The sequence below is a fragment of the Babylonia areolata genome, chromosome 6 (genome assembly GCF_041734735.1).
Source record: "Babylonia areolata isolate BAREFJ2019XMU chromosome 6, ASM4173473v1, whole genome shotgun sequence".
In the NCBI taxonomy this organism is placed as follows: Eukaryota; Metazoa; Mollusca; class Gastropoda; order Neogastropoda; family Buccinidae; genus Babylonia; species Babylonia areolata.
In genome coordinates, this window is record NC_134881.1 from 54,099,023 (window position 1) to 54,211,522 (window position 112,500).

General features: G+C 44.7%; 5 protein-coding genes across 6 annotated transcripts; 1 reads left to right on the top strand and 4 right to left on the bottom strand.

Annotated features, from left to right (window-relative positions):
• The first annotated feature begins 4,871 nt into the window (after window positions 1–4,871).
• On the top strand, window positions 4,872–22,830 carry LOC143283452 (beta-1,3-galactosyltransferase 5-like). The gene is made up of 3 exons (XM_076589691.1): window positions 4,872–5,317; window positions 19,821–20,144; window positions 21,830–22,830. Exons 2-3 carry the CDS (start codon window positions 19,902–19,904, stop codon window positions 22,682–22,684), a joined length of 1,098 nt encoding a protein of 365 aa, XP_076445806.1. The 5' UTR covers window positions 4,872–5,317; window positions 19,821–19,901; the 3' UTR covers window positions 22,685–22,830.
• Window positions 22,831–23,551: 721 nt separating this feature from the next.
• Window positions 23,552–27,488, bottom strand: LOC143283159 (uncharacterized). 2 transcript variants are annotated; one of them, XR_013055362.1, is made up of 3 exons: window positions 27,262–27,488; window positions 24,919–26,649; window positions 23,552–24,787 (listed from the first exon to the last, which is right to left on the bottom strand). XR_013055362.1 is itself a non-coding variant. In XM_076589311.1 (2 exons), the coding sequence occupies exons 1-2, from the start codon at window positions 27,486–27,488 to the stop codon at window positions 25,857–25,859; spliced, it is 1,020 nt and encodes a 339-aa protein (XP_076445426.1). In that variant the 3' UTR covers window positions 23,552–25,856. The 2 variants fall into 2 exon arrangements, 1 of the variants encoding a protein (XP_076445426.1); XM_076589311.1 differs by having other exon boundaries at window positions 23,552–26,649.
• Window positions 27,489–36,490: 9,002 nt separating this feature from the next.
• On the bottom strand, window positions 36,491–72,314 carry LOC143283160 (tumor susceptibility gene 101 protein-like). Its single transcript, XM_076589312.1, has 11 exons — window positions 72,122–72,314; window positions 69,567–69,651; window positions 68,631–68,696; window positions 66,521–66,684; window positions 64,980–65,112; window positions 62,871–63,173; window positions 55,617–55,744; window positions 53,718–53,810; window positions 50,075–50,208; window positions 40,625–40,727; window positions 36,491–38,924 (listed from the first exon to the last, which is right to left on the bottom strand). The coding sequence occupies exons 1-11, from the start codon at window positions 72,161–72,163 to the stop codon at window positions 38,835–38,837; spliced, it is 1,341 nt and encodes a 446-aa protein (XP_076445427.1). The 5' UTR covers window positions 72,164–72,314; the 3' UTR covers window positions 36,491–38,834.
• Window positions 72,315–77,026: 4,712 nt separating this feature from the next.
• On the bottom strand, window positions 77,027–90,511 carry LOC143283562 (proteasome subunit alpha type-1-like). The gene is made up of 11 exons (XM_076589807.1): window positions 90,503–90,511; window positions 88,318–88,362; window positions 87,703–87,804; window positions 86,354–86,457; window positions 85,432–85,520; window positions 84,412–84,482; window positions 83,260–83,389; window positions 82,778–82,857; window positions 80,716–80,787; window positions 79,112–79,165; window positions 77,027–78,292 (listed from the first exon to the last, which is right to left on the bottom strand). Exons 1-11 carry the CDS (start codon window positions 90,509–90,511, stop codon window positions 78,194–78,196), a joined length of 855 nt encoding a protein of 284 aa, XP_076445922.1. The 3' UTR covers window positions 77,027–78,193.
• A 4,872-nt stretch (window positions 90,512–95,383) lies between these two features.
• Window positions 95,384–106,175, bottom strand: LOC143283453 (large ribosomal subunit protein uL23m-like). Its single transcript, XM_076589692.1, has 5 exons — window positions 106,072–106,175; window positions 104,632–104,781; window positions 103,574–103,656; window positions 101,166–101,242; window positions 95,384–95,882 (listed from the first exon to the last, which is right to left on the bottom strand). Exons 1-5 carry the CDS (start codon window positions 106,101–106,103, stop codon window positions 95,727–95,729), a joined length of 498 nt encoding a protein of 165 aa, XP_076445807.1. The 5' UTR covers window positions 106,104–106,175; the 3' UTR covers window positions 95,384–95,726.
• Window positions 106,176–112,500: the final 6,325 nt, after the last annotated feature.

The window sequence follows — 112,500 nt, forward strand, 5'->3', positions numbered from 1 at the left end:
TGGGGGGCGAGGTAGGTAGAGTGGATGGGGCCCTTTTTCAATATTGACATTGCACCATCGCTCCTCCCCCCCACCCCCCTCCCCCCTGTCTCGTGTATAGCTAAGCTTGTAGCAGACGACGACAACTTGTTTAGGCCAATGTATACTTTGCATAGTTTCGTATTTGTAACACGCATGCGCACTGCTGCGAGAATGCCGAACATGGAGTCCTGTTGTGTTCACAATGCAACAAAGAATGTTGATTAACGGTTTGGGACCTACTACACCCACGACTGGAGTCTTTGTTGAAAGATAATAGCAAACGGTCAAGAAGACGTTTTACCCCCACCCCATCCATCTCTAGAGTCCTGTCTGTCCAGGCGGGTTGTCCTCTGGTGTCACGGTTCCAAAGGACAGTCCTGGTTGGCTGTATGTCCGTACAGGCATTGTCCTATAGGTCATCTTTCAACACAGGCATTGTCCTATAGGTCATCTTTCAACACAGGCATTGTCCTATAAGTCATCTGTCTATACTCTTGACTGAATGAGCGTCCCTCCCAGAGTGGAGACCGCCACCACGTCCCTCAAACAACAGCCCCCAATGAATCTGCCGACACTGAAGACATTGACAGGACTCACCCCAAGCACGGAAGTTGAGGGGTATTAAACTGAGGTCATCATGAGAGCAGGGCATGAAAGGCCACAGACTTTGAGACTGTATTGTTTATATTGATGATGATGAAGGAGGAGGAGGATGACGATGATGATGACGATGTTGCTATGGAAGTCCATTTTGGTTTGGGACTGCGTGACATGGCTGTACTCTACGCTTCCTGTCATAATGATATCCCATCGTTAACCAGGCCCGAGAGATACAGACACTTGCAGTGTTGGCCAGGTAATTAGAGCAACACACCCAAAGACGCATCCGTGAAGTGGATGACACTCGACTGTGTGGTCCCAGTCTCCCCATTTAAGTCCACAGCACACTCAACTCTGGGTAGGTGCCGGCCACGGGCCACCTCCGCTGGGATTCAACCCGCGTCCTCCCAGCCGTCAGTCCGCGACGCTAACCACTTCGCCACGGCAGCAAGGTTATTGGCAGCAGCAGCGGAAAGGAAAGAACGAATTATGCCTGACTTACGCAGCTGACAGAACAGAGTGCGGTACAAGTGTTTGACATGTGCATCCATAGACAGTGTTGTCTCTGTGAAGAAGCCAAGTTTTCCCAAAGACTGGGAAGAATGGTGTGTTGCTGCTAGAGATGTACATAGAGGTGACCTGATTTATCTCTTTTTTTGTTTGTTTGTTTGTTTTGGTCGACCACCGTTTTATTTTGTATGTGAATTCATTATAACAATTCAGAGTAGATGGAAAAGAAAGGGGGAAAAAAAAAGAAAGAAAAAAAAATGAATACAGTGTACATTAACAATAACATCGTCATCATAAGCCATTGTACTTATAATATATTGTTCTATCAATTTGGTCAAGGTGGACACATTTTCATCGTGTGTAACAGTGCAGTTTTATAGCATATAATAGACATTATATCTAGCATCAGCATAGAGTTATGGACACTTTGCTTAGCTAACGTAATGTGGAAAGAACACAACCCACACATGGGATATCTTACGTATGAACACATTTCCTCTAGTTTTCTATACGTGATTATATAAAACACTACTGCTAGAGATGGGCATAGAGGTGAACTGATTTATCTCTGATATTAAACAAGACCGGACATGCCCACTCAGGAACAATGAATGTGAGATAACAGGTCCCTGCTGTGACATGATGATAATGCACTTAGCAGCGACACACTGCAATGGCCTACTGTCCTGGATAAACTACTGAGGGTTGGTTTTTTGTTGTTTTTTTTCTGTCGACACATCACCATTTAGAGGCCAGAGCAACTTGTCGCTGTACGTGACACAAGGGTGGCCACAGTCTTGTTGCTTCGTTGATCCACACATCTCGATCAGTCAGCCAACATCCCAGTAGTAGATGTGTCACTGACACTGACCGCCACTGACGTTCAGCCAGCGTCCTGGTCAATGTGTCACTGACACTCACCGCCACTGACGTTCAGCCAGCGTCCTGGTCAATGTGTCACTGACACTCACCGCCACTGAAATACAAATGTGTCAGCCAGTGTCAGCCTCGAACTTTCAAAGTTTTCTGCGTGTCGTGTAAAGGTGATGTGCAGTCCTGGGGAAAGCCTCTGTCAGTTGTGTGATGGTGATGTGCAGTCCTGAGGAAAGCCTCTGTCAGTGGTGTGATGGTGATGGGCAGTCCTGGGGAAAGCCTCTGTCAGTAGTTTGCATGTTGGGTGATGGTGATGGTAATGTGCAGTCCTGGGGAAAGCCTCTGTCAGTAGTTTTCCATGTTGTGTGATGGTGATGTGCAGTCCTGGGGAAAGCCTCTGTCAGTAGTTTTGTATGTTGTGTGATGGTGATGTGCAGTCCTGAGGAAAGCCTCTGTCAGTAGTTTTGCATGTTGTGTGATGGTGATGTGCAGTCCTGGGGAAAGCCTCTGTCAGTAGTTTTCCATGTTGTGTGATGGTGATGTGCAGTCCTGGGGAAAGCCTCTGTCAGTAGTTTTGCATGTTGTGTGATGGTGATGGTGATGTGCAGTCCTGAGGAAAGCCTCTGTCAGTAGTTTTCCATGTCGTGTGATGGTGAGGGTGATGTGCAGTCCTGGGGAAAGCCTCTGTCAGTAGTTTTCCATGTCGTGTGATGGTGATGGTGATGTGCAGTCCTGGGGAAAGCCTCTCACGGCTTGACCAGTGCCTGGGATTTATGCCCTTTTTTTATCACCTGTTTTTTTCCGATTATTTTTTATATAGTAAAAAAAAAAATTGTAAATGTTTTTTGTTTGTTTTTTATTTGTTGTTTTTAATGCGCGTGTGGTGCGGCGAACAATGATGAAACGGTCTGCTTTGACACTGCCTTGAAACTGAAACTGACACATTTAGATACGAGTATCAAGTTGTCAGCCACATACTTTTTTTTTTTCTTTTTTTTTTCCTATATATTTCGTTCTTTTTACATTACCAGCTGGCCGAGTGTGAGTTGAGTCGAGTCGAGTGTGCTGTGTGCTGTCGTGATGCGCGTTGTTTTTATTCCCTCGTGTTAGGCGGAGTTATTTATCATGGGTGAGGCAGTCAAGTTGAGAAGCTCGTGTTGACAGGTCGCAAAACAGAGCGAGTGCTGATGGAATGTATCGAGTTCACTGCTGGAGTCAACAATTAGCCCGTGGCGCCCTGGGCTGTGCAGGTGTGTGTGTGTGTGTGTGTGTGTGTGTGTGCTGGCTGGTGAAGTCACAACACCAGCGAAGACACAGGTGGACAAGCGAGGAAGGTCTGGAAATTTTGTCAGTTCGTGTTCAGTTTTGTTCCCTCACCACACTGTTAAATGAACTTGCTGCACGATGTGAGGTGCATGGAGGAATGTGGCTAGCTGACACTGAGCACAGTGCATGTTACGGTGAGTGCATGGAGAAATGTGGCTAGCTGACATTGAGCACAGTGTATGGTGAGTGCATGGAGAAATGTGGTTAGTTGACACTGAGCACAGTGTACAGTGAGTGCATGGAGAAATGTGGTTAGTTGACACAGAGCACAGTGTACAGTGAGTGCATGGAGAAATGTGGTTAGTTGACACTGAGCACAGTGTACGGTGAGTGCATGGAGAAATGTGGTTAGTTGACACTGAGCACAGTGTATGGTGAGTGCATGGAGAAATGTGGTTAGTTGACACTGAGCACAGTGTACGGTGAGTGCATGGAGAAATGTGGTTAGTTGACACTGAGCACAGTGTATGGTGAGTGCATGGAGAAATGTGGTTAGTTGACACTGAGCACAGTGTATGGTGAGTGCATGGAGAAATGTGGTTAGTTAACACTGAGCACAGTGTATGGTACGGTGAGTGCATGGAGAAATGTGGTTAGTTGACACTGAGCACAGTGTATGGTGAGTGCATGGAGAAATGTGGTTAGTTGACACTGAGCACAGTGTATGGTACGGTGAGTGCATGGAGAAATGTGGTTAGTTGACACTGAGCACAGTGTATGGTGAGTGCATGGAGAAATGTGGTTAGTTGACACTGAGCACAGTGTACGGTGAGTGCGTGGAGAAATGTGGTTAGTTGACACTGAGCACAGTGTATGGTGAGTGCATGGAGAAATGTGGTTAGCTGACACTGAGCACAGTGTACGGTGAGTGCATGGAGAAATGTGGTTAGTTGACACTGAGCACAGTGTACGGTGAGTGCATGGAGAAATGTGGTTAGTTGACACTGAGCACAGTGTATGGTGAGTGCATGGAGAAATGTGTTTAGTTGACACTGAGCACAGTGTATGGTGAGTGCGTGGAGAAATGTGGCTAGTTGACACTGAGCACAGTGTACAGTGAGTGCATGGAGAAATGTGGTTAGGTGACACTGAGCACAGTGTATGGTGAGTGCATGGAGAAATGTGGTTAGGTGACATTGAGCACAGTGTATGGTGAGTGTCACGCGTCGACATATCCAGAATGTGAGACTCCCCTTAGCTGACATATTTCTGTAAGCCGCCAGATAGGCTGGCAACACGTTAGGCCCGAATCCCACGTGCGAACCAACTCGCGTCAGTGAGTTGTGTTTTGGTTTTTGATTTGTTCCTGTATCTTTCGTGCACTCCACTGTCAACTGCTGTGAGAGTCATTTCGACCAGGGGTTTTGGGAGTTGATCTTCCCATGTCTTCTGCTGCGGTGAAGCAGCAGGTTGTCGTCATTGTTCGGCGGGCGTTGCAACGGCTGGAACACCGGTTCCAGGTTTTTCACATAACCTGTCTGAGGTGAGGGTGTGTGATGTTTCCTTGGTCGGCTGGACTTGCAGGAATGGTGGTGGAGGGAATGACAGAGGCTGTGAATGCATGTTTGTTTGAATTTGCTGTAGCTGTTCATGTTATTTTATGTTATTAAGAGATGCTGTGAATATGTGTTCCCATCATTGTGGTTGTGTTCATGAAGAAATAGTAATGTTTATTATTTTGGGATAAATTAGATTAAATCGAGTCAAAGTTAAATGTTATTGTAACGGCAGGTTGGATGGGCGGGATGATAGGTTGGGTGTGATAGCATCTTTCAGAGTCAGAACTGACACTTTGCCATTCTTAGGTTTTTACTTCCATTGTGCCCGTTTGGACGGTTCCACTCCTCTGCTGGTTGTGGCTGTGGGCTGGCGGGAGGTCTTCATGGTGCGGGACTGGCAGTGTTCTGCGGCAGCGGCGCAACCGCGTCGACGATAACAGCGACGACGACAACAGCGTCGGCTGGAAGGACTTGGTCGCTGTGTTGAGGTAAGTGCTGTCCCCCAACTTACTATCTCCCTTCTCCCATCCATTCCTGACCGCTGGTGTATTCTGGACTGCGGCGGCAGAGGCTGAGCACAGCAGACTATATTTTGTGTGTGTTTGTAATCGCGTGAGAGGGGTAATTGTGTCAGTATTGTTTTGTTATTGAATTTCGTGTTCAATAATACCAGTTATTATTATTTTATAATAAATGTTATCATTTCAAGTGGGATCTGGTTGTTCTGACTGGTGCGGAGGGCTGACAGATTCATTGAGTTTTTGTCGTCGTTCGTCCGTCTGTCTGTCAATCTGTCAGCCGTAGCGTGACAGTGAGTGCATGGAGAAATGTGGTTAGCTGACACTGAGCACAGTGTATGGTGAGTGCATGGAGAAATGTGGTTAGTTGACACTGAGCACAGTGTATGGTGAGTGCATGGAGAAATGTGGTTAGTTGACACTGAGCACAGTGTATGGTGAGTGCATGGAGAAATGTGGTTAGCTGACACTGAGCACAGTGTATGGTGAGTGCATGGAGAAATGTGGTTAGTTGACACTGAGCACAGTGTATGGTGAGTGCATGGAGAAATGTGGTTAGCTGACACCGAGCACAGTGTATGGTGAGTACTGTATGGTCAGTGGTGTTATATTTCTCTTTCTTCTTCTTCGTCTCCTTCTTCTTCTCCTTTTTCTTTTTCTTCCAGTCTTGTCATCTTGTTCTTCTTCTTCTGCTTCTTCTCCTTGATCGCGAGCTGCAACTTCTGTATTCATGGCTTTCAACGAGTGGACATTTATGTGCGTGCATGCCAGTGTGTGTGTGGTGGTGGTGGTGGGGGTGGGGGGGTTGCTCTGTACATACACGCGCGCGCATGTTTGCTTCCAGAAAGGCACTGACCTTTGGCAGTTTAGATTTTTTTATGAATATGATTATAGCTTACTCCTTTACTGAGGCGGATGTATCAAAGTGTGTGTATTTGTGTCTGTATCTGTGTGTGTGTGTGTGTGTGTGTGTACATAATATATGATTTATGTATGTGAGTATGTATGTACCTGTATCTAAATATTTTTTATTTCTCCTCATATCACCATCCGATTTTTATCATTCTCTCTCTCTCTCTCTCTCTCTCTCTCTCTCTCTATATATATATATATATATATATATATATATATAACAATAGAAAAAAAGGAAAACAGAACAGTTTCTCACATGCCCGACCGGTTTCGACCACTGGTCTTCATCAAGGGCGTTTACCGGTATGTCAAAATGCAACACACACACCAACAAAGAAAACAAAAAGGTTAACAAAGCTCATGAAAAAAACTCATGTAAAACCTGCATCCAGGGCATGCAGCATGAAAAGAGTGTGAAGTGTTGCTTGGGGAATAGGAAGAGAGGCTGGTGAGTAAAGTAGTCAGAGAGGACGAGAGAGAGGTCGAGAAAAAATAGATGGGCAGATAATAGGAGGGGGGAAAAAAGAAAGAGAGACAGAGAGGGAGGGGGTCAGGGAGGGAGAAGGGACTGTGAGAGAGGAGGAGAGAGAGGGAAAGACAGAGAGGGAGGGGGTAGCAAGCTGGTTGATGATGGAGGAAACGAAGAAAAAAAAAATCCGTGTTTTTATCACAGCTGGCAATTCCGTACATGAGTGTCAGTGTCAGTGCCTGCAGCCTTCTATTTATTGACGTGCAGGACCCTGTGAAACAGCCACACGTAGACCTCCTTCTTGTGTCTCGTGTCACTGGTGCCAACGGAATCACTGTGTTGGTTTGCAACCTGTTGGTGCTCACGAGAGTGGAGAAAATTTCTCCCCCAATGACAGGGCGCCACCTCAGAATCTTGGTTTGAGTGTGCGTGCCTGCTGTCTGGGCATCAGTTCATGTCTAACTCGTCTGGGCGTCGGTCGCTTACATCACAGCTCGCGTCACTCGGTTGATGCCAGTTTTTGTTCGCGGAACTGATTTTAGTTTCAAACCTCACAATGTGATACCTGATGTATGATTGAGTATAAAGTCTGTTGCAGTTTATTATTTCTGTACACGGATGTGTCTGTTACCCGTGTTGTTTCCTGGATACGATGGATATATATTGCTGTGTTTGTAACAGACAGTCCGTGTTAGCTCTGTCATTACTGATACCAGTTTGGTCAGTGCCTTCGCTCCGCTACCAAGGAGTGTTTGTGTCATGGGTTTCTGCACAGGTTAGCCTCTGAAGGCTCTGCAAACCCAGGACTGTCGTCTAACCCATTCAACCACGGTGCCTTGTGTGTGTGTGTGAAACACAACCACTTCATAACTGAACTGTGTCAACACTGCTCAACAACTGATTTGTGTGAACAAACTACTCAATAATTGAGCGGTGTCAACAGTTTACTCAATAATTGAACGGTGTCAACAAACTACTCAGTAACCGAACGGTGACAACAAACACTGGCATGTCCAATGCAACATAGAACTCAAGTGGATATATATAAACATGTATATATACTGGCTGACCGAACAGCCATGATGGCTGACTAGGCCCTTACAACGTCCCCCATCAAAGTCACAACAAAACAAAAAAAAGAAAGAAAAAAAAGGGGGGGTCTGCATTCAACCAGGGACTCAAGTCCCCCCACCCCCACCCCCCACTGCCTGTCCCCCCCACCAGACGTGTTGAAATGCGTTCCAGACGAGTTGTGAAGAGGGAGGAGGGGGGAGGGGTTTGGGGGAGGGGGGACGGGTGGCTAGGCGGACAGACGTCAGAGCGGGGCTGTGAGAGCTGTGACCGTGCCCGTGATGCCAGGGAGGTGAGGGCTCAACACCTTGTGGTCTGCTTTCCTCAGTCCCCTCCCCGTGCTGCCCTGCTCACCTGGCGTTCGTTGGCGATCTTACATTTATTTGCTTTTTTGACTCACTTGTGTAAACAAAGTGAGTCTATGTTTTAACCCGGTGTTCGGTTGTCTGTGTGTGTGTGTGTCCGTGGTAAACTTTAACATTGACATTTTCTCTGCAAATACTTTGTCAGCTGACACCAAATTAGGCATAAAAATAGGAAAAATTCAGTTCTTTCCAGTCATCTTGTTTAAAGCAATATTGCACCTCAGGGATGGGCACAAAAAAATAATAAAGCCTAATTATATGCAAACTGCATTTACTGTCATATTTATATTTTTTGTATTCTCTAAACTTGGCAATTTGATCTGATATTCTGACCCAACAACAAGAGCAGTCATTATTATCATTTTCTGTTCAAACAGGAACTTCTTTTGCTAAGCATGGAATTTTTATTTATTTTGCAAATGTTTTTGGTGCAGATAGTAAAGAAGGGAAATTACTCTGTAATTAATGCTACGGGAGTTAATTTGCTCTTTCTCATCTTAAACATTACATTTTGAAATTATACTTAATACATAAAAAGCTTGGATTTTTTTTAAAAGTGTATCACAAGTGAGTCTTGAAGGCCTTGCCTCTCTTCTTTCTGTTGTATTTTTGCATTTCTTTTTATCACAACAGATTCCTCTGTGTGAAATTTGGGCTGCTCTCCCCAGGGAGAGCGCGTCGCCACACTACAGCTCCAGCTTTTTTTTTTTTTTTTTTTTTCTTTTCTTCTTCTTCTTCTTCTGCGTGCAGTTTTATTTGTTTATCCTATCGAAGTGGATTTTTTCTACAGAATTTTTCCAGGAACAACCCTTTTGTTACCGTGGGTTCTTTATGCACTGCGCTAAGTGCATGCTGCACACGGGACTTCGTTTTATCGTCTCATCCGAATGACTAGCGTCCAGACCACCATTCAAGGTCTAGTGGAGGGGAAGAAAATATCGGCGGCTGAGCCGTGATTCGAACCAGCGCGCTCAGATTTTCTCGCTTCCTAGGCGGACCCGTTACCTCTTGGCCATCACTATACATCATCAGTATTGTCTTTTTATCTTTTTTTCTTTTTTCTTTTTCTTTTTTTCTTTTTCTTTTTTTTATTTATTCAATTATCTTTTTTTCTTTTCTTTTTTTATCTTTTTATATTTTTCTCAAGGCCTGACTAAGTGCGTTGGGTTACGCTGCGGGTCAGGCATCTGCTTGGTAGATGTGGTGTAGCGTATATGGATTTGTCCGAACGTAGTGACACCTCCTTGAGCTACTGGTACTATACTGATGATCTGGGACTGCTATGGGTTGGAACAGTCAGTGCACTCTTTGTTCTGTTTCGCCTATATGTACTCGCCATTCCCATTTTGCCTATTCACCCCCCACACACTCTCTCTCTCTGTCGCATGCTCACACAACACACACACACACACACACACACACACACACACACACACACACACTATCCGCACACGGGTGAGTTTTAAGATATTTGTAGGCAAATACTACACTCAGATCGCCTTCAGAGCAAAGAGACATGTTAACTAATGAACGAATGTTGAAACTGAAAATATGTATGAATTGAGTTAGTTGTCTCTCTTATCAGCTTTTGGACGGCCCGTCGTATGCATTGAATTTCTAGACATAATTATTCTGATGTCTTCTCCACTACACAGTCGAACGTGAAACAGGCGAATTGAGATTTGACCTACGAATTTAGTAATAGGCCAATCTAGAACATGTGCGATTGTGGAATTAACGAACAGTGTCGACAGCATTTTGGGGATGTGTAGAAACATCCTGCTGTGTTAGGCAAGTAGTGTCCTAGCTATGTTTGTGCTGTGGTTACAGAACTGTGTTAAGTAGTGTTCTAGCTATACTTATGGTGTGGTTACAGAAGTGCTGTGTTAAGTAGTGTCCTAACCATACTTATGGTGTGGTTACAGAAGTGCTGTGTTAAGTAGTGTCCTAACCATACTTATGGTGTGGTTACAGAAGTGTTGTATTAAGTAGGCAGTGTCCTAACCATACTTATGTTGTGGTTACAGAAGTGCTGTGTTAAGCAGTGTCCTAACCATACTTATGCTGTGGTTACAGAAGTGCTGTGTTAAGTAGTGTCCTAACCATACTTATGGTGTGGTTACAGAAGTGCTGTGTTAAGTAGTGTCCTAACCATACTTATGGTGTGGTTACAGAAGTGCTGTGTTAAGTAGTGTCCTAACCATACTTATGCTGTGGTTACAGAAGTGCTGTGTTAAGTAGTGTCCCAGCCATACTTATGCTGTGGTTACAGAAGTGCTGTGTTAAGTAGTGTCCCAGCCATGCTTATACTGTGGTTACAGAAGTGCTGTGTTAAGTAGTGTCCTAACCATACTTATGGTGTGGTTACAGAAGTGTGGTGTTAAGTAGTGTTCTAGCTATACTTATGTTGTGGTTACAGAAGTGTTGTGTTAAGTAGTGTTCTAGCCATACTTATGGTGTGGTTACAGAAGTGCTGTGTTAAGTAGTGTTCTAGCCATACTTATGCTGTGGTTACAGAAGTGCTGTGTTAAGTAGTGTCCTAACCATACTTATGCTATGGTTATAGAATTGCTGTGTTAATTAGTGTCCTAGCCATACTTACGGTGTGGTTACAGAAGTGCTGTGTTAAGTAGTGTCCCAGCCATACTTATGTTGTGGTTACAGAAGAGTTGTGTTAAGTAGTGTTCTAGCCATAGTTATGGTGTGGTTACAGAAGTGCTGTGTTAAGTAGTGTTCTAGCCATACTTATGGTGTGGTTACAGAAGTGCTGTGTTAAGTAGTGTCCTAACCATACTTATGGTGTGGTTACAGAAGTGCTGTGTTAAGTAGTGTCCTAACCATACTTATGCTGTGGTTATAGAATTGCTGTGTTTAGTAGTGTCCTAACCATACTTATGTTGTGGTTACAGAAGTGCTGTATTAAGTAGTGTTCTAGCTATACTTATGTTGTGGTTACAGAAGTGCTGTATTAAGTAGTGTCCTAACCATACTTATGCTATGGTTATAGAATTGCTGTGTTAAGTAGTGTCCTAACCATACTTATGGTGTGGTTACAGAAGTGCTGTGTTAAGTAGTGTCCCAGCCATACTTATGTTGTGGTTACAGAAGAGTTGTGTTAAGTAGTGTTCTAGCCATAGTTATGCTGTGGTTACAGAAGTGCTGTGTTAAGTAGTGTTCTAGCTATACTTATGTTGTGGTTACAGAAGTGCTGTGTTAAGTAGTGTTCTAGCTATACTTATGGTGTGGTTACAGAAGTGTGGTGTTAAGTAGTGTTCTAGCTATACTTATGGTGTGGTTACAGAAGTGCTGTGTTAAGTAGTGTCCTAACCATACTTATGGTGTGGTTACAGAATTGCTGTGTTAAGTAGTGTTCTAGCTATACTTATGCTGTGGTTACAGAAGTACTGTGTTAAGTAGTGTTCTAGCCATACTTATGTTGTGGTTACAGAAGTGCTGTGTTAAGTAGTGTTCTAGCTATACTTATGGTGTGGTTACAGAAGTGCTGTGTTAAGTAGTGTCCTAACCATACTTATGCTGTGGTTACAGAATTGCCGTGTTAAGTAGGCAGTGTCTCAGCCATACTTATGCTGTGATCACAGGAATACAGAATATTTTATCATCTCCAGAGAGAAATTAACTTGTGTGAAACACATAAACAACATACAGAAGACATATATAAAAGTCGGAAATACCGACTTAACAAGTAATTTCCACAAACAGTAATCACAGTCACACAGTGCAGTGCAAGAGAAAGAGCTGTGTTGTGTGGGCAGTGTAGGAGTGGTCACAAGAAACGGGCGATATCTGAAGTGGTGTGGACAATAAACTGCTGCTCGTGCAGGAGGGTGGGGGGGAGGGGCGAGGGGGGCGGGAGAGGGGTAATATAATGGAGAGGAGGAGGGAATTGTTGGGGAGGGGGGGGAGGGAGCTGAGAGGAGAGGGGGGTTGAGGGACGATCTGGAAGAGGAACGGGTGGGGAGAGAGGAGGGAGAGATGACATTTGCTGGTGCATGCGAAAATCATGGATAATGGTCAAAATTCACAAAGTGATATTATTCTTTTATCTGAAAGTAGAGAGAATTCAAAATCCAAAACCATCCTGCAAGGGACTGTAGAGGGAGGGCGCAGACGGGGGCGGCAGAGAATGAGCTGGTCCGACAACGTCAAGGAATGGACCAAAATGACGATGCCAGATCTCCTCACGACAGCTGCCAACAGAACGGCGTGGCGAGCTATGACATCTTCCTCATGTCCCCCCCAACGACCCCAGCGGTCGAGGGAATGAGTGAGTGAGAGTGAGAGAGAATTCTGAATAACACACAGAAAAAACAGAATTCAAGTATCTTTACTAGTTTCTGAGATACATGCATTTGAGTCTCGTGATGATCACAAACGTACCTCTGAGAAAATTGGGGCAAACGAGTTCGCTGTTTCCCACTCATGATCACCAATTCCCAATGGGAAAACATCAAAATAAAGCACTGATACTTTATATTTCTTTATAATGCTTGGAAATTTAATAGAAAAAGAATCATAGAATCTGAATAACCAAAAAACTCAAATTTTGGTATGTTCAACCCTTGTCACTTTCACAGCGTGTTGCGTGAAAATTTACTCCAGCGACTTATCCATGATTTTCGCGTGCGGCGTCACATACTTTGGAGTCCAGCCAAATGGAGGGGAAGGGGGAGGGGGGGGCGGAAGAAGAGGGGGTAAGGAAAATATTATGGAGGGAGGGAGGGAATGGTGGGGTGAGGGGCGAGGAGAGGGGGGGGGGAGCAGGGGCGTGGTGAGTGGGGTGGGGAGCGCGGAGAATGCCAATATGAGATCTTTTTTTCTTCTTCTTTTTTTTAAAGTCATTATACATTCATTAAAAAATGAATACAGTGTACATTAACAATAACATCGTCATCATAAGCCATTATACTTATAATATATTGTTCTATCAATTTGGTCAAGGTGGACACATTTTCATCATGTGTAACAGTGCAGTTTTATAACTTATAATAGACATTATATCTAGCATCGGCATAGAGTTATGAACACTTTGCTTAGCTAACGTAATGTGGAAAGAACACAACCCACACATGGGATATCTTACGTATGAACACATTTCCTCTAGTTTTCTATACGTGATTATATAAAACACCCATTACACAGTCATGTTAAACATTATTACTGCAGACACATAAGTGCACATGAATACACACATGCATATATTATTTACATACTCGCATACTTACACATTCACGCACATCTGTTCAAGTTTAAATATATATATATATATATATATATATATATATATATATATATATATCATTGAGCCTTCATTATTATTGTGCATTTTGATCTTTCATAATATTTTGTTATGGGTTACTGTTTTCAAGAAGTTTTATATATGGACACCATTTTCTCATAAATACAATGCATATATGAGATCTTTTGTCTTTTATTTCCCATGTGTTCTGGGGACCGGGGTGGGACAAAGGAAGGGGGATTGTCGGGGTATGGGAATGGTTTATTGTGTGTGGGCGTGCGTGTGTGAAAGCACCCCCTTTTCCTTTTTTATTTTTTTTCAACCGATCTCTCGGTATCAGCAGACAGACAAACACATGTGGAAACAACAAGAACCACCCCCCTCCGCCCTCCCATAGGTGCATCCACATGAAGGTGTCACAACATGGCGAAATCATCAGGTGGCACTTGACTTACCTATGCACAGTCCACACGCGCTTGTACCTCCAGTCCACACACACACACACACACACACTCGCGCCCGCGATGGGCGTTGGAGATGACAGAAAAACACTCGGGAATAATTATGGGGCTGTGGTAACGTGAGACTGACCTGCGGAATGCCAGGTCCTGGGCAATGACGGGGGTGGTGTCATGTCAGGTCCACTGCTGTGTCAATAGGTCTGCTGCTATGTCTATAGGTCTACTGCTGTGTCAATAGGTCTACTGCTGTGTCAATAGGTCTACTGCTGTGTCAATAGGTCTACTGCTGTGTCAATAGGTCTGCTGCTATGTCTATAGGTCTACTGCTATGTCTATAGGTCTACTGCTGTGTCAATAGGTCTACCGCTGTGTTAACTCTCTCCATACGAACGGCGAAAAAGACGACGTTGACAGCGTTTCTCCCCAATTACCATCATCAACATATTGCAAGCGGAAGGCTGTTATACTGAAGGCGTGAATGTTGACAAAGAACACCACAATTCTGATGACGGAAGCTAAAGCTTGGGTCATTGAGACGCCCACTGGACATCCGAGGGGTCTGTGTTGAGGAGAAGAGAGGACTGGCCGTACTGAGTGAGTTAATAGGTCTGCTGCTATGTCTATAGGTCTACTGCTGTGTCAGTAGGTCTGCTGCTGTGTCAATAGGTCTACTGCTGTGTCAATAGGTCTGCTGCTGTGTCTATAGGTCTGCTGCTGTGTCAATAGGTCTGCTGCTGTGTCAATAGGTCTACTGCTGTGTCAATAGGTCTACTGCTGTGTCAATAGGTCTACTGCTGTGTCAATAGGTCTGCTGCTGCGTCAATAGGTCCACTGCTGTGTCTATTGGTCTACTGCTGTGTCAATAGGTCTGCTGTGTCAATAGGTCTACTGCTGTGTCAATAGGTCTGCTGCTGTGTCTATAGGTCTACTGCTGTGTCAATAGGTCTACTGCTGTGTCTATAGGTGTACTGCTGTGTCAACAGGTCTACCGCTGTGTCAATAGGTCTGCTGCTGTGTCTATAGGTCTGCTGCTGTGTCAATAGGTCTGCTGCTGTGTCTATAGGTCTACTGCTGTGTCTATTGGTCTACTGCTGTGTCAATAGGTCTGCTGTGTCAACAGGTCTACTGCTGTGTCAATAGGTCTGCTGCTGTGTCAATAGGTCTACTGCTGTGTCTATAGGTCTACTGCTGTGTCAATAGGTCTACCGCTGTGTCAATAGGTCTACTGCTGTGTCAATAGGTCTGCTGCTGTGTCAATAGGTCTACTGCTGTGTCTATAGGTCTGCTGCTGTGTCAATAGGTCTACTGCTGTGTCAACAGGTCTACTGCTGTGTCAATAGGTCTACTGCTGTGTCAATAGGTCTGCTGCTGTGTCAATAGGTCCACTGCTGTGTCTATTGGTCTACTGCTGTGTCAATAGGTCTGCTGTGTCAACAGGTCTACTGCTGTGTCAATATGTCTGCTGCTGCGTCAATAGGTCTACTGCTGTGTCTATAGGTCTACTGCTGTGTCAATAGGTCTACCGCTGTGTCAATAGGTCTGCTGCTGTGTCTATAGGTCTGCTGCTGTGTCAACAGGTCTACTGCTGTGTCAACAGGTCTGCTGCTGTGTCAATAGGTCTGCTGCTGTGTCCAGTAGGTCTACTGCTGTGTCAGTAGGTCTACTGCTGTGTCAATAAATCTACTGCTGTGTCAATAGGTCTGCTGTGTCAACAGGTCTACTGCTGTGTCAATATGTCTGCTGCTGCGTCAATAGGTCTACTGCTGTGTCTATAGGTCTACTGCTGTGTCAATAGGTCTACCGCATAGGTCTACTGCTGTGTCAATAGGTCTGTGTCAATAGGTCTACCGCTGTGTCAATAGGTCTACTGCTGTGTCAATAGGTCTGTGTCAATAGGTCTACTGCTGTGTCAATAGGTCTGCTGCTGTGTCAATAGGTCTGTGTCAATAGGTCTACCGCTGTGTCAATAGGTCTACCGCTGTGTCAATAGGTCTACTGCTGTGTCAATAGGTCTGCTGCTGTGTCAATAGGTCTGTGTCAATAGGTCTACCGCTGTGTCAATAGGTCTACTGCTGTGTCAATAGGTCTACCGCTGTGTCAATAGGTCTACTGCTGTGTCAATAGGTCTGTGTCAATAGGTCTACCGCTGTGTCAATAGGTCTGTGTCAGTAGGTCTACCGCTGTGTCAGTAGGTCTGTGTCAATAGGTCTACTGCTGTGTCAGTAGGTCTACCGCTGTGTCAATAGGTCTGTGTCAGTAGGTCTGTGTCAATAGGTCTACTGCTGTGTCAGTAGGTCTACCGCTGTGTCAATAGGTCTGTGTCAGTAGGTCTACTATGTCTGCTGCTGTGTCAATAGGTCCACTGCTGTGTCTATAGGTCTACTGCTGTGTCAATAGGTCTACCGCTGTGTCGATAGGTCTACTGCTGTGTCAATAGGTCTACTGCTGTGTCAACAGGTCTGCTGCTGTGTCAACAGGTCTACTGCTGTGTTAATAGGTCTACTGCTGTGTCTACAGGTCTGCTATGTCGTCGGGTTAGCTGCTCTCTGACCAGTCATTTGTATACTGGTTTGTCAACTTCTTTACTTAGTTATTGTCTATATCGTCTTTGTTTCTGCAGTCATTCGTGTTGGTTTTTGGTTATTTATTTATTTTTATTCATTCATTTGCTCATCCGACACGATTTTAACATGCTTGTCTCACTGAAGCAGCAATGAATGAATTGGGGTGATTGGGTGCCTCTGTTTGGGTAGATGGGGTGGATGTTTAGCGTGTTCATCTGAGTGACTGTGTAGGCCTGCCCTCGACATAAAAGAAATGGAGGGGTTTGTGGGTTTGGGATGGGAGGAGGATATGTATCGCGTGTGACGCAGATTGATTAACGTTTCTGGGAGAGACGACAGAGTTGTGTGTGTGTGATTTATATCTTAATTTACATACTTTCTTAACTTACTCGGCCTCACATTATTTGTATATTATTTTATGAAAAAACTACTTTTGCACAAGTCGAACACTGAATTTCTGTTCAGACAATAAACAGTCTTGAGTTTTGATGGAACGTCGGACTACTGTGACGTCAGACTGTTGTTTGTATGAGGCTTGCTTCCACTGATTATGACGTTCTATGCACAGTGACGTGTTTCGCATGTGCTCAGGTCAACACGGATTAGCCTGGGGCTTGTTTCGTTCCAAACAGGTCTAGATCTAACATATGGGACACTGAAAGATGTAGACCTAGTCTAATGTGGAATAAAAGATGTGGACCTAGTCTAATGTGGATTAAAAGACGTGGACCCAGTCTAATGTGGGATAAAAGATGTGGACCCAGTCTAATGTGGGATAAAAGATGTGGACCCAGTCTAATGTGGAATAAAAGATGTGGACCCAGTCTAATGTGGGATAAAAGATGTGGACCCAGTCTAATGTGGAATAAAAGATGTGGACCCAGTCTAATGTGGGATAAAAGATGTGGACCCAGTCTAATGTGGGATAAAAGATGTGGACCCAGTCTAATGTGGGATAAAAGATTTGTCAAGCCTAATCCCACGTTCGTTCACTTGAAGACTCAAAGAAATTTAAATGCTTTTGGCCCTTTTGGGGAGTGATGGACATACATATGGAATCATAACTTCAGTACAATAATGTTTAAACGAAGCTAGCATAAAATCATGCCAAAAATAATCTACTATAAAAACAAAGCAAAATTTCAGTGTATGCTCCCACCCCCGTCTCTCCCCCCCCTCCTCCCGCCCCCCACACACACACTTTACCCACGGATGATGTCCTATTTTAACGTTCTAAATGATTGCACCTATTAGTTACATTTTCATGGTTTGTGGGACCAAAAACAAAAAAAAAAAGATGGTGGCATGTTAGTGACTGAATCCGCATCAAAACTGGGTAAAAAATAACGTGTACTAAATAACAGTCGAACTCCACTCCACCGAAAATGAGTTACAACATCTACAGTACTGGGCCCTAATGGTAATATCGTTTCCTACATGCACAAACATTGCCGGAAAAATAGGTTTTTGAATTTAAGATGCTGAAATAGGACTTTAGTCGGGGGTAATGTCCAATTTTGGCGTAACTCTGACAAAAGAACGAGTTGCAAGTCTCTTCTCACAAAATAAAAGACAAGTCCAGTTATCTATTCCGTGGAGAAAACAACGGAAGTGTTCAAAGCTTCTGGCTTCGACAGTAACGTCCCTTTAGTTCACGGGCCAACAACTCGTGCCAGGCTGTGTTGGGTTCTCTTTTCGCTCGACCGTTTCTTTCCCGCTTGGCTTGTTCTGAGCTGGTTAAGTATGGATCTAATTTGTCACATCACCGTCCAGTTTGTCTGCAGCTAACTACTACTGGTGGCCAGTTGACGTTTGGATTGAAAATAATTATGATGTCTGTTTGATGTAAAACGCTCTGAGGGTTTTTCTCGGTATAGTTTGTAACGGCACTGTCATGACACTGTCAGAGCACTGTCACGGCACTGTCAGACGACTGTCACGGCACTGTCATGGCACTGTCAGAGGACTGTCACGGCACTGTCATGGCACTGTCAGAGGACTGTCATGGCACTGTCATGGCACTGTCATGACAATGTCAGACGACTGTCACGGCACTGTCAGAGGACTGTCATGGCACTCACGGCACTGTCAGGACTGTCACGGCACTGTCAGAGGACTGTCATGGCACTGTCAGAGGACTGTCACGGCACTGTCAGAGGACTGTCACGGCACTGTCAGAGGACTGTCACGGCACTGTCATGGCACTGTCACGGCACTGTCAGAGCAGACTGTCACGGCACTGTCAGAGGACTGTCATGGCACTGTCAGAGCACTGTCACGGCACTGTCAGAGGACTGTCATGGCACTGTCAGAGGACTGTCACGGCACTGTCATGTCACTCGCGGAACTGTCAGAGCACACTGTCACGGCACTGTCAGAGGACTGTCATGGCACTGTCAGAGCACTGTCAGAGCACTGTCAGGGCACTGTCAGAGCACACTGTCACGGCACTGTCAGAGGACTGTCATGGCACTGTCAGAGCACTGTCACGGCACTGTCAGAGCACTGTCAGAGCACACTGACACGGCACTGTCAGAGGACTGTCAGAGCACTGTCACGGCACTGTCAGAGGACTGTCATGGCACTGTCACGGCACTGTCAGAGCACTGTCACGGCACTGTCAGAGGACTGTCACGGCACTGTCAGAGGACTGTCACGGCACTGTCAGAGCACACTGTCACGGCACTGTCAGAGGACTGTCAGAGCACTGTCACGGCACTGTCAGAGCACTGTCACGGCACTGTCAGAGGACTGTCACGGCACTGTCAGAGCACTGTCACGGCACTGTCAGAGCACACTGTCACGGCACTGTCAGAGCACACTGACACGGCACTGTCAGAGGACTGTCATGGCACTGCACTGTAGCACTGTCACGGCACTGTCAGAGGGCTGACACGGCACTGTCAGAGGACTGTCATGGCACTGTCAGAGCACTGTCACGGCACTGTCAGAAAAATGTCATGGCACTGTCAGAGCACTGTCACGACACTGTTACGGCACTCACGGCACTGTCATGGCTTGGCGGCCAGTCACCAGCTCCTCTTCCCCCCCTCACCCGTTTCCTCCTTGTTTGGTGTTTTTGTTGACTTCTTTTCTTTGGTTTTCCTTTCCCTTTTCACCATATTCATTCAGTCATTCATTCATTCATTTATCTATTTCTTTGTTTATTCACTTATTTATTTAACCATTTATTTATTCATCTATCTATCTATCTATCTATCTATCTGTTGCTTGGGTAATCTATTGGGAAGGCAGGGGACACGAGTACAGATTTTACTTGTTGTTTCTGGGAGTCACGACAAAGCTCTGTGTGTGTGTGTGTGTGTGTGTTGTGTGTATTCGTGCATGTGCGTGTGTGTATGTGCGTGCTGCAGGCCTCAGGAGGAGGGGCGGAGACGACGGCCAGCCAGGCAGAGGGGACTGAGACAGGGACAGGGACGTCGTCGGGGTCCGTGATGAGGGTGATGTGGTGCCGACGACCCTCCGCACGGCGTGTGGCTGTGGGGACTGGCGGTCTGCTGGGGCTGCTGTGGGCCACCCTCCTCCTCCAGCAGACCTTCCGCCCCGACCTCCTCCTGCTGCCGCCCTCCCCCCACCTCTCCGCCGTGCCCCTCCGCGACTTCTTCTGGCTCGACTGGGTGGCTGGGGACTACTTCCGGCCCAGGGAGTCTTTGCTGTCTCCTCTGCCCTCGCTACAGGTTGTGTGTGTGGATGGGGGGTTTGGGGAGAGGGGAGGGGGGGAGCTGTGGTTGGAGGGGATGGGGGGGGGGCGGGGGAATGTGTGTGAGGGAGGGGGGGCGTGATGGGGTGAGATGTGTGTGTGTGTGTGTGTTTGTGTGTGTATTTTGTGGCCTGTGTCTGTGTGTGGAGGGGCAATTGTGTGTGTGTGTTGAGTCTGTGTGTGTGTGTGGGGGGGGGGGGGCGTGATGGGGTGAGATGTGTGTGTGTGTGGGGGGGGGGTGTATGTGGTGGAGGATGGGTGTGTGTGTGTGTGCATGTGTGTGTCTGTGTGTGTATTTTGTGGTGTGTGTGTCTGTGTGTGGAGGGCCAATTGTGTGTGTGTTGAGTCTGAGTGTGTGTGTGTGTGGTTGGGTGTGTATGTGTCTGTGTGTGTGTGTTTTGTGGTGTGTGTGTGTGATACCGTGTGTGTGTGTGTGTGTGACACCGTGTGTGTGTGTGTGTGTGTGTGTGAAGTTGCACTTTCACATGAATGTGCGCACGTGTGTGGGTGCGTGCAGGTTCGCTGAGCGTGACCTACTTTTTTTTTTATTTCTTTTTTTTTTTTTTTTTTTAAGTCATTTGCCTTCCACGTATAATTCACCTTATATTGTGATGTGTTGACTTGTTTCTTGATGTTGTGTAATCGTTTTATGTCACACTACATCCGTTCTTCACACAAAGCCAGGGTTGGATTGATTGATTGATAGGGATACTTACATAGCGCCTATCCTCGGTCGGAGATCAAGCTCTAAGCGCTTTACAAACACGGAGTCATTTGCACAACAGGTTGCCTACCTGGTTAGAGCCGACTGACAGCTGCCATTGGGCGCTCATCATTCGTTTCCTGTGTCATTCAGTCAGATTTCAGGCACGCACACTTACTCACTCAGACAAATATGTAACATTTAACAGTTTACGTCTATGACCGTTTTGTTTATTTATCCCACCATGTAGGCAGCCATACTCCGTTTTCGCGGGTGTGCATGCTGGGTATGTTCTTGTTTCCATAACCCGCCGAACGCTGACATGGATTACAGGACCTTTAACGTGCGTATTTGATCTTCTGCGTGCGTATACACGCGAAGGAGGTTCAGGCACTGGCAGGTCTGCACATATGTTGACCTGGGAGATCGGAAAAATCTCCACCCTTTACCCACCAGGCGCCACCGAGATTCGAACCCGGGACCCTCAGATTGAAAGTCTAACGCTTTAACCATTCGGCTAAACCCAGGGTAGGCTCTGAAGGCCTGTTCAGCGCACTGAGTGTGTGTGAAAGTCATCATGTGCGTCTGTTTTTTTGTGTGTGTTTTTTTTTTTTTCTTTTTTTCTTTTTTTTTTTTTTTTTTTAAAGCAGATTAATTGGTGTATCGTATGCTGATTAGTGCCGTACGCTTTGACGCCACCTTGAAACTGACTCTGAATCTGACGCTGAATCTGACACTAAAACTGACACCGAAATTGAAACAGACCCTGAATCTGAACTCTGAACCAAACCCTGAAATTGACGCTGAAACCGACTTTGAAACTGACAACGAAACTGAAAGTAACCCTGAAACTGACCACTGACACTGACCACTGAAACCGAGCCCCGACACATACTTGCTGTGCCGCGACGAAACTGACCTGGCACAGAGGGAAACGTGACGTGGTGACGCACGTGCAGGTGGTGCCCAAGCAGGGCTGTCAGGACGGCACCTTCCTGGTGGTGCTGGTCACCTCCCCGGCCAACGCCTTCTCCACGCGCAAGCTGATCCGCCACACCTGGGGCTACGCCGTCAGGAACCGCCGCTGGCCCCGGGCAGACGTGCCGGTGGCCGTGGAGGTGTACTTCGTGCTGGGCCAGAGTTCAGACCCCACTTCGTCCTCCTCCCTGGACGCCGGGGTGAGGGCGGAGGCCCGGACGTTTGGGGACCTGATCGTCGGGGACTTCGCGGACACGTACCGGAACCTGAGCCTGAAGACGCTGACGGGGCTGAAGTGGGTGCGGGAGAAGTGCGCCCACACGGAGTTCACCATGAAGGTGGACCAGGACACGCTGGTGGACTTCCCCCGCCTGACGACCTTCCTGGAGACTGGGCGCCACAGCCTGCACCACGCCGTCATCGGCAAGCTCTACTTCAACTCCAAGCGCCGGGACAGCGGCAAGTGGCGGGTGGGCCCCGAGGAGTACCCCCTGTCCGTCTACCCGACCTTCGCTGGGGGCCCTTGCTACCTGCTGTCCACGGACATTGTGGGCCCGCTGGTCAACGTGTCGCAGTACCTGCCCCTCCTGGCCTTGGAGGACGTGCACGTGACGGGCGTCCTGGCGCGCGCTCTGGGCGTGCGGCGTCTGCACATGCGACAGCTGCAGAACTGGGCGTCAGACTCGCTGTGCGCGCTGGTGGAGGAGGGTGCGGGGGCGGAGGGGTACCAGGTCAGCATGACCAACCTCTCCCCGGACCAGCTCCGTCAGGCATGGAGCATACTGGTGGGCAACAACTGTTCCTCTTCCACCCTCAACTCCCACCCACCTGACTGACCCGGGGGTCCTCCAAACACGTCATCATCATGGGAGTCACTGGGTTCTCCAAACACGTCATCATCATGGGAGTCACTGGGTCCTCCAAACACGTCATCATCATGGGGGTCACTGGGTCCTCCAAACACGGCATCATCATGGGAGCCACTGGGTCCTCCAAACACGTCATCATCATGGGAGCCACTGGGTCCTCCAAACACGTCATCATCATGGGAGCCACTGGGTCCTCCAAACACGTCATCATCATGGGAGCCACTGGGTCCTCCAAACACGTCATCATCATGGAAGTCACTGGGTCCTCCAAACACGTCATCATCATGGGGGTCACTGGGTCCTCCAAACACGTCATCATCATGGGGGTCACTGGGTCCTCCAAACACGTCATCATCATGGGGGTCACTGGGTCCTCCAAACACGTCATCATCATGGGAGTCACTGGGTCCTCCAAACACGTCATCATCATGGGAGTCACTGGGTCCTCCAAACACGTCATCATCATGGGAGTCACTGGGTCCTCCAAACACGTCATCATCATGGGGGTCACTGGGTCCTCCAAACACGTCATCATCATGGGGGTCACTGGGTCCTCCAATTACGTCATCGTCATGGGAGTCACTGGGTCCTCCAAACACGTCATCGTCATGGGGGTCACTGGGTCCTCCAAACACGTCATCATCATGGGGGTCACTGGGTCCTCCAAACACGTCATCATCATGGGGGTCACTGGGTCCTCCAAACACGTCATCATCATGGGAGTCACTGGGTCCTCCAATTACGTCATCGTCATGGGAGTCACTGGGTCCTCCAATTACGTCATCGTCATGGGAGTCACTGGGTCCTCCAATCACGTCATCATCATGAGTCACTGGGTCCTCCAAACACGTCATCATCATGGGAGTCACTGGGTCCTCCAAACACGTCATCATCATGGGAGCCACTGGGTCCTCCAATCACGTCATCATCATGGGAGTCAATGGGTCCTCCAATCACGTCATCATCATGGGAGTCACTTGGTCCTCCAAACACGCAGAGATGCCAACTCAACGTATTTTGTTTCGCTCGATCGCAGTTTGTTCTGACGTTACGCCAACGTTAAAAATTGTTCCGCCGAGTTCTTTTTCGACTACATGGCATGGTCACATGCTTTCCTGTGGTAACATTACCCAGATGCTCTAGACATATCGATCACCAGGCCAGGGCAGTCACTACGTACCTTGGTCTCACGTGATGATGGTCAGCTAATCGCGTGCATGTTTACATCGAAACAGCATTGAGTGGGATCATATGACAAGATGAACACAAACGTTTGTTTGGTTGGTTGATTTGTTCTCCGGTGAACGGCCCCATAATGGCCTTTGACGACCACTGGGGCAGTGAATTCGTCATGTCCACCATGTCTTAGGCTCGGCCTAGGGAGGTGGGGCCCTACCCTCGCCATCAGTTGTTTTAACCTAAGTCGGGTAACCCCATTCACACCTGTCCGCAGTGAATTCCCTTCCCCAAGGACGCAACACCGGACCTCGAACTCTGATCACTGGTGAACACTGAATTAGAAGTCCATCGCCTTGGCCACTCTGCCACGTTGCCTTTTCCCCCCCAGTGTCATAATGCAGTCATGTTTTTTGTGACGCCAGTCATGACAATGCCACTTTAGAAGAAAAACTCAGTGTCATGGTGCAATTTTGTTTTCGGCAGCAAATGAAAACGTGTGCCTTCAGATTCTTTTGAAAATGTTTGAACATTTGTCACATTCCGTTCACTATAAATGTTTTTCTTCAGTCTTTCATTGTTGATTTTTGATTGTTTCTTGTACCATTCCAGTCGTTGGCTATTGAAGCTTTTGACAAGTAATCTTGGTGGTGTGGTCTTTCAATAAAATGCTGTCTTTCTATAACGAGAGAACCATTATATGATAATATATGATATAAAATGACCATTTGAACGAAAATAGGTTGTCCACACTAGAATCCCAAGATACGATTTCATTCAGCATCAGTTTTGTTTATTGGGGTTTGTGATGACCAGAAAGCATATGACTCCTCTCCTTTCACCACCCCTTCCCCCAGTGTGGATACTGTCTGGTACCTTCCGTCCACTTTGGGCCTTTGGGTGGTGTCAAGACAGACTATTGAATATTTTGATAGACCTTTGGGTGGTGTCAAGGCAGGCTTTATTGAATATTTTGATAGACCTTTGGGTGATGTCAAGGCAGACTATTGAATATTTTGATAAACCTTTGGGTGGTGTCAAGACAGACTTTATTGAATGTTTTGATAGACCTTTGGGTGGTGTCAAGACAGACTTTATTGAATATTTTGATAAACCTTTGGGTGGTGTCAAGACAGACTTTATTGAATATTTTGATAGACCTTTGGGTGGTGTCAAGGCAGACTTTATTGAATATTTTGATAGACTTTTGGTGTGGTGTCAAGACAGACTTTATTGAATATTTTGATAGACTTTTGGTGTGGTGTCAAGACAGACTTTATTGAATATTTTGATAGACCTTTGGGTGGTGTCAAGACAGACTTTATTGAATATTTTGATAAACCTTTGGGTGGTGTCAAGACAGACTTTATTGAATATTTTGATAGGCGTCATCCAGTCTGGGCGTTTTGGTAGTGTCAAGGCCGACATTATTTGATAGGCAGTTTCACAAATGCTTGGGCAGGATATATAATAGTCAGCCTTTTTTTTTGGGGGGGGAGGGGGCTGGGTGGTGGTGGAGAGAGAGAGAGAGAGCAAGGAGGTGGGGGGACGGGAGTAGATTTTTTTTTTTTTTTTTTTTTTAAGCTGTGAAAATGATTTATCTGTTGTTCTTTTTTTTCTGGTATATACTACCTCCTCAGACCTTCCATCCTGAATGGAGCTTTGGCCATTGACGACTCCTCTCTGTCAGACTGTACTGTGGGCTGCCCTGTTTCTGTCTGGAGGTTGATCCCCTGTTCTCTTCAGCTCTGCCTCGTGTCTCCCTCCCCTCCAGCTGTATCTGGGCCTCTTGGTCTCATCTGTCTTTTGGTCTGTACGCTGAAACGTCCATTCTTTGTCACTGAAACTTCCCTTTGTCTCATCTGTCTTTTGGTCTGTACGCTGAAGCGTCCCCTCTTTGTCACTGAAACTTCCCTTTGTCTCATCTGTCTTTTGGTCTGTACGCTGAAACGTCCCCTCTTTGTCACTGAAACTTCCCTTCTTTGTCTTGGTCTGTCTTTTGGTCTGTACGCTGAAACGTCCCCTCTTTGTCACTGAAACTTCCCTTCTTTGTCTCATCTGTCTTTCGGTCTGTACGCTGAAACGTCCCTTCTTTGTCACTGAAACTTCCCTTTGTCTCATCTGTCTTTTGGTCTGTACGCTGAAACGTCCCCTCTTTGTCACTGAAACTTCCCTTTGTCTCATCTGTCTTTTGGTCTGTACGCTGAAACGTCCCCTCTTTGTCACTGAAACTTCCCTTTGTCTCATCTGTCTTTTGGTCTGTACGCTGAAACGTCCCCTCTTTGTCACTGAAACTTCCCTTTGTCTCATCTGTCTTTTGGTCTGTACGCTGAAACGTCCCCTCTTTGTCACTGAAACTTCCCTTCTTTGTCTCATCTGTCTTTTGGTCTGTACGCTGAAACGTCCCCTCTTTGTCACTGAAACTTCCCTTCTTTGTCTTGGTCTGTCTTTTGGTCTGTACACTGAAACGTCCTCTTTGTTTTGGTCTGTACACTGAAACGTCCTCTCTTTGTTTTGGTCTGTACACTGAAACGTCCTCTTTGTTTTGGTCTGTACACTGAAACGTCCTCTCTTTGTCTTTGTCTTTTGGTCTGTACACTGAAACGTCCTCTCTTTGTCTGTCTTTTGGTCTGTACACTGAAACGTCCTCTCTTTGTCTGTCTTTTGGTCTGTACACTGAAACGTCCTCTCTTTGTCTTTTGGTCTGTACACTGAAACGTCCTCTCTTTGTCTGTCTTTTGGTCTGTGCACTGAAACTTCCTCTCTTTGTTTTGGTCTGTACACTGAAACGTCCTCTCTTTGTCTGTCTTTTGGTCTGTGCACTGAAACTTCCTCTCTTTGTCTGTCTTTTGGTCTGTGCACTGAAACTTCCTCTCTTTGTTTTGGTCTGTCTTGGTCTGTACACTGAAACGTCCTCTCTTTGTTTTGGTCTGTCTTTTGGTCTGTACACTGAAACGTCCTCTCTTTGTCTTTTGGTCTGTACACTGAAACGTCCTGTCTTTGTCTGTCTTTTGGTCTGTACACTGAAACGTCCTCTCTTTGTCTGTCTTTTGGTCTGTGCACTGAAACTTCCTCTCTTTGTTTTGGTCTGTCTTTTGGTCTGTACACTGAAACTTCCTCTCTTTGTTTTGGTCTGTACACTGAAACGCCCTCTCTTTGTCTGTCTTTTGGTCTGTGCACTGAAACGTCCTCTCTTTGTTTTGGTCTGTCTTGGTCTGTACACTGAAACGTCCTGTCTTTGTCTTTTGGTCTGTACACTGAAACGTCCTGTCTTTGTCTTTTGGTCTGTACACTGAAACGTCCTGTCTTTGTCTTTTGGTCTGTACACTGAAACTTCCTCTCTTTGTCTTTTGGTCTGTGCACTGAACTGAGGAGAGAAGTAACCTTCCCTATAGGTCATGTCTAGGTATGCACACTGGGCCAAGGAGATAGGTTTCTGGGTACTCTGTGATGCCTTGTCAGCTTCCACAGCAATGTCAAAAGCTTTCCCACAGTCCGTAAAGTTAATGGAGAGGGTGGTGGGGGGTTCTGTCATATGGATTATGAAAACGCTTTTATTTTTCTTCTTCTTCGTATGTGTGCCTTGTGCTCTCATAATGGTGGGCTAGGTGAATCATTTACAGTGTATGGTTAACAATCTTGGGCAAGAGTTAGAGAAACGTTTTGTGTGTGATGTTTTTATAACATGTATCCTTGTTATGTACTTTATTTATATATCATGTGCCATAGCATGTCTTCATTCTCCTGCGCGCTCATTGGAGTATACAACATGCGAGTCTTATTTGTTCAACCATTATGAATCACTGACATGGCAAAGTCATCTGTACAGATACCGTACAGTCAGTTGTCTGAGCATAATTATTATGTTATACACGAACACTACGTATTTGACAGTGCCTTTTGTTGTTGAACCATCAACCCCAGCTTTCCACTGGCGTGCTAAGGGCCTTCTGTGATTAATTTAACTCTCTCCATACGAACGGCGAAAGAGACGACGTTAACAGCGTTTCACCAAAATTATCATCATCAAAATATTGCAAGCGGAAGGCTCTTATACTGAAGACGTGAATGTTGACAAAGAATACCACTATTCTGACGACGGAAGCTGAAGGTTGGGTCATTCAGACACCCACTGGACATCCGAGGGGTCTGTGTAGAGGAGAAGAGAGGACTGGCCGTACTGAGTTAACGGTATCCCCTTCCCGGAAATTCTTTGACTAAACACGTCCTCCTTTCAGACCGATCCATTCACCTGTACTTCTTCTGTATATTTTGAATTGAGATTTGGCCTCTTTCATTTTTCTTTCGTTTCTTTTAACACGGAGGACACGAGATGTAGGTCATGTATACCTGTTTGTGTTGTATTTCATTGTCGATGTTATGATTAGGTGGTTGTGTATTTTGTCGTCTTTAGTTTGTTAATCCTCTGGCGAGGTAGTGACGGACAGGTTGGTCAGTGACAGAGACGTGTCCTGTGTTTGTGTAACAGACGTGTCCTGGGGTTTATGTGATAGACGTATCCTGGGGTTTATGTGCCAGACGTATCCTGGGGTTTATGTGACAGGCGTGTCCTGGGATTTATGTGATAGACATATCCTGGGTTTATGTGACAGGCGTGTCATGTGTTTATGTGCCAGACGTATCCTGGGGTTTATGTTCCAGACGTATCCTGTGGTTTATGTTCCAGACGTATCCTGGGGTTTATGTGACAGGCGTGTCCTGGGTTTATGTGATAGACGTATCCTGGGTTTATGTGATAGACATATCCTGGTGTTTATGTGATAGACGTGTCCTGGGTTTATGTGATAGACGTGTCCTGGGTTTACGCGACAGACGTATCCTGGGGTTTATGTGACAGACGTGTCCTGTGGTCTTTGTGATAGACGTGTCCTGGGTTTATGTGCCAGACGTGTCCAGATTTTACGTGATACACCCGTCCTAGATATATGTGACTGGGTTTATGACGTGTCCTGCCTTTATGTGACAGACGTGTCCTGCGTTTATAACGTGTCCTGGGTCTGCGTGACAGACGTGTCCTGAGCTTAGGTGTGTGTGTGTGTGTATTCATGATTTTATCAGCACACTGTTTTCAGTGCTGAACGACCCTGTCCTGTCCTGTCTACTGGGCTGCAAACGAGAAGGGAAATACTGACAAGTAGTAGTGATGTCCATCAGTAACCACGTTTGTTCTCTATGTGTAATGCCCCAAAAATCTGTGTGGAACGCTACAAACACTTTTTTTGTGTGTGTTTTTTCGAATGTTTGCCGTTTGGCATTTTTGTATTTCCAAACTGTTGTCGTAGTTTTTGGTGGTGGTTTCTTTCTGCCCATTTCACTTGTTTCCATTGTAGTCTTTCTTCGCAACACTTAATATTTGGCAGCGTCATTTGTTCTGTTTTTTTGCTCTCCATTCCACCCCTTATTTACCTACCAACGCTCACATACCAGTGCCAGACATGGTCCTTAACAAAAGCCCTCGAGAGAAAACTGGTCACCTGTGAAATGAAATGCTTGAGAAAAGCAGTGAACAAGACCAGGAGAGACAAGATCAGGAATGAGGTGATACGAGACATGGTAGGAACAAAACCAGTACTACAACACATAGAACAACAGAGGATCAAGTGGTTTGGACACCTCACACGTATGCCTCTGAACCAACCAGCTCTTCGGGCATACAACACCAAATACTCTGCGGCTGGAGAGCCAGAGGAAGACCAAGACGGCGCTGAAGCGACTCAGTGGCAGACACCCTCAGAGCCCACGAGACGTCCCTCCTCCAGGCCACTCGCCTTGCTGCAGACAGACAACTGTATCTCCCCGCGACGCCACCGGTACAAGCGGAAGGAAAAAGTAAAGTAAGTATTCCACCCCTTTGTGCTGTATGGAAGCCGGGGGATCTTTCTGAAAAATAGTGTCTCCACGGATGACGGGCGCAGTAGCCGAGTGGTTGAAAGCGTTGGACTTTCAACCTGAAGGTCCCGGGTTCGAACCTCGCTAACGGCGCCTGATGGGTAAAGGGTGGAGATTTGTCCGATCTCCCAGGTGCAGACCTGCTTGTGCCGAAACCCCCTTCGTGTGTATACGCACGCGGAAGATCAAATACACACGTTAAAGATCTTGTAATCCATGTCAGCGTTCGGTGGGTTATGGGAAAAAGAACACACCCAGCATGCACTCCCCCGAAAACGGAGTATGGCTGCCTACATGGCGGGGTAAATAAATAAACAAAACGGGTCATACACGTAAAATGTTACACGTCTGAGTGTATGCGTGCGTGACTTAAACCTGACTGAATGACGGGAAACGAATGACAAGCGCCCAAAGGCAGCCGTCAGTCAGGCAGCCTGTTGTGCAAATAACACTGTGTTTGTAAAGCGTTTAGAGCTTGGTCACCGACCGAGGATAGGCGCTATATAAGTATCCATACCATTCATTCATTCATTGTGTAATTCCCTGCTTGGAATTTCCTCCTTTCCTCTGTTCTCTTTGTGTCTGCATTATCCCTGTCGTTACTGTCGTCTCTGCCTCTTTTTTTTCTCTCCTTTTCCCATGTCTTTCTTGTCCGTTCATCTGGAGGGGGGGTGGTTGTTGTTGTTGTTTTTTAAGCCTTGAATATAAAATATCATTCCTCTTTTTTTTTTATAATTGCATAATTGGGCATTGTTTTCGTGTTGTATTTTCTTTTACGCCTACGGCTTTTGAGATAGTGGTTGGGGTTTTTTTAAAATTATTTTTAAAATATTTTTTAGCACTATTAGCTTGTTATCATATTAATTTGCTTTGATCAGTTGTTGCTTTTATCCAATTCCCTGACGGAATGCTTAACGTCAGAGACGTTCTAGGTTTGTTTGCATGATTGTGACTGTACCTGTGCCTGATTTTCTTTGCCTTTTTGTTTCCAATCCACATTAACCTGGGGTATTTTGTTGTTCTTGTTGTGTTCATTTCTCAATTTTTTCCAAGAAACAAGGATGAGAAGTTGACTTTTTTGTGTTTCTTCACAGTTCATGCATAACTTCGCAGTGGTATGGTTTGCATGTACATTGGTCCCCGAGTCTTCAATCCCACATTTTCTGTGCACAGGTGTGACTGAACGTTTTCTGTGCACAGGTATGACTGAACGTTTTCTGTGCACAGGTGTGACTGAACATTTTCTGTGCACAGGTATGACTGAACGTTTTCTGTGCACAGGTATGACTGCGTTTTCTGTGCACAGGTGTGACTGAACGTTTTCTGTGCACAGGTATGACTGAACGTTTTCTGTGCACAGGTATGACTGAACATTTTCTGTGCACAGGTATGACTGTGCACAGGTGTGACTGAACGTTTTCTGTGCACAGGTGTGACTGAACGTTTTCTGTGCACAGGTGTGACTGAACATTTTCTGTGCACAGGTATGACTGAACGTTTTCTGTGCACAGGTGTGACTGAACGTTTTCTGTGCTCAGGTATGACTGAACGTTTCTGTGCACAGGTATGACTGAACATTTTATGTGCACAGGTATGACTGAACGTTTTCTGTGCACAGGTATGACTTGACTGAACATTTTCTGTGCACAGGTATGACTGAACGTTTCTGTGCACAGGTATGACTGAACGTTTCTGTACTCAGGTATGACTGAACATTTTCTGTGCACAGGTATGACTGAACGTTTCTGTACTCAGGTATGACTGAACATTTTCTGTGCACAGGTATGACTGAACATTTTCTGTGCACAGGTATGACTGAACGTTTCTGTGCACAGGTATGACTGAACGTTTTCTGTACTCAGGTATGACTGAACGTTTTCTATGCACAGGTATGACTGAACGTTTTCTGTGCACAGGTATAACTGAACAATTTCTCTGCACAGGTATGACTGAACGTTTCTGTACTCAGGTATGACTGAACATTTTCTGTGCACAGGTATGACTGAACATTTTCTGTGCACAGGTATGACTGAACATTTTCTGTGCACACGTATGACTGAACGTTTCTGTGCACAGGTATGACTGAACGTTTCTGTGCACAGGTATGACTGAACATTTTCTGTGCACAGGTATGACTGAACATTTCTCTGCACAGGTATGACTGAACGTTTCTGTGCACAGGTATGACTGAACGTTTCTCTGCACAGGTATGACTGAACATTTCTCTGCACAGGCAAGACCGAACGTTTCTGTGCACAGGTATGACTGAACATTTTCTGTGCACAGGTATGACTGAACGTTTCTCTGCACAGGTATGACTGAACGTTTCTCTGCACAGGTATGACTGAACGTTTCTCTGCACAGGTATGACTGAACGTTTCTCTGCACAGGTATGACTGAACGTTTCTGTACTCAGGTATGACTGAACGTTTCTGTGCACAGGTATGACTGAACATTTTCTGTGCACAGGTATGACTGAACATTTCTCTGCACAGGCAAGACCGAACGTTTCTCTGCACAGGTATGACTGAACATTTTCTGTGCACAGGTATGACTGAACATTTCTCTGCACAGGCAAGACCGAACGTTTCTGTGCACAGGTATGACTGATCATTTTCTGTGCACAGGTATGACTGAACATTTTCTGTGCACAGGCAAGACTGAACATTTTCTGTGCACAGGCAAGACTGAACATTTTCTGTGCACAGGTATGACTGAACGTTTCTGTGCACAGGTATGACTGAACATTTTCTGTACTCAGGTATGACTGAACATTTCTGTGCACAGGTATGACTGAACGTTTCTGTGCACAGGTATGACTGAACGTTTTCTGTGCACAGGTATGACTGGACATTTTCTGTGCACAGGTATGACTGATCATTCTTGTGCACAGGTATGACTGAACATGCGCCTTTTATTATCCAGCTTATTTTTTCCCAGCTTCTATGGGATTGATACTGACAGTGTTTCAGCCCTGATATTGCCCTGTGTGGTTGGCTAGGCTTTAAGCAATAGACAGACAGACAGACAATGCAAGGCATGGCATGGCAACAAGGGCGTGTCCTGCGCTAGATGCCAAGGTCCAGTGTTTTCCATGTCTGTCCAGGGACGATAGTGATACGACAGATGCTGCTGACCTGGTCGTTACTGTGGACGTTTTGTGAGTGTTAGTGTTCACATGCTGTTATAGATTGCCTAAACATTCTTCGTTATCACCACAACATGATGTTGATAATATTTCTTTCCTTCTGTTAAAAATAACCATGCAAATTAAGTTCTGTGCCAGGTGGCTGTTATGTGTGTTGTTAAGAATCTTGAATAGTCTAAAATATCATCATCTTAGATGAGCAGACTATAAATGAATAAATGAACGAACGTTAAACGAAGAATCTCGAATTTGAACAAGGCATTTTGTTTTCTTCTATTAAAAAAATTCGTGTTAGTTAATTTTGTTGTTGTTTTCTTCTTTAAAAAATAAATAAATAAAAATTTGTGTAAGTTAAGTTGTGAACAATCTGGCTGATATATCCGGCATTCAGAATCTTTATACCTGAACCGGATTTGGCTTTTAATTCTGTGCCGCCAACTTCTGTGGCATCTCGGTGTGGAAGTGCTTTTCAGATGCTCGCCCGAGCCCCCTCTACTCACTGCTGCACTTAAGTTAATCCTGCCACAGCCCCAGTGCCTGCACTCTACAGTGAACCGTTTCTGCAGGTGTCTGTGAGGCCAGCTGCCAGAGGAGACCACGCACTGCTGTGGAGTCATCTTAAGGGCCATCAGGTGTGCCTGTACTGAATCAACCACCAGACATCACTACTGCTGTGGAGTCATCTCAATGGCCATCAGGTGTGCCTGTACTGAATCAACCACCAGACATCACTACTGCTGTGGAGTCATCTCAGTGGCCATCAGGTGTGCCTGTACTGAATCAACCACCAGACATCACTACTGCTGTGGAGTCATCTTAAGGGCCGTCAGGTGTGCCTGTACTGAATTAACCACCAGACATCACTACTGCTGTGGAGTCATCTTAGTGGCCATCAGGTGTGCCTGTACTGAATCAACCACCAGACATCACTACTGCTGTGGAGTCATCTTAAGGGCCATCAGGTGTGCCTGCACTGAATCAACCACCAGACATCACTACTGCTGTGGAGTCATCTCAGTGGCCATCAGGTGTGCCTGTACTGAATCAACCACCAGACATCACTACTGCTGTGGAGTCATCTTAGTGGCCATCAGGTGTGCCTGTACTGAATCAACCAACGTCATACATCACTACTGCTGTGGAGTCATCTCAGTGGCCATCAGGTGTGCCTGTACTGAATCAACCACCAGACATCACTACTGCTGTGGAGTCATCTTAAGGGCCATCAGGTGTGCCTGCACTGAATCAACCACCAGACATCACTACTGCTGTGGAGTCATCTCAGTGGCCATCAGGTGTGCCTGTACTGAATCAACCACCAGACATCAGTACTGCTGTGGAGTCATCTTAAGGGCCATCAGGTGTGCCTGCACTGAATCAACCACCAGACATCACTACTGCTGTGGAGTCATCTTAAGGGCCATCAGGTGTGCCTGTACTGAATCAACTCACTACTGCTGTGGAGTCATCTTAAGGGCCATCAGGTGTGCCTGTACTGAATCAACCACCAGACATCAGTACTGCTGTGGAGTCATCTTAAGGGCCATCAGGTGTGCCTGCACTGAATCAACCACCAGACATCACTACTGCTGTGGAGTCATCTCAGTGGCCATCAGGTGTGTCTGTACTGAATCAACGAACGTCATACATCACTACTGCTGTGGAGTCATCTTAAGGGCCATCAGGTGTGCCTGTACTGAATCAACCACCAGACATCACTACTGCTGTGGAGTCATCTTAAGGGCCATCAGGTGTGCCTGTACTGAATCAACCACCAGACATCACTACTGCTGTGGAGTCATCTTAGTGGCCATCAGGTGTGCCTGTACTGAATCAACCACCAGACATCACTACTGCTGTGGAGTCATCTTAGTGGCCATCAGGTGTGCCTGTACTGAATCAACCACCAGACATCACTACTGCTGTGGAGTCATCTTAAGGGCCATCAGGTGTGCCTGTACTGAATCAACCACCAGACATCACTACTGCTGTGGAGTCATCTTAAGGGCCATCAGGTGTGCCTGTACTGAATCAACCACCAGACATCACTACTGCTGTGGAGTCATCTTAAGGGCCATCAGGTGTGCCTGTACTGAATCAACCACCAGACATCACTACTGCTGTGGAGTCATCTTAAGGGCCATCAGGTGTGCCTGTACTGAATCAACCACCAGACATCACTACTGCTGTGGAGTCATCTTAGTGGCCATCAGGTGTGCCTGTACTGAATCAACCACCAGACATCACTACTGCTGTGGAGTCATCTTAGTGGCCATCAGGTGTGCCTGTACTGAATCAACCACCACTAGACACCGCCACGGTGACAGTGCTGGACTGAATGAGCATACACTGGTCACATGACTTCAACAAACCTGCTGCCTCCTGCAGACCACCCAGTGCAGAGACAGACCAGACGGGATCCTGACCAAAGGACGTGTCAGGCCTCACAACGACACACTTCTTTCTTCTGATGACAGGACTGTCACCCAGTGTGCTTTCAGCCAGACGACGACACCGAGTGCAGTGTCAGCTGGAAGGGGTGTTATATGGCCAGCACTGAGGGTTTCAGCCAGACGACGACACCAACGAGTGCACGTTAGCTTGAAGGGGTGTTATATGGCCAGCACTGAGGGTTTCAGCCAGACGACGACACCAACGAGTGCATGTGTCAGCTGGAAGGGGTGTTATATGGCCAGCACTGAGTGTCCAGACATTCTGTTGGAGCCAGCAGTACTCACTGGGCAGGTCAGTCAGGGAAAACAGGAATTATGGCACTGACAATATTTCACGGAGATTCTGAGATGAGTTTTGAGCCCACAACATTCCAAACCATCTGTGTGATGGTTACCACTGAACTGCATTGATTGCTGGCATGTTTCTTTTTTGTCATCGGCGTTGACTGGAGGAGGTGCAGGCCTACTCATCAATTCTCCTGAGGGCCTCCATGGCAGGGATACCAACTGGGAAACACTGTTGAAACTACTGGTGCAGGAAATAACTGGTGCTCTTTTTGCCCTGTGTAGCGTTCCATGACATCAAGCCATTTTGGTGTGTGTTCACTGCAACTTTTCATGTTTGTTGCAGTGTGTGTGCTCACTTGCATACGTGTGTACATGTGAGAGAGCAAGCAAGCGCCAGTGAAAGACATGCTTTCCTGATGACCAACCACAACAGAGAACTCAATCGACACTGTGCTTGCCAAAAAAAAAAAAGATGTTTTCTTCATAACCATTCACACAAGAACATATAACGCATAACATAGCATAGCAGGGAACAAAGGTACAGCAAGAAAATGTACATCAGGACAAAGCACACATCTTTCACATACACAAATCAAACTGGAGACACCGTTCTAATGAACAGTACACTGACCTGAACAGATGCACATTTCAATGGATGCAGTGTGACTATCATATCAAAGAGACTGCTCTATCACAATCATATTACACTATGGTACACAAAAATGAACAATTACCATAAAAGGAAAAGACATTAACATATAGCAAATAAAGGGGAAAAAATATGAACAGGGTGGGGGGTTTTTCCTTTAGAAAATGCACACCTCCATGTTGTCACAAGCACACACAGACTGTCACACACACACACACTTGCAAGGCTCACCATTATTATACAGTGAAATCTTGTTTAACAAATTACTGTATCCTGTAATCAGATCTCTGTAAAATGTATTTACTACCATTTTGTACTGATTAACTTTTTTAAGTGTCTCTCATCCACAAATTGACTGAAAGAAGAAAAACAAAAAAACGGTCTGCCGTGGCTACATAGTTATGTACATGTATATATTCCCTTGTTTCTTGCATATCCAGATGTTTAACAGTGCCAAGCGCTATCAGACTATACTAAACTGTGAGAAGTGATTTCAGCTATACTAAAACATGAGGACGTGCACTGTACAGCAAAAAGTGAACTGTAGGTTTGGAAAGGTTCCCTTCACCCAGTGTCACTGAGCACTTCACTACAAGGAGACATTCACTACAACTGGCTTGGTGATGGCTGCAAACCCAACAGCTGTGTTTCTCTTACACCTCAGCCAGTCATGACATGTTCCTACCGTCCTCCTATCTGACAAACTAGCGGTTTGAGACACCAAAGGCAGCAAAAAGCAAAGGCCACAGTGTTATAAAATAAAAATGAAATTAAAAAGTGATGCTACTTTTGGATGAAAGGGCCACACAAAAGTGCCATTTACCAAGTGACATGATTTATTTCCACCAATTTCCATGGTAATCTGTGAATACCAGGATTTAGACCGCTTATATTTGTACGATACCCTGCCTTAAATTTCATTTAAAATATTGGTGAAATGTGGTATCCCAAATTGCTTTCAAGAAAATTGTGTATTTTGATCATCTGGCACTATATAAAACCCACAGCATTATATCGACATCAGGAACAGAAAAGAGGAGGCACCTAAAACAGTTACTGGAACAAGGACCTTGTGCTAAAGCTGTCAAGCCAACGAGAACTGTATCATAAAAATCCAACCCTAGGACAACCCACAAGTGCCACCAAGACACAAAATCAATGCAGTGAGAAAAATACATCATTAGTTAACAATTCCACATGGGTCAAATATCGAGACACAACACTACTCGTACAGCAACATGAGTGAACATAAGAAACCTGATCCAAAATAAACTTTCAAAATTCACTGAACAAAAAAATAAACCTTAAAACATATTCTTAAAAACGAAAAGGCTTAAAAGTATCCATATCCTCCTTCACAGGTACTGGGGGAAAAAAGAAAAAAAAAAACCCTTGGCAACTAAATCTTACAACTTTTATAGATGAAATGCTGGACTACTGTTACTAACCAAAAGAATTTGCACATTCAATTTTCATGATCGCAGACATTCTGCCAGATCGACCTCCTAAAATGGCTTTCTATACATCACACCATAAAATGCCTTTTGTCCGTAATGAACAGATAAATGATTAAAAAGAAGTATGTACAATGACACCACCAAGAAAACACCACAGGCAACAACGAACAAACAAAAAAATGCAGTTTTTCTTTTTCTTCCAGAACCGTAAGTCACAAACCATTTCTGACATGAATTATGATAAGACCAACATAGACAATTAATATGCAAAGCTTGTAGGCTTCATCCCATACCCCCACCAACCCCCCTCCTCAAATACCTCCCCAAATTTTCGGTGGGTTAAAAAGAAAAACGACAAAAGACTGCCAGCAGCACACCCCTCCCCCAACCCCTCATCACCCACCAGTACATACAAAATTAACCCAAAAGAAAAAAAGCCTATACCAAATTTCTTACTGAAAATCATACTGCAGATCAGAACAGGAGAGACAGACATGCACACACATGTACTCTCTCTCACACACACACAGAGAAAAGTAGTTAAGGAATTGTCTTTCAGCATTTCACTAGCACGCACACACACACAATTATTATTATGATGAACAACCAACTCCCAGTATCACAACAAATGCTGACTAAGCGAAATGAAATAAATACAACACAACATCCTGTTTTGGAAAGGGGCAAGAAAAAAAAAAATCAAATTCAAATTACACACAAAACCATATAAAACTTACCCAATAACATGTTCTTTACAATATTAAAAATAAATCCAGTACATTCTGATGAACACAACATCAGAAAACCTTAACACCGCTGCAAGTGACAGAATAAAAATTGTATTGTCCATTTCTCTTTGACCTAAACCTATATCATTAGAGGAAAAAAAAATTTTCATGGAAAGTAAAACTCTGAGTTCCCCAACTCTTTCCTCAAAGCATTGCCTGCACCTGTATTTCCAGCCTGTCGTATCAATTCTCCCTGCTGTTCAGTAGAAAGTACATGCTTGCGGCCATCACAGTCATGGGTACGTCCATTAGACCAAGGGAGGTAAGCCAGCTTTCTCTCGGCACTTTTGGATCAGTGCCCTCTGCATGAACTGCTTCCTGGACAGCTCACGAACACGCTGAGGACACACAGGTTACATACTCCATCACTTCTGTGTAACCACTGCTTTTCATACAACTATACACTTCTAAGAAGCACACATTATTCTGGTGTTTATAATTCTATATAATCTGTTGGCTCCCCTGTATTTTCTTGGTTTTAGTCGACTATACAATCAACATCACTGGACATGGCATTCACTGTATGAGCTTGTTCCACGTTAAGCATATATTCATAATTAATCAGTGTTCTTAACTCACTCCGGATGAATAGTTTTCTCCCTTGCTTTTCCCTACAGATGACCCATTTGTTAGGATAAGGAAAAATTCATAAAAAATACAAAACATAAAGTAACTGAATGAAACTCGCTGTACTTGACCCACTGACCCCTCTTCTCACATCCCCCTCCCTCTTCACTGCTCTCAGAAGCTGAGTCACTATCAGTAACTTCTTGCTGGTAGCTTTCTTCACTGCAGATACTTTATTCAAAGTCTTCATCATCCTCGTCAATGTCAAAACTTTCAGTTTCAAGCATTTCAATCACTTCAACATTGGTAAAAGCCACTGTTGTGATCTAGTTTGCTCTAAAAATTTCCACTTGTATTGCCCGCAACGCCATTTTCGATACGTATACAGATTAGCTTGTCGTGTGGGGTCCTGAACTCGCTGGCTTGCTGTGGAGTGTGTTGTTACAGAATCTCATGAAGAAACTTTCCAATCGACCCTTGACACGTTCGCAATGCCCGGTGTAGCTGCGATTGTTATGCTACTCCATGAGGAAAACCTGGAAAAAATTTTCATTGTCGAAACTGCTATAGCGTTCTGTTGCCCGGGACGCTACCTTACGTCAGGAATGCTATAGCGTTCCATCGTCCGGAGTGAGTTAATGTAACGTGATGAGCATTATCCAACTTTGTGTTATCCTTTGCAATGCCAATACTTTGCTCTATGATTCATGAAAGTGCATATATATATAAACTGCAAGTGTGATGTGATTGTGCTGAAGGTTCTGCTGTTGTGTATAGTGTATTCTTTGTGACACAGTGTAAGACTATGAATAACACGCTGGAACCATCACCTCAACATACAGTCAAGCTCCAGTGTGAGAGAGTGAACTATTTCTGTCAGATACGTGGAAAAAGAAAGAAAAAGAATAAGAAATATGAAAATGTGTGAGAATTATGCTTTGGAACTTTCTGTGCATCATGCCACTGATAATAACTTGGACATCAATGACCAATACCCAGTTTCTTTCTGCACTGAGTGTTATGCAAGACTGAATGCACTGAAATGTGCCAAATGAGCTGTTTCTGATTCCACAACCTACACTAATGCACAGACTGGCAAACAACACACAACTTGTTGCCCTAGCTAGCTGTGAGAAACTGTACATTACCTAATTCTCAGTCCTCTCGTTCCATGATTTTCGTTTTACTGGGCTAACGCTTTGGAAAGGTGGTCCAAAGCTGACAACAACAACAAAAGCCATTGCTTTTTACAAATACAACCTTATTTTTCTCTGTTCAAGAGATGTTGGGAATGACACTGAAACCTGGCAACTTGAAGGTGTCTTGTATTCCAACAGACACTAGGCATTTTGTTTTTTTCTTGATTTTCTGGGAAGGGGATGGGGTGGAAGGGCAGGAATCAGTAAACCAACCTCCTGATAAACAAGCTGAAAAAAAAATTTTTTTTAAACCATGGCCACTGGAGTCTCACCTTCAAGAACACTTCCAGCTCGATGACATTCTTCCGCAGTGCCTCCCCCAGGTAGTAGATAGCATCCTCTATGGCCTGCTCCTCGGCAAAGGCGTCAATCAACCTGTGCACAAGAAAACCATGTCATGCGTCGGTTTTTTTTATATGGATATTTACACAGCACCTATCTAAGTACTTCACACACTCAGGGTCATTTGCACAACATGCTACCTACCTGGGTACAGCCACCTGAAAGCTGCCACTGGGCACTCATCACTGGTTTCCTGTGTCAGTCAATCATGTTTCAGGCACGCATACATACACACTAAAGACAGACATGTAATATCTTATGTCTTTATTTACCCTGCCATGTAGGCAGCCATACTTCATTTTCGGGGGTGTCCATGCTGGGCATGTTCTTGTCCACAGAACGCTGACATAGATTACAGAATCTTTAACGTGCATATTTCACCTTCTGCTTGCGTACACACACGAAGGGGGTTGAGGCACTAGCAGGTCTGCGCATATGATGGCCTGGGAGATTGTTAGTTCACAGAGATACTGACATCATACAGAACCTGGCTCCTCCACACATAACCACGACTTTACTGTTAAGGACACAGATTTTGGCTTGAAAGACGATGAAGGTCATTTCTCAGTGAAACTTTTTTTTTTATACCGTTTCGCTCATACTGACATACACACAATTTCAAAGTCTCTTGCAGTATTGATCTCATGCTAACTGAGCTTGACTAAGTGCACTGGGTTATGCTGCTGGTCAGACATTTGCGTAGCAGATGTGGTGTAGCATATATGGATTTGTCCAAATGCTATGACACCTTCTTGAGTAATTGAACTGAGCGGAACTGAACTCACTCAGTCCTGTGTTGGCTTTATGTGACTAACTCTGCCAACATACAAGGGTAGACATAGACACACACACACACACACACACACACAGAGCAAGCATTCACACCTATGTAAGAATATGTACACATGTAAGCACTCTCCCCAACCACACACACAATTCTGACATGTTAGTACATCATACACCACACATGGCACCACACTAACTTACACACGAACACAGTGTTGTATACAAAATCCCTCCGAACCAGATCTTCACAACCCACACTTGTCACTGACATACACCACAGACACACAGCATCTCAGGGTTCCCCCACCCCACCCCCCCAGCATCATTTGGCATATGTTACTTTTTGATCCTCAAAACTATTTTTACACACACATTCACAAACATTCATACACACACTCACAAACATTCATACACATATATGCATACACACACAAACATGAACACACAATCATACTCTCTCCCACTCTCCCTTCCCTCCACCACAGTCCACTTCTTCCCCCCATCCAATATCACTCAGACTGGAATGACAGAAAATGGAGACTACTACTACCATCCCACCACACCACCACTACAACACAGGCAGAGAGAAAGCAGCGGTGTGTGTGTGTGTGTGTGTGTGTGTGTGTGTGTGTGTGTGTGTGTGTGTTTTATCTTCAGTTTAACGTCTATTCACTATAAGTGTTTTTAGACAGAAAGGAGTAAGGAAGTGGATGAAGGAAAGGGAATGCATGTGAATATTAGCGTAAAAAGTATTCATGTTATGTATCAGAGGAAAAGTATATTATAAGAAAAAGGTCTAAAGAGATTGTGGTGTGTACTGAATGAGGTGTCATGGGACGGAGAATATGTATATGCATATCAACACGTATTAACCTACAACAATGTAAATATAAATAACATTAATTATAATACATCAAAGGAGGATACCAACTGGACTGGAGTTTAAAATTTCCGAAAACATTCTAAGCAATGAATAATCATTCAAAATCTTTTCAGTGGCTAATGAAATATTGGAAGAAAAGTCATCAACTACATCTTTCGGAATTAAATGTCTTGTGTGTGTGTGTGTGTGTGTGTGTGTGTGTGTGTGTGTGTGTGCCTTCTGTTGATAGAGAAGAGAGAGGTGACCACTACTACAGAGGCAGAGAGAAAAAACAATGGAGAGTGTGCTTACTGTCGATAGAGAGGAGAGCGATGATCACTACTACACAATCAGAAAAAGCTGTGGTATGTGAAAGTGTGTGCTTACTGTCGATAGAGGGGAGAGTGATGATCACTACTACACAATCAGAAAAAGCTGTGGTATGTGACAGTGTGTGCTTACTGTCGATAGAGAGGAGAGCGATGATCACTACTACACAATCAGAAAAAGCTGTGGTATGTGAAAGTGTGTGCTTACTGTCGATAGAGGGGAGAGTGATGATCACTACTACACAATCAGATAGAAAAAGCTGTGGTATGTGACAGTGTGTGCTTACTGTCGATAGAGAGGAGAGTGATGATCACTACTACACAATCAGAAAAAGCTGTGGTATGTGAAAGTGTGCTTACTGTCGATAGAGGGGAGAGTGATGATCACTACTACACAATCAGATAGAAAAAGCTGTGGTATGTGACTGTGTGTGCTTACTGTCGATAGAGAGGAGAGTGATGATCACTACTGCACAATCAGAAAAAGCTGTGGTATGTGACAGTGTGTGCTTACTGTCGATAGAGAGGAGAGTGATGATCACTACTACACAATCAGATAGAAAAAGCTGTGGTATGTGACTGTGTGTGCTTACTGTCGATAGAGAGGAGAGTGATGATCACTACTACACAATCAGAAAAAGCTGTGGTATGTGACAGTGTGTGCTTACTGTCGATAGAGAGGAGAGTGATGATCACTACTACACAATCAGAAAAAGCTGTGGTATGTGACAGAGTGTGCTTACTGTCGATAGAGAGGAGAGTGATGATCACTACTACACAATCAGAAAAAGCTGTGGTATGTGACAGTGTGTGCTTACTGTCGATAGAGAGGAGAGTGATGATCACTACTACACAATCAGATAGAAAAAGCTGTGGTATGTGACTGTGTGTGCTTACTGTCGATAGAGAGGAGAGTGATGATCACTACTACACAATCAGAAAAAGCTGTGGTATGTGACAGTGTGTGCTTACTGTCGATAGAGAGGAGAGTGATGATCACTACTACACAATCAGAAAAAGCTGTGGTATGTGACAGAGTGTGCTTACTGTCGATAGAGAGGAGAGTGATGATCACTACTACACAATCAGAAAAAGCTGTGGTATGTGACAGTGTGTGCTTACTGTCGATAGAGAGGAGAGTGATGATCACTACTACACAATCAGAAAAAGCTGTGGTATGTGACAGTGTGTGCTTACTGTCGATAGAGAGGAGAGTGATGATCACTACTACACAATCAGACAGAAAAAGCTGTGGTATGTGACTGTGCGCTTACTGTCGATAGAGAGGAGAGTGATGATCACTACTACACAATCAGAAAAAGCTGTGGTATGTGAAAGTGTGCTTACTGTCAACAGAGAGGAGAGTGATGATCACTACTACACAATCAGAAAAAGCTGTGGTATGTGAAAGTGTGCTTACTGTCGATAGAGAGGAGAGTGATGATCACTACTACACAATCAGAAAAAGCTGTGGTATGTGACAGTGTGTGCTTACTGTTGATAGAGGGGAGAGTGATGATCACTACTACACAATCAGAAAAAGCTGTGGTATGTGACTGTGTGCTTACTGTTGATAGAGGGGAGAGTGATGATCACTACTACACAATCAGAAAAAGCTGTGGTATGTGAAAGTGTGCTTACTGTCAATAGAGAGGAGAGTGATGATCACTACTACACAATCAGAAAAAGCTGTGGTATGTGAAAGTGTGCTTACTGTCGATAGAGAGGAGAGTGATGATCACTACTACACAATCAGAAAAAGCTGTGGTATGTGACAGTGTGTGCTTACTGTCGATAGAGGGGAGAGTGATGATCACTACTACACAATCAGATAGAAAAAGCTGTGGTATGTGACAGTGTGTGCTTACTATCGATAGAGAGGAGAGTGATGATCACTACTACACAATCAGAAAAAGCTGTGGTATGTGAAAGTGTGTGCTTACTGTCGATAGAGGGGAGAGTGATGATCACTACTACACAATCAGATAGAAAAAGCTGTGGTATGTGACTGTGTGTGCTTACTGTCGATAGAGAGGAGAGTGATGATCACTACTGCACAATCAGAAAAAGCTGTGGTATGTGACAGTGTGTGCTTACTGTCGATAGAGAGGAGAGTGATGATCACTACTACACAATCAGATAGAAAAAGCTGTGGTATGTGACTGTGTGTGCTTACTGTCGATAGAGAGGAGAGTGATGATCACTACTACACAATCAGAAAAAGCTGTGGTATGTGACAGTGTGTGCTTACTGTCGATAGAGAGGAGAGTGATGATCACTACTACACAATCAGAAAAAGCTGTGGTATGTGACAGAGTGTGCTTACTGTCGATAGAGAGGAGAGTGATGATCACTACTACACAATCAGAAAAAGCTGTGGTATGTGACAGTGTGTGCTTACTGTCGACAGAGAGGAGAGTGATGATCACTACAACACAATCAGAAAAAGCTGTGGTATGTGACAGTGTGTGCTTACTGTCGATAGAGAGGAGAGTGATGATCACTACTACACAATCAGAAAAAGCTGTGGTATGTGACAGTGTGTCCTTACTGTCGATAGAGAGGAGAGTGATGATCACTACTACACAATCAGAAAAAGCTGTGGTATGTGACAGTGTGTGCTTACTGTCGATAGAGAGGAGAGTGATGATCACTACTACACAATCAGACAGAAAAAGCTGTGGTATGTGACTGTGCGCTTACTGTCGATAGAGAGGAGAGTGATGATCACTACTACACAATCAGAAAAAGCTGTGGTATGTGACAGTGTGTGCTTACTGTTGATAGAGGGGAGAGTGATGATCACTACTACACAATCAGAAAAAGCTGTGGTATGTGAAAGTGTGCTTACTGTCAATAGAGAGGAGAGTGATGATCACTACTACACAATCAGAAAAAGCTGTGGTATGTGAAAGTGTGCTTACTGTCGATAGAGAGGAGAGTGATGATCACTACTACACAATCAGAAAAAGCTGTGGTATGTGACAGTGTGTGCTTACTGTCGATAGAGGGGAGAGTGATGATCACTACTACACAATCAGATAGAAAAAGCTGTGGTATGTGAAAGTGTGTGCTTACTGTCGATAGAGAAGAGAGTGATGATCACTACAACACAATCAGAAAAAGCTGTGGTATGTGACAGTGTGTGCTTACTGTCGATAGAGAGGAGAGTGATGATCACTACTACACAATCAGAAAAAGCTGTGGTATGTGACAGTGTGTGCTTACTGTCGATAGAGAGGAGAGTGATGATCACTACAACACAATCAGAAAAAGCTGTGGTATGTGACAGTGTGTGCTTACTGTCGATAGAGAGGAGAGTGATGATCACTACTACACAATCAGAAAAAGCTGTGGTATGTGACAGTGTGTGCTTACTGTCGATAGAGAGGAGAGTGATGATCACTACTTCACAATCAGAAAAAGCTGTGGTATGTGACAGTGTGTGCTTACTGTCGATAGAGGGGAGAGTGATGATCACTACTACACAATCAGATAGAAAAAGCTGTGGTATGTGAAAGTGTGTGCTTACTGTCGATAGAGAGGAGAGTGATGATCACTACTACACAATCAGAAAAAGCTGTGGTATGTGAAAGTGTGCTTACTGTCAATAGAGAGGAGAGTGATGATCACTACTACACAATCAGAAAAAGCTGTGGTATGTGACAGTGTGTGCTTACTGTTGATAGAGAGGAGAGTGATGATCACTACTTCACAATCAGAAAAAGCTGTGGTATGTGACAGTGTGTGCTTACTGTCGATAGAGAGGAGAGTGATGATCACTACTACACAATCAGAAAAAGCTGTGGTATGTGACAGCAGTGTGTGCTTACTGTCGATAGAGAGGAGAGTGATGATCACTACTACACAATCAGAAAAAGCTGTGGTATGCGACAGTGTGTGTTTACTGTCGATAGAGAGGAGAGTGATGATCACTACTACACAATCAGAAAAAGCTGTGGTATGTGACAGTGTATGCTTACTGTCGATAGAGAGGAGAGTGATGATCACTACTACACAATCAGAAAAAGCTGTGGTATGTGACAGCAGTGTGTGCTTACTGTCGATAGAGAGGAGAGTGATGATCACTACTACACAATCAGAAAAAGCTGTGGTATGTGACAGTGTGTGCTTACTGTCGATAGAGAGGAGAGTGATGATCACTACTACACAATCAGACAGAAAAAGCTGTGGTATGTGACTGTGCGCTTACTGTCGATAGAGGTGAGAGTGATGATCACTACTACACAATCAGATAGAAAAAGCTGTGGTATGTGAAAGTGTGTGCTTACTGTCGATAGAGAGGAGAGTGATGATCACTACTACACAATCAGAAAAAGCTGTGGTATGTGACAGCAGTGTGTGCTTACTGTCGATAGAGAGGAGAGTGATGATCACTACAACACAATCAGAAAAAGCTGTGGTATGTGACAGTGTGTGCTTACTGTCGATAGAGAGGAGAGTGATGATCACTACTACACAATCAGAAAAAGCTGTGGTATGTGACAGTGTGTGCTTACTGTCGATAGAGAGTAGAGTGATGATCACTACTACACAATCAGAAAAAGCTGTGGTATGTGACAGTGTGTGCTTACTGTCGATAGAGAGGAGAGTGATGATCACTACTACACAATCAGAAAAAGCTGTGGTATGTGACAGTGTGTGCTTACTGTCGATAGAGAGGAGAGTGATGATCACTACTACACAATCAGAAAAAGCTGTGGTATGTGACAGTGTGTGCTTACTGTTGATAGAGAGGAGAGTGATGATCACTACTTCACAATCAGAAAAAGCTGTGGTATGTGACAGTGTGTGCTTACTGTCGATAGAGAGGAGAGTGATGATCACTACTACACAATCAGAAAAAGCTGTGGTATGTGACAGCAGTGTGTGCTTACTGTCGATAGAGAGGAGAGTGATGATCACTACTACACAATCAGAAAAAGCTGTGGTATGCGACAGTGTGTGTTTACTGTCGATAGAGAGGAGAGTGATGATCACTACTACACAATCAGAAAAAGCTGTGGTATGTGACAGTGTGTGCTTACTGTCGATAGAGAGGAGAGTGATGATCACTACTACACAATCAGAAAAAGCTGTGGTATGTGACAGTGTGTGCTTACTGTCGATAGAGAGGAGAGTGATGATCACTACTTCACAATCAGAAAAAGCTGTGGTATGTGACAGTGTGTGCTTACTGTCGATAGAGGGGAGAGTGATGATCACTACTACACAATCAGATAGAAAAAGCTGTGGTATGTGAAAGTGTGTGCTTACTGTCGATAGAGAGGAGAGTGATGATCACTACTACACAATCAGAAAAAGCTGTGGTATGTGAAAGTGTGCTTACTGTCAATAGAGAGGAGAGTGATGATCACTACTACACAATCAGAAAAAGCTGTGGTATGTGACAGTGTGTGCTTACTGTCGATAGAGAGGAGAGTGATGATCACTACAACACAATCAGAAAAAGCTGTGGTATGTGACAGTGTGTGCTTACTGTCGATAGAGAGGAGAGTGATGATCACTACAACACAATCAGAAAAAGCTGTGGTATGTGACAGTGTGTGCTTACTGTTGATAGAGAGGAGAGTGATGATCACTACTTCACAATCAGAAAAAGCTGTGGTATGTGACAGTGTGTGCTTACTGTTGATAGAGAGGAGAGTGATGATCACTACTACACAATCAGAAAAAGCTGTGGTATGTGACAGCAGTGTGTGCTTACTGTCGATAGAGAGGAGAGTGATGATCACTACTACACAATCAGAAAAAGCTGTGGTATGCGACAGTGTGTGTTTACTGTCGATAGAGAGGAGAGTGATGATCACTACTACACAATCAGAAAAAGCTGTGGTATGTGACAGTGTGTGCTTACTGTCGATAGAGAGGAGAGTGATGATCACTACTACACAATCAGAAAAAGCTGTGGTATGTGACAGCAGTGTGTGCTTACTGTCGATAGAGAGGAGAGTGATGATCACTACTACACAATCAGAAAAAGCTGTGGTATGTGACAGTGTGTGCTTACTGTCGATAGAGAGGAGAGTGATGATCACTACTACACAATCAGAAAAAGCTGTGGTATGTGACAGTGTGTGCTTATTGTCGATAGAGGGGAGAGTGATGATCACTACTACACAATCAGATAGAAAAAGCTGTGGTATGTGAAAGTGTGTGCTTACTGTCGATAGAGAGGAGAGTGATGATTACTACTACTCAATCAGAAAAAGCTGTGGTATGTGACAGTGTGTGCTTACTGTCGATAGAGAGGAGAGTGATGATCACTACTACACAATCAGAAAAAGCTGTGGTATGTGACAGTGTGTGCTTACTGTCAATAGAGAGGAGAGTGATGATCACTACTTCACAATCAGAAAAAGCTGTGGTATGTGACAGTGTGTGCTTACTGTCGATAGAGAGGAGAGTGATGATCACTACAACACAATCAGAAAAAGCTGTGGTATGTGACTGTGTGTGCTTACTGTTGATAGAGAGGAGAGTGATGATCACTACTACACAATCAGAAAAAGCTGTGGTATGTGACAGCAGTGTGTGCTTACTGTCGATAGAGAGGAGAGTGATGATCACTACTACACAATCAGAAAAAGCTGTGGTATGTGACAGCAGTGTGTGCTTACTGTCGATAGAGAGGAGAGTGATGATCACTACTACACAATCAGAAAAAGCTGTGGTATGTGACAGTGTGAGCTTACTGTCGATAGAGAGGAGAGTGATGATCACTACTACACAATCAGAAAAAGCTGTGGTATGTGACAGTGTGTGCTTACTGTCGATAGAGAGGAGAGTGATGATCACTACTACACAATCAGATAGCAGAAGCTGTCGTATGTGACTGTGCGCTTACTGTCGATAGAGGTGAGAGTGATGATCACTACTACACAATCAGAAAAAGCTGTGGTATGTGACAGTGTGTGCTTACTGTCGATAGAGAGGAGAGTGATGATCACTACTACACAATCAGATAGAAAAAGCTGTGGTATGTGACTGTGCGCTTACTGTCGATAGAGGTGAGAGTGATGATCACTACTACACAATCAGATAGAAAAAGCTGTGGTATGTGACTGTGCGCTTACTGTCGATAGAGAGGAGAGTGATGATCACTACTACACAATCAGAAAAAGCTGTGGTATGTGACAGTGTGAGCTTACTGTCGATAGAGGTGAGAGTGATGATCACTACTACACAATCAGATAGAAAAAGCTGTGGTATGTGACAGTGTGCTTACTGTCAATAGAGATGAGAGTGATGATCACTACTACACAAACAGATAGAAAAAGCTGTGGTATGTGACAGTGTGTGCTTACTATCGATAGAGAGGAGAGTGATGATCACTACTACACAATCAGAAAAAGCTGTGGTATGTGACAGTGTGTGCTTACTGTCGATAGAGGGGAGCGGTGGTGACCACGGCCTCGTCAATGTCCACCTTCTCCTGCTGCTCCATCCTCTGCAGGGCCTCCTTCACCTCCTGGTCCTTGGTGCTCAGCAGTATCATGTTGCTCTCTATGTTGGTCTGACAACACACATCACATGGTGCTCAGCAGTATCATGTTGCTCTCTATGTTGGTCTGACAACACACATCACATGGTGCTCTCTATGTTGGTCTGACAACACACATCACATGGTGCTCTCTATGTTGGTCTGACAACACACATCACATGGTGCTCAGCAGTATCATGTTGCTCTCTATGTTGGTCTGACAACACACATCACATGGTGCTCTCTATGTTGGTCTGACAACACACATCACATGGTGCTCTCTATGTTGGTCTGACAACACACATCACATGTTGCTCTCTATGTTGGTCTGACAACACACATCACATGGTGTTCAGCAGTATCATGTTGCTCTCTATGTTGGTCTGACAACACACATCACATGGTGCTCTCTATGTTGGTCTGACAACACACATCACATGGTGCTCAGCAGTATCATGTTGCTCTCTATGTTGGTCTGACAACACACATCACATGGTGCTCTCTATGTTGGTCTGACAACACACATCACATGGTGCTCAGCAGTATCATGTTGCTCTCTATGTTGGTCTGACAACACACATCACATGGTGCTCAGCAGTATCATGTTGCTCTCTATGTTGGTCTGACAACACACATCACATGGTGCTCTCTATGTTGGTCTGACAACACACATCACATGGTGCTCTCTATGTTGGTCTGACAACACACATCACATGGCGCTCAGCTTTATCATGTTGCTCTCTATGTTGGTCTGACAACACACATCACATGGCGCTCAGCTTTATCATGTTGCTCTCTATGTTGGTCTGACAACACACATCACATGTTGCTCTCTATGTTGGTCTGACAACACACATCACATGGCGCTCAGCAGTATCATGTTGCTCTCTATGTTGGTCTGACAACACACATCACATGGTGCTCAGCAGTATCATATTGCTCTCTATGTTGGTCTGACAACACACATCACATGGTGCTCTCTATGTTGGTCTGACAACACACATCACATGGTGCTCTCTATGTTGGTCTGACAACACACATCACATGGTGCTCTCTATGTTGGTCTGACAACACACATCACATGTTGCTCTCTATATTGGTCTGACAACACACGTCACATGGTGCTCAGCAGTATCATGTTGCTCTCTATGTTGGTCTGACAACACACATCACATGTTGCTCTCTATATTGGTCTGACAACACACGTCACATGGTGCTCAGCAGTATCATGTTGCTCTCTATGTTGGTCTGACAACACACATCACTCACAACAACAGCACTCCATTTTCTACACATTTACACACGCAACTGTATTTCATAATTCTGTAAGGGCTCAACACTTGGCGTATGTCAGAGATTGATAAAAGCTGACAGCAGGGCCAACAGCAAAGTGAGAGCTGTACGACTGATGGTTTCTTCGCTGCAATGGGAATTCACTTACAGCTTCGTCTTTTGTGAAATACTTACCTCTCAACTAATAGAGGCAAGACTGATTGAATAAGTTCTTAATGCTGCAGACTTGGGAACCAGCTGGCCTTCGGGAACCATCCTAAAACCAACTGTCTCAAAGCCCTCTTGGCTGAGAGTTGTACGCAGTAACATTGGCAAGACACTCTCCACGATTACCAAATTCTAGTCTAGTCAGGACAGCAGTTGCCGCAATCCTCTGCTGTTCTGATGGTCACAGTCGGACACAACTGACCATCAAACCGTAAGCTGTACAGCACTGTGAACTGTTGAATTACAGTGCTGTATACTGTAATATTCTATTGCACACACACACACACACTTGTATTTCACTGTGTTGTTCTGTGCTGTACACCTGCTTCCTCCTCCATCATCAAAACCAGTAAATGGTGTACTGTGCTGTACTTCACTGTTCTGTACTGTGTGGTGCTGTAAACTAGACTGTAATGTTCTTTTACCCACAAATAAACACACAAGTATTTCTTTGTTCTGTACTGTCCTGCACTGTATACTATAATGTTTTTTTGTTCAAACACATACAATCGTGTTTCACTGCACTGCGCCGTTCTGTCTACTGTACTGTAAAATTCTACATATTTCACTGTACTGTAGTTAGTTCTGTGCTGTATGTTGCAATGTCATGTGATCAACAACCACAATTTCATTTCACAGTTCTGTACCATTCTGTGCTGTATACTGTGCCGAAAAGTTCAGCTGTACACATACAATTGTATTTCAACTGCCCTGTACTGCACTGTACTGTTCTATATCATTCTGTTGCGTACTGCATCGTCAGTTCACTGTATTAAACAGCCAAACAATGTCTAATGGTAGCTCCACCAACACTTGCTGCAGCAAAATGAGATCTACATAATTATGTGACCTGGTTGGAGACATAATTTGACAACAAACAAGAACGCCAGAGAATCGACAGACAGGCAGAAAATACGAAAAAAAACTTAGCCGTATGAAGAGCACAGGAACAGGAGTCATGATGGCTGCCGGAAAAAGAGGGCGCTAGCCAGCGGGACAAAGGGGAGGTTACCTACTTCCGGGAGGTTATCGGCTGTAGTTTCGTTTCTCCGCATAGGCGGATAGTAGTTTGCACAGGACAGGAGTCTGCACTAGTTGGGCCATGGCTAAGTATGTGTAATTAAAATTGAGATTTCAGAACAAGTGATTTATCATTTCTTATCACAATGACAGGCAGTCGTAGTACAGTGGGAACACGTGGGTGTGAAGCTCACAGCACAGCACGCTGCACTCTAAACACTGGGAACTCTGGCCACTGAACCACCGCTCTGGGCCTCACATTTCCTGGTCCAGCCCAACACTTAGTACTCTTCGTCTTTTTGCATGCACACACCCACACCCACATTCACTCTCTCTCTCATGCACACACACAGTGGCACACATACATTCTCTCTCTCTCTCTCTCTCTCTCTCTCACGCACACACAGATACAGATACACAGACAGCATCAGAGATCAGGTTGGGTTCAATAGACAATAGGTCATATGACCGGAAGAACATAAAATCAATAGGTCATTTTGAAAATCAATAGGTCAAATATCACCCATCCCGGGCTTTTTCAATGCAAAAGTGGGAACGCCAATTCTTCTCGCCGAAGCTTGCGAAAGGCAGCGATAAAGATTCGTTTCGGATTTCGTTTTGTCACAGATCCGTATTTTAATAAACCAGTTTATAGTCATTTCCTGCAGGAGCAGATGACAAAGCGATCGCAATCGTTAAAGAGAGAGAGAGAGAGAGATGGTAACTTTGGTTGACCGACTGGTCATAAAAACAATGACTCATGTGACCTGGCAACTTGAAAAACAATAGGTCATTTCAAAATTAAATGCATCAATGACCGATGACCGATGTCGAACCTGATCCCTGCAGCATACATACATGCACACACACACAGATACACAGGCACACACACACAGATACAGACAGACGGCAGACACACTGATACACACACACATGCACACACAGATACACCCAAACACATACACACAGATACACACACACACACACAGCAGGATTTTTGGCGAGCCCTTTCCCACACTGACCTTTTCCTGTTCTAGGTCTCTCAGCATCTGTTCCAGTTTCTCCTTGCCTTTGGTCAGGTCAGTCTGGGTCTTCTTAAGAACATCCATCTCCGCCTGTCAACAACACACACTCACACATACAGTGCAGTACAATACAGTACAATACAACACAGCCTGTCATCAGCAAAACGTCACACATACATCAATTTAGGAATCCCTCACAAGAGAAGCTTTTTGTCTGCTCAAACACACATCACGAATCACAATAACACAATGATGAGAACATACAGGCATGAACACACACATTTACTCACTTTAACACAATGATAAGAACATGCAGACATAAACACACACATTTACTCACTTTAACACAATGATAAGAACATGCAGACATAAACACACACATTTACTCACTTTAACACAATGATGAGAACATACAGGCATGAACACACACATTTACTCACTTTAACACAATGATGAGAACATGCAGACATAAACACACACATTTACTCACTTTAACACAATGATAAGAACATGCAGACATAAACACACACATTTACTCACTTTAACACAATGATGAGAACATACAGGCATGAACACACACATTTACTCACTTTAACACAATGATGAGAACATGCAGACATAAACACACACATTTACTCACTTTAACACAATGATAAGAACATGCAGACATAAACAAACACATTTACTCACTTTAACACAATGATAAGAACATGCAGACATATACACACACATTACAAAAACAACAACAGTATAAACAGAATAATTCAAGGGGGAAAATCATTTCTAAGCATTATTCTTCTCTGTCTTTTATGACACACATACATACACACACAGTATTCCTATCCACACATGGTGAAAATCAATACTTTGATGGCTACTATCACCGGCATGTATATGGGACATTGCATTTAATTTCCTCCTGACGCATGATGAAAATTAATACTTTAACTGGATATAGGACATTGAACACAAATTCCTCCTGACACATGATGAAAATTAATACTTTAACTGGATATGGGACAACACAAATTCCTCCTGACACATGATGAAAATTAATACTTTAACTGGATATGGGACAACACAAATTCCTCCTGACACATGATGAAAATTAATACTTTAACTGGATATAGGACACTGAACACAAATTCCTCCTGACACATGATGAAAATTAATACTTTAACTGGATATAGGACACTGAACACAAATTCCTCCTGACACATGATGAAAATTAATACTTTAACTGGATACAGGACAATGAACACAAATTCCTCCTGACACATGATGAAAATTAATACTTTAACTGGATATGGGACAACACAAATTCCTCCTGACACATGATGAAAATTAATACTTTAACTGGATATAGGACACTGAACACAAATTCCTCCCGACACATGATGAAAATTAATACTTTAACTGGATACAGGACAATGAACACAAATTCCTCCTAACGCGAAATGCAAATTAATACTGTAGCTAGATCTCTACAATCACCAGAATGTATATGGGACATTGAACACAAATTCATCTTCCAGCAAAGTGCAAATTAATATTGTAGCAAGATGTCTACAATCACCAGCATGTATAATGGGACACTGAACACAAATTCCTTCTAACGTGAAGAGCAAATTAATACCGTAACTAAGTCTCTACCATTACCAGTGTGTACATGGGACATTTAACGCAAATTCCTTCTCCCACAAAGACCAAATCGATACTATAGCCAGATGTCTATAATCAGCAGCATGTATATATTGGACATTCAACAGTATTCCTACCCCTGCATGGCGAAACTGAATACTGTCACCAGACTGTCTACAATCATGACTAGCGTAAGTGATAGGCCAGTGCAGAGACCCCCCCCCCCCCCACCCCTCGCCCCCGCGTCGTAGTTACCTGAGCCTGGGCGAAGAACTCCCGCAGTCTGCGCTTCATCTTGTCCTCCACAGCCGACAGCAGGGATGCCCGGATGTGCTCCTCTGTCACCGTGCCCGTGCTGGGCCGGGTGGTAGAGGGGGCGGGGGCTGAAACATCCCTCACGGCAGTGGTCACTGCTCTTACACACACCGTTCCACAACTATGTGTCACAGTACTACACACGGTGCATGGCTGCCTACACGGCAGGGTAAATACAAATCAAAAGGAGGAGTTTGTATTATACTCCATGTTTGGTGTTTACATATACTTACCATGTCAAACTGATGCAAACTAGGCCTATGGTTTGCTCTGTTTGGCCAAATTTCGCGCAGCTAACAGTGAAAAGACACCCCTCTTAGTCTGGCCCGCTCTTAGCCAATCAAACGCCTCTAACAGCTATAAGCGCTGAATCATTCCGTGGCCATGAATGAAAATGCCCCATGAGAACCACAGCGGAGACGCGGGGACGGACGGGCGGGCATTCGAGTTTGACATGGTAAGTATATGTAAACACCAAACATGGAGTATAATACAAACTCCTCCTTTTGGTGTCATATACTGTACCATGTCAAACTGATGCAGAATTTAAAGCAAATGGAGGAGGGCAACGCCTACTGGTTCGTATGGGGAGCCCTTGAAACTGAGACGGCAGTGTTAGCCGCGACAAAGGAAATCCCCTTGGAACCGTCAGCCCTGGTCATACGGAAATCCCGGAGGTAGAAGTTGATGAAGGGATTCTCAGACCGCCAGAAGGCTGCCTCCAAGACATGCTGCAGTGGTACCGAGTGCTGGAAAGCAGCCGAAGTAGCTATGGCCCGCACTTCGTGTGTTCTGGGATTAAGACAACTGATATCCTTGTGTGCATGAGAGTAGGCTCTACGAATGACTTGGGACACCCAGCGGGAAATGGTGCCTGCAGCGATATCTTTCTTGTAATTCTCATTGAGGGAGATGAGAAGGCGCCTCTGAGAAGAACGCCTATGGCGAGACCTATTGCAATAGTATTTGAGGCACCGAACGGGGCAGAGATGCCTATCTTCATCATCTTGTGCCAGAATATCCGACAAAGGTCTGACCCTCAGAGAGGGGGAAGGGACCTCGGGGTCTTGGTTCTTAGCCAGAAACTCTGGAAGGAAACGAAGAGTGATGGAACCATCTCTGTGGAATGCTAGATCTTGTGGCATACCACTAAGACCATGAATCTCACTTCTACGACGGCCCGTGGCCAGCAACAGAAGGAAAGTGGTCTTGAGAGTGAGCAGGTCAAAAGGAATAGTCCCCAATGGCTCAAAGGGCTGTTTTCGAATGAAATCCAGCACCAGGAACAAGTCCCAGAGGGGCACTCTTCTGGGATTCCTAGCTTCCTTCAAAGAGGCGCCCCTAGCCACTTCTCTGAGCAGGAAATCAGCTTCAAAAGCGGGACCACCTAGCTGTTTGATAGTGGTACAAATGGCAGACCTGTACCCTCTCACAGAACTAGCAGACAGGTTGAGAACCGAGGAGCAGTGAGCCAGAAAGTTGGCCAGCTGCATGCTCGTAGGGTTAGTAGGGGGAATGTTCTGAGCTGTACACCAACTCAGCCATTTCTTCCATCGAAAGTCATACAAAGTCTCTGTTCCCTCCCTCCTGGCTTTGGAGACTATGGAGAGGAGGTCGGAGGAGGCACCCCCCTTCGTCAGCGCGGCCGACACAGAGGCTGACCGAGGGGTGGAAGACTTCAATGGTGATGCTGACAGATCCGCCCACACAGCAGCCACGCGTGCAGGTGGAGCATTTGAGGATTGGAGTGAGGAATGCCCGAACGAGGCTGCCTCAGCAGATGAGGTTTGGTTTCCAGTTCCAGTGGTGGAACATGTGTCAGGGACTGAAGGACCGGAAACCAGGGCTGGGCTGGCCATTTCGGCGCAATGAGGATCATCTGCGGGCGTTCCAACCTGGCTTTCCGTATCACCTTGGACAGGATTGGAAAGGGAGGAAACGCGTAGGCAATCAGACTGCTCCAGTCTAGAGAGAGAGCATCCACTGCCCATGCTTCTGGGTCGGCGACTGGAGAGACGTAAGTGGGAAGTCTCTTGCTGAACCTTGTCGCAAACAGGTCCACCATCGGCCGGAACCACTGTTCCCACACTCCTTGCAGGGTGTCCTTGTCCAGGGTCCACTCTGTGTGTATGACACTCTTGGACCTGCTGAGAGCCTCTGCCAAAATGTTGTCTTTCCCTGCTATGTGTCTCGCTGAAAGTGCAATGCCCTTGCTGTGGCACCAACGGAGGAGAGCCTCGGTCCGCAGAGAAAGGTCTGCCGAGTGCGCTCCGCCCCCTTTGTTCACGTAACAAGCGACTGTTGTATTGTCCGTGAACAAGCGAATGGTCTTGCCTTTGGCCTCCGCTATGAAGTGCTGGAGAGCCCTGCGAACTGCCTCCAGTTCCAGAACATTGATATGGCATAGGCGCTCCTCCGGGGACCAAGTCCCTGCTGCATGGAGTGAGTCCATGTGGGCTCCCCAGCCCATGGAGGAGGCGTCTGTGAATAGTGCCACCTGAAGAGTAGGTGGGGCTATGGGCACCCCCTGTGTCAGAAGAGGGGTGGTTAACCACTCTGATGTCACCTCGAGGAACCACTCGCCCAGACATATCCGGGTATCCCATGGCTGAGTGCTCTGGGACCACCGTAGCCTGAGTGCCCTCTGAAGAGGGCGCTTGAGAACCCTGCCCAGAGGGATGAGAGGTGCCATGGACTCCATCATGCCCAGGAGGGAAGAAAGTGTCCGCGCTGTTGCTTGGGAGGAATGGCGCAAGTGGTTGAGGAGGCCTGCCAGACGGTCCCACCGATCTGGCGTCGGAGAGACTATCATGGACCGCGTGTCGAATCTCATCCCTAAGAAGTCGAAGGACTGGCTGGGGGACAGATCGCATTTCTCCTGGTTCGTGATGAAGCCCAGTTGGGAGCACAGGTCTAGAAGTCTGGCTGTATGACTCTGGCACAGAGCCTGTGACTGGGCCAGAATAAGCCAGTTGTCCAGGTACACACAGAGCCGAATGGACTCCGACCGGACGATTGATACCAATTCCCACACCACCTTGGTAAACAGGAAAGGGGCAAGGGACAGACCAAATGGGAGGACAGAGAACTGGAACACTCTGTCCCTCCACACGAACCTCAGGTACCGGCGGGATGCCGGGTGGATGAGGATATGGAAATAAGCATCTTTCAGATCGATGGACGTCGCCCAATCTCCCCGTTGCATGGTCTCCCGAATCTGTGCCTGTGTGTCCATCTTGAATTTCATCTTGGGGAGGAATCTGTTGAGGGGGGACAAGTCCAGGACTGGTCTCCACCCTCCGGAGACTTTTGGAATCACGAACAACTGGCCGTAAAAACCGGGGCCCGGGTCCAAGAGTTGAGATATCGCCCCTATGAGGAGTAGGTGCGATATCTCTTTCTCTAAGACGCTCTCCTGCTCGATCGAGCTGGGCACATAAGGAGGAGGAGTGGATCTTAGAGGGGGGCGGTCCCCCACCCAAGGGAGCATGTACCCCGACTCTAGCACCGACACAATCCAGTCGTTGAGTCCCAGAGCACGCCACTGATGAGCGTGCTGGGACAAGTTTCCTACTTGGAGGGGCTGAACGACTGGCGGTGCTGAATCGGGGCCCAGTCATTGGGGGTGCTGCCTTCTGGCCTTGGGCATGGCCGGGCGGCTTGGACGGCCATGAGGTGGTTTGTTCCTCTGCCGCTGATTCTGAGCACGCCGCTTTGACTTAGGAGGCGAGGTATATGGAGGAGCCCTGGTGGCGGGTCTCTTCAATGGCATAGAACCCTGGCGCCCCTGGGAGGATTGGGCTAAATATGAGGCCACCTCCCGGTTTGTCTCTGCCCTGTGGCTGACAAAATGCGGTGCATACTGGCCGAAGAGGGAGTGCTGCTATGCTGGGATGGACCGCAGGGCAGCCCTCTCCTCTACTGGAATGTTAGAGAGGCAGAGAACAGCATCCCGCCGCGCTAGCACCGTATTGAAGTGAAGGCTGGTAGCTGCGTCTGCAGCTGCCGTGAGACCAGACGCTACTCGATTGCCAAAAGTGTTTAACCTCGGGTCTGAGAAGAGGCCAGGCAGGCCAGAGGAAGGAGACTCCATGTCCTGCTGAACTGGCGTCGTTCCCACAGCTCATTGGCTCTGTGGAGGAACGCGTCAAAGAAGGTATAAGCCGTGGAAACCTTGAGGAGGCAGCGGCGGGCCAGTTTGTCCCACTCTGCAAATGTCTTAAAGGGAAGAGTAGCTGAGGTGGGGAAGGTGGTGCGCTGTGAGACCAACATCCTGTCCTGCGCGGAGGGCTCTGCTTCCCTGTAGGCAGGGTGGTCCTGTGTGTACCAGGACCACACTCCTCCCTTGGAGGGATCTTTAAGGAACTTGCCTGGGGCAAAAGCGCCTGGGGCAGAGAGTGACTCCCTGCCTGGAGGAGGGATGGAAGCAGCACCCCTGACGGTGCGGGCTGGCTTATTAAGCCACTCCTGAGCCATTTCTGGCACTCTGAGTCGCCTTGTGGTTCTGGAGTTAGAGTCACCTGACCGTAGGAGGGTTAAGGGTGACAAAGTTGCCTGAGGGACTGATTCAGCATGTGTGACCCTATTGGGGAGGGTCAGTTCGAGCTCGGCAAAGTCCGAGTTTGGTTCAGGCTGGTCCCTAGGGAGGCGTGGGCTCCATCTGTCGCACTGGGATGGGGGCGAAGAGTGCTCATCCGCTTGTTCGTCCTCATCCGAAGACAGGGGCTGTCCTTCTTGTTCACAGTCCATCCCCTGCTGGGTGCCATCCCAAGTGGATGTACCCACGGGGGCGTCCTGTGGGCTGTGGTCAGCCCAGCGGGATGAGCTGGGGCGATCCCGAGCAGGGACCCTGGTCTCCTCTGTTATGTCCTTGACACCTGAAGAGGGTGGGGAGTGTGTGGACCGTAGGTCCAACCATGCTTGGGATGGTGGGTGCCACACCTTCTCAGAGCGAGCGTCCCTGGACGCCAGAGGGACCCACGAGTGCTGTGAGGGGACAAACACCCACTCATCTCCTTTTAGGACCGAGGGCTGGGTAGGTGGGAACAGCAGGCTCCCACAGGCTGAGCGGGGTCCCTCAGCTGCCGTCGGTCCTGAAAAGGAAGCCGTAGTGACCGTGGAGGTCACCTGCGTGCTGACAGAGGACCGATTCGAGGCTGTAGTGTTAATACTGGTCGAGGAGCTCGACCTGCCCAACGAGGAGTCAATCCCTCTTGTCGGGGCTGTGTGTGTCACTCTGTGGTCTGTGCTGGGTTGGGTCCGGTGGGGAGCAGACCAGGGGTTAGTCCCTGGTCCTCCCGGGAACCCAGCATGCACCATAGGTGCACCCCAGTACGGGTAGAATGGGGGATACCACCCGTGGGCACCAGCCATCCCGTGACCCCAGCCCCAAGGGTCACTGGTGCCTTGACCTCGCTGAAGGGAAAAACCTGGCCAAGTCGGAGGGAGGTCAGGTCCGACTTGGGTGTCAGACAGGCCGAAAGGCCGGCGGTCTGACTGCCCGGAACCGCCTGACACGCGCGGGACTCCCCCAGCAGGGGAGACCGGCCGGATAGCGGGAAGACCTGCAGAGCAGGTTGCCACGCGCCCCGAATCCCCTCCCGTGGGGAGACTGGGGTGGCTTGGCCCGGGGTGGGCTAAGTGGAGGTCCCCCCCCGGAACCAAATGTTTTTCTCCCCCAGGAGGAGGTGGGGGAGGGGGGTCGACCGAGAAGGGAGGAGGGGAAACAGCACTGGGGCCCCTGAGGGCCGTCTCCGTGTGGGGACCCAGGTAACGGCGGGGGGCGGCCTCCCCCTGGGAGTCCGCACCCAGCCGCGAGTTCCCACCACCAAGAGAGGACGTGCTACTCCCCCTTCCACCTGCCTTGCGCTGGGACACTTCGGGAGGTGACGCTCGTATCCCTTTCCCCCCGGTCCCCTTCATGACCGTTTTATCGGGACGAGCGTCCCCTCCGCGATCAGCGTCTGCAGACGCATCGCCGCGGTCCCTATCGGGAGAAATCATGAGCTCCGGGCCTGGGAGAGTCTCTTGGCGAGTATCTCTGCCAGCATCATGATCCCTGCCTTCGTAGGATGGCAAACGAGGCATGGTACCGCGTGTAAGCACCCAGCGAACAATTCGATCCCCAACAGAGAAAGGAAAGACAGGATCGACTCAGAGGTAGAAAAATACGAAGAAATCGAGGGGGCCGAGTCGAAACGAGTACACAGAATGTAAGAACAATATACATGCAAGCCGCATACAACAAAATAAGGCCAAATGAAAACGCTTAATAGCCAAAAAAAGAGTTAGACGAGACAGAGCGAAAACCTGACAAGATGGCGTGGAGAGCCTTGGCCAAAGGAATGATTCAGCGCTTATAGCTGTTAGAGGCGTTTGATTGGCTAAGAGCGGGCCAGACTAAGAGGGGCGTCTTTTCACTGTTAGCCGCGCGAAATTTGGCCAAACAGAGCAAACCATAGGCCTAGTTTGCATCAGTTTGACATGGTACAGTATATGACACCAAAAGGGTCATATACATAAAATGTTACATGTGTGTGTGTGTGTGTGTGTGTGTGTGCATAACTGACACCTGATTGAATGACACAGGAAAAGAATTTTGAGCCCCCAATGGCAGCTGTTAGTCGGGTCTACCCAGGTGGGCAGCCTGTTGTGCAAATAACTCAGTTTGTAAAACACTCAGTATTTGATCGAGGATAGGTGCTATATAAGTATCCATATCATAATAACTTTCTTTAACGCTCGGTATCTGATCGAGGACAGGTGCTATAAAAGTATCCATATCATAATAACTTTCTTTTCAAGTGTGAGCACAGCGTGTGGATAAGTGAGCAGCTTCAGCAGGAGGGAACAGCAGGAATACCACGTGCAGACTTGATCATCTCTGAGACTCCTGCCAGCTGACGCCAGACTTCGCACTCTGTATACATCCTCCTACCAACCCCCCAAACCCCTCAAAAAGCACAAAAACAACTTTTAAAGGCCAATAAACTCTTTCCTTCATTTCACCTTGAATGGGAAGATGTAAAATTAAAGTCTACTAATACTACTTCCACTACTGTGCAAACACGCACACACACACACATGCACACAAACACGCACACACACACACACGCACACACACACACACACACAAACACACACACATACACACACACACACGCACACACACACAGCCATGATCTCACATCCTACCTGCAGTTCCCTGTGTGGCCGAGTACGCCATCTGACCCGCGGGGTAGGGAGGGTTAGAGCCATACCCTCCGTACTGATGGGGGTACTGTGAGGGGGGCTGACTGCTGGGGTAGCTGGAGGTGGAAGGCGGGTAGCCACCCTGCTGCGGGTACCCCGTGCTGCTCTGCGAGGTGGTGGGGGGGTAGGGGGGCTGGGCGGGAGGGTAAGAGCCGGGCTGCTGGGGGTAGCCAGGCCCCGGGTAGGAAGGGTAGGGTGGCTGGGTGCCTTGTCCAGGCTGCGGCATCCCCGGCATGGGCATGTGGCCTGCAACGCCAGCAGTGTTGGACCTGACACTCTCCAGACAAGGCTCTCTACTGACATCAACAGGAGCATCAACCAACAACCAATCACCATCTATAAAACAAAAAAAGAAAAAAAGTGTGGCTCTCGCAAGGTCTCTCTCTCTCTCTTTCCCCACCCCCTCCATATGAATGCACACACATTTTCCACTCCACACAATCACCTGCACACCGTTAAATGTCAAATGTCACTACTAGCACAAAGCAGACCGCTCTCCCTGTGGACAGCAGCCCAAATTTCAAACAGAGAAATGTGTTGTGTCAAAAACTATCATAACACAATAAAATATAGAACAATACATGACCATCTGTGACTCACCAGGACCGGTGGGGTAGGGGGTCTGAGCCATGTTGTCAAGGACATTACACAACACAAGACAACGACTCACCAGGACCAGTGGGGTAGGGGGCCTGAGCCATGTTGTCAAGGACATTACACAACACAAGACAACGACTCACCAGGACCAGTGGGGTAGGGGGTCTGAGCCATGTTGTCAAGGACATTGCACAACACAAGACAACGACTCACCAGGACCAGTGGGGTAGGGGGTCTGAGCCATGTTGTCAAGGACATTACACAACACAACGACTCACCAGGACCAGTGGGGTAGGGGGTCTGAGCCATGTTGTCAAGGACATTACACAACACAAGACAATGACTCACCAGGACCAGTGGGGTAGGGGGTCTGAGCCATGTTGTCAAGGACATTACACAACACAAGACAACGACTCACCAGGACCGGTGGGGTAGGGGGTCTGAGCCATGTTGTCAAGGACATTACACAACACAAGACAACGACTCACCAGGACCAGTGGGGTAGGGGGTCTGAGCCATGTTAAGGACATTACACAACACAACGACTCACCAGGACCGGTGGGGTAGGGGGTCTGAGCCATGTTGTCAAGGACATTACACAACACAACACAATGACTCACCAGGACCAGTGGGGTAGGGGGTCTGAGCCATGTTGTCAAGGACATTACACAACACAAGACGACGACGACTCACCAGGACCGGTGGGGTAGGGGGTCTGAGCCATGTTGTCAAGGACATTACACAACACAACACAATGACTCATCAGGACCAGTGGGGTAGGGGGTCTGAGCCATGTTGTCAAGGACATTACACAACACAAGACGACGACGACTCACCAGGACCGGTGGGGTAGGGGGTCTGAGCCATGTTGTCAAGGACATTACACAACACAAGACGACTCACCAGGACCAGTGGGGTAGGGGGTCTGAGCCATGTTGTCAAGGACATTACACAACACAAGACGACTCACCAGGACCAGTGGGGTAGGGGGTCTGAGCCATGTTGTCAAGGACATTACACAACACAAGACGACGACTCACCAGGACCGGTGGGGTAGGGGGTCTGAGCCATGTTGTCAAGGACATTACACAACACAACACAATGACTCACCAGGACCAGTGGGGTAGGGGGTCTGAGCCATGTTGTCAAGGACATTACACAACACAAGACGACGACGACTCACCAGGACCGGTGGGGTAGGGGGTCTGAGCCATGTTGTCAAGGACATTACACAACACAAGACGACGACTCACCAGGACAGGTGAGGTAGGGGGTCTGAGCCATGTTGTCAAGGACATTACACAACACAAGACGACTCACCAGGACCGGTGGGGTAGGGGGGCTGAGCCATGTTGTCAAGGACATTACACAACACAAGACAACGACTCACCAGGACCAGTGGGGTAGGGGGGCTGAGCCATGTTGTCAAGGACATTACACAAGACGATGACTCACCAGGACCAGTGGGGTAGGGGGTCTGAGCCATGTTTGGGGGCGGAGGGCGGGCTGGGACCTTGGAGAACACAGGGCACTCCTCACCAAAGGTGACGATCAGTATCTGCACCAACCCCATCAGGTCCGAACTGGGCTGCAAGCCACACACCACACACGCAGACACATACACACCGCAGACACATATCACACATTCACACACCACACACATTAACAACACACACACACATGCACACGCACACACACCAGACACACACACCACACACACAAACTGAAATCAGGTATCTGAGCATCAACACCAAGAAAAAACAAGATGGTGCCACTTACCAGAAACTGGACAGACAAGAGCACCAGGTATGGTGTGTACATCAAACAGCATGTCTTGTCATGACTTGTCATGACCAGTGTGTCTGTATTCCACATTATAACCCGAATGGATTAACAGCAGTTTGCCAAGTGCCTTGCCTGCCACAAAGCAGCGTTCCACACATTAAGTAATTCAAGTTAATGCTGCTCACATCTCAGCCAGCTGCACTGGGCTGAATTCAGAAACGTCACAACTATCAAACTTACATGAATATAATATAATTTCATTTTTAAATTTAACTCCAGTGACCAATAAAAAGCTTTCATTTCTTAATCAGATCTCGTATTATATCTGACGGACACAAATTTTCTTCTTCAATACCAGCAGTTAAGTCCTTTAACAACCAGAAAGCATAAACAAATATCAAAAAATTATCCATTTACAATACCAAGAGATATACAAACTAAGGCTCCTCTGTCTACTCTCCTTCAGATTCTTCTACACCAACCTTGACACACACACCAAAAAAAGAAAAAAAAGAGCACATAAATTCAGAACTGTACACACATATAAAATACCAACACACATCATACTTCTCCATCCTAAGACGTTAAGATCTCAAATATGTACACAAAATCAAACACTAAGGCTGAAACTCCCACGTTCACTCATGTAAACCAGTGGGCTTTTACGTGTATGACCATTTTTACCCCGCCATGTAGGCAGCCATACTCCGCTTTTGGGGGTGTGCATGCTGGGTATGTTCTTGTTTCCATAACCCACCCATGGATTACATGATCTTTAACGTGTGCATTTGATCTGCTTTCGTATACACATGAAGGGGGTTCAGGCACTAGCAGGTCTGCACATGTTGACCTGGGAGATCGGAAAAATCTCCACCCTTTACCCACCAGGCACCGTTACTGTGATTCGAACCCTGGACCCTCAGATTGAAAGTCCAACGCTTTAACCACTCGGCTATTGCGCCTGTCGAAAGATCATACAAAAAATTAAGTCAACGTTTATGCCTACTTCAGAATTCACTTTGCAGGTCAGCTTCAAATCAGCATGCACAAACAGACACAGACACACTGTCACACATACACACACAAACACACTTACACACAAATACATTTACACATGAACATGCATAGTCACAAACACACACACATACATACACGCAGATGCACTCAAGAGTGACACACACACACACACACATACATGTATACATACTTACCCATCTCCATTCACGGAGGTAGGGCAAATCGACCTTGCCATTCATGTCGACGTAGCGGCCTGACCTGATCTGCATGGTGCTTGTAGGGCGGACATAAACGATGGGGGGGTTGTAGGGGTGAGAGTCCATCACCCACAGCTGTATGGGGATGTTGTACGTGTTGCCTGCACACAGTTCACAATCCTCATCTTCATATGTCTAAAGTTACACACTACACTGTAGACAGAGTTAATGATGATCATACTTGTGTGTCTGCACACTACACTGAGGACAGAGTTAATGATGATCATATTTGTGTGTCTTTACACACACCATTGTAGACAGAGTTAATAATTGTCATATTTGTGTGTCTTTACACTCAACAATGTAGACAGAGTTAATAATGATCATATTTGTGTGTCTTTACACTCAACAATGTAGACAGGGTTAATAATTAGCATATTTGTGTGTCCTTACACACAACATTGTAGACAGAGTTAATAATGATCATATAACTATATAAGTGTGTCTTTATACAAACACTGTGTAGAGTTTCAGTTTCAGTTTCAGTAGCTCAAGGAGGCGTCACTGCGTTCGGACAAAACCATATACGCTACACCACATCTGCCAAGCAGATGCCTGACCAGCAGCATAACCCAACGCGCTTAGTCAGGCCTTGAGAAAAAAAAAAAAGTGTAGAAAGAGTTACTAATGATAAGTGTGTCTTTATACAAACACTGTGTAGAAAGAGTTACTAGTGATCATATAAGTATGTCTTTATACAAACACTGAGCAGACAGACTTATTAATGATCATATAAGTGTGTCTTTGTACAAACACTGTGTAGACAGAGTTACTAATGATCATATTTCATTATCTGAAACTCCTTACATACAACACAGTGTAGACAGATTAAATAATGGAACATATCTGAATGCCTTTGCATAAAACACAGTGCAGACAGATTTAATTGTGAACACATTTGAATGTCTTCACACTCACTCCACAGTGTGTGTTGGTGTCTGAACAGACATGTATGTGAGAGGGGGTGCAGAACATGCACAGTCTCACAAAGGACTGAGACTCTGTACTTGTTACGTGCACAACACAGCACACAGGAACCTCTTCCAGCTGTAGAGAGCACACAAACCTGTGAGTGTGACACAGATGTGTGTGTGTGTGTGTGTGTGTGTGTGTGTGTGTGTGTGTGTGTGTATGTATATGTATGTGTGTGTGTGTGTGTGTGTGTGTATGGTATGTTGTGGTATGCTCTTTTTTTCTTTTTTTTTTCTGTGTGTGTGTGTGTGCGTGTGTGTGTGTGTACATATACAATTATGTGTGAATGTGTATGTGTATGTAAAATAAAACCTAGACAAGAAATACAATGTTTAAAATAAGTATTGTATGGGAAAAAGAAAAAGAAAAAAAAAACAACAAAGAAAATGTAGAAACCGGTTTAAAGGAATGCTGTCATTCTCCAGCAAAAACAGTAAAGTGTTGGAAGAGGAAGATATAAGTGACACATAAATAAAACAGTTAACAATGAAACCTTTGTAATTAAAAAAAAGACAGTGAACTGAAAGGGACAGAAGTGTGACTGCTCCTGATGGAAAAGGAAACCTCTAGAAGTCACCAGAGGAGGTGTAGGAGATGGTGGAGGTCTGGAGTCGACCGGCGGGAGCGGAGGAAGTGGAGGAGGCGGCGGGTTGGCGTTGTTGAGAGGGCCAGGAGTAGAGGGCCCAAAGTGTCAGCGAATCGATTGCGATCGCGCCTTAATTTTAGCACGATTCCCCAATCGAGCTACATAATTATGTGACCTGGTTGGAGACATAATTTGACAACAAACAAGAACGCCAGAGAATCGACAGACAGGCAGAAAATATGAAAAAACTTAGCCGTATGAAGAGCACAGGAACAGGAGTCATGATGGCTGCCGGAAAAAGAGGGTGCTAGCCAGCGGGGCAAAGGGGAGGTTACCTACTTCCGGGAGGTTATCGGCCATAGTTTCGTTTTCTCCGCATAGGCGGATAGTAGTTTGCACAGGACAAGAATGTCAGACCCCTGCCGGAGTCTGCACTAGTTGGGTCACGGTTAAGTATGTGTAATTAAATATCAATTTCTCAATACCTACCTTTGTATGGGACAGGAATGGTGCCCTCCAGCTGCACCAGGCGCTGAGTTGATCCATCGTTGAACACTGCACCGACAACACCACCAACACTGTTACAACAGCCTCCACCTCACTTTCATTTTTGGCATCACCATTAACACTGGCACAATCATCCAGAAGAAAATTGAAAAAAAAAAAAAAAGAAAAAAAAAGTCAAAATGAACTAATAATCAAGCAAACCTTGTTGAAATGAACTAAAAGCAAACAGCTGAAAGTTGAAGCCCCTGCTGTCAGCGTATGATACAAACTACTGCTGGACATTATGAAACATACTTTTTCAAAACCCGTAAGTTACCATCAGTGTCCGCCATCCATATCAACTCAGAGCACTGGCCATAAAGATTTATAAGCACGAGTGCTGATAACTTTATCAGATGAACTGTTTGGAATGGTGTCCCGTCTCTGTGCGCAGGATCTTCTTCCCTGAACACTGCCAAGCCATTCACAGTGTCTGGAGCCAACCTCTTCACCCAGTTCCTCTTCCTGTTTCTTTCTTTCTCATTCATTTAATTCCTCTTTGAATATTTCAATAAATTAATTTATCTATATCATATCTCCCTCTCTCTCCCTGATGTCAGCTGGCTATGAACAATGACAGGGAAGCACACTTAAAAAGTAACAACAGTCTGGATCCTTGCAAATACATGAGAATATTTATTTTTCCTGAAAAATATCATCACAACACTATCCACAATTTTCCCCATCAAGACAGAATGAGTAGTGTTCACAAGGCGTGGCTGTTCACTCCATCAGTCACACAGAGGGGTGGGGGTGGGGGGATGGGGGGGAAGAATTGTGGATTTTGCCTTGATTGCTATAAAGTATAACTGTAAACCACAACTGGTACGTTTATATTACTTATCATAAAGTCGCAACACAGACAACAGATTACCGTACCAAAAGGCTCCACTGATGGTCGTAGGTCTCTGTAATGTTGAAGTGTTTGGGACACATCTCTCTTGGCCGCTTCAGCATTTTTGTACTGCACAACCATACATTGTTCAAATTTAACAAGACATAAAAAAAAATCACTTCCAACTAAAGTCTTGACTACTACTAGGATAATCCTACCAGTTCTTCTTCTTCTTCTTTCCGTTACACGACCAACATCGACTTGCCGATGACTCTGTTGCGGTTCATGCATGTTAGGTATTTTCGGGTCTCCATAACCCACCGAACGCTGACATGGGTTACAGGATCTTAAACATGCGTATTTGATCTTCTGCGTGCATATACACATGAAGGGGGTTCAGGCACTAGCGGGTCTGCACATATGTTGACCTGGGAGATTAAAAAAATGTCCACCCTTTACCCACCTGGCGCCATTACCGTGATTCGAACCAGGGACCCTCAGATTGAAAGTCCAACGCTTAAACCACTCGGATATTTCGCCCGTCAAGTACATAAATAATAATAAGACAAGATGGACACACAAAAAAACCCTGGGTGACAAGGGTTCAGGACTCCCTTGCTCTCTGCCAAGGTCACTAAAAATAGAAAAAATGACTCTCGCTGTAAACTGTTAAAATGTTTTAACAATCAAAAACAAATCTTAAACTTGCAGGCAGCCAATAAACTCAACATTAAGATTAATAACACAACATAAACTACATGATTAAAACGGCACTGTGAGTGTGTCCTCAAGACGTAACGATCCAACAAGACTAGCACTAACTCAGTGACTGACACTGGGGGAGGGAGTGGGGAGAATGAGATTGAGAGTGACAGCAGATTGAAGTCTCAACTGTCTCCTCAGCAGAGATGATGCATAACCTAAAATGTTAATAAAATGCTAATAATATAGTTGATAACATACCATCACCATGTAACAAGGTTTCTGCCCCCCGCCACCCCTCCCCCCACACCCCCTCACTTAATTTCCCATCAGTATGTGTAGCTAAACACAAACATCAGAATGTGTAGCCACACACAAATGTCAGCATGTGAAGGTAAAAAAAATAACCCATCAGTGTGTGTTTCTCAAAAGCCTAAACACAAAAACGTCAGCATGTGTAGCTAAACACAAATGACAGCATGTGAAGCTAAACACAAACACAGACAAACTGAATTATTGAAGGGAGAAAAATAATTTAATCTGAGACTGGAACTTATGTGAAACTTACTGACAGCAGAAGGACAGACCTACATGTACCTAGACAAAAATAATTAAAAAAATTAAAAGAGACTCACCCAGACAGGATAAACTAAATAACTTAAAAAGTAACCAGAAATGTAGAGATGAGGATCAAGAAGAACCATTAGTATAACAAAGGTTTTACAGTTTACTATTTTACTTTTCATTTCATTGTTCAAGTAACTTGAGAGTGATGAGACAAGCAGTGGTTTTTCAATAACACTAACAGTCCAACATGAAACAAATATGAAATGGCCAAAATTGGTTGAAACTTGCAAACTGTTTTGTGTCATAATTTTTTTTAAATATCTGTTTATTTTATCTATTTGTTTATTTTTTCCCATTTCTACGTTAATCAACTTATGTTTTGCACAGTATGTTAGGCCCTCTGGGCCTGTTCAGTGCACTGGTTCTAAAATTTAAGCAGCTCAGGTCAGGCATGTGCTACTACATTTTTATGTCCTTTTTCTTTAACAAAAAGGTGTGGTGTGGCGTATATGATCATGAATCTGTAGGCAAGCTTTGACACTTTGAAAATGAAACTTTTTTATTTTTATAACTGGTTTAGTTTCCTGAAACTCAGGAATTCATGAAGTGATTTAAAGTCTTTCTTGAAACACAGATACTGACACACATACACACACACCTTTGGTATCATGTAAGTCACACGGATCATGTACATAATTCTTACTCTTCAATGTAAAATCATCCATTCTGGATGGACTGGAATAAGCAATGATACTTATTCCATATTTATTTAAGTTTGATAAGTGTGTCAGTTAAGATAACCCACAATATAGGAAACACTGATATTTCAGGGAGTTATCACATGTGATCAGTTCTAGCAAACTTGTTGACCAAAACTCACCAACAGTGATACTAGTGACAGTAGTGACAGACAACACAGATGGTTTTATCCTGTTTCTAAAATAAATCTAAATAAAATGCTACAATGAACCCTGTAGGTCGTATATATTCACATTCCATGATTTAATTCCACAAAGACTTTGATACAAACGGAACGTTCGCAGTTCATTGTACTAAATGATAAATCAAACGTCTCGTCATGCTTGTGTGACAGATGACGACTACTTTTTCCACTTTCCATCAGGCCCACTTATTCATGGAGGGGTGAGGGAAGACCAGAGAACTGTCCAGCCGTTAAAATTAATTGCGACTGTCAATCTTACACACAACAGTAGCAGGCACGCCTGTATGACATCGGTCGGCTAACTTGAGTAAGTGTTCAACTGCGGACACAGTTGGAGAGAAAATCAAATATAAAAAAAAAACAGGATGTTAAGACATGGACACAAACCGTAGAGAAATAGTTCTTCAGGACGCTGTCAAAGTTTGACATCTTCAAAGCACCAGAATGAATAAACTGGAGGAAAATCTCATTCCTGTCCGCAGTTTTACAACAATAACTTGTGCGAACCAAGCCACTTTCAGGACAACTTTCTTTCCCTGAAATTCACAGACTGATACAAATTTGTCTTTTTCTACCAAAGAGTGTTTCCGAGTTAAATCCCCTCCCTGGCAAATTATATTTCTACTTTGAGTGATGAAAACGATGACATATAACCAAAGGTGTCTTTCAAAGTCTTCTATAATAAAGATATGTGTTGTGGTAAGCATTCGCAATAAGTATTTAATGGCGTATATAGTTAAATCATGACACTTTTTTTTTTTCATTGCATGACGTCATTGTTAGTTATTTTTGGAAAACAATTTCGAAAGTTCAGCAGCTGATAATGCGTCATCGGGTGTTTTTGCCTTTTGTTACAAATTCAACTTCAAGAGTCTGAGAGAGCTATGGGGGAAAGGAGAACTCTTTTGAGACGTTTATGATTCTTTAGATATGGAGAACCTTATAAGCAAAAACCACACATGCAAAAAGAAAAATCAGTTAATCTCTGTCTGTTTGTCTTTCTTCCATCCTTCCGTAGAGTGATCACAGTCAATACCTGACTATGCTATCACTGACTAAAAGGAGGTCCGCGGAAGATATATCTAGGTCTGCATAGAGTGGATAGGTTTCCCAGCCGAAAAAAAAACAACAAGCAAACTACTACTAACTTTTCGCATTTCGCCCAGCTGCAAGCAACTTTTTTTTTTTTTTTTTTCTCAAGGCCTGACAAAGCGCGTTGGGTTACGCTGCTGGTCAGGCATCTGCTTGACAGATGTGGTGTAGCGTATATGGATTTGACCGAACGCAGTGACGCCTCCTTGAGCTACTGATACTGATACTGCAAGCAGCTGAACTAGCTCCGCCTAGTGTGGAAGCTGGGGAAGGAGGGGGGGGGGGGGAGAAGGTATCTATAGCCTGGAGACCATCGACACAAAGGTGTCGACAAAGCTGGCCTCCACGGCTCTCTGGAGCAAGGCGTTCCAATCCCGGATGGTACGTGGGAGAAAACCAGCCTGCCTGTATTTAGTTTTACAAAAGATTTGCTCCAGTTGCTCAGTGTGGGTGCATCGTTGCCGTGGTGGTGGTGATACCAGCTTTGCTTTCAGTGAGTCCATGCTTACATGATTATGCTTGATTTTTTTTTTTTAAATAAAGCATTGTCAGTCTGGTTGTTCCGCGGCGTTGTTGGAGGGAGGACCATCCAGGGTCTTGTAGCATTGCTGATACACTTGAGGTGTTCCGGTAGCGTCTCAGCACAATCTGACTGCCTCGAGGAGATCAACTATGATGACCCGTTGTTGGTAGGGATCCCAGACTGATGATGAATACTCCAGGATGGGGCAGACAAATGCCCTGTACGCTAGTTCCCTGATGGTCTGGGAACTAATTTTCAGGTTTCTCCTCAAAAAGCCTTAGGCCTTGTTTGCTTTGGAGCAGATGTCCTCAATGTGCTTTCTCCAGCTCAGGTCTTTCTTTATCGTGACTCCTAGATATTTGGTGGAGGGGTGCTGCTATTACTTTGTAAATTGTAGTGTCATCAGCAAACAGATTTGTTTTCAATAATAAATTATCAGGCAGGTCGTTAATATAAACTAGGAAGAGGCACGGTCCCAGTACTGATCCTTGGGATACTCCAGAACACACATCTGTGTAACTGGAGCTGACTCCATTCACTACCACTGCTTGCCTCCAGTTTCTGAGGAAAGCCGTGATCCACTCTTTGGTCTGTCCACAAACTCCGTAGTGATGGAGTTTATGCAGGAGTAGGCTGTGGTTGACTTTGTCAAATGCCTTAGCAAAGTCCATGATAAGGACGTTTGTCTGTTTTCCCTGCTCTGTGCATTCCAGGAGTTCATCAATAAATTCCAGGAGCTGGGTCTCACAAGATTTTCTCTTCCGGAAGCCATGCTGTTCTTCTCGTAGTATCCCATGTCGTTCTGGATGTTGCATTATTGCACTGGTGATGAAACTAGGAAGAGGCATGGTCCCAGTACTGATCCTTGGGATACTCCAGAACAAACATCTGTGTAACTGGAGCTGACTCCATTCACTACCACTGCTTGCCTCCAGTTTCTGAGGAAAGCTGTGATCCACTCTTTGGTCTGTCCACGAACTCCGTAGTGATGGAGTTTATGCAGGAGTAGGCTGTGGTTGACTTTGTCAAATGCCTTTGCAAAGTCCATGGTAAGGACGTTTGTCTGTTTTCCCTGCTCTGTGCATTCCAGGAGCTCGTCAATAAATTCAAGGAGCTGGGTCTCACAAGATTTTCTCTTCTGGAAGCCATGCTGTTCTTCTCATAGTATCCCATGTCATTCTGGATGTTGCATTATTGCACTGGTGATGATGTGCTCCATGATCTTACAGGGTATGCCAGTTAGGGATACTGGGCGGTAGTTTGCCGGATCATATTGCTCTCCTTTTTTGAAAATTGGAGTGACATTGGCATCCTTCCAGTCAGATGGAACTGTCCGGGTGGAAAGGGATGACTGGAATATTGTTGTTAGGATTGGGGCAATTTCTGATGCCAACTCTTTGAGTATATGTGGGTTTATGTTGTTTGTCTGTCTCTCTCTTTTTCCTATGTATTTTATTAACACCATGCTTATGTGTGTGTGTGTGTGTGTGTGTGTTTCTTGTTATTACCATGCTTATGCCTTTATGTAGTGTTGTGTAGTGCATGCCTATGACTTTGATATGACATAAATGTAGTCTTGTGTAGTGCAACACTGTTTCAGGGCGGGGACTTGATGTAAAAAAAAAAAAAAGCAAAAAAAAAAGCATGCCAGTGCTTATCTATTATCCTCGAAAATCTTGGTTTTGATCTTGACATGATACATTGACTGACATGAATTTAGTTCTGTAACTCGTACGTTAGTGGGTCTGTCAAACTATTGGTACACACACACATACACACACACACAGAGAGAGAGGGGGTGGTCTGCTGAAAGGATAGAGGCTCTTGAAATCATCATTTGATGTTGCCGAGGCTGTATTCTGTTAGGCTATTCCAGTCCCTAAAAGTCCTCTGGAAGAATTGCTGTTTATGAATACTTCATTGAGCCAAAATTAAAACTCTGAGAATTTAAGTGGTTCTGGCCAGCTTGTTGATGACATTATTGATCTTGCTTTCTTCTTTACTGCTTTGACTTTGTTGTGTGTGTTTTTGTTGCATGCCACACACCATCTTTTACTGTCCTGCTTGTAATATAGATCCCAGACTTCCCCACTCTTTATTCCTCTGATATAATGAAGTGATTCTCATTCTTTGTTGGTGGCTCTGATCAGTCTTGTGTGTCATGGGAGTGGTTTTAATGTCTGCATTGATGTCAGGAAAGTGACTATGAACAAGATAAAAAAAAGCAAAGTGAGACGGTGTTATTTGCAGTATTGTTACTGAGTGGGAAGTCAAAATCACAAAGCTTTCTGGAGATGTAAGCTGGGGGACATATGCATGATCACACTTCTTGGATCTTTCTGTTGTAAACCTTCAAGTTTGTCTCCATCTTTTTTTTTGGAGGGGCGGGAGGGGGGTTGGGGGGGAGAAGCGTATATACCACACATTGAAGTTGAATTCCATCAGTGACTAAGCAAGGGGGTTGCACGCCATGTTTGTAAATTGAAGAGGGAAGAACTGAAGGTTGCTCCTCATCATTCAGAGGCTTCAGTGTGCTTTCTTGGTCATTTTGTTGCTTGTTATCAGACCAAAGAAAGGTTTTCATTGAGAAGAAAGCTGTAGAATGGATATGATGTAATCAGACGAAGAGAGGTTTTCACTGAGAAGAATGCTGAAGTATGGATACATTTTGACAGTTTGGAGAATGTGCATGGTTATTGAACTGACTGGAATCGACCGATCTGTTAACTTACGCACTAGGCCAAGTCTAGCAGTCATAGTGATCCTGGTGAATACATGACTAGCAGACCCTGGCCTTGAATTCATTTTCTGCTATCCGTGAAACAACTAAAACCTGACAGACGACAATATTGTTACCATTGCTGGAAGAGAGGAGGGTTTGAACTGCTCAAGGAAAGGGGCACAGGACTTGCGTGGACCAGAAAGTTTGCTTTTTTTTTTCTTTTCTTGCAATATTTATTTAGTGATTATGGAGATTTTGGAGATAAGGCCATGGCCATGGCCATGTATTGTTGTTTTTATGCTGTACTGAACTACAAGTGATTCATCATACTTTGGGTGCAGATTGACTTGGGGCACAAGATGGCACAGCAAAAGGGACATCACTCCCTCAGCTTTCCTGCAGGACAATGGTGTGCCTCATCTTGGCAGTAAGGTCTTCACCAGACAGAGCAGCAGCTACTGTGCTGGAGATGTCTATGAATTTCACTGCCAGTTCTCAACTTCTGCTTCATTTCTTTACATCACATCATGTCATATGACCAAGACACACAGAGAGAGAGAGAGAGACAGAATCTATATCTATACATTCAAGTCCCAATGATACGGACTTTTTAACAACATTCGGTCAACTGCTGTGTGTTTGTTACACACACACATATACACACACACACACACATGCATGTGTGTGTGTGTGTGTGTGTTTAATTCTAATTTAATTTGCTCACACTTTTTCATGTGAACATTTGGCTTAGCTCACATCACACATAAGGACTATTTATGACTGTGGCTCCTACAGTTGCAGGCTCTAGATATCTGCACCAAAGAGACCAAAACAACAGTGTGTCACCTCGGACTGTTGTGGAAGATGCAACACAATTCATTCATACATGGAATACATAACGCACACACACACACACACGCACACACACACAGATAACATGCATTAAGGTAATAGATAATCTGTTGATTCAATGGTTTATTTTTTGAAAATAATATGTTAAAACACTTATTGGCAACCTCATATCATCATCATCAGTGTAATCAAAAAAAAAAAAAAAAAAAATCCATCTTGCTGACCATCAATATCAAAGAATACATGTTACTTTGACACTCAAGTCCCCATGATACTGACTCTGTTAACAACATGCAGTCAACTGCTGTGTGTGTCTTAACGGAAAAGAAAGAGCAAAATGTTCATCTAAATAACCATAGAGATTATGGCTTTCAGAAATCAGATGATGAAAAACAGACCTATTCAATACCAACAATTTTCATCTTAACAGTCACCATGAATCTTTATTCCAGATTTAGTACATGAGAAAACACAAACAGAAAAACAGCCCCAATTGATATTTGGAAGGAAAAAGAGAAAACGGGAACTGCTGTGCATTCATCAGACCTGACGTTCAAAATAGGTACTCCCTCACTGTCAGAATGGTGATGCACTACAGAATGTCCACAACAGATGTGAAAAAATGGCAGACATTTCAAATTCCAGTTAAAAAAAAAAGAAGAAAAAAAAAGAGACCAGGTTCAGAGTTCAGCTCAGTCTGTTGCTCTGTATGTTTCTAAAATCTGTTCAGAAGAAATTATGTCAATATATTTTCTTCCCTTTCCAAAAATTATTTCTGCTTGAAAAATCTGGCAAAACTAAGAAAAGAACATACTTATGTTTCACTCTGATGACTTTGATATATACTGTCATGATTTCATTTAAAAAAAAAAAAAAAAGAAAAAAAAAAGAAAAAAAAGTACATGCATGCATTTTAACATGTGGGTGGGAAATACTGGAATATGATTCAATGGAAACTGTGAAGTAGAAACAGACAGCTGAAGAGTGCTTCATACTTTCATGTGGGGACTACAGAAGCAAAGAAACTTGGCAGAATCATAGCTCCTCATATTTCACCATCATCTGAAAAAAGAACGAAAACAACTGACAAAAACGACAAACAAAGACGCATGCTGCCACTCACTCAAACCACGCAAACATTGATCAAACTAAGACCCTGACTCAGGTCCAAAGTTCTCCTGCGACTTGAAAGTAGAAAGTCTTGACAATGAATGAGTTCTGCACAGTTCTGCATGACATGAAGACAATGACACAGGGTACAGCAGAATGTTCAGGATTCCATGCCCTCTTCCCCATCAGCTGGGGCGTCTGACACTGGCACTGGCGCCGGCATCTCTTCCCCAATTGCTGGTGCAGCTGTCTCCCCTCCCTGCACACACAGCACAAAGCACTGACAGACTGTACACAGCACGCTGCACTGACACACCTTGTACACATCACGCTGCACTGACACACCCTGTACACACCACGCTGTACTGACACACCTTGTACACATCACGCTGTACTGACACACCTTGTACACATCACGCTGCACTGACACACCTTGTACACATCACGCTGCACTGACACACCTTGTACACACCACGCTGCACTGACACACCTTGTACACAGCACCCACCACTGACACACCTTGTACACACCACGCTGCACTGACACACCCTGTACACACCACGCTGTACTGACACACCTTGTACACATCACGCTGCACTGACACACCTTGTACACACCACAAAGCACTGACACACCTTGTACACACCACACAGCACCTACCATTGACACAGCTTTTACACAACACACAGCACACTTTGTGCCCAAGTACAGTACACACCCACCTCCTCAGTATCAGCAACACAAACACAACATGAAGATAAACAGAACACATAATGCACCCACCTCCTCAGTATCAGCAACACAAAGACAACATGAAGATAAACAGAACACACAGTACACCCACCTCCTCAGTATCAGCAACACAAAGACAACATGAAGGTAAAGACGACATGAAGATAAACAGAACACACAGTACACCCACCTCCTCAGTATCAGCAACACAAAGACAACATGAAGTTAAAGACAACATGAAGATAAACAGAACACACAGTACACCCACCTCCTCAGTATCAGCAACACAAAGACAACACGAAGATAAAGACAACATGAAGATAAACAGAACACACAGTACACCCACCTCCTCAGTATCAGCAGTGGCTGTGGACCTCTCTTCCCCTTCTATCAGTGCCAGCTACACACCGTCAAGGATCAATGGCTGTGCTCTTCCTAACACTCGGTGGAAATGAGAGGCAGAGAGAGTGTATGGATTTATCATGCATACAGGACGCTTGTCATTTAAAAAAGAAGAAAAAAAAAAAAAGCCTGTAAACTTATCATTTTGTGTGTGCATGTGTGTATGTGTGAGAGATAACAAAATTTAACTTGACAGTGCTTTACTTTTCTTGAAATACTCTTCAGTTTATCAAACCTGTTTCTAGTGCGACTTGCACAGGGAAACTGAGAAAATGAAAATGACAGAGGTGACCAGACCATCAAGACTGGACGGACTTATTCAACAATAATGCATGTGAAGTCTAAGAGGAAAACGACTGGATGGACTTTATTCAACAATAATGCGTGTGAAGTCTAAGAGGAAAACGACTGGATGGACTTTATTCAACAATAATGCCTTAGAGGAAAACAAGCATCTTTTCAATGTATCTACAAACCAAATGGACTTATTCAACAATAGTGCCTGTAAAGTCTAAGAGGAAAGCTAGCGTCTTTTCAATTTATCTAGAAACCAATGAGAAAAAAAAAAGAGAAAGAAAATGTTACTTATTTGTTTTCTTTATCTTTGTCCAGGAGGATAACTTGATTTTTTGACTCACTTGTGTAAACAAAGTGAGTCTATGTTTTAACCCGGTGTTCGGTTGTCTGTGTGTGTGTGTGTGTGTGTGTGTGTCCGTGTGTCTGTGTGTCCGTGGTAAACTTTAACATTGACATTTTCTCTGCAAATACTTTGTCAGTTGACACCAAATTAGGCATAAAAATAGGAAAAATTCAGTTCTTTCCAGTCATCTTGTTTAAAACAATATTGCACCTCTGGGATGGGCACAAAAAAAATAAAAAAAGAAGCCTAATTATATGCAAACTGCATTTACTGTTATATTTATATTTTTTGTATTCTCTAAACTTGGCACTTTGACCTCTTATTCTGACACAACAACAAGAGGAGTCATTATTATCATTTTTTGTTCAAACAGGAACTTCTTCTGCTAAGCATGGAATTTTTATTTATTTTGCAAACGTTCTGGTGCAGATAGTAAAAAAGGGAAATTACTCTGTAATTAATGCTAGGGGACTTAATTTATCACAAGTGAGTCTTGAAGGCCTTGCCTCTCTTGTACAGTATATGACACCAAAATAGCGCTGAATCTTGTGCATAGACAAATCTAAGCGCTTTCGCACCAGTCATTCTCACGCACTCATAACTCTAAAACTGGAGAAACTAAAGACAAGGAAGAGGCAAGGAAGGGGGGCTATTTTGGGAAGAGGTGAGTTTTAAGGCCAGACTTGAAAGAGCTGAGTGTGGAGACCTGACGAAGCGAAAGAGGGAAGTTCATTCCAATTGCAAGGTCCAGATCACTCTTCAGCTAGTTTTTACAACATCAGTAATCCCATACTTGATCTGTCTTTACAAGGTAAAGAAACATCCACAGTTAGCAATCTGTACAAACAGTGACCGCTGCTGTTTCATCTCAGTGTAAAAGACTTCCCCCTTCATCCAGTCAAGGATACGTATGGAGCCACCTTGTCGTCGTCATAGATGGTGAACTTCATATCCTTGCTCACAATTCCCAGAGAGCAGTTCTGAAAAAAAAAAAGGTATATAAAACAGTAGCCAAGTTACAAACACAGGCACATTCTTATCAATACATAATTGAAATAGAAAAACTGTGCAGACATAACAATTATTCCTCTTGGGTTTTTAATGAAGTAAAGGAAATTTTCTACCTGAAAGGAAATTTTCTATCTAAAATTACGTTTAAATAACATACTTAACCGTGACCCAACTAGTGCAGACTCCGGCAGGGGTCTGACATTCCTGTCTTGTGCAAACTACTATCCGCCTATGCGGAGAAAATGAAACTACGGCCGATAACCTCCCGGAAGTAGGTAACCTCCCCTTTGTCCCGCTGGCTAGCGCCACGTTTAAGTAACATACTTACAGTGACCCACTAGTGCAGACTCCGGCAGGGGTCTGACATTCCTGTCCTGTCAGACTCCTGCCAGAGTCTGCACTAGTGGGTCACGGTTAAGTATGTGTAATTAAATACATTTTTTAAATGACCCACTATTTTTAAGTCTGAACAAAAGCAAGAAAGAAATGTGCACATAAATATGTGTGTGTGCGTGTGTGTGTGGTGGGGTGTCAATAGTAAGCACTGCTAAAAATTCGTAAACATAAGTTACAATATTCTTTCCTCTAGTCCTGGTATAGTTTTTATGTGAAGTTCTGTACTCTAGCTTTGCCTATTCTAGCCTTGCTGAAGTAAAGACAAAGTTCATAAAACAGTCTATTCAATACATGAACTGTTGCTTATTTTTATCTCTGAATCTTTCTTGCGCAGTAATTTGATGCACTGCTACAGTGTCATTTCCACAGTCACTGTTGTCATGAGCGCTTTGACCACTTTCATCATCAGCACAATTTTCATTCTGTAATTTGATGCCTTATTAGTTATTGTTATCACCAACTTGGTGATTACCACTGCAGTTAAGTACTTTTTACTTCCACTATAGGTGCGACATCCCTTTTGCTCTTTACCAGTGCTAATAAACATGACTGTTGTACTCATGGTGTGGGTACAGACCTTCTCTACCAGTGCTAATAAACATGACTGTTGTACTCATTGTGTGGGTACAGACCTTCTCTACCAGTGCTAATAAACATGACTGTTGTACTCATGGTGTGGGTACAGACCTCTCTACCAGTGCTAATAAACATGACTGTTGTACTCATGGTGTGGGTACAGACCTCACTACCAGTGCTAATAAACATGACTGTTGTACTCATCGTGTGGGTACAGACCTTCTCTACCAGTGCTAATAAACATGACTGTTGTACTCATGGTGTGGGTACAGACCTCTCTACCAGTGCTAATAAACATGACTGTTGTACTCATTGTGTGGGTACAGACCTTCTCTACCAGTGCTAATAAACATGACTGTTGTACTCATTGTGTGGGTACAGACCTCTACCAGTGCTAATAAACATGACTGTTGTACTCATGGTGTGGGTACAGACCTTCTCTACCAGTGCTAATAAACATGACTGTTGTACTCATTGTGTGGGTACAGACCTTCTCTACCAGTGCTAATAAACATGACTGTTGTACTCATGGTGTGGGTACAGACCTTCACTACCAGTGCTAATAAACATGACTGTTGTACTCATGGTGTGGGTACAGACCTTCACTACCAGTGCTAATAAACATGACTGTTGTACTCATGGTGTGGGTACAGACCTTCACTACCAGTGCTAATAAACATGACTGTTGTACTCATGGTGTGGGTACAGACCTCTCTACCAGTGCTAATAAACATGACTGTTGTACTCATGGTGTGGGTACAGACCTCTACCAGTGCTAATAAACATGACTGTTGTAGTTACTCATGGTGTGGGTACAGACCTTCTCTACCAGTGCTAATAAACATGACTGTTGTACTCATTGTGTGGGTACAGACCTCTACCAGTGCTAATAAACATGACTGTTGTAGTTACTCATGGTGTGGGTACAGACCTCTACCAGTGCTAATAAACATGACTGTTGTAGTTACTCATGGTGTGGGTACAGACCTTCGTGTTGAGGTTGACCTCTGAGGGCAGGGTATCTCTCAGGGCTCTCAGGCCATGTTTCACCAGCTCCTCTAACGTACCTGACAACAACCAGACGAAACAGTGAACATACCTTACCCTCTGAAAATTCCTACCAAACCATGATTATGTGGCCAATTCCTCAGAACAGGCCTCACCTGGCTAAACTGTGCTGTGAAACAATACTTAGATACAGTCTGCTCAGAAATATGAACAAACTCCCAGCTTCATACTGCACTAAAAAATAAAAATAAAAATCTAAAACAGGAAGACGTTATAAGTACTCTTGGAAAAATCTATGCTACCCTCAGAGAGACCAGTAAGGAAGTTGACAGAGACGTTTCATACTGTTCAGTAATCAATCAGCCCTAACCCTAACCCCTAACCTAACCCTAACCTCTATATACAAGGTTAAAAGAGTGAGAGGAACAAAAACCCAAAAACCAGATGGTCAAAGGCCTTACAGTCAGAGAACTGGTCGAGGAATTTCTCCAGGTAGGTACGGGCAGACTGGGACCTGGCTCCGATGGCCATGGCCTTGCAGTCGTAGTAATTGGCTGAGGGGCATGTCTGGTAGATGTGGGGCCCTGCAGACTGAAACAAACATTTTTCACTGTCACATCCCTGATGCAATGGTGCTGTAGTGCTCTCCTGGTAATGTGCCCCACTAGGAAGCCAAAGTCCAGGGGTTCGGGTCCTTTACATGGACCTGGATTCTTACTCTGCCCTCCACTTCACCTTCAGGAAGAAGAGATTACAACTGATGTCAACATTCCTGAAAGCTGTACATATTCAAAGGTAACAATGTCAGCCAATGCCCCACATAGCATATCTAGGAATTCCAGTCATCATATTTGTTAGCTAACTGTCAGCAGAGTCACACACACTGACACGGACCATGACACTGCTTCACAGTAAACAGTCACAAAGTTAAGAGCTGGTGGCTCACCGACAATTACCACAAAGGAAACTAAAAGTGAAAAGTACGTAAAGCACAAACCAAACTGAACAAAGAGCTCTAGACAAAACACCACTTAACAAACTTCAAGCTGAAACTGTTACTTCTAAGCAGTAACTGGTGACAAATAAATACTCCTTTTTATCTTTTTTACATCAACAAATGGAATGCTCAGCTCATAACTGCAACCTAAGACTCATTTTCATTACAAAATGAGAAACACATGCACAATAACAGAACTGGTGTGATTTGGAAGGCTTAGGGTATATACAAAAAACAAAAACAACAACAACATCCCCCCCTCCCAAAAAAAACAAAAAAAAAAAAAAAAAAAAAAACAGCACCTCACAGACTCGGTGAATACAAAACAACACATCATATCCCGCTATGAGAAGTGACTCGGTGAATACAAAAACAACACATCATATCCCGCTATGAGAAGTGACTCAGTGAATACAAAAACAACACATCATATCCTGCTATGTTAAGTGACTCAGTGAATACAAAAACAACACATCATATCCTGCTATGTTAAGTGACTCGGTGAATACAAAAACAACACATCATATCCCGCTATGAGAAGTGACTCAGTGAATACAAAAACAACACATCATATCCCGCTATGAGAAGTGACTCAGGGAATACAAAAACAACTCACATCGTATCCCGCTATGAGAAGTCCGACACCAAAGGGACGGCGGCCATATCGCTGTGTTGGGATTTGTGATTCTGTTGGCAGTTAAGGCAAATAAAAAAAGGGCAAAAGTAGTAGGATGACAAACAAAAGAGTCTTCTTGTCAACTACCATCCCCTGCGCTATGCAATGTCACTCAACATGGCATGCGAATAAGCTGCTATGACTTACACACAATGAAAATCATAATTACATATATACATGTTTTAAAACAAGAGTATCCCAGTTACTACAGTTTGACCTCTGAAAATAGAAATGTCAAAAATTGCTATTGTCTACAGTAGATAAAATACTACTTAACTTGTCGCTGTTAACTGTCATGTCATGTCTCAGTTTTGGAGCACTGGTGATCTGTGACAAATACCCATTGTCAATCAAAACCATATTCTGACAGAATACAATGCATGGTACCAATCCTGAAATGGTCACTTTAAAAAAAAGAAAAGAAAAAAAAAAAGAGTCCTAAATGTAATTTCAATGTTAGCATTCTTGGAAACCACCATCCACTTCAAATATTTTGGGGAAAATAAAATGTAATGTACTTCTTTTCAAGCAAACAAAAAAAATATGTAAAAGAAAACATAAAAATAGGCTTAGGAAAAAGAGGGTGTTGTTGAAATTACTGACACATTAGCAGACTTTGTAAAGTTCTATCTTTTGTCTTATTAGTGAGTTATTTGAAATATTTCTCAATTTTCTCCCCATTTATGAACTTTTTCTCTTTTTTTCTCTCATTTTTGTCCCCCTTTTTTCCTTTTCTGTCTCACATCGTCTTTTTCATGTGGTTACACACACACACATACACACAGGCACACACACACACACACACACACATACAAATGCTTACACACAGACACACATACAGACAGAAATATAAACACCTCAAACTTTCTGAGAGGAAAAAAAACAAAAAAAACACCCCTTACTAAAAGCAGAACATCCCAGAACCTGTAACACTGCAATGTTACACAGAAAAAAGGATACTGTTGCCAACCATGGAAACCAGACGTGATATAGGAAGGGGCTGCTCATATGCCCAGCGCGAGTCCAGACATTCAGACCTCATGAAATTGCTGAACCAGACAGTCACAGGAAAAAATGTTATACATTGAAAGCATTTATTCATTATTTTGGTGCACACACACACACAATTTAATGTACTTTCAGTGTGTACAATGCATGCGTTCAGATATTTTTAACAGACTCATGACTTGGTCGAAACAAAATTCCTCCAAGGAAAACCACAATTGTACGATTTCAAGGAAACTAACAACATGAAAATAAATCTAATCCTGTGCTTAATCATCTGGTGTGTGTGTGTGTGATGCAAGAGACAAATTCTGTGTGCATGGACATCTACATAGGTGTTTACATTCAAACATGTTATATCAGTCAGGGTGTCATGTGTTGATAGTGCAGTCAGTGTGTAACATGTTGCTATCACAGTCAGTGTGTCATGTCTTGATATCAGTGTGTTATGTCTTGATATCAGTGTCATGTGTTGCTGTAACAGTCTGTGTCATGTGTTGGTATCAGTGTGTCACATCTTGATATTGCAGTCAGTGTGTCATGTGTTGATACTGCAGTCAGTGTCTTGTGTTGATATCACAGTGTGTTGAAATCACTGTCAGTGTGTCATGTGTTGATATCATAGTCAGAGTGTCATGTGTTGATATTGCAGTCATTGAGTCAGTGTGTCATGTTCTGATATTGATGTCATTGAGTCAGTGTGTCATGTTCCGATATTGAAGTCACTGAGTCAGTGTGTCACGTTTTGATATTGCAGTCAGTGAGTCATGTGTTGATGTAACATGCTGATGTCACAGTGGGTCATGAGTTGATATCACAGTCAGTGCATCAGCAAGATGTGTGTGCAGGCTGTGATGACAGGAACAGTGTTACTCACCACAGGAGTCTGGCATCAGCAGTGAGGCCAGCAATGGCCACAGCCACATGGTCATCGATGGGCAGTATCTTTTTCTGATGAGCTGACAACTCAGATGGGGCTCGCTGTTAAAACACATCACACACACACTTCATCATGCATTCTACCTTGGGCACAAGTTTTCAGTCATGCTGTACATACAGGGATATCATAAACACATTACATGATATACTTGATAATGCAATTTACCTTGAATACTGGTTTTCAGTCTTCTGTACATACAGTGACATAAACACATCACATTTTCTTGAAAATGAATGCATTTTACCCTGGACACTAGTTTTCAGTCATCCTGTACAATCTGCATACAAGGAAAAATCAAATAACACTGCTCATGTCTGGAAAGAAATACATCGTTTAGCCTTCAACTGTACAAAAAAGGACGTCTCAAAGGCATTCATAAACTCACATCTTTAATGAATGGTCATTGTTTAAAAAACAACAAGACTATTTATTGTTATTTTTTAGAATCAGAAATATGTATACCATTGTTAAAAATCATACAATTGGGGAAAAAAAGGTACCATCTCATAAAAAATAGACCTTGTAGTTTGCAAAGTCTGTATCATTTAGTTGTTGAATAGTATGATGTCAGAGCTTCTGCAGAATCTGTATCACTTAGTAAATTGTGACTAGGTTGATGAATAGTATGCCTTCAGAACTTCTACACAATTGTATCACTTAGTTGTTGAACAGTACGCCTTCAGAACTTCTACACAATTGTATCACTTAGTTGTTGAACAGTATGCCTTCAGAACTTCTACACAATTGTATCACTTAGTTGTTGAACAGTATGCCTTCAGAACTTCTACACAATTGTATCACTTAGTTGTTGAATACAGAATAGTATGCCTTCTGAACTTCTACACAATTGTATCACTTAGTTGTTGAATACACAGAATAGTATGCCTTCTGAACTTCTGCAGAGTCAGTATCTCTTAGTTGCTAAATAGTATGCTTTCAGAACTTCTACATCTACTAGTACTACATGCTCCTTCAGTTAGTTCAGATATATCCTGTGTCTTGACAACACATTGACTTACACAGAAATGAAGCCGTCATTAATAAGCTGCCCATTTGATGGCTCTCCCCCTTAAGTTTTGCTCATATGATTACATGTGGTTCAGCACAAATCTTTATGTTAAATTAGAAAAGGAATGACTGCACAGCCACAAACCCCAATGTCAAAACTACAAAAGACCAGCCGAGAACAAACAGAGAGAGGGGGGTCAGTAGGGAGTGAGAGAAACAGAGGGTGAGAAATATAACCAGAGATCATTTCAGAACTGACAGAAGGCAGCTAAAGCTACCTTCAGGGCCACCAGGATGGCGTGTGTGCGGCTCTTGATGCCCACAGTTGCAGACCCCTGTTTCACAGCCTCCATGGCATACTCCAGCTGGTGGATACGACCCTGATGAGGAAAACCAAGAATTGCATCCAAATTACACTACACTTATATAAATGTTCCCTTATGTCAGTTATGATCAAGAACCATGGTTATGCATTTTTTTGGGTAGCATACAAGCTGGCACAAAATCAATTATTTTATTCATTACCATTTTATGACTCACATTATGAAGTTCTATCATGTAAAAAACAACAACAAATGAACAAATAAAATGAAATAAAACAAAACATGTAATACTGTCTTTTTTAAAACATAATTTTTATTTAAGTTTTCACATTTTGTACGCAGAGCACTGCCATTAATTCCTAAATCAAAACAAGTGATTTCACACCTTAGTTTCATTCTTCCAAATGCATCTCACAAGAGTTCAGTTCACAGATTATATTTTGAAGGACAGGCAGTGGATGAGGGGGCAGGGAGGGACGAGGGACTGGGGGGTGGGGGGGTGGGTTAAAGTGAGAGTATCAAAGCAAAGGGGGATGAAATCAACTTAATTATAAAATGTAGACTGAATACCTGAGGGCTCCAGATGGTAACATCATTGTCATACTGGTTCCGGAACTGAAAAACAAGTGACAAATTATCAGTGGGATGATATTTTTGATATCACATATCTTTTGTCATGAACTTCTGCATGGTTTTATTAGCTGGTTAAAATAGTGGTGTACAAGAGTTGTGTGTCCCATTGACAAAGCAGTTTATGATTAAAACTCAGGTTCTGGTGATAACTATCTTAGTGGCAATGGTAAAGTGATAGTATTCAGAGATTTAAGAGGACACACAGTGGTTTGTATTTATGGCCTCAAAAATAGGTTTTTAGTAGTATTGGCTCATCCAATATTTTTAATGCAAATTTATACATATGTATTTTGAGGAAAAAAAAAAATCAAATGTGATGCTTCGAGTAGTCATGGAAACCTCATTTTCATAAGGTTGTGATGTGACAAGTTCAGAGACTCACTTTCACTTTTGGCTGACTTGTGAAGCGATCAAAACAAATTCATTAAAAAATACTGTGCAAATGCTTTCCAAAAGAAATGAAAAAATACTGTGTAAGGTCTGTGTTGGAATGGATTTTGGTTTAGTTCCTTACAATTCTTAATCTGAGTTTACAGAAAAAGAGGCAGTTAATGAGTTAAAACAGGTGCTCTCGTCAAATGGTTAGAGCGCTGGATTCTTGCCTGGTTTTCTTGAGTTTGATCATACCTATTGGGTTAAGGATGGAGATTTTTCTGATCTCTCAGGTCACCATGTGCACAGAACTGCTTGTGCCTGAACCCCCTTTGTGTGTATATATACATAGGCACACATAAGATCAAAAAGGCACACTGAAGATCCTGTAAGTGTAATTCATGTAAGCATTCAGTGGGTTATAACTTATGGAAACAAGAACAAAACAAGCATGTACACCCCTGAAAATGGAGTATGGCTGCCTACATGTGGATAAATAAACAAAACTGTCACAATGATAAAAAAACAACAACACAAAAACACATGTCAGATGTATGAGCCGTGAGTGTGTGTGCATGACTGAAACCTGACTGAATGACACAGGAAACAATGATGAGCGCCCAATGGCGGCTCTCAGTGGGCTCTAACCATATGTGTGTGTGTGTGTGTGTGTGTGTGTGTGTGTGCGCGTGTGTGTGAGCGCGCGCGCGCGCGTGTGTGAGATTCAGACTGTGTCAGTGTCACTGTCAGTGTTGCATGCATGGTACGGGCGCGTGTGTAGATGTCACAGTGTGGGGGTGGTAGAGACAGGAAGAGAAACTGACAAAATTCATAACGAAATTCACATTCGCAAAGCTAATGATCTGCCTTATTTAAAAAAAGGAATCAAAAAGCGACATGCTAGAACAGTAGATAAATTCAACTTTTAGTTTTGAAATAGGCCCCAATCACGAACACAAGACTCCAGTCTTGTCTGCTTTTGGTGCAACTAACAAGCATGCACACACGCAGACCGACCGCATGCCGTTGTGACTTTGTTATTTTGTCTTTATCTCTTGGTGAAGAGTCGGTTAAATAAACGTACGAAAGACTACATACCATTGTTTTTGGTTAGATACTTGTGTTTGGTGGTAAATTTATACGAAGGATGATTGTTCCAGGTGACTCGGCAACTTGCGGCACTCCAACACCTCTTTTCAAGAAGAGTAGTTACTTCAGGGGAAGTAATGCTCCCGTCTCTTCTGGATCTGGCTCTGGTAGTGTTCGTCGCATACGCCACTTCTGGCGATGTTGACGCCACGGAACTAGGAAGATGCACGAACCTAGCAGAAAAAAAATAGTTAGAGAAGGACCAGGCCCCACTCCAGAAGCAAGACCCTTTTAATAAAAAAAAAAAGTGGTTGATGGCCTGTCTTTCTAGTTCGTTTGTTGTTTTGAATCCCACAAATCTGGTGGGCTTCGTTCTGCGGGGATTTGTGGGGGCTGGAGTTAGGAGTTTTTCCACTGGGATAGCTGGGAGGACACCCTCAGCAATCTTATAGAAGAGGCTGAGGCATTGGTGCCTGCGTCTTTCATTCAGGGGCGGCAGGTTTAGTTCCTTCAGCATGCCACTTACGCATCCGGGATTCGTGGACTTGTAGTCTCCGGTAATAAAGCGTGCTGCTTGGCGTTGCACTCTCTCCAACTTCTCGATGTCCTGTCTCTGGTGAGGATCCTACACTGTCGTGCCGTATTCCAGCTTGGATCTGACCAATGCCATTTATGCCAGGCGCCTGCAGTCTTTAGGACAGTTCTGGAGGTTCCGGCGCTGGAATCCTAGGGTCGATCCAGCTGTGTGGCAGATATTGGAGATATGTGAGGACTATTTCAGGTCGCTCGCAATTTGTATTCCAAGATAAGGGGTCTCTTGTACCTGTTTCAATATTACTCCTCCCAGGCTATAGATAGAGGCAGGACGAAGTGATTTTGATGGAGAGCAGATAGCACTTCTGAGTGTTGAAACGCAGAACCCACTTCTTAGTCCATACTTCTAGGTTTCTGAGATCAGCCTGCAGGGTCAGATGGTCCTGGAAGCTGCAGATTTCCTGGTACAGCAAGCAATCATCAGCGAAGAGCCGTACTGTTGATCTCACGGATTCCGGCAGGTCATTGATGTTGCAGAGGAAGAGTAATGGACCCAACACTGTGCCTTGTGGGATGCCAATTTAAACTGCTGCTTCTTCAGATGCCTCGCCGTCCAGAACTACCCTATCTTCCTCCCTCCCAGGAAGTTGCTGAGCCATGTATAAACTGGGCCTCTGACACCATAGTGATCCATTTTTTGCAAAAGTTTGCTGTGGGGGACTGTGTCAAAGACTTTGCTGAAGTCAAGGACAATCACATCTGTCTGTCTGTCATTTGACTCATGGAGATCAATGAGAAGATTCCAACGGTCAGGATATCAGCTTCACATTGGTTAGAAAATGGATATAAATCCATAGATTATATCATGAATTTATAGATAAATAAAGTGGGCACTAGGCCCTCCCCCTAACATGGTAAGGCCTGGGAGGAGAGGGAAGGGTGGCGAGGATTTTACTTTGTTTCAGTTTCTGAAGGTGTCACTGCGTTAGGACAAATCCTTCAACGTTACACCACATCGGCCAGGCAGATGTCTGACCAGCAGCATAACCCAACGCGCTTTGTCAGGCCTTGAGTGCATGTAGTGTTTGAAGTCATAGGGCCAGGTAAAAATGCTGCTATGTTGATGGCATTCCACAATCTGATTGATGGCAGAATGGGGGAAAATAGTAGCTACAATGTGTGCGTGTGTTTGAAGCTGCTCGAATTCATGATTGCAGCTGTAACAACATTTCCACTCCATTTATGATATCCCACACCAAAAAATACCTCTTCCCCCCCATTGATTCTTTAACAAACTAGGAAGTGCAAGTCCTGTTGTTTTCCTTTATTAAAAGAAATGCAGGATTTTTTGTTAGAGACAGGATATAAGACATGATAAAAGTCCTTATGTATTTTGCTTCTAGAGTTTTCAGTTTCAAGGAGATGTCACAGTGTGCACACTGTCCATGTGTGCTCCACTACAGAAAAGAGAGCAGATACCTGATCTCTGCATAAACCCAACACCCTGATCAAGCCTGGAGTCCTAATGAAAAGGACAAACAACTAACACAAACTGTGTTGTGAGAAAAACAACAGAACACAGACCATGTGGATGCCAGCGTGTTTGTGTGTCTGCATGCTTGAATGTGATCTGCGTGTGTGTGTGTGCGTGCACACGAGTGTGATCTGCTTGTGTGTGTGTGTGAAGGTGAGAGAGAAATATAGAGTCTGTGGTAAGGGGTTTGGAAGACTGGAAGGATAGAGGGAAAAAGTATTTGTAGCAAGGGTACTGGGAGACTAGAGACGTGTTCTGTGAACTGGAAAAAGACAAAAACCGAGACCAATGCTGTGACTGTAGTACAACAAACCTGTCATGTGGTGATCTTTTTTTCTTTTCTTTTTTTACCTGTCTGGACGTATTTTCATCAGCTCTGATGATGTCAATACAGCGTCATATTCCTCCTCACTCAGCGTTCATTCTGGTGATGTTACAACATTGGATACACCCTTCTGCCTTCCTCTCCCAGTACAGTTATCTTCAATGATTTGATGAACTGAAAAACACAAAGTTTTGGAAGTGGTTTGCACATGTAAGCATGAGGGTGCGTTTATCACTTCAGCCTTCATGTGTGTCTGTTATGAATCAAGATGCAAGTCCACACTTTTGAAATGTTTAAAACATTGTCTTGGTCCTATTTTTAATATGATTATTACTATTTTCGTTTATTTCTTTATTTCTAATGCCACCCACACTCTGTGGCACTATTCCCATGACACTCATCACACACACTGGACACGCACACCCACACTCTGTGGCACTATTCCCATGACACTCATCACACACACTGGACACGCACACCCACACTCTGTGGCACTATTCCCATGACACTCATCACACCCACTGGACACGCACACCCACACTCTGTGGTACTATTCTCATGACACTCATCACACACACTGGACATGCACACCCACACTATATGGCACTATTCCCATGACACTCATCACACCCACAGGACATGCACACCCACTCTGTGGCACTATTCCCATGACACTCATCACACCCACTGGACACGCACACCCACTGTGTGGCACTATTCCCATGACACTCATCACACACACTGGACACGCACACCCACACTCTGTGGCACTATTCCCATGACACTCATCACACACACTGGACACGCACACCCACTGTGTGGCACTATTCCCATGACACTTGTCACACACACACACACTGGCACTATTCCCATGACGCTCATCACACACACACACTGGCACTATTCCCATGACGCTCATCACACACACACACCCACAGTGGCACTATTCCCATGACACTTGTCACACACACACACACACACACTGGCACTATTCCCATGACGCTCATCACACACACACACACCCAGTTTCACAATTTCATTGTCTGCAAATTTCACCTCCTCCTTTGATCAAAACTGAAAAATATTTACTTTTGAAATGATTTACTTTTAAACTACATCTCAATTACATGGATTCTGATCACAGTTAAAAAAAACAACAAAACAAACACTTTCTAACATGATCTTTGGTGTCATTGTGAAAACACTGCAATGTGTATGTATCAAGTGCACACTGTCTGTCTGTTGTAATTAAGAAAACTGAGTGGTTGAGTCTCGACATTCAATCTGAAGGTCATGGGCTTCATTCTGGTTTGGGCACCTGGTAGTTTTAGGGTGGCGATTTTTCTGACCTACCAGGTCAACAGATGTGCAGATATGCTAGTGTCCCAATCCCCTTCTTGTGGATACACATGCAGAAAATCAGTACGCATATCAAAGATTCCGAAATCCATGTCGGTGTTTGGTGGGTTATGGAACACTGAACAGTGTGATGGGTTATGGAAACACTGAACAGACAGTGATGGGTTATGGAACACTGAACAGTGTGATGGGTTATGGAAACACTGAACAGTGTGTGATGGGTTATGGAAACACTGAACAGAGAGTGATGGGTTATGGAAACACTGAACAGTGTGATGGGTTATGGAAATACTGAACAGACAGTGATGGGTTATGGAAACACTGAACAGTGATGGGTTATGGAAACACTGAACAGTGTGTAATGGGTTATGGAAACACTGAACAGAGAGTGATGGGTTATGGAAACACTGAACAGTGTGATGGGTTATGGAAACACTGAACAGTGTGTGATGGGTTATGGAAACACTGAACAGAGAGTGATGGGTTATGGAAACACTGAACAGTGTGTGATGGGTTATGGAAACACTGAACAGAGAGTGATGGGTTATGGAAACACTGAACAGTGTGATGGGTTATGGAAACACTGAACAGACAGTGGTGGGTTATGGAAACACTGAACAGTGTGTGATGGGTTATGGAAACACTGAACAGACAGTGATGGGTTATGGAAACACTGAACAGAGAGTGATGGGTTATGGAAACACTGAACAGACAGTGATGGGTTATGGAAACACTGAACAGAGAGTGATGGGTTATGGAAACACTGAACAGACAGTGATGGGTTATGGAAACACTGAACAGAGAGTGATGGGTTATGGAAACACTGAACAGTGTGTGATGGGTTATGGAAACACTGAACAGAGAGTGATGGGTTATGGAAACACTGAACAGTGTGATGGGTTATGGAAACACTGAACAGACAGTGATGGGTTATGGAAACACTGAACAGTGTGTGATGGGTTATGGAAACACTGAACAGACAGTGATGGGTTATGGAAACTGAACAGTGTGTGATGGGTTATGGAAACACTGAACAGACAGTGATGGGTTATGGAAACACTGAACAGAGAGTGATGGGTTATGGAAACACTGAACAGACAGTGATGGGTTATGGAAACACTGAACAGAGAGTGATGGGTTATGGAAACACTGAACAGACAGTGATGGGTTATGGAAACACTGAACAGTGTGTGATGGGTTATGGAAACACTGAACAGACAGTGATGGGTTATGGAAACACTGAACAGTGTGTGATGGGTTATGGAAACACTGAACAGACAGTGATGGGTTATGGAAACACTGAACAGTGTGTGATGGGTTATGGAAACACTGAACAGACAGTGATGGGTTATGGAAACACTGAACAGACAGTGATGGGTTATGGAAACACTGAACAGAGAGTGATGGGTTATGGAAACACTGAACAGTGTGTGATGGGTTATGGAAACACTGAACAGACAGTGATGGGTTATGGAAACACTGAACAGTGTGATGGGTTATGGAAACACTGAACAGACAGTGATGGGTTATGGAAACACTAAACAGTGTGATGGGTTATGGAAACACAGCTAAACAAATGGAGTATGGCTGCCTTAACTGCTGGGTAAAAACAATCACACAAGTAACAGCCTATAATGCATACATGTGACCTTAGAGTCGCAGGTTATAAATGCAGAAAAAAAAGAAAATTTTCATTTTTACAATCAGTACAACTTGAAGTACAGCACACACTCAGTCTCACTCATCTTCGCATGCACCAGCACACATATACATTTCCAAAACACAAAGAATTATTACCAGCAATATGTTTAATAGACACTTCTGCTGAAGATTACAAACAGGAGCCTTCAGAGTCCATAATATTCTCTATCATGCACACATCTGACCTCACATAAGCACAAACTAGACCCTTGACAAACTGTTTTTCCATACAAACATCTAGTCATCCACACAGACATTTAGGTCATATAGCAGTAATCATACTGTTACAATCTATCATAGCCACAGATCCTCACAAAAATGAAATGATGTTCTCAACACAGCAGGCAATAACACACTGACATTTGAAAACCTATGTACATGATCCGCTACTGTAGGAAATGACACTGATGGGAAATGACATACAATTGTTCACTATCGAAACCATGATGGTACAGCCAGTTTGTCCCATTCTTGGCGCTCCTTTTCCACAACAACACGTTCCTGTCTCTTCATTTCTTTCACCTGCTTTTCTGACGGCGACTTGTTTTCCCCAAACAGGTCAGGGAAGTCGAACGTCACCCCATCATTCTGCAACACATCACCAAAAACGTATCTACATCGTTTCTGTTAACTGAATGGCTGAATCGTCAAAACCAACTGGTGTAATGAGGGATACTCTGAAAATGACGGTTTGAGAGAAACGAGACACTGTTGAGACCAGCAGAAAACAATAAACGATCTTGATTTATAAATGATGAAGTGGAATGATAGCAAGAGTGGAAAAATGTCATTGCACTGTGTTATTCTCATGAATTAAAGATGTCTTAATTAATAAAATAAATTCTCATAAAACAGATACTATCATTTGATGAAGGCATCGCAAATTCTCATGTAACAGAAATAAATCATTTGATGAAGGCATCATAAATTCTCATGTAACAGACAGAATCACTTGATGAACACAAAAAAAATCTCATTCAGCATATACAATCCATTTGATGAAGGCATCCTAATTCATAGGATGAACATTCTTGCCATGGCACTGCACAAACACAAGTGAAAAGATCACCAATTTTCCTTACCTTTCAGCATATAAATATGATCATGCTTTCATTTAAACCAGATATCCAGATATGTCAAGAAATTCATATTTTTGATGCTCATATCACCAGTGTTCTGCTGACCTTACATGGTGGTGGTGGTGTGTCCATCGAGATCGATGATGACCATCGTTGTCATCCAGCTGGGGGATGGGGGATGGGGGAAGGGTGGTGGTGGGGTGGGGGGGAGGATGCTCATGAATCTACCTGTGAATGCGCAGATGGCTGAATAGTCCAATCTGCGCACGAAATGTTCGCTGACAGTTGGGGCAGACAAAGACAGGCATACCATTGTCAGGGAGCTTGTTTGCCCGTGACTTTCTGGCCTGCCTCTTTTGAACAGCTGCAGCAGTCCTGTTGGCCTCGCACAACTTGGCGCCTTTGTGCACAGCAGCACGCCATTTGTCACGGTCCACTGCAGATTCCTCCCAGGAGTCAGGGTTGATATCAAACGCTTTCAGAGAGACTTTCAGAGTATCTCTGAAGCGCTTCTTCTGACCTCCGTGTGATCTCTTCCCTTGTTGCAGCTCGCCATAGAAGAGCCTTTTGGGCAGCCGATGGTCTGGCATGCGCGCCACGTGTCCAGCCCAGCGAAGCTGGGACTGCATCAGCATGGGGAAGATGCTGGGAAGGGTGGCTTTTGCGAGCACCTCTGTGTCTGGGGTCCTGTCTTGCCACTTGATGTTCAGTAGCTTCCTGAGGCATGTTGTGTGGAAGTGGTTCAGGTTCTTGGCATGTCGTTGGTACACTGTCCAAGTTTCGCAGGCGTACAGTAGTGTGGGGAGAACTACTGCTCTGTAGACCTTTAGCTTGGTCTCAAGACTAATGCCTCTTCTGTTCCAGACATTTGCACTGAGTCTACCAAAAGTTGCGCTTGCTCTTGCAATCCTGACGTTCACTTCCTCGTCGATGGTCGCATTTCGTGACAGTGTGCTGCCAAGGTATGTGAACCGCTCCATCGCACTGAGTCTCTGACTGTTGACTGTGATGTTGGGCTGAACGTAGGGTTTCCCTGGGGCTGGCTGATGTAGAACTTCAGTTTTCCTCATGCTGATGGTAAGGCCGAAGTTCCTGCTGGCAGTGGCAAACTTGTCGACGCTGAGTTGCATGTCAGCTTCAGATCCAGCGTTAAGGGCACAATCATCAGCAAACAAAAAGTCTCTGATGATGTCTGTCATGACCTTCGTTTTTGCTTGAAGCCTTCTGAGGTTAAACAACTTGCCATCTGTTCGGTACTTTAGGCCGATTCCAACATCGCCATCTCTGAAGGCATCAGTAAGCATTGCAGAGAACATGAGGCTGAACAGCGTTGGAGCCAGGACGCAGCCTTGCTTGACACCATTTGTGACAGCAAAAGGAGCAGATGTTTCGCCATTGTCCTGGACTCGAGCCTGCATGCCTTCATGGAATTGGCTGACCAAGGAAATAAATTTCCGAGGGCATCCGTACTTGGCCATGATCTTCCACAGTCCCTCTCTACTCACGGTGTCGAAGGCCTTAGTGAGGTCGACATAGGTGGAGAACAGATCAGCATTTTGCTCCTGACATTTCTCTTGCAGCTGCCTTGCAGCAAACACCATGTCGGTGGTTCCGCGCTCTTTTCGGAATCCCCATTGGCTCTCAGGCAAATGACCTTGGTCAAGGTGTGCTGTGAGGCGGTTTAGTAGGATCCTGGCAAGTATCTTGCCTGCGATGGAGAGCAAGGAAATGCCCCGATGGTTATCACAGGCTTGCCGGTTCCCCTTTCGCTTGTACAAGTGAATGATAGATGCATCTTTGAAATCCTGGGGGATCGTCTCTTCTTTCCACATGAGTGAGTACAGCTGATGGAGCTTCTCAGTCAGCACAGTGCCTCCATCCTTGTAGACCTCTGCTGGTATGGAGTCTGAGCCAGGTGCTTTGCCACTGGATAGCAGACGGATTGCTTTCTGGGTCTCAAGAGGTGTTGGCGGATCGTCCAGTGCTTCGTTGATGGGGACTTGTGGGAGACGGTCTATGGCTTCATCATTTATGGAGGAAGGGCGATTTAAGACACTGTTGAAGTGCTCAGGCCAGCGTTCGAGAATTTTCTCCTTCTCGGTGATCACGGTATTCCCATCTGCACTGAGGAGGGGGGATGATCCTGAGGATGTGGGGCCGTAGACTTCTTTTAAGGCATCATAGAACTACTTCATATCATGCCTGTCAGCATATCCCTGGATCTCATCAGCTTTGTCACTCAGCCACTTATCCTGCATTTGGCGTAACTTTTGCTGAACAGTCCTGCGGATGGCATCGTACGCATCCTTTTTTGATGTGGACTTTGGGTTGCTCAGGTAGGCTTGATGCAGACGGCGTTTCTCATCCAGAAGCTGCTTGATTTCATCACAGTTTTCATCAAACCAGTCTTTGTGCTTTCTGGTCATGGGTCCCAGGGTCTCTGAAGCTGTACTATAGATCAGCTCACGAAGGGTCCTCCAGTCAGACTCCACATTCTGGTTGTCCAGAGAGGCAGATTCCAGACGATCGTCCAGCAGCTCCACAAAGGACTGTTTGATGGTGATGTTTTTCAGCTTAGCGATGTTGAGCCGTTTTGAAGCCTTCTGGCCTTGGGGGCATCTCTTGGGCTGGATTCGAATATTCAGCTTCGAGACTACAAGGCGATGGTCTGTCCAACACTCGGCGCCGCACATGGTCTTTGTTACACGTACATCTTGCCTATCCCTTTTCCTGACGATGACATAATCGATGAGATGCCAATGCTTTGAGCGAGGGTGCATCCATGACGTCCTGTTACGGGTAGGGAGGCAGAAAACTGTGTTGGTTATCAGCAGTTCGTGCTCTGCACAGGACTGAAGCAAAAGCAATCCATTTGGGTTGCAGTGGCCCACACCGTGCTTTCCAATCAGTCCATCCCAGGAGATGTAGTCAGAGCCAACTCTAGCATTGAAGTCCCCAAGAATGATGAGCTTGTCTGCTTTAGGGATAGCAGCAATGACAGAGTGAAGGTCCTCGTAGAACTTCGCCTTCACTTCATCCGGGTTAGTCATGGTTGGGGCGTAGGCACTGACAATGGTGAGGTGCTTCTGGCCAGATGCCAGTGGGAGTTTCATGGTCATAAGCCTATCGTTGACTCCCTTTGGGATTCCAGCTAGCTTGCTGACAAGTGCTGTTTTTACTGCAAAACCAACGCCAGCCTCACGTCGCTCTTCGCTTCCTCGTCCACTCCAGAAGAAGGTGTAACCAGATCCCTGTTCACAGAGCTCGCCTTTGCCTGCAAGCCGAGTCTCACTCAAGGCTGCGATGTCAATGTTGTATCGGCGAGTTCGGATGCAACTAGTGCTGTTCTTCTTTGGGGTCTGTCCGTGTTATCTCTGTCCAGGAGAGTCCTTATGTTCCAAGCACCAATGGTGAGAGGAACGATCTTTGCTTTTTTCTTTTCTTTCTTGTTGTTTCGACCGCTGATGTAGGGTCCCCGCCAGCCGCGGTATGCTGGCCAGGGTGATATGGAGCAGGCAATTTTTAGGGCACCTTTTCTAGCCCCTTCCTCATGCCAGGGAGGTGAGCAGTGCATTCCTAAAGAGGGCTGCTCAGACGGCTGCCGAGCTCCATCGCTGCTCCTGTCGACGAAGAACGACCCTATGGCCTGAGCCGCCTGCGTGCAGGTCTGCGGCTGCGACTGCCAGTGTACCCACACCTGTCATTTCGTCGCTCGCCTGTTGCCACAGAACTTGGGGGTGATGAAATGATGAAGGATGAAAGGTCATTTTGGATGACTGATGACTTGTGCAATGAGTTTGTTTAAAGTGAAGAGGAGTTGCGCAACGTCGACCTCACTCTCTCGTCCGGGTCCACCAATTTCCAGTGGCAAGACTAAGTCGAGACGACTGGAAGATGAGCACGGATGCAGTGGATGACCAAGATATCCTTACGGTGTCTCATCTTGCTCTCTGCACTCCACAGTGCATTGCTGTAACCGCCTTCCTCTCCGTTGAACCGATAGGTTTCTTCCGCAGATTCTGCCAGATCCAGACTTCGCATGCATGGGTAGACACACCCCGGGGGCCAACTGCGTGTGGCATGCACACAGCACGGTGGAACTAGATGGCCGTCGGTGGCTCTCCTGAGCCAACGCCCTTTTATGGATCTCCATAAGGGTGTCTAGCCACCCGCCTCACCAGTCCCAGAAGGGAGCGGTGGGAGTGCCGGTTTAGTCGCCGGCAACCCGACCCTGAACAGGTTGTACTGGATTACAGGTTACCAGTAGCAGATCCAATGACCTGACCTGACTCTCCACACTCCACTACTCCCGGGCCAAACTCCACTGTTCTAACAGGGACTTTTCTTACTTTTTCTTCTCATAAAATGACCGAAGCAAAAGGCCATACTCCATTATTAAAAAGGAAAAATTTCCTACTTTTTCTTCACATACACTGACCACAATCTGGGCCACACTCCACTATTCCGTGGCCAAACTCCACTGTTCTAACAGGACTTTTCTTACTTTTTCTTCTCATAAAATGACCGACCAAAGGCCATACTCCATTATTAAAAAAGGAAAAATTTCCTACTTTTTCTTCACATACACTGACCACAATCCACTACTCCTGAGCCAAACTCCACTGTTCTCACATACATATACGGCAATCACAGTCACATTATATTTGTGTACCTAATCAATTCATATCGAAACTGCATGTATACATAACTTTATGTACATACAAACAATCAAGTCATATCAAAGCTAATGAAAAGGGATTCCATGACAAAATAAAAGGAGTCGAAGACTGACCAGCTGCACAAAGGCCACTTTGTAGTCGTCTTCCTTTGCCACCACATGGCCTCTGGTAGGGTGTTTGATGTCATCACCTGCAACACAGAAAACACAGGTATGATCTGGTGGGGTGTTTGATGTCATCACCTGCAACACAGAAAACACAGGTATGATCTGGTGGGGGGTTTGACGTCATCACCTGCAACACAGAAAACACAGGTATGATCTGGTGGGGTGTTTGACGTCATCACCTGCAACACAGAAAACACAGGTATGATCTGGTGGGGTGTTTGATGTCATCACCTGCAACACAGAAAACACAGGTATGATCTGGTGGGGTGTTTGATGTCATCACCTGCAACACAGAAAACACAGGTATGATCTGGTGGGGGGTTTGACGTCATCACCTGCAACACAGAAAACACAGGTATGATCTGGTGGGGTGTTTGATGTCATCACCTGCAACACAGAAAACACAGGTATGATCTGGTGGGGGGTTTGACGTCATCACCTGCAACACAGAAAACACAGGTATGATCTGGTGGGGTGTTTGACGTCATCTCCTGCAACACAGAAAACACAGGTATGATCTGGTGGGGTGTTTGATGTCATCACCTGCAACACAGAAAACACAGGTCTGATCTGGTGGGGTGTTTGATGTCATCTTAAAACACCAGGTCTGAAATGGTGGGGTGTTTGACATCATCTCCTGCAACACAGAAAATACCAGGTCTGAAGTGCTTTCTCTGTGGAACTGTCATCTGCCAGTCAGTGCAGACAGTCCAGTGTCCCTCACATGCTGTTATGACCCATTTGTCAGGCTGGAAATAAAGACACAAGCTTCATTCACATTAGTGACCTGTCATGCCCCTCACACGCTGTCAAGACCCATTTGTCAGGCTGGAAATAAAAACACAAGCTTCATTCACATTAGTGACCTGTCGTGCCCCTCACACGCTGTCAAGACCCATTTGTCAGGCTGGAAATAAAAACACAAGCTTCATTCACATTAGTCACCTGTCGTGTCCCTCACATGCTGTCATGACCCATTTGTGAGGCTGGAAATAAAGACACAAGCTTCATTCACATCAGTGACCTGTCGTGCCCCTCACACGCTGTCATGACCCATTTGTGAGGCTGGAAATAAAGACACAAGCTTCATTCACATCAGTGACCTGTCGTGCCCCTCACACGCTGTCATTTCCCATTTGTGAGGCTGGAAATAAAGACACAAGCTTCATTCACATCAGTGACCTGTCGTGCCCCTCACATGCTGTCATGACCCATTTGTGAGGCTGGAAATAAAGACACAAGCCTGATTTACAGTAATGAGAGGTAGTGCCGCTGACACAGTCATGACCCAGTTGTCAGGCTGGATGTAAAGACCCAAGCCTGATTTGCATTAATTAATGACAGGCACAACAGTCAAGTGGTTGGACTTTTCAATCTGAGGGTCCTGGGTTTGGATCCTGGTCACGGCGTCTGCAGGGTTAAAGGTGGAGATCCCCCCCCCCCCCCCCCCCCCCCAATTTTTGAGGTCAAGTGACATGATAACCAACTAGGGCCTGAATCCACTATGTGTGCATACACTTGTGGAAAATAAAATATGCATGTTCAAGATCCTATAATCCATGTCAGCATTCAGTGGGTCATGGGAAAAAAACAACTACTATGCCCAGCATGAACACACCCAAAAGCTAAGCAGGGTAAAAGTGATTCTACATGTAAAAAAAAGCCCACCTGCACATACAGATAAACGAATGAGTTGCAGCCCATGAAACCAGAACGAAAAGCAATAATCTTCACTGCTTGTACACCAGGAAAATAATATTCCTAATACTTGAACTGATTTACTGATTTTGTTATGTTATGTTATTACTGATTTTGTTATATTATGATTTTGTTATGTTATATAATTCTAAAATTACGTTTAAGTAACATACTTACCGTGACACACTAGTGCAGACTCCGGCAGGGGTCTGACATTCCTGTCCTGTGCAAACTCCTATCCGCCTATGCGGAGACAACGAAAGTAGCTATGGCCGATAACCTCCCGGAAGTAGGTAACCTCCCAAAATATTACTGAACTTAAGAAGCTAGTATATTATTTCAGTACTGTCAGTTTACTTCACAACTCCACTTGGTAAAACATTTCACTGTATGTTAAATATTCTCTTCTGTATACCATCATTCTCACCATCATGATTACATCATAAGCATTAATTACCTTCCTTTTCTTAAATTTCCACTAATACAGGAACACAAGGATGAACAGTTTGTACAGTTATCAAGAGATATTGTGTCTTTTTATTGAAATATACATATAATATACATACAAAAATCCTGATAACTTGAATCAGTCTCCGCTAGTTAAACATAGAAACAAACAAGGTAAAAGAAAAAAAAGAGACTATCAGAATTCATACCTGCCATAACTTTAGTTCTGACGTCCAGCACAGGAACATTGTAGATTTTCTCCAGGTAGTTCTTGATGTCTATAACACTCATCCTGGAAAAAACAAACACCACCACCCATAAAATAAGTTGACAATCCCATGCCATCCTATTCCTTTGGTACATCAAACTGTCTTTAGGACTGGTCCACTAGGCCACTGTCTAACTGTAAACAGAAAACCTCCTCCTTTTCCACATAACTCTTTAGGACTGGTCCACTAGGCCACTGTCTAACTATAGTATAAACCTCTGCCTTTGCCACACCTAACCCTGTCTTTAGGACTGGTCAACTAGGCTGCTGTCTGACTGTAAACCTCTCCCTTTGCCACACCTAGCCCTGTCTTTAGGACTGGTCAACTAGACCGCTGTCTAATTGTAAACCTCTTCCTTTGCCACACCTAACCCTGTCTTTAGGACTGGTCAACTAGACCGCTGTCTAATTGTAAACCTCTCCCTTTGCCATATCTGTGTCTTTAGGACTGGTCCTTTAGGCCACTGTCTAACCGTAAACCTGTCCCTTTGCCACATCTGTGTCTTTAGGACTGGTCCTTTAGGCCACTGTCTAACTGTAAACCTCTCCCTTTGCCACATCTGTGTCTTTAGGACTGGTCCTTTAGGCCACTGTCTAACTGTAAACCTGTCCCTTTGCCACATCTGTGTCTTTAGGACTGGTCCTTTAGGCCACTGTCTAATTGTAAACCTCTCCCTTTGCCACATCTGTGTCTTTAGGACTGGTCCTTTAGGCCACTGTCTAACTGTTAACCTTGCTTCCACTCTGTTCTGTCAGAACTCACTACCAAAAAAATAAGAAGCAACTCTTGTCTATCATACTATGGGATGCAGCATGCGTGCGTGTGTGTGTGTGTGCGTGGTGGGGATATGGGTTGTATGTATGTAGTGTAATATGTTCACGCCAATATCATGAGACACCTGCTCTCCTCTTCAACAGGGCATAAATCACACACTTGACACTCCTCACTTACGACAGATCTAACTACTGAACAGTCAAGAGACTGAGACCAGCACTTACTGTGGGTGTACAATGAAGCGGACCTGGTTGTTGGGAATGTCCCTTTTGGGCCGTACCAGCTTGATCCAGAAGTGGGGCATCACCACCTGGAGCTGTGGGTTGCCATGACAGTACACCGGGTACTTAGGCACTCGCCGCCTCCACAGGGGCCTGAGCCATCACAAACCAACCTCAAACACTCTCAAACTGCTCACACACACTCACACACATGGCCCGACCATCACAAACCAAGCTCAGGAATTTGAGTTAACACTCTCAAACTGCTCACAGATTCACACATATGATCACCAGATGAGCTCCACCTGAGGGCCTGACCATCACAAACCAATCTCAGGAATCTGAGTTAACACTCTCAAACTGCTCACAGACTCACACATATATGGCCTGACCATCACAAAGCAATCTCAGGAATTTGAGTTAAACTCAACACTCAAACTGCTCACACACACTCACACACATGATCACTGAATGAAATTTGGCTGACAGCTACTACATGAAAGGGAAAAACAACAACGGGGAGGAATACAACCTGGCACCTGCTGAGAGTGAGGTGGTGAAAGACTTGGGAGTGTACATTGACAACAAGCTGAACTTTAAGACGCATGTGGCAACAGTTACTGCAAAGGCTAACAAGATGGTTGGCATAATCAGGCGTTCCTTCGATTACCTATCTGAAGATCTGTTTATACAATTGTTCAAATCCCTGGTTAGACCCATTTTGGAGTATGGGCATTCGGTCTGGAACCCGCAGTCAAAAACATTGTGCAGAGAGGTGGAGGACGTCCAGCGACGGGCAACGAAACTGACTGGTCATCTGAAGAACAAGCCGTATCATGAAAGACTCGCTTTGCTTAAGCTGCTACCCAGTCTAGAGCACAGGAGGCAGCGGGGTGATATGATCGATTGCTACAAATACATACACGGAATCTACAAGACCAACAATCCCGAACTATCACCTGCAGTAAGCAGAGACAGAAGAGGCAACAGTTTAATGTTAAATAAATCACACTGCAGACTGAAAGTGCGCAGCTCCTTCTTTACAGAGCGAGTTGTTAATAAATGGAACGGTTTGCCAGACAGTGTTGTGACTGCCCCAACCATGTTATCTTTCAAGACTAGGTTAGACGCTCATTGGGCCAACTCTCCAAGCATATATGATCCAGTATACTATCATTAGGCCACGCATGCTGGTATACTGTATCCAGTTGAACGACGAACAGGCCTTCCAGGCCTAAAACGTCTGATTCCAGTTCAAGTCCAAAATCTGGTGAAGGGCAAATGACTATGAACTAAGACGAACATACATTTCATACAGAAAAAAAACAAAAAAACAAGCAATGGATGGTATCCACATTATGTATTGTGTTCTGCTATGCACAGCAAAAAAAACAACAACATTTTTGATGATGCACTGTTTGGAAACTTGGAAAGTTTACTCACAACAACTGTAGCCCCTTCAATTTCGTCGCCATGCTTGTTTGTCCATATACACACAGTCCCTGATTTATCTGAAGTTGATGTACATATACGCGCGGCAGCCTTGCAGCTGGGAAAAAAAAAAAAAAAAAAAAAAAAAAAAATCCCCCCTGATCAAGCCTAAAAGCTAGGGCACTTGATATGACATGATATGACACGAACAATTTTCCAGTTTCAGTTTCAACTTGGCGTCACCGAGAGCGTGCGGATAGATCCATTTTGTCTCTCTCTCTCTCTCTTTCGTTCGTACGTTCGTTCGTTCTTTCTTTAGTTTAACGCCTTTTCACAGTGAATGATATAGACGAGGGTAGGAAAAAAATCGAGGGGGGGAAATAAATCAATACGTGTACGCATGCGAGTAAGTGAAAGCGTGTGCGTGCGTCAGTGCCGGCGGTGTGCGCGTATGTGTGCGCGTGCGTGCGGCGTGTTTGTTATATACATAGAAAATTGTTGATCATAGTTACAACAGAGCCGTCTGTAAATATCTTCAGATGATTAGGGTTCTCTTCCAAATGAATTCGTACATGCGATGTAAGTGAATTTTTGTTGTCATCTTTGGTCAGATCAGTATGATCGATATTAAATTGTGCGCTCTGGAGTTCCCATACAGGTGTAGGTCACAGTGATACCACACTGAGACTTTTTTTTTTTTTTTAATAGCAAATTGTGGGGTTTTATTTGTTACTTGTTAAAATATTTTACGTGTATGTTCCCAGTGTGGTATGAGAAGATATAGCTCCAGCTCTCTTTGCCGGGAAAATCGCGGTCGGATTTGAGAGATATTTCTGATTCCAAATCATTTTCATCGGTTAAACCTCTCAAGAAAAATTTACTGCACACAAGTTCCCTTTGATCCTCTAGTGGTTATACTCCCGCTGCACTGTGCGTTTTCTTACTGGAAGCATGGACTGGTAAGCCAAGTGCCAGTTTATATTAGTGCTCTGCAGTCTATGCTTTGATTTTTTTTTCAATAGATATTTTGGTGCACTGAAATATACTTCTTGTGCATATATAAATGTTAGCCGAACAAGTGATGTGCAAAGGTGTCGTAGAGTGAATCTGCAATAGCTCCATGGTTGTTTGCATACTATTTTCAAGAAGTTGAATGTATATCGATGTTTTGATGATTCCAAGTTAATTTTGATGTGCACTCCAAGGAATTTAACTACTTTTTTTTTTTTAAATTCAGTTCCAGGGTGTTATTGTAAATCTCAAAGGAAGGCAATGTTGCTGGGCTTGATCCATTATCAAAACAGCATCAAGATTGCTTTTTCGATTGATATCATGATTTGCAGACCATTCTCGCTCATATAATTTGCTACTGTGTTTAACTCATTTGATGTAGCTTTTTTGTGTTATTCATATATCGGGAATGTGTATTCTTTTTGATTGTAACTTTCATCCCCATGCATATAATATATCGTCAGCGTATTGAACCACTACAACATTCTTTGTTAGGTGTTTTTTTGGTAGATCATTCATTAGAATGACTAAGCATCTACCAGATAAATGGATCAACATCAGTCTTCTTAATAATATTCAAACGATGTTGGGACACTGATGTTCTTTCCTTGGAGCTCTTGGAAAACTCATGAGAGGAACAGCTTTTAGAGACACCACCGTTCATTCAGGAATCTCTCTCTCTCTCTATTATATATATATATATATATATATATATGTGTGTGTGTGTGTGTGTGTGTGTGTGTGTGTGTGTGTGTGTGTGGAGAGAGAGAGAGAGAGAGAGAGAGAGAGAGAGAGAGAGAGATGTACAGTACATACAGAGCAGCCAACTGATATACCTGTCTGTCAAAACTAAGTTACGGTGTGAAGTTAACAGGGTACAGTTAAAAACTGCACTGTTTTTGTATTGTCGCGAAAGTGCGTGATCAACAATTAGAGAAGTGTTCCATTTGACTAAGAATAGGTTTGTAGGGCTTCATATTCCATTACGCAGTCTTCTACTATCAAGAATGACCTGATCATATGTACTCGAGCGCCAAAAACGTTGTATTACTGACCCAAACTCCACAATTTCAAGTATCACATTACAGCAGTTTGCAAAGTTTCATTTGGTAAACAAAACATTAATAATGGTTCACGTGTTCAAAGATCCCACTTGCATCAGCAGGGGGATTTTTCACAATATCTGCTTTGTAGTTAGGTCAGTTTTTCTGTTCTTAATTATCTGTCCATAACTGCCTGTCTCACATAACGCCATTTGCGGTTTAGGAATCCAGACATAGTTTTAAAAAAAAGAAAAGAAAAAAAAAAGAACCCTCACCAACTCCGCTCTAAGGCAGTTGCTAAAGGTGTGACTAAAACAAATAGACAATTTATAGTGAATTGTAAAATTTTGACTCATCCCTCTCGAGTTACAGATCGAAAGGACCACTGAATTGTTCATGAGCACTACCAAACTGTGCCGTCTTCCCTTTATTGCCACCAAGAACCTCTTTATTCTACTTCGCATATTTAATAGTATACTCTTGCAGTTTTTTGGTAACATTTCTGGGGACTTTAAGATGCCCATCTGCATCCTCGGAGAATTCTTTTGTACCTGGTGAGTCTTTGAGAAACTGTCCCAGAAGAAGTCTCCCAAGAGCTTCCATCACTGATGTGGGCTCTGGTGGCACGGTTGTTGTGTTTCCCGGCCACTAAGGCTTCACTGGAGCCATTGGCATAGATTCCCGAATGAACGGTGTCTCTAAAAGCTGTTCCTCTCATGAGTTTTCCCAGAGCTCCAAGGAAACAACAAGTGACATGAAACGCACCAAGACATACCACATTCTTCTGGGACTGTCCATTTGTCAAATGGTCATCAGCGCTGTCTTTACAGCTACAAGGTAAAAGGTGACAAAGGCATACTCCTGAGCCGGTTGTCCTGTTACGTTCAGTGACACCTGCAGAACGTGTTGCACTGTTATACTGTCAGTGACAGGACAAAGAACAGGCTGCATACAGTCAACTGGTGACTGCTCCCGCACACTGGCCAGACTTGTGCTTGTGAGAGACAGCCAGCCTGTCAATTCTGTAATGGGGTTCTCACAGAAGACGTGTGTCTGGTCAGAATCTACATGAATCCGGACACAGCAGCGTCATCTGTAGTAAGTTGAATGTGGGTATGAGTGTCAGCTATTTTGAGTATGGGGTCTACGTTGTCGTTTGTGAAACATGGCTGGAGTTTTGGAGGCGAGTACTGAAGGCTAGGTGGGTGTGTCGATGGAGGATATGCGTCACAGAGTACCGGTGTCTGGGCCTGGTTTTCAATGTTTCTGGCCACTTCTTGAATGGCAATGCCATGCTTTGAATGTGTTGTACCAGATCCTAATCCCGTTTCCTGTAAAAGGAATTGCAGAAACAGTGATTCTGTATTTTGATTGTATTTTGACACCTGTGTGTGTGTGTGTGTGTGTGTGTGTGTGTGTGTGTGTGTGTGTGTGTGTGTGTGTGTGTGTGTGTGCGCGCGCGCGTGTGTGCATGCGTGTGTTTGAAATTTGACACTGATGCCAATGATCCAGCTGACCAAACAAAGCCACACGTAGATAACCCTTCTGAATGGACATTTAATCGCGTAAAACACAAAAGACTGTTAAATCTGAAAAAAATAGGAGAAAAAACAATATAGTTCATTACATATTGTTTTAAGCACTAAGCTCATCAAGGGAAACAAGACCAATTTGTGCAGAGGATGTCAGTCCTTTCGCTTCAGTAATCATCCCCCAATTCACAAAAACAGTGAAAAATGGATAAAAGATACTCCAAAGCCACACACAAAATACATATGAAGGCCAGTATTTACAATAATTATCATTAGTTAATCAACAGAGCAAACAAAGCAGCATGGATAGTACATCACAGATTACGGAAAGGAGAGAGGAAAAGTGTAGGCTTGGAGGAAAGAAAAGAAGAAGAAGAAGAAGAAGAAGAAGAAACCGAAAAAAAAGGGGAATGGACAGCAAAGACCGAAAAAGCAGACTTTTCCGGCTTTTCACGAAGTGACTTCGGTAATATTCGACAGCATTTCCGTAAGTCTTTACTGAAGTCTCTTCGGTAATAGTAGGAAAGCCATCAATGGCTACACTTGCAAGTATCCATAACAAAGTAGGGAAATGCCTTTCCGAAGAAAGGTATATTAGACAGATGGACAAAGTTTGGAGCTATATAACTACCTGCTCAACGGAGATCGAGTTGCTATGAATTGTCCACATTGCACATATTTTAGAAGATCTGATGTCCGTTAAAAAAAAAAAAAAATGATTTTTTAAAGGATCTTTACATTTTTTAAAGCTATTCAGAAACGTCATTACGTCAATGAAAATTGAACGATTTAATAAAACAATATTAAAAGAATCAAACCGTGTTTAGTTTATGTGTTTGATTGCGTGCGTTGGTGTCTTCGCGAGCATGCACGTGTGTGTTTGCATAAAACAGATAAAATAGGAAATATAATTGTAGTACAAAAAAGAGCGTTCTTATTCCGAACTTCATCCAGAAAAAAGAAAAGAACGAAAGGGAGAAAATTAATGTGGAAATCACTAAGGACCAAAACACAGGTATGATATCACTTCAGCCGGAAAAAACAAAAACAACCTTCTCATACTATCTCTGTGCTGTTCATATTTCGGCTCTCAACATAGAGTGGAGTGGGGGGTTGGGGGGAGTGGGAGGGGGGAGTGGAGTTGGTGGGGAGTGGCAGTGGAGCTGGTGGGGAGTGGGAGTGGAGTTGGTGGGGAGTGGAGTTGGTGGGGAGTGGGAGTGGAGTTGGTGGGGAGTGGAGTTGGTGGGGAGTGGAGTTGGTGGGGAGGGGGGAGTGGAGTTGGTGGGGAGTGGGAGTGGAGTTGGTGGGGAGGGGCAGTGGAGTGGGGGGAGTGGAGTGGAGTTGGTGGGGAGGGGCAGTGGAGTGGGGGGAGTGGAGTGGAGTTGGTGGGGAGGGGCAGTGGAGTGGGGGGAGTGGAGTGGAGTTGGTGGGGAGGGCAGGGAGTGGGAGTGGAGTGGGAGGAGGAGGGAGTGGAGTGGAGGGCGGAGTGGAGTGGGGAGTGGAGTGGAGTTGGTGGGGAGTGGAGTGGGGGAGTGGAGTGGAGTTGGTGGGGAGGGGAGTTGGTGGGGGGTGGAGGGGCAGTGGAGTGGGGGGGAGGGGAGAGTGAAGTGGAGTTGGTGGGGAGTGGAGTTGGTGGGGAGTGGAGTGGGGAGTGGAGAGGGGGGGAGGGGGAGTGGAGTTGGTGGGAGTGGAGTGGAGTGGGGAGGGGAGTGGAGTGGGGGGGAGGGGGGGAGTGGAGTTGGGGGGGAGGGGGATGGAGTTGGTGGGGAGTGGCAGTGGAGTTGGGGGGAGGGGGAGGGGAGTTGGGGGGGAGGGGGAGTGGAGTTGGGGGGAGTGGGAGTGGAGTGGGGGGAGTGGGGTGGAGTTGGGGGGGAGTGGGGTGGAGTTGGGGGGGAGTGGGAGTGGAGTTGGGGGGGGGGGGGGGAGTGGAGTTGGGGGAGGGGAGTGGAGTTGGGAGGGAGGGGTAGTGGAAGGGGGGGGGGTAGTGGAGTTGGGGGGGGGGAGGAGTGGAGTTGGGGGGGAGGGGTAGTGGAGGGGGGGGGGGAGTGGAGTTGGGGGGGGGGGGGGGGAGGAGTGAGTGGGGGGGGGGAGTGGAGTGGAGTTGGGGGGGGGGAGAGGGGTAGTGGGGGGTGGAGTGGAGGGGGGGGTGGAGTGGGGGGGGGGAGTGGAGTGGGGGGGGGGAGGGGTAGTGGAATGAAGTGGGTGTGAAAAATGCATTTCTTAAGTTTTGCTTTCACGTCCACTATCATTTCCTTTCTTTTTTCCCCCCTATTCTTTCCAACTCAGCAATATCAGTTTCAGTTTCACTTTCTTAAGGAGGCGTCACTGCGTTCGGACAAATCTATAAACGCTACACCACATCTGCTGGGCAGCATAACCCAACGCGCTTCCCAGGCCTGGAGTGCATGGTAAAACATTTGTGTACCTATCAGAGTGGATTTCTGTTTTACATCATTTTGCCTGAGGACAACGCTTTTGTTGCCGTGGGTTCTTTTTCAGTGCGCCAAGTGCGTGCTGCACACGGGGCCACGCTTTATCATCTCATCCGAAAGACTAGAAGCTCGGTTTGATTTTCCAGTCAAACTTGGGAGAAAGGGCGTAAGCGGGATTCGAACCTACACACTCACGGACTCTCTATATTGGCAGCTGAGCATCTCAACCATTCAGCCACCGTCCTTCTGCCTAAGCAGTCATCTTTCATTGTATCGTCGCAAGTGCGATGAAGTTATGATACATACATACCGAAAGCAGAACAGTAAAATTTGGCATACAACATATATAGGAAAACCACACACGCCAGAGTGTCAGCAAAAACAAGCCCGATAAAAATGAACATCTTTCCACTATCTAACACA

What these genes read in the sequence shown, in the direction of transcription:
- LOC143283452 (XM_076589691.1), top strand. Translation starts at nt 19,902, where the DNA reads ATGAGGGTGATGTGGTGCCGACGACCCTCCGCACGGCGTGTGGCTGTG. An exon ending in CTCCTCTGCCCTCGCTACAG is followed by an intron (nt 20,145 to 21,829) that starts GTTGTGTGTGTG and finishes ACGCACGTGCAG; the next exon opens with GTGGTGCCCAAGCAGGGCTG.
- LOC143283159 (XM_076589311.1), bottom strand. Translation starts at nt 27,488, where the DNA reads ATGAGAGCACAAGGCACACATACGAAGAAGAAGAAAAATAAAAGCGTT. An exon ending in GAAGGTTACTTCTCTCCTCA is followed by an intron (nt 26,650 to 27,261) that starts GTTCAGTGCACA and finishes AAAGAGAGGAAG; the next exon opens with TTTCAGTGCACAGACCAAAA.
- LOC143283160 (XM_076589312.1), bottom strand. Translation starts at nt 72,163, where the DNA reads ATGTCAAACTTTGACAGCGTCCTGAAGAACTATTTCTCTACG. An exon ending in AGTTCTTCGCCCAGGCTCAG is followed by an intron (nt 53,811 to 55,616) that starts GTAACTACGACG and finishes TGTTGTTGACAG; the next exon opens with GCGGAGATGGATGTTCTTAA. An exon ending in AGCTGGAAGTGTTCTTGAAG is followed by an intron (nt 38,925 to 40,624) that starts GTGAGACTCCAG and finishes GTGTGTCCTCAG; the next exon opens with CGTGTTCGTGAGCTGTCCAG.
- LOC143283562 (XM_076589807.1), bottom strand. An exon ending in TTACCATCTGGAGCCCTCAG is followed by an intron (nt 87,805 to 88,317) that starts GTATTCAGTCTA and finishes TTTCCTCATCAG; the next exon opens with GGTCGTATCCACCAGCTGGA. An exon ending in AGGTCAACCTCAACACGAAG is followed by an intron (nt 80,788 to 82,777) that starts GTCTGTACCCAC and finishes TTTTTTTTTCAG; the next exon opens with AACTGCTCTCTGGGAATTGT.
- LOC143283453 (XM_076589692.1), bottom strand. Translation starts at nt 106,103, where the DNA reads ATGGCGACGAAATTGAAGGGGCTACAGTTGTT. An exon ending in TTGAAGGGGCTACAGTTGTT is followed by an intron (nt 104,782 to 106,071) that starts GTGAGTAAACTT and finishes GTGATGGCTCAG; the next exon opens with GCCCCTGTGGAGGCGGCGAG. An exon ending in AAGTGGCCTTTGTGCAGCTG is followed by an intron (nt 95,883 to 101,165) that starts GTCAGTCTTCGA and finishes GATGTGTTGCAG; the next exon opens with AATGATGGGGTGACGTTCGA.